The sequence below is a fragment of the Arabidopsis lyrata genome, assembly GCF_000004255.2.
Source record: "Arabidopsis lyrata subsp. lyrata unplaced genomic scaffold ARALYscaffold_5, whole genome shotgun sequence".
Lineage (NCBI taxonomy): Eukaryota > Viridiplantae > Streptophyta > Magnoliopsida > Brassicales > Brassicaceae > Arabidopsis > Arabidopsis lyrata.
Genome location: NW_003302551.1, coordinates 15,785,872 through 15,918,987, shown reverse-complemented (window position 1 = coordinate 15,918,987; position 133,116 = coordinate 15,785,872). Strand labels below are relative to the sequence as shown.

General features: G+C 36.6%; 25 protein-coding genes and 2 long non-coding RNA genes across 37 annotated transcripts in view; 10 read left to right on the top strand and 17 right to left on the bottom strand.

Annotated features, from left to right (window-relative positions):
• Positions 1 to 1,005, bottom strand: part of LOC9312186 (serine carboxypeptidase-like 37) — a 2,191-nt gene extending 1,186 nt beyond the window's left edge. The window contains exons 1-2 of the mRNA XM_002876072.2: positions 226 to 1,005; positions 3 to 107 (exon numbers count right to left, since the gene is read on the bottom strand). Coding sequence (XP_002876118.1) covers positions 3 to 107; positions 226 to 574 — 454 coding nt within the window. The 5' untranslated portion in view covers positions 575 to 1,005. The remainder of the gene's footprint in view (positions 1 to 2; positions 108 to 225) is intronic.
• A 1,020-nt stretch (positions 1,006 to 2,025) lies between these two features.
• Positions 2,026 to 4,157, bottom strand: LOC9312185 (serine carboxypeptidase-like 36). Its single transcript, XM_002876071.2, has 3 exons — positions 3,687 to 4,157; positions 3,354 to 3,458; positions 2,026 to 3,257 (listed from the first exon to the last, which is right to left on the bottom strand). The coding sequence occupies exons 1-3, from the start codon at positions 4,030 to 4,032 to the stop codon at positions 2,263 to 2,265; spliced, it is 1,446 nt and encodes a 481-aa protein (XP_002876117.1). The 5' UTR covers positions 4,033 to 4,157; the 3' UTR covers positions 2,026 to 2,262.
• Positions 4,158 to 14,383: 10,226 nt separating this feature from the next.
• LOC110228551 lies at positions 14,384 to 15,788 on the bottom strand (the record flags this gene model as incomplete). The annotated part of the gene is made up of 3 exons (XM_021026228.1): positions 14,384 to 14,408; positions 14,786 to 15,434; positions 15,689 to 15,788. Coding segments are annotated over 3 exons (774 nt in total), but the record flags the coding sequence as incomplete, so codon positions are not given.
• Positions 15,789 to 18,936: 3,148 nt separating this feature from the next.
• Positions 18,937 to 21,502, bottom strand: LOC9312183 (serine carboxypeptidase-like 38). Its single transcript, XM_002876069.2, has 3 exons — positions 20,727 to 21,502; positions 20,437 to 20,544; positions 18,937 to 20,331 (listed from the first exon to the last, which is right to left on the bottom strand). The coding sequence occupies exons 1-3, from the start codon at positions 21,067 to 21,069 to the stop codon at positions 19,319 to 19,321; spliced, it is 1,464 nt and encodes a 487-aa protein (XP_002876115.1). The 5' UTR covers positions 21,070 to 21,502; the 3' UTR covers positions 18,937 to 19,318.
• Positions 21,503 to 22,898: 1,396 nt separating this feature from the next.
• Positions 22,899 to 24,481, bottom strand: LOC9313907 (serine/threonine-protein kinase-like protein At3g51990). The gene has a single exon (XM_002876067.2). The coding sequence runs from the start codon at positions 24,224 to 24,226 to the stop codon at positions 23,141 to 23,143; it is 1,086 nt and encodes a 361-aa protein (XP_002876113.1). The 5' UTR covers positions 24,227 to 24,481; the 3' UTR covers positions 22,899 to 23,140.
• A 162-nt stretch (positions 24,482 to 24,643) lies between these two features.
• On the top strand, positions 24,644 to 26,643 carry LOC9312181 (hsp70 nucleotide exchange factor FES1). Its single transcript, XM_002877792.2, has 7 exons — positions 24,644 to 24,933; positions 25,013 to 25,104; positions 25,183 to 25,333; positions 25,436 to 25,563; positions 25,660 to 25,818; positions 25,905 to 26,090; positions 26,193 to 26,643. Exons 1-7 carry the CDS (start codon positions 24,714 to 24,716, stop codon positions 26,403 to 26,405), a joined length of 1,149 nt encoding a protein of 382 aa, XP_002877838.1. The 5' UTR covers positions 24,644 to 24,713; the 3' UTR covers positions 26,406 to 26,643.
• On the bottom strand, positions 26,633 to 27,887 carry LOC9313906 (acyl-CoA--sterol O-acyltransferase 1). Its single transcript, XM_021026894.1, has one exon. The coding sequence runs from the start codon at positions 27,785 to 27,787 to the stop codon at positions 26,756 to 26,758; it is 1,032 nt and encodes a 343-aa protein (XP_020882553.1). The 5' UTR covers positions 27,788 to 27,887; the 3' UTR covers positions 26,633 to 26,755.
• A 103-nt stretch (positions 27,888 to 27,990) lies between these two features.
• LOC9313905 (basic leucine zipper 24) lies at positions 27,991 to 29,692 on the top strand. 5 transcript variants are annotated; one of them, XM_021026896.1, is made up of 6 exons: positions 27,991 to 28,061; positions 28,149 to 28,189; positions 28,353 to 28,549; positions 28,661 to 28,964; positions 29,239 to 29,391; positions 29,633 to 29,692. In XM_021026896.1, exons 3-5 carry the CDS (start codon positions 28,412 to 28,414, stop codon positions 29,361 to 29,363), a joined length of 567 nt encoding a protein of 188 aa, XP_020882555.1. In that variant the 5' UTR covers positions 27,991 to 28,061; positions 28,149 to 28,189; positions 28,353 to 28,411; the 3' UTR covers positions 29,364 to 29,391; positions 29,633 to 29,692. The 5 variants fall into 5 exon arrangements, with proteins under 5 accessions (XP_020882555.1, XP_020882558.1, XP_020882557.1 ...); XM_021026898.1 differs by having other exon boundaries at positions 28,004 to 28,061; positions 28,358 to 28,549; XM_021026899.1 differs by lacking the exon at positions 28,149 to 28,189 and having other exon boundaries at positions 27,993 to 28,061.
• Positions 29,693 to 32,297: 2,605 nt separating this feature from the next.
• On the top strand, positions 32,298 to 35,741 carry LOC9313904 (zinc finger CCCH domain-containing protein 46). 2 transcript variants are annotated; one of them, XM_021026892.1, is made up of 10 exons: positions 32,298 to 32,461; positions 32,576 to 32,671; positions 32,983 to 33,910; positions 33,998 to 34,162; positions 34,249 to 34,434; positions 34,511 to 34,578; positions 34,665 to 34,953; positions 35,028 to 35,207; positions 35,286 to 35,350; positions 35,443 to 35,741. In XM_021026892.1, exons 3-9 carry the CDS (start codon positions 33,240 to 33,242, stop codon positions 35,344 to 35,346), a joined length of 1,620 nt encoding a protein of 539 aa, XP_020882551.1. In that variant the 5' UTR covers positions 32,298 to 32,461; positions 32,576 to 32,671; positions 32,983 to 33,239; the 3' UTR covers positions 35,347 to 35,350; positions 35,443 to 35,741. The 2 variants fall into 2 exon arrangements, with proteins under 2 accessions (XP_020882551.1, XP_020882550.1); XM_021026891.1 differs by having other exon boundaries at positions 32,570 to 32,671.
• Positions 35,742 to 39,199: 3,458 nt separating this feature from the next.
• Positions 39,200 to 40,759, bottom strand: LOC110228643. Its single transcript, XM_021026539.1, has one exon. The coding sequence runs from the start codon at positions 39,623 to 39,625 to the stop codon at positions 39,530 to 39,532; it is 96 nt and encodes a 31-aa protein (XP_020882198.1). The 5' UTR covers positions 39,626 to 40,759; the 3' UTR covers positions 39,200 to 39,529.
• Positions 40,760 to 44,423: 3,664 nt separating this feature from the next.
• On the top strand, positions 44,424 to 46,429 carry LOC9312180 (bifunctional endo-1,4-beta-xylanase XylA). Of its 2 annotated transcripts, XM_021026490.1 has the most exons (3): positions 44,424 to 44,721; positions 44,803 to 46,124; positions 46,220 to 46,429. In XM_021026490.1, the coding sequence occupies exons 1-3, from the start codon at positions 44,631 to 44,633 to the stop codon at positions 46,226 to 46,228; spliced, it is 1,422 nt and encodes a 473-aa protein (XP_020882149.1). In that variant the 5' UTR covers positions 44,424 to 44,630; the 3' UTR covers positions 46,229 to 46,429. The 2 variants fall into 2 exon arrangements, with proteins under 2 accessions (XP_020882149.1, XP_020882148.1); XM_021026489.1 differs by having other exon boundaries at positions 44,425 to 44,721; positions 44,803 to 46,429.
• Positions 46,430 to 46,828: 399 nt separating this feature from the next.
• Positions 46,829 to 48,612, bottom strand: LOC9313902 (protein JINGUBANG). The gene has a single exon (XM_021026491.1). The coding sequence runs from the start codon at positions 48,266 to 48,268 to the stop codon at positions 47,027 to 47,029; it is 1,242 nt and encodes a 413-aa protein (XP_020882150.1). The 5' UTR covers positions 48,269 to 48,612; the 3' UTR covers positions 46,829 to 47,026.
• Positions 48,613 to 49,204: 592 nt separating this feature from the next.
• LOC110228431 lies at positions 49,205 to 51,389 on the bottom strand. Of its 3 annotated transcripts, none has more exons than XR_002331977.1 (6): positions 50,939 to 51,389; positions 50,669 to 50,794; positions 50,394 to 50,587; positions 50,066 to 50,297; positions 49,904 to 49,973; positions 49,205 to 49,677 (listed from the first exon to the last, which is right to left on the bottom strand). It is a non-coding gene; the product is annotated as an uncharacterized LOC110228431 (long non-coding RNA). The 3 variants fall into 3 exon arrangements; XR_002331976.1 differs by having other exon boundaries at positions 50,394 to 50,576; XR_002331978.1 differs by having other exon boundaries at positions 50,394 to 50,570.
• Positions 51,390 to 52,256: 867 nt separating this feature from the next.
• LOC9312179 (calmodulin-like protein 9) lies at positions 52,257 to 53,870 on the top strand. The gene is made up of 4 exons (XM_002877786.2): positions 52,257 to 52,679; positions 52,767 to 52,927; positions 53,021 to 53,098; positions 53,573 to 53,870. The coding sequence occupies exons 1-4, from the start codon at positions 52,604 to 52,606 to the stop codon at positions 53,711 to 53,713; spliced, it is 456 nt and encodes a 151-aa protein (XP_002877832.1). The 5' UTR covers positions 52,257 to 52,603; the 3' UTR covers positions 53,714 to 53,870.
• Positions 53,871 to 55,725: 1,855 nt separating this feature from the next.
• LOC9313900 (heat stress transcription factor A-7a) lies at positions 55,726 to 57,570 on the bottom strand. The gene is made up of 2 exons (XM_002876064.2): positions 57,025 to 57,570; positions 55,726 to 56,491 (listed from the first exon to the last, which is right to left on the bottom strand). Exons 1-2 carry the CDS (start codon positions 57,298 to 57,300, stop codon positions 55,931 to 55,933), a joined length of 837 nt encoding a protein of 278 aa, XP_002876110.2. The 5' UTR covers positions 57,301 to 57,570; the 3' UTR covers positions 55,726 to 55,930.
• An 18,693-nt stretch (positions 57,571 to 76,263) lies between these two features.
• Positions 76,264 to 80,742, top strand: LOC9313899 (sulfate transporter 3.1). Its single transcript, XM_002877785.2, has 12 exons — positions 76,264 to 76,702; positions 76,844 to 77,051; positions 77,747 to 77,918; positions 78,062 to 78,127; positions 78,373 to 78,486; positions 78,780 to 78,896; positions 79,090 to 79,216; positions 79,333 to 79,619; positions 79,760 to 79,950; positions 80,033 to 80,118; positions 80,214 to 80,290; positions 80,381 to 80,742. The coding sequence occupies exons 1-12, from the start codon at positions 76,354 to 76,356 to the stop codon at positions 80,564 to 80,566; spliced, it is 1,980 nt and encodes a 659-aa protein (XP_002877831.1). The 5' UTR covers positions 76,264 to 76,353; the 3' UTR covers positions 80,567 to 80,742.
• A 313-nt stretch (positions 80,743 to 81,055) lies between these two features.
• Positions 81,056 to 82,574, top strand: LOC9313898 (clathrin light chain 3). The gene is made up of 3 exons (XM_021024773.1): positions 81,056 to 81,467; positions 81,762 to 81,915; positions 82,032 to 82,574. Exons 1-3 carry the CDS (start codon positions 81,136 to 81,138, stop codon positions 82,332 to 82,334), a joined length of 789 nt encoding a protein of 262 aa, XP_020880432.1. The 5' UTR covers positions 81,056 to 81,135; the 3' UTR covers positions 82,335 to 82,574.
• A 547-nt stretch (positions 82,575 to 83,121) lies between these two features.
• Positions 83,122 to 85,153, top strand: LOC9312178 (high mobility group B protein 1). The gene is made up of 8 exons (XM_021025869.1): positions 83,122 to 83,311; positions 83,618 to 83,693; positions 83,959 to 84,081; positions 84,177 to 84,234; positions 84,328 to 84,372; positions 84,458 to 84,538; positions 84,612 to 84,680; positions 84,805 to 85,153. The coding sequence occupies exons 2-8, from the start codon at positions 83,626 to 83,628 to the stop codon at positions 84,889 to 84,891; spliced, it is 531 nt and encodes a 176-aa protein (XP_020881528.1). The 5' UTR covers positions 83,122 to 83,311; positions 83,618 to 83,625; the 3' UTR covers positions 84,892 to 85,153.
• A 33-nt stretch (positions 85,154 to 85,186) lies between these two features.
• Positions 85,187 to 88,316, bottom strand: LOC9312177 (probable envelope ADP,ATP carrier protein, chloroplastic). The gene is made up of 10 exons (XM_002876063.2): positions 87,932 to 88,316; positions 87,716 to 87,772; positions 87,569 to 87,631; positions 87,418 to 87,474; positions 86,975 to 87,058; positions 86,472 to 86,540; positions 86,284 to 86,396; positions 86,026 to 86,195; positions 85,801 to 85,879; positions 85,187 to 85,510 (listed from the first exon to the last, which is right to left on the bottom strand). The coding sequence occupies exons 1-10, from the start codon at positions 88,277 to 88,279 to the stop codon at positions 85,405 to 85,407; spliced, it is 1,146 nt and encodes a 381-aa protein (XP_002876109.1). The 5' UTR covers positions 88,280 to 88,316; the 3' UTR covers positions 85,187 to 85,404.
• A 1,287-nt stretch (positions 88,317 to 89,603) lies between these two features.
• On the bottom strand, positions 89,604 to 90,994 carry LOC9313897. Its single transcript, XR_002331979.1, has 3 exons — positions 90,836 to 90,994; positions 90,118 to 90,459; positions 89,604 to 90,033 (listed from the first exon to the last, which is right to left on the bottom strand). It is a non-coding gene; the product is annotated as an uncharacterized LOC9313897 (long non-coding RNA).
• A 1,760-nt stretch (positions 90,995 to 92,754) lies between these two features.
• On the bottom strand, positions 92,755 to 96,230 carry LOC9312175 (vacuolar cation/proton exchanger 3). Its single transcript, XM_021025964.1, has 11 exons — positions 95,869 to 96,230; positions 95,337 to 95,404; positions 94,940 to 94,968; positions 94,644 to 94,840; positions 94,267 to 94,488; positions 94,053 to 94,190; positions 93,853 to 93,969; positions 93,599 to 93,652; positions 93,375 to 93,491; positions 93,178 to 93,268; positions 92,755 to 93,094 (listed from the first exon to the last, which is right to left on the bottom strand). Exons 1-11 carry the CDS (start codon positions 96,148 to 96,150, stop codon positions 93,027 to 93,029), a joined length of 1,383 nt encoding a protein of 460 aa, XP_020881623.1. The 5' UTR covers positions 96,151 to 96,230; the 3' UTR covers positions 92,755 to 93,026.
• A 5,381-nt stretch (positions 96,231 to 101,611) lies between these two features.
• LOC9313896 (calcium-dependent protein kinase 13) lies at positions 101,612 to 105,137 on the bottom strand. Its single transcript, XM_021025475.1, has 7 exons — positions 104,200 to 105,137; positions 103,726 to 103,869; positions 103,439 to 103,591; positions 103,192 to 103,307; positions 102,935 to 103,102; positions 102,546 to 102,776; positions 101,612 to 102,086 (listed from the first exon to the last, which is right to left on the bottom strand). The coding sequence occupies exons 1-7, from the start codon at positions 104,822 to 104,824 to the stop codon at positions 101,937 to 101,939; spliced, it is 1,587 nt and encodes a 528-aa protein (XP_020881134.1). The 5' UTR covers positions 104,825 to 105,137; the 3' UTR covers positions 101,612 to 101,936.
• A 1,026-nt stretch (positions 105,138 to 106,163) lies between these two features.
• Positions 106,164 to 107,362, bottom strand: LOC110228550 (uncharacterized protein At4g02000-like). Its single transcript, XM_021026227.1, has one exon. It carries the CDS (start codon positions 107,148 to 107,150, stop codon positions 106,164 to 106,166), a length of 987 nt encoding a protein of 328 aa, XP_020881886.1. The 5' UTR covers positions 107,151 to 107,362.
• A 5,767-nt stretch (positions 107,363 to 113,129) lies between these two features.
• Positions 113,130 to 116,771, top strand: LOC9312174 (acyl-coenzyme A oxidase 4, peroxisomal). The gene is made up of 13 exons (XM_021026960.1): positions 113,130 to 113,249; positions 113,533 to 113,637; positions 113,722 to 113,828; positions 113,920 to 113,997; positions 114,084 to 114,207; positions 114,318 to 114,391; positions 114,498 to 114,557; positions 114,670 to 114,779; positions 115,088 to 115,247; positions 115,367 to 115,443; positions 115,536 to 115,707; positions 116,248 to 116,340; positions 116,432 to 116,771. Exons 1-13 carry the CDS (start codon positions 113,222 to 113,224, stop codon positions 116,552 to 116,554), a joined length of 1,311 nt encoding a protein of 436 aa, XP_020882619.1. The 5' UTR covers positions 113,130 to 113,221; the 3' UTR covers positions 116,555 to 116,771.
• A 146-nt stretch (positions 116,772 to 116,917) lies between these two features.
• LOC9313895 (phosphoinositide phosphatase SAC8) lies at positions 116,918 to 122,182 on the bottom strand. Of its 3 annotated transcripts, XM_021026957.1 has the most exons (20): positions 121,924 to 122,178; positions 121,717 to 121,791; positions 121,495 to 121,622; positions 121,290 to 121,381; positions 121,138 to 121,195; positions 120,928 to 120,984; positions 120,813 to 120,846; positions 120,594 to 120,674; positions 120,408 to 120,514; positions 119,975 to 120,061; positions 119,819 to 119,896; positions 119,580 to 119,644; positions 119,221 to 119,319; positions 118,964 to 119,063; positions 118,493 to 118,601; positions 118,313 to 118,385; positions 117,859 to 117,952; positions 117,678 to 117,761; positions 117,285 to 117,351; positions 116,918 to 117,193 (listed from the first exon to the last, which is right to left on the bottom strand). In XM_021026957.1, exons 1-20 carry the CDS (start codon positions 122,072 to 122,074, stop codon positions 117,066 to 117,068), a joined length of 1,767 nt encoding a protein of 588 aa, XP_020882616.1. In that variant the 5' UTR covers positions 122,075 to 122,178; the 3' UTR covers positions 116,918 to 117,065. The 3 variants fall into 3 exon arrangements, with proteins under 3 accessions (XP_020882616.1, XP_020882617.1, XP_020882618.1); XM_021026958.1 differs by lacking the exons at positions 116,918 to 117,193; positions 117,285 to 117,351; positions 117,678 to 117,761; positions 117,859 to 117,952; positions 118,313 to 118,385 and having other exon boundaries at positions 118,504 to 118,601; positions 118,964 to 119,049; positions 121,924 to 122,182; XM_021026959.1 differs by lacking the exons at positions 116,918 to 117,193; positions 117,285 to 117,351; positions 117,678 to 117,761; ... (1 more) ...; positions 118,313 to 118,385; positions 118,493 to 118,601 and adding an exon at positions 118,608 to 118,868 and having other exon boundaries at positions 118,964 to 119,049; positions 121,924 to 122,182.
• Positions 122,183 to 122,382: 200 nt separating this feature from the next.
• Positions 122,383 to 125,733, top strand: LOC9312173 (chlorophyll synthase, chloroplastic). Its single transcript, XM_002877780.2, has 15 exons — positions 122,383 to 122,681; positions 122,743 to 122,787; positions 122,853 to 122,938; positions 123,177 to 123,264; positions 123,430 to 123,515; positions 123,604 to 123,690; positions 123,774 to 123,839; positions 123,914 to 123,997; positions 124,097 to 124,158; positions 124,234 to 124,309; positions 124,398 to 124,460; positions 124,563 to 124,644; positions 125,123 to 125,199; positions 125,281 to 125,328; positions 125,424 to 125,733. Exons 1-15 carry the CDS (start codon positions 122,531 to 122,533, stop codon positions 125,484 to 125,486), a joined length of 1,164 nt encoding a protein of 387 aa, XP_002877826.1. The 5' UTR covers positions 122,383 to 122,530; the 3' UTR covers positions 125,487 to 125,733.
• A 796-nt stretch (positions 125,734 to 126,529) lies between these two features.
• On the bottom strand, positions 126,530 to 128,083 carry LOC9312172 (em-like protein GEA1). The gene is made up of 2 exons (XM_021026309.1): positions 127,526 to 128,083; positions 126,530 to 127,328 (listed from the first exon to the last, which is right to left on the bottom strand). Exons 1-2 carry the CDS (start codon positions 127,641 to 127,643, stop codon positions 126,808 to 126,810), a joined length of 639 nt encoding a protein of 212 aa, XP_020881968.1. The 5' UTR covers positions 127,644 to 128,083; the 3' UTR covers positions 126,530 to 126,807.
• Positions 128,084 to 133,116: the final 5,033 nt, after the last annotated feature.

Below are 133,116 nucleotides of genomic sequence, written 5' to 3'. Positions count from 1 at the left end.
ACCGTTGTTCCATGAATAAGGATTGCGGAAAAGCGTTTTGCCGTCGCTATGTACACGGAATGGACCAAGCTCTAGAAATGCCCCACCTAGAGATGAGCAGGCCGGTCCTGTATATTTATAAAAAGTTTGTTCATAGATGGTAGAAGACTTATATATCTTTTCAAGTTTTAGAAGCGTCCAACAAAAAAAGAGTTTGTAGATGGAATCTATATTCTCTATGCGTACCTCCGTTGAACCAGATCACAAGAGGAGTGGATTTATTGGGGTTGATGGCTTCCACGAAATAATAGTACAAAAACCTACCGGTTGTTTCGTTTACAGCCACATAACCGCCATACTGTCTGAAACTAACGCCGGAAGGTTGTCCGGGGAGCTTCTTGATTAGATCTTTCTCCTTTGGCGAAAGCACACGACGAAGCACATTGAAGCTCGTATCACCTGACGAACCATCTCCTTGCTTCGACCGCTCCAAACGGTTTGAAAAATGTGTTTGGCTCCTACAATGGATTTGTGATGCCAAAGACAAGAATAGAAAAACACAAGCAGTCACGGACCAATCTTGTCGTTTTCCCATTCTAGTATCTTGGAATCCTATGAGAATTAGGAGTAGGATTTGAAAAGAAATGGAGACGAATGGTTTGTAAAATGAATGGCAGCATTTTATAGGTATTTTTTTGGCTTTTGACAACTATTTCAATAACCCATTTAACCTTTTGTAACAACTTAACAACAAATCCCAGAACATAATAACTACCTGTCCTCCGTAGATAAAGCATAAAAGTACTTTGTTTTTATCAAAAATTGCATGCACATTTTTATTTTTTTAGCAGCCATTGCATGGCACATTTATAACTCAGTTATCTGAATAAAGAACATTTAATTTTAGTTAATTATAAAAAAAATAAAGTTAATCTATACCACTATATTTTTGAGGTCTAACTGTAACCAATTTAAAAATCAAATGAAACTAATATTTTTATGTAAATAATGATAAAGTTGCCTAGTTCCGATAAAAAAAAGTATCGAATTTTTTTGCCCAAGCATCCGTGGTCTAGTGGCAGAGGAAGCTTTGGGAAAGGGTGAAACTCCCAAACCTGAGTTCGATTCTCCCTGGAAACAAAAACACATTTGTTTGGGAAGTCTGTCAGTTGGGCCTTGGCCCAATTGGTTTACCTGGTAGCCAGAAATGCAGGCGGCCTGACTACCCCTGGCACTTAGTCGGAAGGCATTCCAAACTCGGGATAGGTAGAGTGGTAGCCCGTAAGGGCCTAACCGTTAACACGGTGGACCAGTCCACTATGTAGCACTTTGGTGCGTTCCTACCGGGGCCGACCGGATAGCCGATAGGGTTTATCAAAAAAAAAAAGCATCGAATTTCTTCCAATTCCTCTTGAGTGTCGAAAACCGTACGGTTATTCTCAAATCTCAGACAGTTCCAGCTCAATATTCTCCTGATTTAGCCTGTTACTTCAAGAGATCCACCGTCATTTTCTTCGTGTGTAATAGCAATAGAGGATTTTACTATTTGAGACGTAATAATGCTTCAAAGAAAATGGGAGAAAGTAGAACAAAGTGTATTTAGGTTTCTTGACATTAAACACATTAAACATACGAATGCTTCAAACTGAATTCGAATCCAAACTTAAATCTGTTTTGGAACACAATAAACCCAAATAAACATACGGAAGCAAACTAAAAATCAGTTGCCACAACCAAATTGATCCTATGAAGATTGAGAACATCAACTTAAGGAATGAGATTAATGACATTTTATGTGTCAACACTCGTCTTACATTTTACCAGAGATAAGCAACCGGATCTAACTAGAGACATAATGACATAACTTTGGCCTATTGAGAGAATACCAAGGAAGTGGGAATATTTAACTGTTAGCTTCGAATGGTGATCAGTAAAACAACAGGAATGAAGGGAAACCAAATGAATAAAAAAGAACTGAATAAATTTTAACAAGTTATTTTTGGCTACTGCATTTTTGGGATTGAGAATTGTGTATGTAATGTGGCTACTGCTGTATTAATCTTATACTTGATAATTTCGAAATTTTGTTTGCTTGACAATAATTAACTTAAGTATAATTTGTTGAGTGTTGTATCACAGACGCATATCATATTATACGTATGTCCATTTAGAACTTAATCGCTGATTAGCCGTACAACGTAAACAACATTGTAAAACACATCATAATTATATTTAGATCATTCAATCACTGGACCAAAGTGTCTTATTAAGAGCTGTTACAAATCAGGGTGTTTGAGGGAGAGGAGTATTACGGATAAAGCTGGTAAAAATATTAAGAGCATGTATAGGTTGGTCCGTAGGAACACTATGACCTGATCCTTTCACAGTTACAAAGGTTAAGTTCCCTTTGTAATCCTCTGTGAACCCTCCCAGCTGTCCTCCGGTAAACCACGGACGCCATTCCTTTACAACCGTCAGATTCATCGACTTCAGCACGGCCACTACCGATGTAAATGGAATCACCAGGTCCACGTCTCCATTGTACAGCATGACTCGGACACCCTCACCCATCAGCTCTTGAAGGATAGGTGTCAATGAGACATATTTATCATTTTTGTTCCATTCCCAACCTAGTTTCTTATTGCAAGAGGTCCACTCATACGGTAATTTCGTGGTGTTGGCATGTATTGCTTCTTGAACCTCTTTCGTGTTAAGATAAGCCTTCAAATAGTTGCCACTGCACGGATCAACCTCCATTATTGTGGTGCAGTTCTTGGGTTCGCTGCTCAATGTGGAGTTTAGGCACACTGGAGCGTATATGTTGTAAATGTCCAAGCGTGTTTTTTGATCTTCTATCTTTTGGGACGCCAATTTGCACTTGTCCCAATCATATAAGTCGTAGGTACAGAATTTGTTATAATTGTCCATTTGTTGTTGGGATATCAAACCATGACTAAACATAAATTTGTTGCCGAATTCTTCTTGGATCTCCCTGTTAAGTGATGGATTACCAATCAAAATGCCTCGTAGGTTGATGAAAGTTTGCTTGTTACGGTGAATGATAATCTGGGCAAGTTGGGGAACATAGTGGCCGGCGTAACTCTGACCGGTAATGTAAATTTCTCTTCCTTTATATTCCGGAAACCTTTCAAGCCAATTCACCAAGAACATGTAGTTATCCTCTGCTGTTGGCTTGTCCCCTTGTTTCCCATATATTGGACTATTCGAGTACGAGAATCCCGTCCCTACCGGCGTTTCTAAGAACAACACGTTCGCCTCTGCAATTCCATTGTAATAGTATACTTAGTTGATCTCAATATATCTTGTGAATATACCTTATTGGTTTCTAATTAATATATTTTTTAGAAAGGTACCGTTGTTCCATGAATAAGGATTGCGGAACAGCGTTTTGCCATCGCTATGTACGCGGAATGGACCAAGCTCTTTAAATGCCCCACCTAGAGATGAGCAGGCCGGTCCTGTATTTTGAAAGGTTTAATTCTCAACGATTATGGGAAAATATACATCTTCAAAAACTAGATATTGATAGAAAACTTATCTTTTTTCAAGTTTTAGAAGAGTCTAATTATATGTACAAAAAAAATATAAGTAGTCCTTACCAAAAAAAAAATATATATATATATAAGTAGTTCCGAGAAATTGAAAGGAGTTTGTAGAGGGAATATATTTTCTCTATATGTACGTACCTCCGTTGAACCAGATCACAAGAGGAGTAGATTTACTGGGTTTGATGGCTTCCACGAAATAATAGTACAAAAACCTACCGGCTGGTTCGTTTACGGCCACATAACCGCCATACTGTTTGAAAGTAACGTCGGAAGGTTGTCCGGGGAGCTGCTTGATTAGATCTTTCTCCTTTGGCGAAGGCACACTTTCACGACGAATCACATTGAAGTGGCTCGTGTCGCCTGACGAACCAACCCCTCGCTTATGGCTTGGAAAAAGTATTTGGCTCCTACAATGGATTTGTGATGCCAAAGACAAGAATAGGAAAACACAAGCAGTCACGGACCAATCTTGTCGTTGTCCCATTCTAGTATCTTGGAATCCTATGAGAATTAGGAGAAGGATTTGAAAAGAAATGGAGACGAATGGTTTGTAAAATGAATGGCAGCATTTTATAGGTATATTTTTTTGTCTTTTAACAACTATTTTAATAACATAATTTAACCTTTTTGTAACAACTTAACAAATAAATACCAGAACATAATAACTACTTGTTCCTCGTAAATAAAGCATGAAAAATATATATTTTTTAACAAACATGGCATCAACATTTTTTTTTGTTTTAGCAGCAATTGCATGGCACCTTTGTAAATAAATTATTTAAATAAAGACATTAAATTTTATTTAATTATTAAAAATAAAATCAATCTATAACCAATTTATAAATCGAATGAAACTAATACTAGGATCGGACCCGCGGTCCACCGCGGGAGAATATTGGTTTACATACGTTGCGTTTAATATTGTGTGTGTGTTTTTAGTAGAACGAATCGTGTAGTATACTTATAAATATTCATAATAACGAATTGTAGAGAAAATGTAAAATTGTTTATAAATATACCCATCGTATTAATTATGATTTACAAAATAGAATTTTGTGTTTTAAAATTCTAAAATTAGACGATTCATGGGAATTAGAGCAGTCAAAATAGGTTAAAAACCGCGGGTCGAGCCAACATCATCTCACTATGGGGCAGATTTGGGAAAATATATTAAACCCGCAAATAAGCGGGCCACATGGATTAATTCGCAGTGGGTCATAGGTTTAATCGGTTTTCATCCGCAGGTTGGCGGATCAGCCCGCATATTAGTATTTATTGATAAAATTATAACTTATTCAACATGTGGTAATTTAAACAAACTTTTAATAGTATTTTGATTTATTTATTTATTTTAGTAGTATTTTAAATTTTGGTTACTTTAAAATTATTTAAACAAAATTCATGGACAATCCCGCAAATCCGCATACATTCGCGGGACGGATTTGTATTTCATATATGCTACCCGCGGGTCGTGCGGACCGACTAACCACAAGTCAAAATATTTTTTGTCTATCGCAAAACGGACTTAACGGGACGAATCAACTCGCTTTGACAGTTCTAATGGGAATATTATTTAGTCATACAATAAAATGAAGTTTGGACATAGTAATAATAGAATATGTATCTTATTTGTTAGATGAGAGATTGAAAGATTGTTGGTGTCGGATCCCGCACCAGAAGTACGAGACCAACCAAAGATTGCCACGTAATCAGGATAATGGCCCATAAAGGATGAAGCCCATTGGACCCGCGAGCCGAAAGGATGGACGAAGTGGTTGTCACCATTTAGATAACCCGAAGTGACTGCACTATGACGCGAGTTCGGTGTAGAAGACACGGGTAAGTCGGTTCGAAGACATTTGGGCCAGAAGAGGCGAGGCCCGTGAAGATCAGAGTCAACTCAAATTCAAACGTTGAGCATTAAAGCCGAAGAATCAAAACGGACACATTTAAGAAGGAATAATTGTACTTAATTACTCATTTTAAATGTCGTTTAGCTATGTATAAATATAGAGGCCAGTGGCCATGTAAAGGGGGGACCATCTAAAAAAAAGAGAGAAATAATATAGCAATTTTCGTATCAATTTACAAGTTCTTACGTATTCATTTTTGTCCCTCAAGAATAATCTTTCCCATTTAACAAAATACTTGAGTGTGTGAATCCGACTTCCACATTTTGGCGCCGTCTGTGGGGATATCAGGATTCTTGAGTGGGCAGATTTCTTCTTTTCTACATTTCCGAGATAAGCGACAATGTCCGGAGGAGACGCCGTTGAAACATCATTGGCCGAAACCCTCAAAGCTATGCAGCAAACCATGTCGGACATATCACAAAAGTTCTCGGATGTGGAGAAGGCCGTCGATACGTTGCAAACATCCCAGGTATCTCTTAGTCAAAACGTCAATAATATACAAACTCGTGTTCGCTCTTTAAGTGCAGGAAACCCGGTGGGAACCCGAAGAGGGATATTCAACTCGCCAAGTTCCGCTGCACGAAATGAAACCAGCGGACAAACAACTCCCGGTGCTACAAATAATGTAGCTCAGACGTCGGAAGAAGGGACGCAACTCGGGGATGAAGAACAATTTGCAGCTCAGTACGAGCAGGAGAACCTCGACCAGTTCGAGACCATGAAGAAGGTTAGCCAGGAATTAAAAGAAATGAAATCAAAATTTCATCAGGCTACAAGTTCGGAGCCAGACATTAATCGAGTCATTGAAGAAGCAAGGCGAACCCCTTTTATCCCGCGAATTGCAAGTTTGAGGATCAAAGATTCCCGGAAGCTCAAGTTGGACCCTTACAGCGGATTGGAGGATCCAAAAAGCTATCTTGCAGCCTTTCTGATCGCTGCAGGAAGAGTCGAGTTGGATGAAGCTGATGAAGATGCAGGCTATTGCAAGCTGTTTTCGGAGAATCTATGTGGCCAAGCTCTAATGTGGTTCACCCAATTAGAGCCGAGTTCGATCAGCAATTTCGACGAACTGTCAGCCGTGTTCTTAAAGCAATATTCTATCCTTATGGATAAAAGCGTTTCGGATGCCGATCTTTGGAACTTAACGCAAGGATCTAATGAGTCACTTCGAGTTTTCATCACCAAATTCAAAGGGGTGCTATCAAAACTCCCAAGAATCTCACAGCAATCAGCTTTATCTGCCCTACGAAAAGGATTGCGACATGATTCAAGGTTTAAAGAAGACTTAATACTTCATAAACCAGACACAATTCAGGATGCACTCTTCCGCGCAAACAATTGGATGGAGGTAGAAGACGAAAAAGAAAGTTTTGCCAAGCGGAATAAACAAGAAAAGCCGGCAATCACCGTCCCTACCAAGAAGTTCGAGCCTAAAGAGAGCAAAGGACCAAGGAAGTTTGGGTCGCAACCCTTCAACAATTCTGTCGGGAAGCAATTCCAAGGGAAAGGAAGATCAAACACTTGGGTCCGTGATGAAAGTCTATATTGCGACATTCATAAAGTAACCGGACATTTAACCAAGGATTGCAGCGTTCTTAAAAAGCACCTCGCAGAGCTTTGGGCTAGTGGTGATCTTTCTAAATTCGATATAAAAGATTTTGTGAAGGAGTACCACGAAGTAAAGGAAAACTCCAAAGATCAGGATTCCAAAAGACCAAGGTTATCCAACGAGGAAGAACCGAGAAGTTCTAAGGGGAAGATCAATGTGATTATAGGAGGATCCAGATTTTGCGGAGATTCAATAAGTTCAATCAAAAAGCATCGACGAAATGTCTCACTCAAAGCAAGCTTAAGCGAAGAAGTCGATTTTCAAGGTGCATCAATATCATTCGATGAAAAAGAAACACGGCATCTCGAAAAACCGCATGACGATGCTCTAGTCATTACTCTTGATGTCGCAAATTTCGAAGTATCAAGGATCCTTATAGATACAGGCAGTTCGGTCGACTTGATCTTTTTAAGTACTCTAGAAAAAATGGGAATCAGCCGAGGAGACATAGTAGGACCTCCATCTCCGTTAGTTGCATTCACAAGCGAGTCATCCATGTCTCTCGGAACAATCAAGCTCCCAGTCCTTGCCAAGAAGGTATCGAAAATCGTGGACTTCGTTGTCTTCGATAAGCCCGCTGCTTACAACATCATCCTCGGGACTCCCTGGATTTATCGAATGAAAGCAGTCCCCTCTACGTACCATCAATGTATCAAATTTCCAACATCAAATGGGGTGGAAACAATTCGGGGAGATCAAGAAGCTTCACGAACTTGTTACTTAGCTAGCCACCGTATGAAGATTCAATAGCAATTAGCGAAGCCCGCAAAAGAAGGACTAAAAACCAAATTTCCTAGTGGGCAGAAGAAAGAGGATGTGGTAGTCGAAGTGGCACTGGAAGAAGACAAGCCGGACCGGAAAATTAGAATTGGAGCAACCTTGACTGGCCAAATAAAAGAAGCTTTGATCGAACTCTTAAGGAAAAACAAAGCGTCGTTTGCATGGTCAGCAGCGGATATGCCGGGTATAAATCCGGGTATAATTTGTCATGAACTAAACGTAGATCCAAGCTTCAAACCGGTGAAACAAAAAAGAAGAAAGCTTGGGGTCGAGCGGGCAAAAATAGTAAACGACGAAGTGGATAAACTCTTGAAGATAGGGTCCATAAGAGAAGTGCAATATCCGGAGTGGGTAGCAAACACTGTCGTTGTCAAGAAAAAGAATGGGAAAGATAGGGTTTGCATCGACTTTACTGACCTAAATAAAGCGTGTCCCAAAGATAGTTTCCCTCTCCCGCATATAGATCGACTTGTAGAGTCCACCGCTGGAAATGAGCTGTTAACGTTCATGGACGCCTTCTCGGGTTATAATCAGATAATGATGAACCCCGAAGATCAAGAAAAGACGTCATTTATCACAGATAGAGGTATTTACTGTTACAAGGTAATGCCTTTTGGTTTGAAAAATGCAGGAGCAACTTACCAACGGTTGGTGAACAAAATGTTTCACAATCACCTCGGGAAGACTATGGAAGTCTACATAGATGATATGTTGGTTAAATCGTTGAAGAAAGAAGATCATGTTAAGCATTTGGAGGAATGTTTTGATATTCTCAATAAATATCAAATGAAGCTGAATCCGGCGAAGTGCACATTTGGAGTCCCATCCGGAGAATTCCTTGGTTATATTGTGACAGAAAGAGGGATTGAAGCCAATCCAAATCAAATTAACGCCTTTCTAGACATGCCATCTCCGAGAAACTTCAAAGAAGTACAACGGTTGACTGGGCGAATCGCGGCCTTGAATCGTTTTATCTCGAGATCTACAGATAAGTCGTTGCCTTTCTACCAAATTCTAAAAGGGAACAAAGGATTTCTTTGGGATGAGAAGTGTGAAGAAGCTTTTGGGCAGCTTAAGGCATACTTAACCACTCCACCTATACTGTCCAAACCGGAAGTGGATGAAAAACTCTACTTATACGTTTCAGTTTCAAACCACGCGGTTAGTGGAGTCTTGGTTTGGGAAGACCGTGGGGAGCAGAAACCAATTTACTATGTGAGCAAGTCAATGACGGATCCGGAAACCAGATACACAATGATGGAAAAACTTGCACTCGCGGTGGTAACTTCGGCTCGGAAGTTGCGTCCATATTTTCAGTCCCATCCGGTTGAAGTATTAACTAACCAACCACTCAGAACAATACTTCATAGTCCAAGTCAATCCGGACGTTTGGCGAAATGGGCAGTGGAATTAAGCGAGTACGACATAGAGTTTAAAAGCTGGATCAGTATGAAAGCTCAAGTCTTAGCAGATTTCCTGACCGAACTACCAATACCTGGAACGATAGATCAACCGGAGAACCAAACTTGGAAATTACACGTAGATGGGTCTTCAACAAAGCAAGGATCCGGAGTGGGAATTAGGTTGGAATCTCCGACATCAGAAATTCTAGAACAATCGTTCCGATTGTTATTCAATGCCTCTAACAATGAGGCAGAATACGAAGCCCTTATTGCCGGACTTCGGCTAGCACAAGGAGTTGGAGCTAAGGAAATATTGGCTTATTGCGATTCGCAATTAGTAGCTAACCAGTTTAATGGAGACTATGAAGCCAAAGATTCAAGAATGGAAGCTTACCTCGAAGTGGTGAAGGATTTATCTAAAAATTTCTCGAAATTCGAGTTAATCCGCATACCTCGCGGAGAGAATACAACTGCAGATGCACTCGCCGCATTGGCGTCAACATCAGATCCTGAGTTAAAGAGAGTTATTCCGGTAGAGTGCATCTCGGAGCGAAGCATTCAAGACAGCAAGGAAACCCTCGTCGTTACAAGGTCTCGAGCAGCGGCACGTGACCATGGTGAACCAGAGATCGAACCGCCACCCAACAAACGCAGGAAGTCAAAAGGATCAAATACATCTAACAAGGAACCCGTTGTCTTAGCTGAAGAAATGATTCCAGAAACGATGATAGAAACCGAGCCATTACTCGAGGAAAATATTCTTGAACCAAACGAACATCCCGAACCAGAGCCGCGGATATTTCACAAAGTTGACCAAATTCCGGCTAAAGACTGGGGGGCTGACTGGAGGGAGCCAATAAAGCACTACATCACGACAGGCGAGCTCCCAAAGAATAAATGGCAGGCCAGGAAAATGAAAGTCGTTAGCGCGAAATTTTGCCTATCAAAAGATGCGTTATATAGGCGAGGTGTTAGTGACCCTTACCTACTATGCATTTTTGGGCCCGAAGTCGAAATCGTCATGAGCGAAGTGCATGAGGGATTATGTGGAAGTCATTCATCAGGAAGAGCTATGGCTTTTAAAGTTAAAAGAATGGGGTACTTTTGGCCCACTATGATCACAGATTGCGTTAAGTTCGCCCAAAGATGCAAGCGCTGCCAACTCCATGCGCCATTAATCCATCAACCGTCGGAGTTATTCTCTTCCATTTCCGCCCCATACCCGTTTATGAGGTGGTCGATGGACATCATTGGACCATTGCACAAATCAACTCGAGGTGTACAGTACCTTTTAGTCCTCACGGACTACTTTTCGAAATGGATTGAAGCTGAGGCGTATGTCGGTATCAAGGATTCGGCGGTAAAGACTTTTATTTGGAAAAACATTATATGTCGACATGGAGTTCCGTACGAAATAGTCACTGATAATGGACCGCAATTCATTTCACACGAGTTTGATGCCTTTTGTGCGGACTGGGGAATTAAAGTTAGTTATTCTACTCCAAGATATCCGCAAGGAAACGGTCAAGCCGAAGCCGCGAACAAGACGATATTAAGCAATCTCAAGAAACGCTTAAGTCATCTAAAGGGAGGATGGTATGAAGAACTCCAACCCGTCCTGTGGGCTTATCGTACAACCCCTAGGCGACCTACAGGAGAAACTCCATTCTCTTTGGTTTATGGCATGGAAGCGGTAGTACCAGCTGAACTCAACGTGCCCGGACTTCGTCGAACGGAAGCACCGTTAAATGAGGAAGAAAATTCAGCGATGCTTAACGATTCACTGGATACCATAAATGAAAGGCGTGATCAAGCTCTAATTCGGATCCAGAATTACCAACAGGCAGCAGCCCGGTATTACAATTCTAAGGTCAAAAGTAGGCCGTTCTTCGTGGGAGACTATGTATTAAGGCGTGTATTTGACAACATAAAAGAAGAAGGCGCCGGTAAACTCGGTATTAATTGGGAAGGACCTTACGTTATTACCGAAGTGGTTCGGAACGGTGTTTATAGGTTAAAAGACCTAGAAGACAATCCAGTCAAGCGACCTTGGAATGTGATCAACTTAAAAAAGTTTTATGTTTAAAAGCTACATGCATTGTTTATGTACATGAACTACGATTTGGCTTGATCCCGAAATGGGTACGTAGGCAGCTCGAAAACGAGTTCAGCTATTAATAAATTTTTTTTTTGTTTTATTTCTTTATTAAAGGAAGAAGGTTCGGCTATGCGAACATACAAGAGATTGGAAATAAAGCGTTTACAAAAAAAAAAGGGAGGCGAAGTGTCCCTCATCGTACACTTCGAACTACGAAATCCTCGTTGACGAGCAGAACACTTCAATTCCTTGACCAGCAAGATCGAGGATTGACATCATGCAGTCCGGAATTCGAGCAAAGTCGGAGATTCCAAGCTCAATCCACTCTCCGGGGTGAGATTCAAGAATGTAAAGATTTCTTGACACCGTAGTAAGTCTGCGTTGCATCCGGTTAATCCTCTTCCGGAGTCTCCTCTTTTCCGACGTAAGCTTCCGGTGTTGAAGTTCAAGTGTTTCTATGAACGCCGTCGCTGTTCCTTGGTCTCTGACTGAGAGATTCCTGATCAAAGCACAGGGGGCTCGGATCTGAGATCTCGAGAAGCCGCGAAGTGGAGGAGGCTGCCTGTTGGGCTCACTTGGAACATCTTCATTCATCATTCCGATTCTGGAGAAGTCGGGCATAGATTCTGAACAGCGTAGATTGAACTCCATGCCTGCTAAAATAAAAAAATGGTGAGGAATAAAGGGGGGTTGAACCTATAATTTATAGGAACCCCATATCCCTAGCAAGCTACGGATTCTATCCAAGTAATGGAATGATTCGCGGAGAGATTTATGCCCTCGAACGGATCCTGCATTAAAAGATGCATCTCGAAGAGTATTTGGAAAAGAAGGAAAGTAGCAAATATTTCCATAAATAAAAAAGGGCCGAAGCCCATTACGAGTTTTTGTTTTTAAAAAAAAAAGAGAAGAGAGAAGCGAAGAAATTGGAGAACATTTATGGGAGAGGCTCAGGAACAGGCTCCTTCATCGCCGGTTTAGTCCTCGAAGTGGACGCCTTGTTTTTGGCATCCACTTCGGAACGATCCCGAAGGCGTTTCCGGCAGTCGCTGGCCTCCTCCTCCAAGTCCTCTTCCTCTTCATCGTCGGATGGAGTGACGAAGACGGGGGCGTTCGCAGGGCCCGGGATCCCTCTAGCGCGGAGATACATCCGAAGCATCTTCGGGATCTCAGCAACGGAGTCGAAGTTCCGCCACTCCCATTGAAAGGGGTCGCTTTCCAAGGCCCGTATCTTCCTCTCCACTCGAGCGATGCGAGCCTCGAGTGTTTGCCTTTTGAGGCCCAGCCGCTGCCTCTCTTCACATAGCCGGCGGTGCTTGTCGGCGACCTAACATAAAAGAGTGAATAATATGAAGCAAAAAGTTTTTAAGCCAAAAACTTTAAATATTTACCTTATCGATGAAGTCGCAAGCTTCTTTCTTCTCCTTTGAAGGGAAGTGAAAGACGGCGTGAGGAAAGAGAACGCCGGCCGGTTCAAAGCCGTCGCCGGATAAGAAGAGGGGACTGCCGGGAGCGATGGGGGCTACTTCTTCGTTTTCCATCCTTAGAATATTTCTCAAGTGAGATTCTATAGTCATGTTTAATAAAGCCTAGAGGTAGGTAAGCCTTTACTTATAATGATTTAGGGTTTGTCTTGGAAACATAAATTCATTAATGATAGCGTGCCCAAGTGGTTTAAACCATTTTTGGAAAATCGAGAAAAGGCAATTATTACATTAAAAGACGCGCCGTTCTCTTTAAGAAGGGAAAAAGCAACCGTCGCATCAACTGCAAAAGTTTCTAAGGCCCAAGCCTAACAAGTTTACCGAGTTGACTAAACCCGAAGTGGGGAACTCGCTTTAAGCCGAGCTCAGTTCTCGCATTCTAAAGAGAAAGGTCTGATCAGCCTATAAAAATCTCGAAAGCATTGCCACAAGGCCACAAAAGGTTAAAAGCGGACTTTGCAAACCCGCATTTAATTTTAACCAAGCCCCCTTGGGTCACAACCTAGAAAGGTTTAAAAGCCTCCTCAGGCAAATATCTTGTTCAAAAGAGAATAATAATAAAGCCTCCTTAGGCAAAAATAATTGTGAAATTAAGTCTTAAAAATAAAGAGACAATCCCCAAGTCAAAGTGGACACAGCCACTACGGAGCAGCAGCTACCTCGGAGTCCGGCTCAACAGTCGAAGCTTCATTCACGTCCTTGGCAGCTGCTTGATCAGATGAAGTTTCCTGACCACCCTCCACGGTACAACCAACCTCCGGAGTGACCTCCGACACCATAGGAGCTACGGGCGGGACAACGTCCTCCGCCCCACTTGAGCCTAGGAATAATAATTCCAGTCAACCAAAGGTGCAAGAAAAGGAAAGGTAATAAATGTCAGGAGCCAAGCATTACCTGCCCAGTCTAGACCTGATTCGCTTATAGGAGGCGATTCGGTGAAGAATTCCTCGAAGTCCTGAGGGTTGAAGGTCGAAGTAGGAAGAGCTGCCAAGCGACTTCGCTTTTCAGAAAGATTAGCCGATAGTTCAGTTCTCTCTTGATCCTCGGAGAAATCCGCATCATGGATTTGATCCAGCAGGATCAGGTTGCTCTCGTGCTCCTTGATGTCAGATTCCAGGTCAGACCTAGCCTTCTCAGTCTGCATGAATCGGATGGCCCCTTGGATCAACTCCATCCCGCGTCCCTTGACCTCTTTTCTGGCTTTTGACGCCGACTTCGCCAACTCGGAGTCACGCAATTTGGCGATCGCCTTGTACTTCGCGTTGAGCTCGATGAGTTGGTTGTTCAGGGAATCAGCGTTTGATTCAGACTCTTGCAGCCTACCTTGAATACCAGAAAACTCTTCCTGGAGTTTGAAGTTCTGGTCGTACTGACCCTGCAGCTCCCCCTTTATTTGCGCAAGCTCGGATGTTAAATTGTCGACTTTGTCCTCCAGATCATGCTTGGAGCCGGCAGAAGAACTGAGTTCGGCCTCAAGGGCGGAGAGTTTCTTCGTCAACATGTCAATCTCCTTCTCCCGGCCAATGACCAACCCTTCGTAATGTTCGATCATGTCGTTAAATTCGCTTTGAGCCTGGCGTTATACATGAACCCGGGATGATAAGTCAGTTCGCAGAATGGCAATACAATAAAAAATATACATAAAAGAAAGCGGGACTAACCCGAGATGAGTGATGCGCGTGAAGCAAATAACGTTCACGAATCGCGGGGCGCCATTTGTTGAAATCTGGCAAGATCGAACCAGAACGGGTCTTGAAGCATCGGAAGACGCTGCCTTCTGTCTCCATAGCTGCGAAGAAGGAAGAATTGTAAAAATTGGAATTTTAATAAAGACGAAGGTTTAAGTGTGTGTAAATCACCAAACCTGAAAGCGATTTGACTTGAGGTACAAGAGCAGGCTTCAGCCTCGAGGGAGCATCTCGAGATTCAGAATCTCCTTTTTTCGGAGACGCGCTCCGGGCGGTCTTTCCACTATCAGGCTGGGAAGAGGAAGACATGTCAACCGGTCGTGGAGGACCCATTGGTTCAGAAGGAGGGGATGACCGAGGTGAGCGGTCAGTCCGGGTCCTTGACTTTTCCCTCTGCGGGGAAAGATCACTACGAGAGGACCTGTCTCTCTTTCGGCGAACCAAGTTCTTAATTGGCTCGTTACTAAAATCATCCCGGGAAGGACGAGGTGAATCACGGCGAGGAGATCGATCCCTCCGAGGAGAACGTGAGTCGCGACGATCTCGACGAGGAGTTAATCTGAAGGAAGCAACAGATCGAGCTCCCTCAGTACTGCCATCATCGACCAGCAAGGTCCTACTATAGTCCTTCTTGTCAATAGAAGTCGCGAGAAACTTTTTCTTCTCTTCGCAAGCTTCAGCCATCGGCTTGGAAAGCAACTTTCGCTTGGCCGCAAGGGCCCGAGATGACATTCCCTGAGTTGAGGGAGGGGGAGGAATTTGGTGAAGATGACCAGGCGGACTCATCCTGAGTCTGTGGTTAGCCTCTATGAATCGTTCGAGAGTGAAGGAATTCCAAAGGGTTTCCCCTTCAAGAATTATTTTGAAGAATTCGATGAACTCTTCAGATGGGAGATTGGAAGCGATGAAAGCTGCGAAATGAAACAACGATGTTAGTTAATAAAGATAGAGAAACAACCGGGAAAGATACGGGCGACCTAATCTCTACCAGGTTTCGCCGACCACTTCGAAGGGAGGAAATCTGCAAGATTTCCAACCGAAGCGGGAGTTTTCTTAATCAAGAACCAAGGATGATGCCAATTTTCATCCTTGTTTGGAAGATGCGAAATGATGTTCCTGTTGGCGTTAGGATATGCTGAGAAATACCCCGTTTTCTTCGACGAACTTCTCACGCTTAGAAGCTCATTTAATTCGGCAACTCCGATAACGTAACCGGCCTCCGCCGCGATTGTTATAATGCCGAGAATTGTGCGGAGAAGATTGGGGGTTAATTGAGGAAGAGCGATTTCAAGAGCCGCTAGGTATAAAATTAGGGCTTCGGGAAGAGGAAAGGTAAGCCCGCAACCCTTGAAATAAATCTCATACACACAGAAGTAACCATTGCGATGGTTCTCTGGAGATTCTGTGGGGGAAGCTATTTGTGCTTCAGCCATAATTTCCGGCGGAATCCGGCAAAGCTCTTTCAACCGCTCTAGGGATTGAAGAGTACAAGTGGACCTATAGTGCGGACCGGCAATGTCACCAGGGCGGGTGCACTCATCGTTACTAGAACGCCTCTCGTCGAAAGACGGAGACTCGGGTCTATCGGAATCAGAAGTCATTGGAAAGAAAAATTCAAGATCCGGCGAGGAAGGGTTTTGTGAAGGAACGAAGAGAGAGGTTTTGATTAAAGTACAAAAGTAAAAGAAGAGAGTAATGGTGAAAAGAAGTTACCTCAAGCTAATGATGAAACCGCCTCGGAAGTTGTGTGGGAAGTGGGAAGGTTTTTTCCCGTTTTAATAGTAAATTAATCAATATACGGTCATAATGATGACAGATGTCACTCGGTTTAAAAAGGATAGTGCCAAAATTAAAGGAGTGATGGGACTTTCGGCGGGAAATCAGAAAGATTCTCGAGCACAATCTTTGGCCACTTGAGCATTTAAAGTCCTCCGAACTGGAATAAACACTTCGAAGAACTTGGGGGGCTAATTGTTGGTGTCGGATCCCGCACCAGAAGTACGAGACCAACCAAAGATTGCCACGTAATCAGGATAATGGCCCATAAAGGATTAAGCCCATTGGACCCGCGAGCCGAAAGGATGGACGAAGTGGTTGTCACCATTTAGATAACCCGAAGTGACTGCACTATGACGCGAGTTCGGTGTAGAAGACACGGGTAAGTCGGTTCGAAGACATTTGGGCCAGAAGAGGCGAGGCCCGTGAAGATCAGAGTCAACTCAAATTCAAACGTTGAGCATTAAAGCCGAAGAATCAAAACGGACACATTTAAGAAGGAATAATTGTACTTAATTACTCATTTTAAATGTCGTTTAGCTATGTATAAATATAGAGGCCAGTGGCCATGTAAAGGGGGGACCATCTAAAAAAAAGAGAGAAATAATATAGCAATTTTCGTATCAATTTACAAGTTCTTACGTATTCATTTTTGTCCCTCAAGAATAATCTTTCCCATTTAACAAAATACTTGAGTGTGTGAATCCGACTTCCACAAAGATGAAGTATAATGATTAAAAATTAATTGTTATTTTCATGATTCACAAAATTTAATAAATACTTATTATCTTGTTGAATAATTATAAAATCATATTCAAGAAATCTTTATAAATTGAAAATTAAACTTCTTTGGTAAGCTATAGGTATGAAAATATCATAATTTCGATTTAATCTAATTAAATTAAAATTATTTACATGAATTTCATATCTATTTAATTTACACGACCAGAATAAAAAAATCTATTTAATTTACACGACCAAAATAAAAATATCAATTTAATTTATAAAACAGATAGGTTATTTGTGAAATTTTTTCTAGAAATCTTTAAAAGCAAGTAAAATATCTTTCAATTAATGATAATTGGCTAAAATGAGCGAAATTAATGACAAAAACGTTGATTGTTATGGAATTAGTCCCAAAAATATATGAACAAATTTATTATACGTAATTAATGTATAATATTGTTTGGAATATGCTTTTATTATTAGTTACCATAAGTACAATCAGATTTTATTTGATTTCCATAAATATTTGATTTTATTTCGATTTTTCATTATTAATTCGAATTTATATTCCAAAAAAATTTCAAAGATCCGATTTCAGAATTTCGGGTCAATTTTCTGATTTTAACCCGACCCATTTTCATTTGTACTTCTCTTTTAATAGTATAGAGATTTGTAAATAATTATAAAAGTTGTCTCGTCTCCAATAAAAAAGCATCGAATTTCTTGAAAGTTTTCTTTTAAATGTAATGTGCACGCTACTACAATCGAATAGTATGTCAATGAAAAATGTCTTACCTCATTAGGAATACATGCTATTACTTATTCAGTTATTTTAAACAAGAATTGATTTGGTTTGTTCAAAGTTAACTAATCATAACTAAACAAAGATGACAAACTAAGACTTATCAAAGCATAAGCAAACATAAAACATAAGGATAAATGAGTTTAACTAAGTTTATCTCTTAGCTTTAATATAATGAATTGAAATTTGTTGAGGTAAATATAAGAAAATGCCAAAAAAAAAAAAAAAAAAACTTTAGGTCTGGTCACGGTGATTGTGTTCAAAATACTTCGAATGCAAGAATAGAGAATGCGGATCGGGGTGTTTCACATCTCCCCCTTCTCCTCTTTGGATCCCCTCATTTGTTGATCAGACCGCAAGACCAAAAGATACAAATGATCAAATCCAATACATGTCAACGATAGTTTCGCAGCGGAAGTCGCCTTGCGTTTTGGTGGGTGGTGCAGCGAGTGAAAGGCGAGTTGCGGCGTTGTGTAAGGGGCCTTTGTGGCTTTGGCGGTGGTCCGTTTTCGTTATCCTCCCTTCACCGGATCGAAGATGGGTCTGATTCCGGCGACTGGAAGCTCCCGACGATGTGAGAAGATGGCTAGCGGCCGATATAGAGGACATCTCTGTCTAGGGTTTCCTGATCTGTTGCGTAGGATGTACCGGTCTTAACCGGGGTTTGTCTGATTTCAATTTTGTTAACCGCTCCTTTATTCCCGGTTTGAGGTTAATTAATATATTATATTAAATAAAACTTATAAAAAAAAAAGTTACCAAATGTGTATTGACTTTAACTCTTTTGAAGAAAACAAATTTTTCAGTAACAATGATCATGAAATTTATGAATGGAGAAAAAAAGCAATGAAATAAACAAAAGAGCATTAAATTTATAAATTCAAGAAGTTATTTTTGGAAGGCAAACAATGCATTTTTGATTTTTGATTTTTTTTTTTTTGTCAACATTTGGACCACAACTGGCCGGTCCATTAGCCTAATTCCTACAAATTGTAGGATCGGAGACTCGATCCCTGGTGTGATGGTGTCTGTCTTCCGTGGACTTGCCACTAGACCAAGATCACTTCACCAATGCATTTTTGATTGAGAAGTGTGTATGTGCATGGCTACAGGCTACTGCTGTATTAATCTTATTGTTTGATGATGTCGCATTATGTTTGGTTGACAATAACTAACTAATGTATAATTTGTTGAGCATGAGTGTTGTATGTGCATTTAGAAGTTAGAATTTAAGATCATTGTTATTGTTCCTTTTTAATACAAAACATGTACTTACTTTTTTAACATTTTTATTTATTGTGTAAGTAAACTTTTATGATATAATAAAATTGATTTGCAGTTTAAAAAAAAGTAATATCTTTGGTTAATATACTACCAAAATATGTAAATATGGCTATCTGAGTAGAATATTGACTTTAATTACAAGAAACATCATATTCATGTATAGACCAAGTATTTTGTTCAGTCAATAGAGGTGGTACAAGTTAGAGATCAGGGTGTTTGAGGGAGAGGAGTGTTACGGATAAAGCTGGTAAAGATATTCAGAGCATGTATAGGTTGGTCCGTAGGAACCATATGACCTGCTCCTTTCACAGTTGCATACGTCAAGTTCCCTTTGTAATCCTCTGTGAACCCTCCCAGCTGTCCTCCGGTAAACCACGGACGCCATTCCTTTACAACCGTTAGATTCATCTCCTTCAGCACGGCCACTGTAGCTGTAAACGGAACCGCCAGGTCCACGTCTCCACTGTAGATCATGACTCGGACACCCTTACCCATCAGCTCGTGAAGGATAGGAATCATTGAGGCATCTTTATCAGTTTCGTTCCATAAATAATTCAAGTCTTCATTGCAAGACTTCCACTCGTACGGTAATTTTGTGGTGTTGGCATGCATCGCTTCTTGAACATTTTCTCTGTTAAGATAAGCCTTCACGTAGTTGCTTCTGCACGGATCAACCTCCATTATTGTGGTGCATTTCTTGGGTTCGCTGCTCAACGTGGAGTTTTGGCACACAAGAGCGTATATGTTGTAAATGTCCAAGACTTTGCTGTCTGTATAATCAAATTTAGCCACCATTATCTTTGTGCATTCTTCCATATTGAATGAGTCGCCAAGGCAGACTTTATTGGACTCTTCAATATCTTTTTGGGTAACCAAACCATGGCTTAACATAAATTCGTTTTCATTATCATGCTCGGTAAGTACGTCCAGACCTGGATTACCAATCAAAATGCCTTGTAGATTGATGAAGGTTTGCTTGTTACGGTGAAGGATGATCTGGGCAAGTTCGGGAATATAGTGACCGGCGTAACTCTCACCGGCGATGTAAATTTCTCTTCCTTTATATTCCGGAAACCTTTCAAGCCAATTCACAAAGAACATGTAGTTATCCTCTGCAGTCAGCTTGTCCCCTTGTTCCCCAAATTTCTCCGCATCAAATGGAGTACTCGAGTACGAGAATCCTACAGTTACCGGCCCTTCGAAGAACAACATGTTCGCCTCTGCAAATCCATACACACTCGCATTCTTATTGATCTCATTACATCTTGTGAATATTATATACTTAAATTTCTAATTATTATATTTTTCTAAAGGTATATACGTACCGTTGTTCCATGAATACGGATTGCGGAAAAGCGTTTTGCCGTCGCTATGTACGCGGAATGGACCAAGCTCTTCAAATGCCCCAAGTCCTACAGATGAGCAGGCAGGTCCTGTATTTTAAAAATAAGTTTGTACTTAGTTTAATTCTCAATGGCTAGAGGAAAATATACATCCTCAAAAACTAGATGGGAGAAGACTTATCTTTTCAAGATTTTAGAAATGTCTAATTATAAAATATAAGTAATTCTAATAAAAAAAGAGTTTGTTTAGAAAATAAATATTCTCTATGTACCTCCGTTGAACCAAAGCACAAGAGGAGTAGATTTATTGGGTTTGATGGCTTCCACGAAATAATAGTACAAAAACCGACTGGCGGGTTCGTTTACGGCCACATAACCGCCATATTGTCTGAAACTAACGGAAGGTTGTCCGGGGAGCTGCTTGATTAGATCTTTCTCCTTAAGCGAAAGCACATTTTCGCGACGAATAGAATTGAAGTGGCTTGTGTCACCTGACAATCCAACTCCTCGCTTATGACTTGGAAAACGTGTTTGGCTACTACAATGGATTTGTAATGCTAGAGACAATAATAGGAAAATACAAGCGGTCAGGGACCAATCATGTCGTTTTCCCATTCTAAATACAAAGTTGGAGTTGGATTAATTGAAGAAACGAGAGAGATGAAAGGTTTAAAAAATGAACGGCAGCATTTTATAGTTATATTTTTGGCTGTTGACAACTATTTTTTACCAAATAGTGGAGTTTTTAAACGATCAGTTCTTTGTTTTTAGTTAGCAAAACAATATATCTTTTTAACTAACTTCTTGAGAGTAAATTTAAAAACCCTATAGTTTGGGTTTCTTCCAAAAGTAGGGAAAAAAAAACACATAAAAAAATCAAGACACGGTGGCAAAAGAAAAAAAACAACTTGCAACGTAAATTCGATGTCCCTGCTTCCTTCTTCACAAAGTCTGAGTCATGTCATATTAATTTAGATAAAGACTAAATATCTTTGTGGTTAAATCAGGCTCAGAAATAATCTGGCCATTCTCGTTTGTAGTATTCTTCTCTTCATTTTTTGTTTTTTGTTTTTTTTTTATTATTTATAATTAATAAGTGGTTTGGTTACATCTCCTTAGGCCAGAAAGCACATCGTTTTATATAGACCCTTACAATTTTAATGAAGGATATTTTTGTTTTACTTATGAGGAATGAAGAGGAAAACACATGTGTGAAATTTGGAAACAAATAAACTTATCACTTTAAATGTTGTAAACTTTGAGGACTCATAATGAATAGTATAACATTACTCTTTAGTTTTTTTTTATTCCAAATTAGCCATCAATTAATGTCATTGTCAGTTAGTGTAATGCACATTTTCGTCCAATGTAGCTGAAACATCCGTAACCTTTAGAAAGTCGTACATATGATTGTACTTGAAGTTTACCATATTCTCACCAATATCAAAGTCAATCAAGAAATAGTGAAAATACTTCTCTTTGGTGGTTAATAAGAGTTGTACGTTTGTAGTTTGGAAACAATTTAGATTTTTTTTTTCTGAATGCATCTTGCTTCATACGTTCGATTGATCATTTAAATTTATGTTTTCGACTCCAATAAACTCATGAATGAATGTACTAATTAGTAGTATTGTTTATTATAAGGTTTAATGACATCACTTGGTGTAGTTTGATGATTTTAGTATTTGTTTGTTTGACAGTTAATAATTCGTGTAACTTGTAGAATGTTGCATCACAATAAATATGTAATATACATGGGCATTTAGAACATAAGATCACTGATTATAAGACGTGCAATTTGCAAAGGCGGGAAATTCATATAGTTTTTTTTTTGTTGGTATCAATTCAACCACTGGACCAAAGTGTCTTATTCAGTTTATAGAGGTGGTACAATAAGTTACAAATCAGGGTGTTTGAGGTAGAGGAGTGTTACGAAGAAAGCTGGTAAAGACTAAAGAGATTAAGAGCATGTATAGGTTGGTCCTTAGGCACATCATGACCTGCTCCTTTCACAGTTGCATACGTAAAATTCCCTTGGTAATCTTGTGTGAACCCTCCCAGCTGTCCTCCGGTAAACCACGGACGCCATTCCTTTACAATCGTTAGATTCATCTTCTTCAGCACGTCCATTGTAGATGAAAATGGAACTGCCAGGTCCAAATCTCCATTGTACACCCAGACTCGGACACCCTCACTCATCAGCTCGTGGAGGATAGGAATCATTGAGGCGGAATGAGATTCTTCGCTCCAACCTTTAAGGGTATCATCATTACATAAGTGTATATGGTAATCTCACTACATAATTTAAGATGAAGAGTATGAGGCAATCAATCATGTTTTGAACAAAGATTTTTAGTGTGTAATTGGTGACTTTAATGACATCCTCATCAATGATGAAACTTTGGCGGTCTTCGGAAATATATGGCGTTTCCAACTCTCCAAAGAGTGCTAAAGAACTTGTTACATGACTATGCGGTAGTGAAAAATGTTTTACATAGCTAGGCGGCTTATTTTTAGAACAAAGGTTATATTATATAACCTTATGATCCAGTCAAATACCATATGCAAATGTATATGCTTATTTTAAATCTTAGTTTGTATATATGTTGAATGAATAAATTGACCAAACCACAAAAGGTAAAAAAAATGGCTTCAAAGCGAAGCACTTGATTTTAAAGAAAAAAAATCATTGCACGGGTCGACCCACCGTCTCGACCATCATACACGGGTTTCCAATGCTTAAATCATCCCACCGTCGTGACCTAACCGACTTAGTCAACCCCGTGAGCCACCCAACCACTTCCTCCATCCCCGGCCGTTTCTCTCTACACGTTCTCACACACTTAGCCGCCACTAACCCCAAATGATTCCTCACACTTACATCAATCGGTGGTCCGATTCTCGGATCATAAATTCCACCGATTTTACCTCTTTTTATCATCGGAATCGCCCAATCTACTATAAACGACGGCGAATATCTAACGTCGATTGCTTTTCTTCCGCTGATTATCTCTAACAACAAGATCCCGAAGCTAAACACATCTGTTTTGGTGCTTAATCTATCAGCCGTTACGTAATCTGGATCTAAGTACCCCATTGTTCCTGCAGGTGGTGTTGATTTCACTTTTTGATCATCTACATTGCATCTGATCGCTAATCCGAAATCGCCTAGCTTCGCGTTTAGATTCTTATCCATCAATACGTTTGCTGATTTGATATCTCTGTGTATGATCGGTGTCTCCTGTGAATGTAGAAGATGAACAGCTTTTGCAATCTGAAGAGCGATTTTGATTCGCTTGCTCCAGCTCGAAATCGCACCGGAATTTAAAACGGAATCTGAGTGAATCACGTCGTATAAGCTTCCGTTTCCCATGTATTCAACAACGAGAAGAGGTTCTTTGGAGTTATCGGCGCTAAAACCTAAGAGATTCACGAACCTAGGGCTACGGATTCTGGAGAGAATCTCGAATTCGTTGTGAAACTCACGGCTGATTTCACGAGATTTCGAAGGTCTCTTGACCGCGACGAGACGTGAACCGATGACTGCTTTGTAAACGCTTCCATGGCTTCCACGTCCGAGGAGATTGTTGATGTCGAATCCACCTGTGGCTGAGTCAAGATCGCGATGCAGGAAACGGCGAAGTCTAGGGCGGTCTTCAATGGGAGACTCGGGACGAGCAGAAGCTTTGCTGGAGGTGGATCCGGAGGTTGATGCGGAAGATGAGACGGCGATTGCGACGGCGGATCCAGCTTTGCAGGAGAGATAACCCATTGAATCGAGAGAAGAAGAAGGTAGAAGGAAGACGAAGAAGAAGAAGAAAGTGAAAGGGAAAGGCGTATGTGGAGTTTAATGGCGTGAGTAGTGAGAAGTCATTTTTGTTAATTTAAGGCACATTTGATTAGACTCAAGAAAGTGGAGGGGTCATGTTATTAATTAAATATGCCTTTTCTTAATTATTCCAAAGCCGCCCTTCTAATTTATTATAACTCTTTTTTGTACCGATAAAGAATAATTCGATCAATTTACACCATTCTCATTATTCAATTGCTCCCGCTGCTGCCACGTGGCATTTTATTGTTTTAGCGCGATGGAAGGTGACGATGGATGAGATGACGTGTATTAATCCTATTGGCTGGACACGTTGTAACGAGTAGTTAGTTTCGTATATAAAATCTGAAACATAAAATGGTAAAGTCGCAAAACGGGAGAAACCTTAAACCTTTATTTACTGATTAAGTCTACCGCCGGGAAGACAAAGATGCCGACGATTTTCTTTTTCCGATGTATGTTACTATTGGTGGTGATCTCATTGGTGGGTTGTTCGATCGCTGAGAAAGTTAACTCTTCTGGGGGAATTGTTTGGTCCACTGCGAGAGATGAAGCCGAATTGGTAGAAGATTCCGGTGTGGTAATCGGAGAGCAAGATCAAATCGACGGTGGATTTTCTTCACTTGATGGGATGTTACACTGGGCAATAGGTAAATTATCTTTTCTAGTGTTTCTTCTTTCTTACTAATTTCATGTAGATCTGATTCTATGTTGGATATCTCCGGTTAGGTCACTCGGATCCTGCGACATTGAAGGAAGCAGCTAAAGATGCAGAGAAGATGTCTTTGGATGAGTTACAGAAGCGTCAATTGGAGTTAAAGGTACGGACTTTGTGATTTTGGTTTTCAATTTCTGCTTGCTTTTTCTATGGAATTTCATGTGATAGTACTCTTGAATAGGAGCTGGTAGAGAAGCTGAAAATGCCATCAGACGCGAATTTGATGCAAATAGCGATAGATGACTTGAAAAATTCGTCCTTGTCTCTTGAAGATCGTCACCGTGCTTTGCAGGAACTTTTGATCCTCGTTGAACCTATTGATAATGCAAATGGTAACTGGAAGCTTGTAACTTGCTATTGAATCTTATCTATATATATTTATTATTGCCCGGAAATTTAGTTCTTAGTTGTGGCATCATTCTTCTCTTGTGTAGATTTGAGCAAATCAGGAGGGCTTAGAGTTGTCGCAGGAGAGCTTAATCATGATGACACAGAAGTAAGGAAACTAGCTGCGTGGGTGCTTGGGAAAGCTAGCCAAAACAACCCCTTTGTTCAAGAGCAGGTTTGTTTTCGTTGTGAATTGTAGATCAGAACCGTGTGTAGAAGTATAAGCCGTCTGAAACAAATCATGTTTCTTGTTCTGTGAATTTGGTATCAGGTTCTTGAACTTGGAGCTTTAACAACACTAATAAAGATGGTAAACTCCAGCTCTGATGAAGAAGCTGTGAAAGCACTCTTTGCTGTTTCTGCCTTGATACGAAATAATATAGCTGGTCAGGACATGTTTTATGCAGCACATGGATACATTATGCTTAAGGTGAGCACACCTGAAATACATCATGTCAGTTTTTGTTCGTTTATTCTCTGGATTGGAAAAACCAATCATGTTTCGTTGATCTGCAGGATGTAATGAGCAATGGGAGCTTGGATATTAAATTGAGACGGAAAGCTGTATTCTTAGTCGGTGATTTGGCTGAGTCTCAACTACAGAACACAGGGAAAGATGAACTTCCTATTTTCAAAGATCGTTTTTTTCTCAAATCTGTTGTCGATTTGATTGTGGTGCTTGATCTTGATCTCCAAGAAAAGGTAGAAATATTACAGGGCCCTTTGACCGTATTTTCCTCTATGAATCTTGGCACACATCTCTTTCTAACTTATGGTACTCGGAAAATATGTTTCATGTTTCAGGCTCTTACAGCAATCCAAACTCTTCTTCAACTTAAATCCATAGAGCCTCAGATTCTCAAAGAGTTCTGTGGGTTAGAAGAAACATTGGAGAGAATGAAGCTGCAGCTGGAGGAATCAATGGCAGATGAATACAAGAGAGACTATGCTGCAGATGTGGAGAGCATTCGTGGTGAAGTGGAACTGATCTTCCGCCAAAAGCTTGGACTTTTATGAACCATGATCAGTAAGAAAGCAACTCCCTATGCGTTAATTTCTGGTGGGAAGCTTTAGCTGTAGGAGTTGTAGACAAATCTTAACTGCCTTAGATAGACTTAAGATGTGTAACTTAGGCGGATCTTGAAGATCCATTTTGCATGGTTTTGCCTCTACTTGAGCGGGTTTCTTCGCCTCATCTTTATTTCAGATCATGTTTGCAAGGTTTTATTATGTATAGTATTATAAACTTCCACAATTTTCTTGATTCGTGTTCCATGTAAATGATGGGTTGCAAAAATGCCGGTTTTACAGTGTTGGAAAAAAATAAGTCAAAATAGAGATCATTCAAGCTTTGTCACACGGTAAGGTTATAAAAGAGATGCGGTTACTCTCCTCCTGATCTCGGCTGCAACTGTGCTTATGGCTGCGTATTCATCAAGAGCCCTCTCAATTATGTTGCACCGGTTAAATTCTGGCAAGAACAACCACAATGCCGTCACCATCACAAACCCGAGTGTCAAAACCCGACTGATTACTTTCGGGATTCTCCACCTTCCGTTAATTGTTTTCTTGATGGTGATCTCCACGGTTGTGCAAAATCCATTTATGAGGAAGAACCACATCATCTTCCAGTCCGGCCTCAACCGTCCCATGTAGAAGAAGATAAGCTCGTGCATTATCCCAGAAACAACGAACGTCCCGAAAGCCGCAGGAAACTGGGAAAAGTTCGGGCCCAAGACCGAGAACAGTTGAAGTAACGGTTCGTATACGGTTGGCCGTAAGATTCCGGTGACCATCAGGTTCCATCGTCTCCCCCAGAAATCTTGAAGTGATGTCGCGAGGTACGGCTTGTTGAACTGTGGCTCGAGCTCAAGATCCGACATGGCTCGAACCACAGCAGCCGTGGCGGCTAGGATGAGCTCGAGTGCGATATATATGTGGATCGCGTAGAGAGTCAACACGACTTTCTCGGGCAGTTTGTTATTGTATTCGTAGACTTTGATGAGAAGAACCAAAAACACTGCCTTTATGGTATAAATCAAAGGACCGAATCCTCCATGGGAGTGAGAATTTGGAGGTTTAGGCCTCGGCTGAATCTTGATGGGCAAGCAAGAGACAGCTAAGAAAATAGGGAGAGATAGAGGTTTAGGGTTTGAAGAGAGAGGACCGCGTCCTAATGCAAATAGAACGAGCTTGAAATTCGCGAGCCAAGCGATGAAGAAAGCCGTGATGCCGAGTATATGTATGGAAGATATCAAGAAAGGAACTATGAAGAAAATAAGGACGACAGGGAAGATTAGTATCAGCCTTTTGATTCCTTTTGGAACCAATTTGGCAATGAAAAAAGTGTAACACAGTGAGATAATCACTAAACCCCATGCCTTAATGAAACTTGCCATTTTTGCTTCTTGAATTCAAAATCTCAGGAAGGAAGAAGATGATGATGATAAACAACAAAAACTGGCACAAAACGTGTCATCGATTAAATAATGATAAAGACATGTAATAAATCCATGAGAAAAGTCTTCTTTCTTTTTTCTATTCGAAAACAATTTGACAATTGACATTAAAGAACCAATTCTCTTTTCTTTTTTAATATTATTCATTGGAGAGATATGGTAATGGTTTATTGATTCCATCGTAATTTTTCTGGTCATAAAAACCATTTCTAAGGTAAAAAATCATCATCGGCTCTGCTCAACTTTTGTTTTCCATGTAATCTTATAACCAAAAAAATTTGGATCTTTTGATCGTTGCAAGGATTTCAGAGGAAACCAACAAGGTTCTAACTTTGATTCCCTGTAAGATTGTTTCTTCCTTGGGCCATGTCAAAAAATCTTTAAGAGTTGACTACTATTGTATTCATCCACTATGTTAATCAAGAACATATTCTTTAACACCATCTTTCCTTTGATCAAAAACCCTAATAATATCACCATAACTCCATATCCCAATCTTGAACAGAAGAGGTGTTTTCTTTGGAGATCTTTGGGTTTGGACTTTAGAATCAAAGATATATAAAGATGGATGAGGAAGAAGGTAAAGATCAAGATCGAGTGACGAGAGGATGTAGTCACACTCACAGCTGTAACCCTCCAGGCCCAGAGGATGCTTTTCACTCCCACACATGCTTCCACGCTCACACTCATCTCATTATCCCTGTAATTAATACATTTCTTTCCTTCTCTTTACTTATTATTATATGATAGGGTTCTGATGATATTTGAATGGATTGTTATAGATAATATTGAATATTATTTATGTTGCAATAGGATCAGCAAGAGAATGATCATTCTGACAGTAGCAACAAGAAAAGGTCATGCGGCAATAGAGAGGCAGTGAGGAAGTACAGGGAGAAGAAGAAGGCTCGCACTGCGTACCTTGAAGATGAAGTGAAGAGATTGCAATCTCTTAATGAGCAAATGCTTAGAAAGCTTCAGAGCCAAGAAATGATGGAAAGTGAATTGATCAGACTCCGGACTCTTGTGGTAGAGATGCAGGGGAAAATTGATGTTGAACTTTGTGGCTTCTCCTTTCAGAAACAATGCAACGGTTCTGGTTTTGTGTACAAAGAAGGTGATTTCTACGCTATAGATTTATCTTTTTGTAACGATAGAAAAAGAGTAAAACTTGAAATTTTGATGAATATGTGAAAGATAAAAAAAAAAAGATATATAGCGAAATCACGTTTTCGAATACTGAAAACGTAAACAAATAGTATCCGTTCATCACCATTAATTTTAATGAAACTGCTTTGGAGATTTAGTTCTATCTATTAGATAGTTTAGGTGTCTGACCTAGTCATCTAGGCCTAATCTGAACACAATTTTTATCTCATGTAATCACACAGATGGATGCAGTGTAGCAACAAGTAATATGATGTGTGAAGCGGCAAGAGTGGAGTGCGAGGAGGGCCAAACACTTCATGATCCTATTCACTCCTTTGTTCCTCAATCACCACCATTCTCACATTAAGCTTTTAGGGGCTGTGGTATTGTGTATATACTCCCTCTGTTTTTGAAAAGTTGTCGTTTTAACTGTATTTGGACAAATTAAGAAAATGTATACAATGACTATATTAACCTCATAAAAATGACAAGTAATTATTTATAAATAATTTGTGTTCAATAAAATGAGGGTAATTTGGGTAGTTATTGGCATAAATTACATTATTACCATAAAACGACAACTAATTTAAAACAAAAAAAAGCTCTAAAACGACAACTATTCGAAAACGGAGGGAGTATATACATATGGGTTTAATTAAGGGCATAGAGGTTGGATTCCAATATAGTTAACTTAGAGCACCCCCAATGGTATGTTCTTATGGGTTTCTAAAAAAATCCTTAAAGTTAAAAGTAATTAAAATAAATGAAAACAATAAATAAAGTTAAGGATTGTTAAGAGTTGACTCTAATATAAGGATTGTTAAGGGCATCTTCAATGGGGGATCATGTGAGGGTGTTCTTATAGAGAATATAATGTTAAAATAATGTAAGATCATGTGTTTAGATCTTTTGTTTAGAAGTTGATTAGTGGGAGAACATGTGTAAGATCTTAAGACTTAATAATATAATAATCTAAATTAAATTAAGATTTTACAATTATTAAAACATTTAAAAATAACATATAAATTGCAAATGCCAAATTTATGAAAAACTGAAAATAAAAGTGAAAATACAATACTAAATATTTATGAAAAAAACATTAAAAATATAAATAACAATAAACAAACAAACATATTACTTAATAAAAGCACAAAAACATTTTATCTAATTAATACATAGTTTATTATCCAAATTTATTCCAAATATGTTGAATATTCCAACCAATGCCCAAATGCCACGTCACCCCGCAACACCCACAAGAACAGATCCAGGTCAAGAGCCCAGTTCCTGATCTTAAGCCCATTAACCCATTTTTTTGGATTTAAATAATGCTTAGATCAGGGGGGGTGATCCCCCAATGCAGATGGTCTAAGAGGTTTAAGGATTGTTAAGAGCCCCATATGTGTCGCTTTCTGATTGGATCAAAAATATTAATAAAAAGTAAAAAAAAAATATTACCTTCAAATCTCAGTAATATGATGGACATTCGAACTCGGGTTCGTGATCGGACTATACATCAACAATTGAAAGCTTATTTTGTTAAGCGTATATGGCAAAAATTTAGTTTTTTATATGTATTTTTTATATGCTTTTATGTCTTGTATGTTTAAATTTTTTAAGAAATTATAATATTTATTAAGTTTTATCAAATAAAAATGTTTATAATTTTCATTAAAATTTTTTTTTTTTTAAGAAACTCACTTAAGGACTTTATCATTGGACAAACAAAATTTTAAAGATTCATCACAAACTCTTTATTATCATAATTTATGATTAAAAAATGTTTAAGAATCTTTTTAAGGATTCAACCATTGATGTTGCTCTTATACACAGATTGTAACTTATTCCACGTATGTCTATTTTAAGGGGTACCAAAACATTTTGATGTAGATTTGATTTGAAATGAGGAAGAGGAGGATTGTAATTGTTATGAATGTATGATGATGATTGTGGCTTGTGGGCTTAGAAGATCTTTGGGGGTCCATTTATAGATTCTCTATATGTGGGTATGGTGAATACCCAAACCAATAATAGCTAAGGTTTGAATGCATCATACATGCATGTGTATTTCATATTTTTCAAATTCAGATGAATTCCATTGGTTTGGTTGGCCCCAATCATTGATTTTTTTTTTCAAATTGCCTCAAACATAATAATCATTCTCCCATGTAAATTTACATGCGAATCAAATATTTCTGGATGAGTCAATGATAAGGCCGCAATGTTAGATTTTTGGGGTAAATTATTTAGCAAAGAGTTTATAATATTGTAAACACATAACATAATCATAGAGTGGGGTGTTAGGTGCCTCGGCTCTTGTGACTAGACTAGACCACTGCTTTTGACACCCTAAAAATAACTATTATAATCATTGCTTTCCTTTGTGGGTCATTCTTCTTTTACAAAAAGGTCCTTTCGAAATTTTAAATTTTCAAAAATAATAATTCTTTTTTAACCCAACATTAATTTAGAACAACCATGTCTTTTCCTCTTCAATCCTACCCTCTCATGAATATTTTATTAAACCAAAAAAACATAATAGTTTGAATATGTGTTTGGCGAAAAAAAAGGAAGCGAAGCTTCTTGCGTAAGATTTTTTTATATAGTCCATATTCTATACTATAACAAAATAAATATTTAGTTCCATTGCTTCAAATAAGAAACCTATGGATTCTAACAAAAAAATAAAATAAGAAACCTATGGAATTGGTCAACACGTCCTAACAATTCAATGATTCATATGCCCATGAGATTAATTAAGACAAATTTTCATCATGAAACGGCTTTATTTTATTTCATGTGGTGGAAGCATGCAATAATGATTGAATGAAATAAAATTCAAGTGTCTCACCAAACAAATAAAACGACAATAAAAGCAGAGATTAAGCTGGGCAAGTGACAATTTGGATATGACATGCTTTTTATGTTTCCCTAATTACTCAATTTATCTTTAAATGACAATAAATTCTGCCGTTTCTTTTTAAATAAGCAAGTTGAAGAATAAGAAAACCAGGTGTTTTATTAAAATTTTAATTTAAACCAAAAGCTTAGTTATACTTAAATGTGTCCCTACAATAAAAAAAAAAATAATGATGAAAATGAGAAAGGGACAGTAGGAGAGAGTGGAGACCCCAGCGATACAGCTGGTCTGCATATCAATCACCGGCGCGTGAACAACACATCCCAACTGAAGGCGCGTGTAGCTTTGTGTCCGAATGAAAAAAAAAATGGGGTTGTGTCAGAGAACGTGCAATGCAACCATCCTTTGTTTTTTTTGCTTTTTAAAAACAGTTTATTACACAATCTCTCTGTGTTTCTCTCTCTCTCTCTCTCTTTGTTCTTCCACTCGTGAAAGACCAGAGAGTTTTCTCCTGATCCACACAACAACACAGAGATCCCAAATCCGGAAGATATCTTCTTCTCTCATAACTCAGTTTACTCAGATCAACTGAAACATACAATTAAGTACGTACTTCTTCTCTTTATCTCTCTCTCTCTACTCTATAGAGATTAAATTTGATGATAAGAAGAATCTAATAATATGATGACATCTTTCTTCATCTATTCCCAAAGGAGCAGTAACCGTCAGTCTCACACCTGCAGAAAAATTCACTCTTCATCTAATAATGTTCCTCTACAGAGGGATTCATGTATCGATCATTTTGACTTTTTCAGGTAAAGTAAATTTTTATTTTCTTTTCCTCTTTTGAAAACTAGTAACGTTTTTAACTAAAACATTGAAAGTTACGATTTTTTGCTTTGTTTTCCATGTAAAAATTCTCGGCATGCAAAAACTTTCCTCTTCTTTTTTTTTTCCTAAAAAAGTTTTTTTACCTTTTCCTTTTTTTCTCCAACTCTTTTTCTTAAAGTGTTAATTTTTTTCCTTGTAAGCACGCGAGCGAGAAGAAAACAAAAAATGAATAGAGTAGTAACTTTTTATACTATTTCTCTTTTTAATTTTTTTGTTATTTACTGGTGTTTCGCAGGAATCAAAGATGAAAAATTATAGTTAAAGCTTAGTAGTAGTAGATAGGTTTAATAAATTTGTAGTTAAGAAAGCCAAAAAAAAAAAAAAAAAAAAAACATTAAACTAAAATCCAACACTAGAAACCAGAGAGACCTCTTAACGACAACAACCTCTCTGTACACAAGACAACAAACACTCTCTACAAAAACACTACTCTTCCTTCTTCTCTCTACTCTAATCTAATTCTAAAGAGAGAGAGAGAGAGAGAGAAAAGCCATGGATGGGTATGAAGCTACTAGGATTGTGCTCTCTAGAATCCAAAGCTTAGACCCTGAAAACGCATCAAAGATCATGGGTCTTCTCCTTCTTCAAGATCACGGTGAGAAAGAGATGATAAGGCTAGCTTTTGGTCCAGAGACTCTTGTTCACTCTGTTATAGTGAAAGCCAAGAAAGAGTTAGGTCTCATGAACTGTTCAAGGTCTCCATGGAGTCATCAAGATGAGTTAATTAGCCCTAAGAATAACCGCGGCTCTTCTCTCAATCCTGCTTCTTTGCCCTTCTACGCTAATGGAGGAAGATCTTCTAGGGATTTAACCAACGACTTCGAGCTCATGGATGATGTTAACTCAAGAAGTGATTTTTTGGGCTCTGTGCATGCGAGAAGCGGTAGCTGTGTTTTGGACGGGTTAGGGTATGGTGGTGATTCTGATTTAGGGTTTGGAGGTGTCCCCTGTTCTTATTTCGCTAGAGGCTTCTGCAAGAACGGAGCTAGCTGCAGATTCGTACACAGTGATGGAGGAGCTGATTTGGTTGGCTCTCCTAGCAGAATCGAGCTTCTTAGGTCTAACTCGGTACCTCCAAGACTTGCTCACCACTTCATGACTCGCTCTTCTCTTCCTTCTTTTTCACCTAAAGGTGTTAACTTGCAGCAAAACGATATTCAAAGGTTTGACCTTTTTCTCAACTGCTTTTTTTTTTGTTCATTTATAGTCAAAGTGTGTTTTTTTTTTAACTTGTGTAAATTTCTGTACAGAGCTGCTGCTGCTTTGATGATAGGAGATGAATTGCAGAAGCTTGGAAGATGGAGACCTGAAAGGATTGATCTTTCTGCTATGGCTTGTCCAGCTTCAAGACAGATCTATCTGACATTTCCTGCCGACAGTAGGTTCAGGGAGGAAGATGTGTCTAATTACTTCAGGTAATTGCCAACAAAACACATTCAATTTTTCTTTGGTCTGAATGTATGTTCTTGTGTGACATAAGATGTTGTTATGGTGGTTGTAGTACTTTTGGACCAGTTCAAGATGTGAGGATACCATATCAGCAAAAGAGGATGTTTGGTTTTGTGACATTTGTGTACCCTGAGACTGTTAAGAGCATTCTTGCCAAAGGGAATCCTCACTTTGTGTGTGATTCTAGAGTTCTTGTTAAGCCTTACAAGGAGAAAGGCAAAGTCCCTGACAAATACAGGTACTTTACTAGTATTAGTAACTTTCATATTTGTTCCTTGAATCTCTGCATTTACCGTGCTTTTATCCTTGTGTAGAACTAACCAGACAACAGAGCGAGAATTGTCCCCAACAGGCCTTGATTCTAGCCCCAGGGATGTTCTAGGTAGAACAAACACTAAAGCTCTTGTCTTTTTTGGGTTTGCTAAAGAACCCTTTACTCGCCGTTATACTGATTTGCTTGCGGTGCAGGTGGGAGAGGGTTTTATAACAACACCCAAGATGTGCTGTGGAGGAGTAAGTTTGAAGAAGAGATTCTTGAGCTTCAGAGCAGAAGGCTGATGAATCTGCAGCTTCTTGACGTCAAGAAGCATTTCCAACTCAATTCCCCTACCAACATTCACTCTCCGAATCCTTTCAGCCAATCACTTATATCTCCCGGACCATTGTCCGTGATCAAGAGAGAGTATGAAGGAGGAGAGAAAGGGAAAGGAAGTTCTAAAGAAGGATCTGATGATGATACAATGAATCTACCAGAGAGGTAGGTTTACATATGAGTCTTCTGCAAGGAAACTGTTTGTGTATTTGAAGCTGAAGTTTTTTTGGTTGTTTCAGGTTGGAGGATAGCTTGCCAGACAGTCCGTTTGCGTCGCCCGCCCATCATTTGCTTCTGTTTGCTGATTCTACAGACAATAACGGATCGGATTTGTGGTCGCCTTCTTCTGATAATGATGATAATTCTACTCCTTCGACACTCTCTGACTCCTTCAACTCTTTCAACTGCCAAATGCCGAGGTTTCGAGATTCAACCACACTTTATGTTTCTGCTATCAAGTTAATGGTATCTAACATTGCGTTCATGATTCTCAATAGGTTACCGGCGATTGGAATGTTACCCAGTAGGGGTGGACCAACCTGTCGTGTTGGGATATAAACAGGTAAATATTGAGTTAGATTAATAGATGGTGAACCACAAAACAACAATCTTGTTAGGTTAATAGTTTGTTTGTTGTTGTTGTTGTTGTTGCAGGAAGAGAAGTAAGAAAAAAACTGATAATATAGAGAGACCCTTAATAACCAAAAAGATGCAGAGGTGTATAAAATAAAAAGCAGGAAATTTGATGTAAGAGATAGAAGAAGAGAAAGAAGGAAGATTGTTGTACCATTTCTCTAGTTTTAATGTTGTAATGTGATGGACCACACAAGATGATCTAATATGATATGATATATATAATATAGGACAAGAAGTGTAATCTCTCTAAAGATATACAAAAGAAAAGAGAGATTATCATTTGCGTTTGAAAAGTCAATATGTTCTTGTCCTTGCTAGTTGTTACCCTCTCACTCTAACTAGTAACTACTCTCCAACTTGGGAATCCAGAGATATCAACTTTTGGTGATTTTTTCTTCAACTATAATCTTTGATTTCTAGGTTTTGTGTCCCCGTTAATAAATGCAACTAGTGGAAAGTGTAAAAGGAGTAGGTGATACATATCCATGGTTATTACCGTGATTTAAGGCAAAGAAAAGTAGAATGTTATGTTCATATAATTGCATGTAAAGACTAAAGTTATGATCGATATCCAAATTGTGTGTCCTTGATGACTTAGCAAAAGCAAGGACAGTGGTGTGTGTGGTGGGACACGGGCGAGAGAGTGAGTGCCAAAAACTAATAACACAACATTACAAAAATAGTTTGTAACTAGTGGTCTACTTAAGACTATGTCGCTTCTATTATGTGAAAGTTTGAAAGAAGGTGTTTCAATTCATCATATCACCACCCTATGATCAAACGAATGTGAAGGCCACATTCATTTTAAGCTAATAATACATATGTATGGTTTGATATGTGTGTACACAACGATTTCCAAGCTTCTTGCCATGTATATATATATATATATATTGATCAAATTTAGGGACTAGGATGATCGTTTTAGGATTCTTATGGTCCGAATAGAGAAATCGTTGTAAAAGTATTAGAAGCTTAAGCATGTATGTCGCTTCCGAGATTCCGCTTAATGCTTATTTTCTGGTCACAAACTATTAAAATTATTGTATAAAACAAGAGGAATAAAAACAACTTCTAAATAGGAAAACAGGAGTAAGCATATCGGCTCCGGATTGGCTCTCTTCAAAGGAAAACCTTCGTCCAATAACTTAATAAAATGGTGTTTGACGAAAAAAAAAAAAAAAGAAGAAGAAAATAATGGGATCCCACGAGCCAACACACAGGCCATGTGGTGTGGGGGATATATATTTCAGAAGTTGTGTTTTGTGGAGACATGTCCACATATATACTTCCAAATATCGGTTTTAAAAATATTTATACATATATGTATAAACTAGATGATACGTGAAATGTCAACTTCATGATGACTTCAATTAGTTTTACGGCTAACTAATTTATCCTACCATCTACTCAAAACTCTAAAACAATATTATTTTGATTCAATTTTTTTTTTTTGAATGCAATGTTAAATTATATTCAAAAAGAAAAAATGTACGGTTTTACAACTTGTGCATCGGTTGGTTGAAACAAAATTTGAAGCAAAATTTGAAACTATTTTGACTATCTAGACCTCCCGTTGACGCTTAGCTGCGAGCTTGAAGCCAGAGTTGGTACGCGTCGTCATACCTTCTGTCTCCCATAAGTCGGACTGCTGAGATTTGATTCCTTACATGTTTGTCAATCCACCCCGTGATGCGTTCAGCTGTTTGTGGGTTCTCTCCATGTCGCCGCCCATTCCTTTCTCTCCATATGGTATAGGTAACTGCTTGAAATACATATCGAAAGAGGAAGCCCTCTACTCGGTTGAGCTGTGTGGAAGATATAATGTCAAGAAGAAGAAGCCAATCTGTTGTGTATCGAGTTTTGAGAAGCCCCTTTGCAAGGGCTGCCCAAATGGTAGAGCTGAAATCACAACCAAAAAAAGAGATGATTCCGGGTTTCTAAACATCTATGACAAAGAACACATGTTCCTGCTCCGCCTTGCCATTTGATCATACGATTGCCCGTAGAGAGCCTGTTTTGAGCTGCTAACCACACACAAAAGGAGAATTTTGGTGTTGCGTGTGCAAACCAAACTCCCCGGTGCCATGAGACCGTGCTAGAGGTTATTCGGATATGATTCCAAGTATCTTTAGCTGAGAACTTCGGTTTAAAGATATCATTTTTCCCTCTCCATAGAACAGTGTCCCCTTGTTCCTTCCTTTTTTCCCGCTGCTCTTGTAACGCATCTTCCATTGCGTTGAGTGTGGCTGCCCGATGTCTTCTTCTCCTTCGATTTGACCAGGCAGCCGCTAGCGAGCTTGTTCGACTGATACCCATATCAATGACTCCTCGAGCACCCACAATATCTACCAATCTCCCCATTGAAGACCAATCATCATACCAGAAAGATGTAAGTTCTCCGTTTCCCACTTCCACCTTGCAGAACTGCTTTGCTACCTCTCTATACTTTAGGAGTTTTTTCCAAATCCAGGAACCCATATTAGTGCTGCTGTTGATGGACCAGAATGAAGTTTTCTTAAGAAGGTACATTTGGATCCACTTCACCCATAAAGAGTTGCCCTGAGATACTATGCGCCAAATAAGCTTTAGACAGCAAACATCGTTAGCTTCTTTGATTCAATTTTTTATGGGATTATTATCTAAAAAGCCATTTTTGCTCAACCATTTTTCAAAATTGTCATTTTCTCAACATTCTTTCAAATTTGCCATTTTTGCCATTTTTAAAAACTAAAAATTTGGAAAAATAATTTCATAGAACATATACTTTATAACAAAAACTATACCTTACAAAAAACTGGAACTTAATAAACCCAAGCATTATGTGTAAATTTGTGTTTTTGTTTACAAGAAAATGGCAATTTTCAAATTTTTTTGATAAAATGGCAAATTCTATAAAAGCCATCAAAATAAGTCTTTCATTCGTAATTGATTCATTTTTTATTTATAGTCTACACTACAATGTGCACATTACTAGATTAAAATTCTGAGACGTAGATAACACTTATGTAAAAATCACATGATTAACCTCGCCTTATAAAACTAAAGTACACAAACGCAAAACTTAGATGGCACACATAGTATTTGTACATTTGCCAATTTCATTACATCTTTTGCATTAAATTTTCTAAAAGTGACCAAAAATGTTTTATCATTCCTTAGAGACAAAGGCACTCTCATAATTCACATCCGTACAAAAAGTTAGTGGCAATTAATTTTGAGGACAGTGATGAAATAAATCGATGGTAGGGATCTTTGACCATTGGTATTGGTTTCAAAGAAAGAGGCATGACACACTTGGACTTGGTCGATTCATTAGAAATGGAATCCTTTACCCAACCCAAACCGCAATTAAATGGAGGAAACGAAGAGAGCTCCAATCATCGGAGCGTGTGAGTCACAGCCAACGAGAAGCGAGTGGATGTCTGAGAGAGTGGAAGCAAAGGAGAGTGAGAGAAAGTTAAAAAATGATGTTGTCAGAGGGGTTGAATGCAACACAACGTGCAATTTACCTTTTATTGTCTTAAAATTGGGCCCATTTTCTCTCTTTTCTTCTCTCATTTTTTTTTTTTTGGTTTGTATTCTTTTTAAAATATAGCAATTTCTACGAAAGTAGAGTAGAAAGATCTGTTTGAGTAAAAATAGCAATATTAAGAGCGAATCGAATGTGGAAGGCGGACGTCATTTTACTGATTGGTGTAGAGCTAGTGAATGATGAATTTCTTTTATACACCATTGACTTAACAAGCGTGAAGTCATTTATTTTGGTTTTAGTTCATTTTTTTTTTTGTCATCTGAATTTATATATAAAAACATAGAAGGATACATTTTGAGATTACATACGCCGGCGGAAATATTGAATATCTCCGGAAACCAAAGCTCAAAAGAGGGAAACAAAAGCCGGCGGATGACATAAATGTCCCCGGAAACTAGGCTCTAAAGAAGAGAAACTTATAACACTGGAAATACAAAGCAAATATATCAAACCGACAACGCAAGAGAACGAAACCATAAACTAAGACAGAAGCACAAGGCTAAAACCTTAAGAGAAACAATAGACCAAAGAAAACAAGGAAACCACTTCTTCTGAAGCACCTGCGATTGAGATTTACCTAGGATGCCCTCGGCCAATCCTAAAATAACATCTACCTTCTCCTATCAAAATGAGAGCTGACCTCTCGAAACCAAGAACCAAAGACTTCATAACCCGGCAAGCAAAACCTATGAGTTGAGAGAACCTCGAGCACGCTTCCGAATACGACTACGACGACTGCTACGTCCAACAATGTCTAACTAGAAATCTTCAAAAGGCAATCCTATCAAAACAGATTCAGGAAAGCAAGGACAAGGAGTGAGGCCCAACCTCTCAAATATCACCAATCACAAGAACGAAAACGACGATGGATCGAGACGGTTGTCAAACACAGCGAACAACAACAGGGAGAAGAAGCATCTGCAAACATAAAGTTCTATCGATCCAAAAACAAACAAGCGAAGCTTCTTCTTAGCAAGGAGACGAACCCAAAAGAAATCAAAAGTTGAGACGAGTCGACCAGGAGCGGATAGAAGAGCAAAGTCTGGAAAGAACCTGACTAGAACCCAGACAACACTCAACAAACGGCTTAGAGACAATCAAAGCAAGAACGACTAGGCTAGGGACAGAGCAAGCAAAAACCAAGGCATAATTCTTAGAGCAGCACCGTAGATCCTATACATCCGGAGCCAACAGCTTCGCAAAAGCCACAAATCCCAAAGACAAAACCACTCCAACCGAATCCGCAAATCACAAAATCAAACTCGAAGCAAATCCAAAAAATCCCCAAGCGCATGCCAGAATTACACATTCAAACCTAAACAAACTAGACTCAGCTAGCAACAGATCTATAAACCAATCACAGGCCAAAAGTACATAGGCAAGGGAAGCACCACCACTTAGAAACCTCACCGAGCAACAGATCTGAAACTTCGCATGGAACCACAACCCCAACTGAAGCAAGCCGCTGCTCTACACCAAGGGGTGAGAGAGAAATAGACGACTCCACCAGCTCCATGGACAGATAGCTCTACAAATTGCGAGATTCTAGACCAAAACCCAAGCAGATCTGAGATTTCAAAAGAGCCTCTTCACTTTGCCCACGACCAGAACGAGACCACCACCAGCACAAGAAAATTAAAAACTACAACGAAAAGTGATGGAGGAGACCGACGCCGGCGCTATGAGAGCCGCCACGCGCCGGTCACAAGCTTGACGGAAGCAAAGGCGAGGAGATAAGGCAGAGAGAATAAGCGGCCCAGTTCATTAGTTAATCAATATTCTTTTGTCAACTAATAAATAATTCAATTGTTAATCAATATATCCATGAGTTTTCTTTTGGCTTTATATACATGCATAAATCAAAACATTTCAAATTATTCTCAGACATGTACATTGTTTCCCAAACATTTACTTAATAAAGTTTGACAAAAAGAAAATATGTACTTAATAGGAATATGGACCATTTTTTCTACATTTTTGCAAAAATAAAGAAATATTATGAACATTGGAAAAGAGAGCTCAAAAATTTGAAGTTGGTCTTGAACAAATTCCTAGGATAGGAGTGATATGATTATGATCACGTGCATTGTGGTTGCTCATTTAGAAGCATTTGATTTCAAAAAAGAAAAAAAAAAGAATCTGATTCTATTTAATTCATTGACTAGTAAGTTTCAAGTTTGATACATTTTGGTCCCGAGAGTAAGACCAAAGCCGATAATACTTTAATTTTTACGTGATGGTCATAATTTTTTAAGGGTTAAGTTGGAAATTACTAGTACATTTTCAAAACATAATTGGAAAAGTAGTATATTCACTATTTACAATTATCCCAAAAGTAGTACGTACGACTGTAGTAACTGTTTACAAGACTCTATGATTCACAAAAACCTTTGATATTTATAAAATTTGCCATTGAGATATGTTTATTAAAAAATCAAAAAACTAAAACAAAATTATTTTAGTTTTCTCGGGGATGTGCCTTTAGTCAAGTGGTTAAGTCCATTTGACTCCGCCTTCCCCACCGGAGTTCGACTCCACTAAGTCGCGTTATCCCGCGTAGTATGGATTGGCTATGGATCGGGCTTTGTCGATCTAAAGTTGTCAAAAAAAAAATTATTTTAGTTTTTTCTCTCTTTCTCTCGATTCTGCAGAAATGGATTTCCACAGCCTTTTGAGAAGAGATCTTCAATTTCTCTGCAAGAGGACCAAAATCGATCTGTGAAGTCAAACACTTTCCAGTTTCCGATTTTGAATATGGCAACACCAGAGAATCATGGCGATAGTTCCGATTTAGAGACGGCGGAGAAGATAATACTCCGGTGGGATTCAACAACAACTGAAGAAGCTAAAGAGAATCTGATTTTCCAAATCGTTATCTCTGCTTTAGATAGTCACCGTCCGATCGGAGAATGACAGCTCCGGCGAGCTAAGAAAGCTTCGTTCGATTGGTCATTTCAGATCTCTTTCTTGGAGTGTTTCAAGATCGTGGTCAGCTTCTAAGAAATTACAAGCTTTGGCTAATAACTTAGCAACGCTTGGACCAAACGACGTCAGGTGGTGAGAAGAAAAGCAGGACTGATAAAGACACTATTTTGAAAGGTTTTAAGGCTTATGTGGTTATTTAAGGACTGATGAGTAGTGGCGGACCCACTAAGACAGTACATGGGTCAACTGACCCAGGTTAAATTGTCAAACATACTGTAATGCATAGGAACTACCAAAATACTTGTAGCAAAATTGGTAAAATGTTACTGAGCTGACACCCCTGATTCAAGGTTCGATACTTAAGTCTCACAGTTTTGGTTAATTTTTGGTTTTTAACATTTTCACTACTTTGTAATTGACTGCTTTTAATTTTTTATTCCTTTAAAAATCACAGCATTTATTGAGAATTATATACTTTTTTCTTTATTAATTGTGAAAATAAGAAATATTGTTTTTATTTTCTAGTGTTTGTGTAATATTCTAATATAATAAATCATATAATACAATTAAAATTTTTTTTGACACCCCTAAAAATAATTTATGGGTCCGTCACTCATGAGAGTGAAATCGGAGAGAGCGACCCGTGTGAATGGACAAGTGGTGTTGCCCATGATTTGCGATCAATGAGTCTATGCTGGTTCGGTCGTAAGTTTGCTCATAATCCCATGATTTGTTTTTGTTCGTAATTAACACTAATGGCACTTATTCTGTTTGCATTTATTCATTAGTCTATGGGTCACAAACTCTATTTATTTTCTTTTCTTTTTTTCTTTGGGTCTAATCTTAGAAGTCAAGCTTAAAGCATCTATATTCAAATATATAGGATTTTCTGTTTCAATAAACAAATATCACAAACAATGAAATATATACTATACGTTTTCATATCTAAATTATTTGTTAACATAGTTGAGACTTTATGATAAGTAGAAATTTCAGAATTTTGGGTAATGATCTACTGTAAGAAAGTATAATTTTGTGTTAAAGAGTATAATTTTGTGTTAAAAGTGTTTGTTTTGGATAAAAGACTATAAGCATCATGTTTGTTTTGTATAAAATGTGTAATAGGCATTCTTTTGGCTTGGGGATGTAATTCTTTTGGTTAAGGTAGACATTCATTTGAAATATGTTAGGAGATAAATTTTAGAGAAGTGTCTATTTTTTAGAGTTATAGTGCAACGTTGTTATATTTTCTAGAATAGCGGTAGTTAATTAGGTACAAGGAAATTGAAATGCAAAACACGTTAATTTCGAACGAGTATGTAATGTTTTGGATGAGTATGATGATTGAAAATTTTATGAGATTGTGTATTTATAAAGTTGTATTGTCGGTGCACTTAAATTCTAATATATGACATTTTATTAAACTTAAAAGAATGAATTCGTTTTAAACATATATAAGAAAATATATACGTCTAGCTAGAAACATGTACATATAGAATAGTTATATTCTGTACAGTGATCTATATCTGTACAGTGCTCTATATATGTATCTGTACAGTGGTATTCTTTACAGTGGTATTCTGTACAGTGGTCTTTTGTACAGTGATATATTTCTGTACATACATTCTTCTGTACAGATGCATCCTTCTGTACATACATTCTTCTGTACAGATGTAGACCACTGTACAGATATACACTACTGTACAGAAGAATATCTTTACAGAAGAATATCTTTACAGAAGAATATCTGTACAGAAGGATATCTGTACAAAAGGATGCATCTGTACAGTGATTTATATCTGTATATATATTATTTGTACAGTGTTCGGTAATATAAAATTTAAAATTTATAAAAAAAAATGCATATCAAATGATAGAGAAAAAAACATAAATTTTTATGTATATGATCAATTTTTGAAAAATAAAATTTACGAACGAGCATTTTAATTATTAAACTTTGAGGAAATGAAATATAATAAAGAAAGAAAAAGAAATTTAATAAAAAAACTATGATCCACACTCTCTCACACACTTTTTAATTTCAAGAAAAAGAAATTAAAAAAAAAAACTCTGACCCACACTCTCTCTTTCTCACATTGACATTTTCTCTCTCACACTCTCTCTCTCTAACACTCTCTCTCACGAACAATTGTAAATAGTACTTATACTACTTATATAATTAAGTTTGATAAATGTACTAGTTTCCCAACTCACCCAATTTTTAATGGGTTGATTAGGTCTAAACAAGTTTAGATTGTTGATAATTTACTTATGCAAAATAGGGAAATGGCTCATCTTCCTACCTTGTGTAATTAGTGAAGTGGGACAGAGGATCTTGCCCATCTCTTATTTATCTGTCTCATAATTGGAGATATTTGGCCTAACATTGTCGTTTGAAATTCAATTTTTTCATTGTTTGTTCACTTGATAGAAACAGTTACAAATCTTCTCAAACAGTAGCATGATACAAACTATTGCCAAAAGCCATATCATTCACACCATTAATTAATAATAAAAAAGATGACGATCTTATCAGCCCAGTTATATATGGGCCTACTATATTGAGCCCATTAATAGCCCACACGAAATGAAATCGGGCCGTAACAGAACCGGAAGTCGAATAGACGACACCACCGACCGACTCCACTGCTTCTTCTCCAATTTCCAATTCGTTGCGTCTTCAGCTCCCAAATTCTCCCGCTGACCCCTAATTTCTCCAAAATCCATCACCGTCGATTGAGATTTCTCAATGGGAAAGTGGAATCATCGATCCCGATACCACCGTCGCAGATCTCCTGAGCGATGGTATAGCGAACGTCACTCTTCTTCTTCTTCTTCAGGTATTTTCACATTCCTCTTGATCTTAATTTGCTTAATTTGGTATCTTACAAACAGTGTTTGACTGTGTTTTATTGTCAAAGTTTATAGTGAAGACGATGGGATTCCGAAATGGGAAAAGAGATTCTGTGAGGTGATTGGATCAGTGCCATGGCAAAAAGTTGTTGAAGCTAAAGACTTTAAGAGCTGGTATAATGGTAATGTTATCACTTGGAATGACTCTGCTTGCGAAGAGACTTTTCACAATGAGAAGAAGCGATTTTGGTCACAAGTTAATGGTCTTCATTGTGATGTGTCTCTTCCTGATCCTGATCTTTACATTAGTGAAGTAGATTGGGATACTTTTGTTGATCCGGAACTGATTAAGGATTTAGAAAAGGCTTACTTTGCTCCTCCTGGTGAAGTGAATATTGGTTTTAAACGACTGCGTCGAGATAGGAATTGGAGTGGTTGTGACACAGTGCCTGTTAAGGAGGCTCGTATGTTAGAAACTCCATGGAAAAGTAGAGAGGAAGTCCATGATGTTAATGCATTGGGGAAGAAATCGAATGGATGGAACCTAACAGATGGTAGTACTGATTATCCAAAAGATATGGGGAGTTCTTGGGAAGGCAAGCCTAGTTGTGTAAACGAGTACGTAAATGATACAACATCTGGGGGTTGTTTGACGACTGAGGAATGGAAGGAGAACCAGTGGAGAACAAAAGATAGGGTTAATGACTGTTGGGAGAATTCGGGCCAGGGAAACGATGATGGATGGGATAAGTCAGGGCACCAAAACAAGAAAGTAAAAGGTTCTGAAAGTGTCCCAGCCGAAGAGGATAAAAAGATCGACAATCCTTGGGAAGCCCAGCCTAGTTGTATTAAAGAGACAGCAAAAGACACCACGTGGGGAGGTTTCTCTGGTAAGGGATGGGAGGATAGAGGTTGGAATAATAATTCTTGGGGAAGTGGTGGATGGGAAAACCGGGATTGGGGAAATCAAGGTATGGAGATGAAGGAATGGCGTGGTAAAGGATTTAGTCGAGATATTCGGCAGCCTAAGGGTTATAATCCATGGAAAGGTGGCTATGTGCCTGACAATGTAGCTTTCAGAGAATCTGGCGTGAATGCAGGCGGTTGGCAAACATGTAGAGGGAGTGAGAGAAAGCAAAGAAATTGGGATGTTAAACAAGCCAGTGATGGTTGGGGTAGGCAAAATGACAATGCAGCTTTGAGAGAAAATGGGGCAAATGCAGGCAATTGGCAAACACGTAGAGTGAGTGAGGCAAATCAACGAAATTGGAACGCAAAACGAACGAGTGACGGTTGGGGTAGGCAAAATAAGGAAAGAGATGACTCATATAGCTACCATTCTAACTACAAAAACTCATGGCCTAGAAGAGATGATCATCAGAACTGGAAGGTCAATTTCTCAGCTAAGTAAACCAAATGATCCATTGTTTTTTGTGATGTGTTTTTTTTTGTGTTTGAAGTCTTAGCTTGTTATGTTCTGTGCAGGCAGTGTAGTTTTAGCTTAGCCATTGACCTTCCATGTTATCTCAAAGAGTCAAAGGCATGGTTTTATGTTTCCACTTCAGAATTAGCATATGTAGAATATATACAAGTAGTCGGAGTACCCTTTTTGATGATAATGTTTCATACATACTAAAAGTATTCAAGGTTTTTGCCTTTTGAGGCTGGATTGATAATGATTGTGTTCTTTGTGAAGATGATTTATTCACATTTGCTTAATTTATTCCAACTTCAAAAACACATGAATACACTTATGGTTTGGCTCAATGCATCCCTTAAATGCTTCTTCATCTCATTTTTATATTCAAAACTGAGAGATTCTGCTTTAAAGAGTGTGTTTTGGAATAAACAAAGTTGGGTATATGCTTCACTTTCAAAGCAATGGGTTGGTCCATTATAATGGGTGCGTCTAATTATTAATAGATTAATTTGGACATGGTTATAGACTTAAAGTATGATGGTATGGAGAAAGTTGTAAAAACTCTGCTTTGCTAATTGGACGGTGATCAAAGCTCAAAAAGTGGGTGAATTACAATATTTTGTCCAACCCAGAAGCTATCATCCTATTGCTACAGTTTCAATACAAAGCAAAGGTAACTCCAAAGCACCAGACTTTACTCTGTTCTGTATCATTAGGACCAAAACAGTTGGTAGACACAAATGTTAACAAAATAAGAATTCAATTCATATATTTCTTGGAAAAATCCCTCATGACTTTACAAAATGAATAACAAATTACAAATATAAACCAAAACGTATATGAAAACCATTAAAAAAACACGCATCTTTCACTCATCCCTTTTGCATCAACAATGTCTTAAAACTTGATTTCTTCTCTTCTAAGTTGTCATGTTTTGGTACCCACCAAACCCTGAGACTCTTGTCAAGGCCTCCACTGTAAAGCATGAAGCCAGCACCGACATTGTTAGGCGAAGCTTGCAAGCATTTGACAGGACCTTCATGGCCATGTATGACTCCGAATTTACAGAGAATGCCACTCGTTTCTCTCCTCCACAACCCAATGCTCTTATCAGCGGATCCACTACACACCATTTCCCCAACTACACACATACACAGAACCGCCATGTTATGTCCTCTCATCTCAAACCCTAATCTCCATTCCTCCAAGTCTTCCCCTTTCTCTCTCTTCTCCCATCCCATCACAAACCCATCTGATCCTCCTCCGTATACCCAATTCCCGTCACCGGAAACCACCACCGAGTTCACTGAAACCTCTGCACGACCCTCCAATGTAGCCTTCAGAACATGTGAAGAAGAGGAAGAAGTAGACTCAATCTGCTTTCTTTTATCTCTCCCCCATATCTTGATCTTTCCGTCCGCGGAAGCAGAGTATACTCTGCCATCTCCGGCGACAAGGCCATTGATTGCGTCGTCGTGAGCCTTAATCGATTCAAGGCACTTGAGATCCGATAATCTCCAGACTTTGAGAGTCTTATCCCACGATCCAGAGTAGATTATCCCGGCGTGGACCGCAAGGCACGAAATGCTGTCAGCGTGTTCGATCCAGAGACGCTTATGATTCCTCCTCGTCTGAACGTAATTGCTCTGTTTCATAAACTTCCCCAAATAGTCTTTAGTCGTGGGAAGCGTGTCGACAAGCCTGAAAGCATTCTCAGAGTTTCTCCGAGAAACTTTCCAAACTCTGATTCTACTGTCTTGATGCGCCGTAAACACCTTGCTTCCCACGCTGACCAGAGCCTTCACAGACCCATCACCTTGTCCGAATTTCGCAAAGATCTTGAGATCAGGCTGTTGCCAAACGATGATGTCTTTTCCCTGAGACGCACTCAACAAGAACTCACCACAGAGCGCCAAGGAAGAAACAGAGCCTACGTGAGCAGAGAGGACTGCGAGCGGCTTGTACGCGCCGGTGATTGGCGGACGGAGAGTGTTGAGGACGAAGCTTTTGGTGGAGGCGGATGGGCTGAGGGAATCGTCAGAGTCGTTGCTGTTGCTTGTCGTTGAGGACGAAGATGAAGACATCAAGACTCCTTCTTGGATTAATCTCACCATCGCATCAAGAGATTCAAGATTTCGTTTCTATTTTGGACCAAAATGGGAGCGTTTGAGGAATTTGTTAAAAGAGTATTTAAAAAAGGAGATAAAGGAAAGGAGAAAGGTACAACGGCTACATTTGACAGGTGGCTTAGCTTATCATTTGCGCATTTTTATTTTATTTTTCTTTATGCTAATTTTAATTGGTAACATTTTAGTTTTAGCTCATGGAAATGGAATCTTATAATGTATGAAACCATTTCAGGAGCCTTGAATTTAACGCGAGCTTATAAAAATTGTATATAGTAACCGATTGATCAATGGTCTCTTGTTTGACCAGTGATGTTAATAGAACCTGATAATGTGGATACTGTAACGTCAAGGATTATGATAATCAAGATAATATATTGTATACGATATACCAAATTTGTTACGACTAATTGCGATTAAGTTGGTAGTAAACCTAAAATACTTTTTTTAGTTGTTAGCATCGTTACATATTATAATTACGAGTTAATTCTCAAATAACATTCCCAAATGAGCTAATTTTCATATTGTGTTTATAAATTGGTAGATAGGCCAATGTATATATTTAAATCGATTTGATGCATGTTTGTTTTCGTCTTTTTTCTCTTATTTGTATATGTATTTATAGTTTACTAATTATTGATGGGAGAAGACAAAGATAAGGGAGCTCTGCCATCTAATATGGAAATCAAGATATCGGTTTTTAAATCAAAACTTAAACTAAACTAGTGCGATGAAATGGAAAGTTTAGTTAACAACTATAAAAAATAAGCTGAAAAAGTAAATCCCCACTAAGCCTAGTGGGAGCGTAAGCTCACGTGAATCCGATTCTATTTCACTACAAGAAATATCTACATTATTAGCATGAGAGAAGAGCTATTATATGTCATCAATAGCGTTTTCATAAATGCTATGTTAGGTCCCTGTTATGGTAGATCCCCCACGTACGATAACGTTTTTTCTGTATGCTATGATAGACTATTCTACCATAGCATTAGTAAAACGCTTTGATATAGCTACTTTATATTGTTAATAATGACGATATATCTGTGCTATGAACTATTGTTTTTTCAATGCTATAATATTCAGTGTTATGACTCTTATTTTATGCAGTCGTATTAAGCTATTTACATTTGGTGAAACCTGCTTAATTTGCAAAATAGTCAATCTATATACCCAAAAAAAGTCTTACATATTATCATATTCGAAGAAAATAAAACACATCGATCAAGAAAACAACAAAAAATAACTCTTACACAAGCAAATGACACACCATTTCCTCCTTAAGTCAAGTACATAAATTGGCTCCATGTTTTGGGTCAGCTATCTCCTTCTCGTCTTTACCTCGAACAAACAAGTCCAAATTCATGTAGCCTTTAACGTTTGAGGAGATAGGCAATCTGGATAAAGAAAAAAAAAAAAACAAGAAAGAAGACTACTTGAGTTATACAATCTTTCAGCAAATCCATAGAATAAAGCCCAAATTGAACTTAACATTATTGACCAAACCACAAACTGTTTTGGCTCGTATCTGCACTGCAACAGATTTTGATCCATCAAATCAAGAGAAAAAGCTTTATCTGCTTCAATTTTAAAAACATAGTAAAGTTGCAGTTGTGCACACACCTTGGACTTGATTAACTTCTCCATTTTCTGCTGGTACTTGAGAAAAGACAGCCATTTACTTTTCAATTGCCTAATAATAGCAAAAGAAAACAAATATAATTTACAAAAATGTCAAGTTGATCAAAATGACAAACTTTTTAAAGATATTAGAGAGTAACCTACCTGTATTATTGGATAACTTCTTTCTACATGAGTTAGAAACATTCTAGAGCTTGTACTCACGTCACTTTTGAACTCCCTAGGCAAGAAGAAATAGAATCACCACATTAGTATTTCCATCTTCACCTTGCAAATTATTCTCACCAGTCAATAACTTAAACTGCTCCTACAATCCTACAAGCTCCTTCTCCTAAACACCTTCCTTCTCATTCTTACTATTAACAAAACATGTTCCCTGCAAATACCAATCCCAATTCAGCATAGGAACAAGCAAAAAGACTTCAAATCAACATCTAAATGAACTTGAGCATGGTAAATTAGAAAATCTAACCGGGTCAGGATCAAGCTTTTCTTGCCCATTAGACTCATCATCATTATCAACCCCATCAGATATAGAATTAATAGAATACAATCCATAATTAACAGCAACACGTCTAATGATTTAAACCCTGCTTCTCCAAGTATGTATTGCTTAAATTCTTTAATTATGTCCATTAGCTCTTCACAGCTGAATCTGAGACACAACTATGCACAAAACTTAACTAGAAACCACAAATTTGAATTATAGCTTATGGAGAGTGAAATTAGACCCGAAGATTTGATTACCCGTCAAATGCTAACACATGAATGAGGATTAGGGTTTATCTCCGATCTGCTTACCCACCTCTGAGCTTATTCTTCTTCTCCGCCATCTTCCGCATCTACGTTACCATCGTCACAACTCCATTCGTTCTGTCAAAATCGAAACTCCTTTGATTCAATTCAAACCAGATTTGATCAAGAAGAAGACAAATAAAAAAACAAACCCAACAACAAATTCAATTCAAACGAAAATGAGAAGCAAAAGATAAAAGTAACGACCAAATCACAAACCACCTCTTTACAATCTCTGAAACTTTGTCACCCAATCTTCTTCTCCGTTCTAGATTGTCTCATCTTCACCATGACTAGACCCATTCGAATCTGGGTTTCTCGCTTTCATTCCCACGAGGGAGAAAATCATGGCCGACGAGTGCTTCGAGAACGCTGGATTGGCCGCTGCTTTAACTTCCGACGAAAACTACTTGCGGAAGCTCGATTTTGGCTTCCTAACTGAGCGAATATGTCTTCAAGCAATATCTCTCTTCTCTGGGTTGGAACGAGATGAGCGTTGGAGCCTTGGAGGTCTCATGTGGAGAGATGAGAAAAATTAGGTCACAAATGGGTTTTGTAATTTTTTCTAAGTGTGGGAGGTAAAAAGGGTAATATTTGGCTAAATGTTTGCACTCACAAGTGAAATTTTAAATTTTCGTTTTAATTTTGGCTAAATGTTGAGCGGTATAAGTGATTTTAGATTTCAGCATATAAATTTTTATCTTAGCATTTACTAAATACTATTATATAGTAATCAAAATTATAAACTTATCTGTAATAGCAGTTGGGAAAAATGAGCTATAATATCTGTAATTTTTTTTTGTAGTGTTTGTATCGTATAATACCAAATCAAACACAAATGTTTATGATCTTGATTCTTATTTACCCATATCTTATTTCTTAATTTGTTTTGTTGTTTCTAACTGGAAAGTACTATGATAAGAGAAAAACATCTAAATAAGGTTCGGCATATATATCTAGATACCAAAACAGGTAACGCCGATTTAGGTCCGTCTCAATATTCTTTTAGACTCTATGTAAACTAAATTTGAAGGGCTTTTTTCATAATAATTTTTTTTTTTGGGGACTCCTTTTTTTCTAAAATTTGGCATGGACACTTGGCTTCTACTTTTACGAAATGGAAATTTTGACAGAAGTTGATATAGTTATCAATTTTTGTTATCTGATATTAGTTAGGTACATAGCTGAGTAAACAATTCTTTGATCATATGAAGTAACGAATCGCCATAAAAAACATTTGTTCTTGCTAATCCGTAAAATCAAGTTTGACAATCATGATCAACTGGACAATATCTGAAACTCAATTTTTCCCTAGGACGATATTTCCAGCTCAATTTCCTCCCAGTCTCAATTTTTCTATTAAAAAAAAAAAGTTGATATTCTTGTCTAGAAAAATTGTTTTCACTAAGCATTATTAGGACACGAAATAATAGAAAATCAAGGGTTACATTAGAGAAACCCTTGCATCAATTACATCTTAAAATGCAACTTGTTCTTGCTGCACGACTTTTAATTCTTGAATCCTCAAACCCGAGCATTACTCCACCGGTCCACCCTTTCTTTTCGGAATAATCAAGATCCGAATTTAATTCTCTTTATATATTTCCTAATAACTATGAAAATAAGGAAAAAATAAGCGTTGAATTCATAAGTTTGAACAAAGACGCGTGACCTGGAAATCGTGCTCCAGAAAAAATATCACAAATAATGAAAACGCAAGGTCATGAGTTTTGACCTTGACCGGGCAAGAGCCTAGAGCCAAGAGGTGATGTGTAGTACTTAAATGAGATAGAAGCTCCCATCTTCCTCTTCATCACAAACAAATCAAGAGAAGTTGATCATCATATCAAATCAAAGATAGACTTTGACTTTTCTTTGTGATCGAAGATGGCTGATGCTTTCACAGATGAACAGATCCAAGAGTTTTACGAAGCCTTCTGTCTCATTGACAAAGATTCCGATGGTCTGCTTTTGTTCTTTCTCTTTCTTGTCTGATTTGATACACAAATTTTATTCAGGTTTTGATGATGTTATGATGCGTGTGAAACAGGGTTCATCACGAAGGAGAAGCTAACGAAGGTGATGAAGTCTATGGGGAAGAATCCAAAGGCGGAACAACTGCAACAGATGATGAGTGATGTCGACATCTTCGGCAACGGTGGCATCACTTTTGATGATTTCTTGTATATTATGGCTCAAAACACTTCTCAGGTAAATATATACACTTACAGGGAAAGATTTAATTATTATAGTCAAGATTGATAAATTTTAGAGAAAAGTTATATAATGAAAAAATTGGTGTAGGAATCGGCATCGGATGAGTTAATAGAGGTATTTAGAGTGTTCGACAGAGACGGAGATGGTCTCATATCTCCACTTGAGGTAACAAAATCAAAAATCAATGTATTTCTTACATTATTTTAAACCCAAAAATTACATTTTCCTAACATACAAACAATATTATAAAAAGAGTTGGATAAGAAGTGATCATGTAGATTTTGATTTAACTAAAGAAGACAAATTACTAAAATGCTACCTTTTGGAAGACCTTATTATCTTTATGATCGATTATCATCCACTTGTTACAACACTAAAATTTTTGTCGCCATAAGAAACTCCATCCACTTGTTTATGGTCTTGTTTTTTTCTCAAACCGACACCACAACAATCGAGACACACAGACTACTAGAAAAATATGTCGTCTGAATCTAAAAGAACAATTTATCCCCAAAAATAATGCAAAAGATAGGTCATTTACCTTGTTCAAATAGTTATTAGCTTACTTTATATATATAACCATTCTCTTAACTATTGTCTTTTTAGTCATTTCTCCTAATTTCTGTAAACTAAATGCAGTTGGGAGAAGGAATGAAGGACATGGGGATGAAGATAACTGCCGAAGAAGCAGAGCATATGGTTCGAGAAGCCGACCTCGATGGCGATGGTTTTCTTTCATTCCACGAATTCTCTAAAATGATGATCGCTGCCTCTTATTAGCATTGTGAAATGCCATGATATAAGAGTTTGTTTTTGCAGTTACAACTATTTTTCCATATGTTAAAGAAAGATCATATCCTATGTTACTGTATTTTCCCAACATAATGTATAACAAAAGTGTCAGGTTCTATTCCTATATCAATGATTTATTTGAGTCGACAAATAACTTTTTCCTATCCAAAATCAGAACCAAACCAAAACAAAATTATGTTCTATTTTTAAACATATTTTCTTAAAACCGGAAAATTCAAATCCAACTAAACCGAGAGTAATTATCTGACTCGGTCACTCGACGATTGAACTGGTGTCCGTAAGTTCCATCTTCAATCGGTGCAAAACCCTAATCAAGAAGCAGTGTGAAGAACCAAAGATCAGTGGTTGTTTGATAAGTAAATGGTGAGAAAATCGGTTGAATTGTCGAAGTTGTTCATAACCTATTAGCTGTGCTATAGACAGCCCCGGCTGAGATGGGTAGGGCGGAAGTGCGACGGCCCGGGGCTTTTTTTTTTATAAAAAAAATTTACATATAAAAAGGCCCAAATATTTTTTTAAAATATTATTAATATGAGAATTATATTTTAAGAGGCCTAATTATTTATAAGAAAATGTATAAAAAGGCCCAAAATTTTTAAAATAACAATTTTTACTATAAAAACTCTGCAAAATTTTTAAAAATTAAGTAAATTTTCTCTTTGTATATAATAATAGGCCAAAAAAATTTTTTTTGCCCTAAGGCTCTCAAATATATTGAGCCGGGGCTGGCTATAGATTGTTGTTCCAAATTCCTATTCAAGTCCCCATCATTGAAGGTTAAGTAGCTTTGCTGTTCTTTTCTTTTCTGCCGACGGTTGTTGTTGAAATTTATGGTGTTGTTGATGCTTGTCACTTTCACTCGTATTTAGATCTGTCTCAATTCAAGTTTCTTTATCACAGTGGACACAAAGATATGACCTAGAAGCTGAGATATAGAATCTTTACATTGAGTATAGCAATTTGATACTTGCAATGTTAGTTTTAGTAGTGTCTAATTAAAAGATATGGCTTTGGTTGAAGGAACTCCATTCTACAACCCTTACGACTGATTGAGCAAGACTCTTTGCATTGAATATAGTTTTGTTTTCATGGGCAAGTTTCCACAGTCCAGCCTTGCAGACAAATTGATGACAACATAGCAAGGAGAGTGGAGATTAGTAGAATTTCAGATTATAAGAAATTTGGGAATGAATAAGCTCTTGAAGAAATGATGTGTTTTGTCTAAGAAATATCTTGATTCTTATGAGGGTCAATAGGTGGCACTCTTTTTAAAGAATATATACTTTGGAGTCTTGATCTCGAGTGTTTCCTCTTGTATTCATCTTTTATCTATGATTCCTTTTTAATTTTCATCAATGGTCCAGCGTGCCACTGCTGCTGGAGATGTCGCGGATGTGATGGAGAAGGAAGAGTCACTAGTAGATGTCTAGAGTTTGGGATTGATTACATGGATCAACAACTAGCTGCTGTTGAAGAAACTCTAGATCAGAAAACAGAACTGCTAAATCACTGCCAAAGAGTTTCCCTCTACGTTGTCTATGATTCTTGATCTTTGTAGCAATCTTCTTGCTCATAGTTGTCTTTGCTCTCATCTTTAAAGTTGTTTTCCTGAAGATCAAATTGTTTGTTCCTGCTATGACCGGAGAGAGTAATCTATCTTGACATTTATCAGAAGGATAAACCCTTCTTTTCTAGGATAAACCTTGCAGTAGATGAGTGAGCTCCATAAAACATGATTCCACTGTTACAGTTTAGAATCACATACATGGATGATTATTGCTAACTCATGTGGACTTGTCTTGACACTGACCGAAATAGCTGAATAAGCCAAACCTCCTCCAATAGCATTAAATGATGTGAAAAAGAGATATCACATTTGGAAAAAGGGTTTAGGGAAAAAGAGTGAAAGCAGACAAAGACATCATTCAACATCATCAACAGGTCTTTATAAGAAGAGAGGCCAGAGAAGAGTTTAGATGGAGTTAATAACAATCATATTTATCACATCTATATACATATATGAAAGAATCAACCGTTTTTTAAGTTTACACTACTACTACTACTACTACTTGATAAGAAAATTACTGGAAATTAATTAAACAAACGACAAAATAAGGTTTTTGTGACAGAAGAAGAAAAAGAGCTTGAAAGTAGAAACTAAAAAACAAAACCAAAAGGATCCATCTAGTTAGAAGTAGAAGCCAAACTCTCATCACTAAGTAACTCTTCCCAAAAACCATCATCCAACTCTCTTTCTACAACCAAATGATGATCCTCTTCTTCCAACATATTCCTCTGTTTTCCATACCCTTGCATCTCCAAAGCCAAAGCCTCCAATTCCGACATGGAAGAAGAACCTCTTTTCCTCTTTGCTGACTCATCATCCTCAAGCTCCTTAATCCTTTTATCTCTCTGTTTCAGCAACTGATGCAAAAACGAAGGACTCTGCATTGCTCTAGCCAAAAACGACATCATCTGTCTCTGTTTCTTCTCTGCTCCTTCTATCCTCTGTTCCATAGCTTTGACGTAGCTTTTCGTAGTTTGTTGCTGCTGTCTCAGACTTACCAGCTCCATCATTAGCAATTGTTTCTCCCTGCGAAGCTCGTTGCAAGCGTCATGGCTTGGTGGAGATGAAGAAGTACTAAAGGTTGTTCTTCTCTTGATGTTCTTCAACAACTGTCTTTGTCCTAACAAGAACCCTTCGTTTGCAAATTCCCATCTCTCTGCTTCTATCTTTCTGAAACCCTGTAATTTTTTTTTAACATTAATATTCAAAATTGAATTTGAAACTAAATCTTTTGAAAGTCTACATATTCTCACATCAATAATTGGAGTGAGAGAGACTGCTTTGATACTTTTTTCTCTGTTTTTTTATATTAAAGAATGGCACAAGTGGGTAACCTTAAAGCTGATTAGTGAATAAACAATGGCTATTGGGATAAGATCGCTGACTGTTTCTTTCGATTATTTTAGTAAGCAAGTTGACACAAAACAAGCTTCTGGAAGTTACTAAACCTTCTTCTACTCCACCAGCCATTTACGGAATCTACATTTTCGATGTTTCTAGAATCCGAAATTAACAACAGATTCTACAGTAAAAACTGCTTTTTTTCCATTACCAAGTTAATTGTAAGTAATTTTTGTACTAGTATCCAGAATACTTGACGTAATTTTCCAGCAACTATGATAAGATCAAGGGAAATGAAGGTAAAAAAGACAGAGCATTGCTCTGTTTTTTATTTTGGTACAGAGCAAAGAAGAACAGAGAGAAGACTCACATAAGTATTGAGTTGTCTGATGAAACTTGAGAAATTGCTGTGTTTGAAATGTCGAGGGAGAAGAATCGTAGAGAAAGAATGCAAATCCCAAACGACAAAGCTAGTGCCTCCTCTGTTCCAAGAAACGATGTGGTCAGTATTTGGATCATCCACCATCTCAAATGTCTTGGTCAGAAATGGAGGTGGGCCAATTTCGTGTAAACCCTCCATTGGTTGTGGTTGTGGTGGTGGTGGTGGTGGTGGATCGCCGCCTTCCGGGAGAAACGGATTCATCATCTTGAGCTTACGGGTTTTTGTAAAACCCAATTGGAAATTAAAGACAAGATTCTTGATGATTTCGATTTAACCAATCTCCGAAGTTGAGTTCATCTTCGGATTTTGAAAACTGACCTGGTTTGGTCGGATTAAGTTCGTTTATGGCAGTTGATGAAGTGAGGAAGGTAATGTCCACGTAAGATAATTTGAGGGGTGGCTTTATATAGGAAGAGGAGAAAGTGAGTGATGATATTTAATTTGATTAAAATATTTGTAAAAATATTATTATAGTACACTCAACTTAGAAATTAGAAACTTCTGGAACGGTGACCTTTTGGTGCACATTCGAATAGTCGAAACTTCTGGAACTTCGTTATTGAGGACTGTACGGTATGGTTTTCACATTGGAGTATTTAGGACCCACCATTTGTATTTTACAAATATAAAAAGAGAGAGAAGAGAAGAGTGATGCAAATGGGGATTTGTAATTGGTTAAAATTGGTTTTTATGTTGATGTGGCGGTTAGTCCATCTTGACATTTGGCTTGGGTCTAAACCGGATTGGTTAAGGCTACATTAAAACCAACCAGTAAGTAAGTACTTCAAGAATTGACAAAATTCTCTATTTTGCAAAGAAAAAGAAGGCCTTTATTAGTTTCTGACTAGTAAATATCTTAGAGATTTTCTTTATACAGAAAAAATATAAGTTAGAGTTTTTTACAAAATATGAACTTTTTTATATGAATATTGTGACTACAAAATCTATCAAATAAAAAAAAAAGCTTCACTTAATCTGAATTGGCCGGTCAAAACAGTATTTGGAGCAGAACCTCGTTGTTGTATATTTTTTTTACATTCGCAGAACATTTTTAATCAACAACAAAAATACAGAAAAATACAATAGTAATTCACTAGCAAACAAATTGTACATAGTTTTTGTCTTTTGACCATCAAAAAGGGGTACATGCCTCATAGTATTATTAACTACTTTATCAGTTTATTCTGAATTGGTCGGTTAAAACAGTATCTGGAGCAGAACATCGTTGTTGTTTTTTTTTTTTTAACATTCGGAGAACATAGTTTTTTATCAATAAAAAATTACAGAAAAAGATAATAGCAATTCACTAGCAAACAAATTGTGACCATATAGAGCAAATCCTAATTGGTCCGCTTGGACTCTTCCTAGAAACAGTACACTCCGTAGCTACCTTTTTGATTCAATCCTCAGACATGTGTCGAATGGTCTAAGTGACACTTGATGTATTGCGGCGATGCCTCATGGTACGTTTTGTACTCAACATCTGGCTTACAGTGTTTTGTCATACAAGATCTCAAGAAAACTACAGTAGAGAGATTTACGAATTATTTTAAATTCGAAAACTGCTAAACAAAAAAAATATGGAGTTACAAAAATAAAAATGTGGAGACTTTATTGAATCACTTTTTTTTTTTTTTTTTGTCGCAAGAGTGTCTGTTTTATATCATAAGTCAGTATCAAAGCCAGTATGAGAGCCATTACAACCAGACATATTACAAACTGAAACATGACTAAAAAAGTTCAGTTGATCAAAAGCATAAACTAACAACGATTACAAGAAGAAAATTATCAAGGTAAAAACAAAAATAATCATTAAAAGGGAAGATGATAAGGATAGAATAACCTGCTGAATCAAAAGGAATTGCGTTATAACAAAAGTTTCAAAAAACAACCTGACCTTCTGAATCAAAGAGAGATTTTAGCCAAAAGGGAAAACTTGTTGCCACATAAGACTGATATCGATTGCCTTGAATGACACTGTGAGCAATAAGTGAAGCTCCTTTGTTTGATTCAGTGTCTGCATTTTCGATTCTCCAGTTCTGAATTGAAGCTAACTTCCTGTTGAGTTCAGCACCAAAATATTGTAGAGAAGGCCAGTCTTGAGGTTTATTGATAGTGTTTACCATGTCAGTGGCTTCAGATGCAAAGATCACAAAGTTGTATTTGTGACTAATCATACTATCAATAGCCCATAAGATGCTGTGAAATTTAGCTTCTGTCAGAAAGACAATGTTGGAGAAGCAACGTCTACTATGTAGCAAAACTACACCATTCTCATCTCTTAAAACCCATGAGAAACCACCAATGTGATTTCGCTTTGACCAAGACATTCCAATGTTGCATTTAACCCATGGAGCTGAGGGTTTAGACCATGTCTTTGAATGCTTGCCTCTATCAAATTTTTTTGATCTTGTATATTTGGAGCCGAGGATTTGAGCATTAATCCATTGTGATGCTTCATCTTTAATTTTCAAAACCAATTCTATTGGTACAACAAGTTTACCTTCAAAGCAGAACCCATTTCTATTCTTCCATAAGTACCAAAGTGTCCATGGAAAGCTCCGACGAATGTGATCTGGTATGTCTGGATTCTGAGCCAATGTAAGCAGATACTGAAAGTTGGTGTATTCAAAGTGAGATTCAAAACCACCAGGTGGACAGGGAAAGTCAGATAATGCCCAAACCTGACGCGCAATAGAACACTGGAAAAGAACATGGTTAGTAGACTCCTTATTCCAGCCACAAAATTGACATCTCAAATCGTAGCTCATTCCTCTCATTTCTAACTTATCTGCTACAACAATAGCACCACTCAAAGCTCTCCAAATAAAGCATTTTATTTTTGGAGAAGTGTGTAATGACCAAACCTAGACCTTTAAATCATTTAAGGAGGGTTTTGCCTCAGCAGCTACAATAAGGTCAGAATTGTGTAATTGGTTAGCTAACCAATAACCATATTTAACTGAGTAGTCCCCACTCCTATTATGCATCCAACACCAAAAATCATCTTTAGTTGTCACAGGTTTATTGAGAAGTATGAGGTTCACATCTCTTGGATAAAATAATTCCTGCAATCTTTGTAAATTCCATGCTCTTTCCTGAAAGTCAATTAAGGCTGATACCTTAAGGTTTAGATCTACAAAGATGTTCATCATGAAGGGAACCCGCATTCTCGCATCAAACAGCCAGGGATCAATCCATACAAGTGAAGAGTTACCATTTCCAATCATTTTTCTGAGACCTGGAAGAAGCAGTTGACGGCCATGAATAATACTTCGCCAAATGTATGAAGGCCGTGAACCCAAATTTGCAGAGAGGATATCAGAATCTTCAAAATATCTACTCTTCATAACTCTAGCAAATAAGCAATTAGGATGCTTCAAAATTCTCCAGACTTGTTTTGCTAATATGGCCTGATTAAAGCATTGTAGATCTTTAAACCCCAAGCCATTTTGTTCCTTGTTTAAGCAAAGTTTTTTCCAACTTATCCAGTGAGTTTTTTTTTAATGATCCAATGAATTCCACCAGAAATTAGACATTGCTGCAGTAATTTTTTCACATGTTGTTTTTGGCAGCTTAAAGCAAGACATGGCATAAACAGGAAGAGCCATTGCAATTGCTTTAAGGAGAACTTCTTTTCCTCCGAGTGATAAAGTGCGTTCAAACCAGCCAGATAGCTTAGTCTTCAATCTTTGAAAGATGTAGTCTAACATTTGAACTTTAGAACCACTAAAACACTCAGGGAGTCCAAGATATGTACCTGTTCCTCCTTCATTGTGAATGCCTGTCAGGGATTTGATTGATTGCTGCACCTGAATGTTGATTTTGGAACCAAAGGTAATTGAAGATTTGTTCAAATTAATCCTTTGACCAGTCATAACTCCATAAGAGTCCATAATATGCTGAAGTGAAGTTGCTTGCTCCACAGAGGCTTTACAGCTGAAAGACTGTCATCCGCAAATAGAAGATGATGAATTGCTGGTCCATTTGGAGAAAATTGAATTCCTTGAATAGATCCTTCTCTTTCAGCTCGGTTCAACAGATGAGATAGCCCTTCAGTGCACAAAGCAAATAGAAAAGGAGATATGGGGTCTCCTTGACGCAGTCCACGCTGAGGCACTACCATACCAAACGGTTGATCATTGATTACTGTTGAATAAGTAACAGAAGAAACGTAGAACATTATCCAATTAATCCATTTTTGGTGAAACCCTAAAGCAGTTAGCAAACCTTGAAGATAACTCCATTCCAGTCTATCAAAGGCTTTGGACATGTCCGTCTTAATGGCCATAAACTCAGAAGAGATAACCGGGTGAGTCCTAAGAGCATGAACCATTTCATGAGCAATTGAGATATTATCAGAAATCAGTCGCTCAGATACAAAAGCTGTTTGAGTAGGAGATATTATCAGTGGAAGAAGAGGTTGCAATCTGGCAGTCAAAACCTTAGAAATTATCTTGCATAAAACAGAACACAAACTGATAGGTCTAAGGTCAGACATTAAGGTTGGGTTTTGGATTTTGGGAATAAGACACAATTTGGTGTAGTTCCATTCAGATAGAAATGAACCAGATATAAAGAAATCCTGAACTTCCATTGTAACTTGATGACCAATGATCTCCCAATACCTCTGAAAAAAGAGACCTGTCATGCCATCAGAACCTGGAACACTTGAAGGGTTAATCGCAAAAGCAGCCTGTTTAATTTCATCTGAAGACACTGGTCTAATCAGAGTTTCATTCATTTGCTGGGAAACCTTAACAGGAAAATCAAGGAAGAGCCAATCAAAATTCCCAGGGTTGGAGCTTTTGAATAAGTCAGTGAAATATGTTGTTGCAATTGCTCCTTTAGAAGCCTCAGAAATTTGAATATTCCCATGAGCATCCTGTAAAGCTTCAATTCTTTTCCTAGACCTATTAGCATTAACTGAAGCATGGAAAATTTTTGTGTTAGAGTCTCCTTCATCCATCCATTTTTCATGGCTTTTTTTGCTCCAAAAGGATTCTTCTTCTCTATAAGCTAAGATCAGCTGATTCTTCAATCCAAGGATATGAGATACTGATGGAGAGATAGAAGACTGTTCTTGTTCCAAAGCTACCTGAATCTGATTAATTTTATCCAGAGAGTTAAAACAATTAACTCTTTTCCATTTGCTGAGGCCTTTACGACAACTTCGAAGCTTATCAGAGACTGAGGATGCTTGTGAGGGATAGACATTAGACCAGGCTGTGAGAATGGTTTCCTTAACAAGAGGCTTGTTTAAGAATCTTTTATCAAATCTGAAGTTGCCTTTGTAGGTTTGATTGGAAGATGAAAATTTAACTAGAACTGGTCGATGATCAGAGCCTCTTTTATCTAGAAATGTCTGATTGGAAGCTGGAAATTGACGAAACCAATCCTTGTTGCCAAAGCTTCTATCTAGTTTACTCTGGATCCACAATTTACTTCTCATTCCACCCCATGTAAAACTATTACCAGCAGAAGGTAATTCATCCATGCCACAAGTTCTAATCATATCAGTAAAGGGTTTGAAAGAAGCTTCACTTCTTTTTGGACCACCTAATTTCTCTCCATTGTGTAGAATCTCATTAAAGTCACCTATCATACACCAACTGCCATTCCTTTCTATGCTTATGCGCATCAAACGTTCCCAAACTAAAGGTCTTGATATAAACATCGGATCACCATAAACACAAGACACAAAAAAACTAAAAGATCCAAACTGAACATGAAAATCTATCAGATGTTTATCCACAAAGCTCACGTCTATAGCCACACTGTTTTTCCAAAATAAAGCTAATCCACCACTCTTACCAATAGGATTTACTGTAAGAACCCTATCATAGCCTAACCATTCTTGTAAATCTACCAAAACATTCCTATTATGCATTGTTTCCATCAAAAACAACAACTCAGGAAAATGTTCTTTACGTATTTCCATGAGTCGAGGAATTGTCAAGTCTTGAGACCGTCCCAAGCCTTGACAATTCCAACTCATTATGCTCATTAATGGTCAGACGGTCCCTCAATCGGGACCATCTCATTTTTTGGTAGCTTAGCTATTTTAACAGAGTCTTCAAAATCCTTCAAGGACTTCCTTTTCAGAGACGAACCTTTCTCTAACCCTTTATCTAACTCAATAGTGCTAATAGATGAAAGAGTAGAGGTACCTTTGAGAGACTGCCGAGGTTTGTAGGGCCTTTTCCTAACATAAGCCTTCCGAGTAAAGGACCTAGAAGGTCCAGCTTCAGATAAAGCACAATTAGAACTCTCTGTCACACCAGAACAGTCAATAACCGTTGGCTCCAATTGAGGAATTTGAGAAAAGTCATGAAATTCCATAGCTATGCCTTTTCCTTTATTAGAACCAAAGTCTTGTGGACTAGAATCCGGAGCAGGAGTGATACTGTGATCCATGGCAGTGATATCTTCAGAATTATTAGTTGGAGAGTTGGAACTGAAACGATTTGCTTCTGAAGAGTCAACAAAAAACTGACGCAATTCTTCAATCACTAAAGGGTCAATCCGAATCCTACCAGCTGTAGGAGGAGAACCCAATAAAGAAGAACCCAACAACGTATCTGGAACTGTTTTAGATGTCTCACTTTCTTTCAAAGCTAACTGTTTCTGATGAAACAAGGGACAATTATCTCGTTCGTGAGTAAGACGTTGACAACAGTAACACCGCTTCTGGATTCGCTCGTAGTCATAGAGAATAGTTGTGGACTCGCCAGAGGGTAAATTGACAACTTTTGACCGCCTAAGAGGCCCATCTCGGGCGGCGGAGGTGGGCCTAGCGCCTAGCTAAAAAATCGGAGATTACACGGGATTTAATCGAGATTAGTTATATATATATATATATATATATATATATATATTATCAAATATCTATATACATATATATTATACATTATTTAATTTAATGTAATGTTAAAAATACATACTTTGTGTGATATATATGTTCAAAGAAAATTTACACTGGTAAAAGAAATATTATCAAAATAAATAATTAGATGTGGACATGTATATAGTCAATCTAAAAAACGTTAACATGTTAAGAAGATTGGCATCAATTAATATCTTCATTTAATTATTATTACTCAAATAAATATATTCAACTTTATTACTTTTTGACTTATTCACGTGTAAGTGATGAAAGTCTCTACCCTTACAAAACCAAAAGTCCCACATCGAGAAGAAAAGAATCAACCATCCAAATTTTATCCTATATATAGCTCTACTTAGTTGATTCTGATTTTATATGGGCCTTAGTTATCTGTGGCCCAAATTTAGTTTAAAATTTTTGGTAAAAATAGTTGACTTGAACGATTTTCAACGCTTAACACATTAAGCGGCCGCAAAATCGGATTAACGATTAATTAGACCGAATTGGTTAAAATCGCAGCGGAGAGCTGCCGATCACCGATTAGGCGGGTGCCTAGGCGGCTAGGCGCCCGATTTTTAGAACAGGGGTTTAATCTATTTTGGTACTGATGAGTGTTTATTGATGATTTCTATGCGTCTTTGTTACATATACACATCAATTTTCATGGTCTATTTCTTTATCACACATAAAATTTCATGGTCTATTTCAATGTAAAATCATGACATTATTTAGATTTCTACTCCATTTTAAACAAGTGTTGATTTATGTTATTGTTTGTTTCACAAAACAGGTTTTTATATTTAAAATGTTAAATTTACTTCACGTTTGCAAATAAATGTGTTACGTACAGAGAAATGGTTGCATAATATTAACTCCTCTTCGTGAAAATTTATTAAGATTTGTTAAGAAAAATGTTCAAGTTTGTTAAAAATCTATACTAGTATTTTTACAGTCATTTTGGTGATGGGTGAATAAAAATGATCCCGGATTATTTGGATATCCGACCCGTTTCAAAAAATTCTTTAAACAAAACTGAATCGGATTTTCTAATACCCGTTAAAAAAACCGGATTTTACCAATCTTTCCACTGTTTCTATATTTGAGATTCTCTTGATGGGCTAGTCTGTTGGCCCAAATTCAATTAATTTTACAAAGATGTAGCAATGAATTAAAGATAAACGTGGAGAATTAGAACCTTTATTAGAGAATATACCAAAATTGTAACATAATTAATCTTGGAATCAATTGCGACATAAAACTAAGAAACTAATTATATGATAAATATCTGATATTATGCATTAATTGTAAGAATTCGTTTTTAAATAAAATAAGAAATTTTGCAATCATTTTGGAACCGATTAAATTGAATATAAAACTCGGAATTAATTTTTTAAAAACGGACATATATTATCCAATTGACGAAAATGTGTGTTCACCGTTCTACATCGATTAAAATATTTAGACAATGATTCAGAATCATATCATAAATAAGATCAACATTAATAAAATCAATTAGTTTTTTGGCGGGACGGATTTTTGAATCAACATTAATAAAAAGATTAAAATAACATTAATCCGCCGCTTCAATACGAATTAAATCCTTAATATTTTTTTTAATACCACTAATATTAGACATATTAAATCAGTCTCATTTAGAAAAGATTGTATAAAACCAAAAATTGTCTCATGGTATAATGTTACTTAATAACAATTGTAAACTATAAAATATAAATATCTTAGAAAATGATACAATTTGCAAACTTTTGTATATAATAAATAATTATTAAATTTTAAAAATTACAACTTTAGAAAATAAATCACGGGACGGGTTAAAAAGTTATAGGACGGGTTATATTTTGAACGAAGTTATATGGTGGACGCGTTTGAATCAATATTTATAAAATTTTAAAATATCATTAACATGCCACTTTAATACAGATTAAATCTTCATTTTATTAAAATATAAATGTCTTAGAGAATGATATGATTTGTAAACTTTTATATATAATAAATAATCATTAAATTTTAAAATAAAAATAAATCACGGGATGGGTTAAGAAATTACAGAACGGGTTATATATCGGAATGAATTTATATGGGGGACGTATTTGAATCAATATTTAAAAATATCATTAACATCCTACTTTAATATGGGTTAAATCCTCAGTTTATTAAGAATTATCTCGTGGACTCGTGGTATACCGTTACATAATAACAATTGTAAACTATATAATATAAATAAATATTTTATAAAAAGATATAATTTATAAAATATTTTTATACGAACTTTAAAAATAAATCATCCCGGGGTACACCACGCGTTAAAACCTAGTACTGAATTAAGTAATTAGTAAGATATTGACATTTGGATCCTCGCAAGGGCTATACCATGTTTGATCTAATGTCAAGGCCCAACAAAAGAATAATGGGCCTGCCTAGACCCCAAAAGATATAAGCTGTCATATTTAAAAACTTGTATTCTTTTTTTTTTTTCTTTTTTCTTTTTTTGGCTAGAAAACAACCATGAACCACCCATGCTAAAAGTAGAAAACTTATCTAGCTTGGTTTTTTTCTCTTTACTACGTGACCTCTGTAATGTATTATACACTCGTCATTTTCTAATGCCTTCGAGGCAAAAGTAACAAAAATCTGTTATTTTTACGGGGCAAAAAAACACACAAATCGAATAAGTTAATCGGGCCATATGTTAAATCGAATAAGTTAAATAGTTAATCGTGCAAAAAACACAAATCGAAAGATCGTGTATTTTTATAAAATTAGTTACAAGTTGATGTGATTTTTTAAAAGTTTGTTTAAGTGTTAAAAATACCAGAATTCTATGATAGATTCTGACGTTTCCAGAAGAAAAAAATCTCAAACTTTGTATTCTACATTTCGTTAGATGTTTATTCAAATAAAAAAGTATTGTCGCATGACGCATGTTACCAAAGTCAACTTAAAAACTTTTATCACATGTTACAAAAAGATAGTTACGAAATTGAAAAATGAGTGCTGTGTATAATGATACGTAGTTGACTAATGAGGGCACATAAATCTGAACTTATACATAATTTACTATAAACGTGTTGTTTTTGGTAAAACTGTTCATAAGTTATTTAACGAAAATCACTTGTTAAGATGATGACACTTAAAAGTAGGTAAACTGAGAAATTAATGATTAATCCAGTCAAAACTTTATTTGACTTTAAAGAGACCGCCTACTTTATCTCCCATGCAAATGCTCACCGAGACATCACACGATTGCCTTATTCTCCTATCCAATGTAGTCAGTCCGAATAGAGCATGCCAAGACACAAGGAGAAAAAGGTGAATAATCATATCTGACACAACCATATATATATCAACAAAAAGTTTTAAGCCTAAATAGTACTTCTTCCGTTCCTAAAAGTTTGATATTCTACTGTTTTAAGTTTGTTCCACAACGATTAATTTTCTAGATTTTTTATTTTATTTTTTATTGACGAAATGATTAACTGTTTTAGATTACTATTAGTTGATAGTTTATTAAAAGATATTTAATAAAAATAAATAATTAAACAATAATTATTTTTTAAAATATGTGAAATCTCTAAAAAATTAATCTTCTAGGAATAGAGGAAGTAAATAAAACATATTGTTCCTATAACTCTAACTTTGCATATGACTCTCTTAAACTAACTCTACACAACCATAAAACCTTTAGTAGAAGTCAGTGGGTCCAATGCCCCTATTCCATGTATTGGGAATCTCCTTTTTAGCCAAAGTGGATGGGACTTGAAGAAGACTTGCCCACTTTTTCAAATTATGGAGGTTACAACCGAAACTTATGATCATTGCAATTCTATATACCTTTTAAAAAATAAAAATAAAACTTATGATCATTGTATAGATCATAATAATGTATAAAAAGCCTATATAGCTTAGTGGTTAAAAGATTTAGTTTGCGGTTGGAGAATTATGACTTTTTAATTGCGGTTTCAATCATTATTGGTCACTATGGTTATTATGTACGTCTAAAATAACAAGAATTTTAGGCTCACTTTGAGAATTAATCTGGATTTTCACAACAAGAATTTCCCATTTTGGATTCATGCAACGGTTAAATTACCAATTTCGTAATAAATATGTACAAGTCCTTATTTGACAAACAGTAATATTATTGTAGATTCGTGTCAGCCAAAAAAACTAAAAAAGAAGCAGTTTTAAAGGTCATGTCAAGTTCGATTTTAGTTAGTGCTCAATTAAAAAAGGAAATCCATAGATTTTCTTGATGCTGCTATATCCACATCGTTTTAATGAATTGTTGCCATATCATGATATAATTTAGTTTATATACATATGACATATCCACTTTATTTTACTCAAAAAAAAAAAAAAAAATTCCTCATAGACACGCTCACATGTGCTAAAAAATTGATGGGTCCAGCAAGTGCAACATTTGTGTCCGCACAATATGTGTGACTTACATACAAATTATGCATCCCAAAAACAATGGATGCAAATCATGTAACCATGCAACTATAAAGTATATAAATATATACTGTATTATTATACACATGTATGTATGAGACTGTAGATTGGTAAAGGGGCCGATGTCATAGTAATATAGTACATATAATTGAGGTGTGATATAAGAACCCATTTATGTTGTCTGCCAGAATATCACACAAAACATATCAGAAATTTCGATACTTCGATTTCAAATTCATACGCGTAGCGTATTTATATATAATAAAGTCCCAATTACCAGGTGAAATGTAAGGGTTGTATATAGTATCTTATTATTAATATACACTTCTTTTGTTTCCGTAAATGTTAAAATATAATTTAGATTAACAAAAGTCTTTGAAAACCTGAAACGACAAAAGTCTTTAATTCAATCAGTGCACTGGTATCTATGTTTGAACTTTGAAGTGATTTCATTAGCTTCTTGGATAGAGTTTGCTTTTGGTAATTTACCAAGGATCTTATCAATTTCCTTTTTTAACCCACAAATTAAAGTATTGTGTTAGTGATTGTTGCATCAGTCCTGAATGTGTGTGATTGATGCGATGTATAGTCAATTTTATTGTTCTCTATACAGTAATCTTGTGGTCGACTGGTCGTTGTCGGCTAATGTGTACCATCGTCATGATAACACAGGCATTAAACGTCCTAGTAGCCCAAATTTTATAAATTTCTTTATCACCAAAATATATATAGTTACATATTTATCTGAATATAATGGGTGTGACTGGATGTGCCAGTTAGTGTAAAAAAGTAACCAAAAAATTAAAACTAAAAAGAGGTCTCAATTGATACTTTAACACGAATGTGACTAAACATTTTTGATGGTCTAAATCACCTATACTTAACATATATAAACACTAAATTATATTTGGTGATTTAAATGTCTGACATGCATTCACGATGATTAGATCCATTGGAATTAATTATAAACTATTTTAGATTCAAATTTGTGTGGGCTGCCTTCCCCTATTCCCTGTAATATACCGTTTCAATTCGGTTCCACCCACACTTTTAGCCTCTATATATTTTTCTCTACACACTATATTCTTCACAATTCTACCCAATTCCCCAAAATCAATTATGCTGCCTAAATACGTTTTAAAATCATAAAATCGCATTTTAAAATTGATAATCTGCGAATAAACCGGTAATACGACTCATGTCTCATAATTAGAATTGAACCCTTCTGTTGGATAGAGAGGATTCAATTGTCCAATTCTTCTTCTTCGATTAAAGATAGTAATCTCGTCACCACACGAGCACATACTCGGAACACCTTTGTGAATAGTGTTCGAAGTGAGTTGAGACGAACAAGAAAAAGAAAATTGACTCATAATTTGATTGTTTCACTTAGACAAAATGAACACAAAAAGACTGTCGGGTTGGGACGAAGCAGAAGCTGCAGAAGAGATTGTCGAGTTACGATGGAGAAGAATGAAGAACATGAACCCTAATTTATAAGTTTCCCCAAATCGATTTGGGTTTAGTAGTGTGTGTTTCGTTTAGTTAAACCCTCTTTTTCGAACAAAGAGGTTCAATTCGAGTTAAGAGACAGTTGGTCGGGTCAACGGTCTAATCAAGATAAATCGATTTTAAAACGCGATTTAGTGATTTTAAAACGTAATTAGGAAGGATAATTGATTTCGGAGAATTGGGTAAAATTATATAAGAGTGGGTGGAATTGTGAAGAGTATAGTATGTATAGGGGGAATTGAGAAGCGGCTGAAAGTATAGGTGGAACCGAGTTGAAACGTTATATTATAGGGGGACAGAGGCATGCAGTCCAATTTGTGTTGGTTAGACTTAGACGTAGTTTATTCGTTTAGGTTTAGTGATTTCACCGAACACTTTATATTCAAGATTTTATTTAGATTTCGGTGATAAAAGATAAATCTAGAAGCACTAAACAATAAATATATTCTACTAGAATGAAACACCAATAAAAATATCAACACCATCAAGTCTTTAGATATTCATCTCTTAATCTTTTATAAAAAAAAAAATGAGGAAAAATAAAAATCCTTTATCAAAAAAAGAGTCTTTTATATATATATATGTTTGGCAAAGATCTACTCAATATTCACATTTAATATATAGTGACATTGAATTACAATGTATATATATGATATATATTTAAAGCATAACTTAGATCTTTGGTAAATTGGTAATTAAGATCTCATATAACTTATGTAGTTCATGGCTAATGTCAACTAGTCAAGATAATTCAAAACCTAGCAGATCAAAAGCAGGTCTTTACATATTTAAGGGAAAATTTGAACTTTGCCAATAAAAAAAAAAGAACGGACCAATTATTATTTGGGAGACTCACAAAAATGCCCCTTTTTCAATACCCCTTTTCAAAAATGCTCCATTTGGCTATCCATTTTTAAAAATACCCCTTTTTATGTACAAAATGACTAAATTACCTTTCTTTTATTAAAAGATATCACAAATATATAAGGAAATATAACAAAATTAGGTCCACAAAATACAAAATATTTTTTGGCGGGAAAAATGATCCCGCAATTTTTTCCGCCAAAACACTTGTAAAAACTTGTAAAATCTTTAAAATACTTTGTAAAATTTTCCCGAAAAATTTTTTCCCTCCAAAATTTTTTTTTGCGGGAAAAGTGATTCAGCGATTTTTTGGTGTTAAATTTTTGGCGGGAAAAATTTACAAGGTATTTTAATGGTTTTTTACAGGGTATTTATAAGATTTTACAATGTATTTTAGAAGGTTTTACAACGTATTTATAAGATATTATAAGATTTTACAAGCTATTTTATAAGGTTTTACAAGTTATAAAGTTTTACAAGTTTTTTATAAGGTTTTACAAGTTATAAATACCTTATAAAACGGGAAAAATGTCATTTAAATCGTCACTTTGCCATTTGTGGAGGTTTAAAGCATGAACTTTGAGCCTGGTGCTTTTAATCCTCAATTTCTAGTTGACTTTCAATTTAATCTCTAACTTTCGTTGACGAAGCCGATTGAGGCACGTCTTTAACTGGATAAACGGAGGATTAAGACGCTGTTATCTGCCCGTCTAATATATCCGTTAATAAGCGAAACGAGGTCGTTTAATCAAATGAAAACTCCCAAATTCGATTAAGCTCGAACCATACCAAATCGAAATTAGAAATACAAAATCGAAGATTTCTTCTCTAATCTCGATTTTTTCTCAAATCTCGATCTCATCTTTATTCCTAAAGATCTGTTGTCTCAATTCCGATGAGTTCTAGCTCCGAGACATCGATAGTACTCGCTGCCCGTGGAGTGCCTTCAAGGTGTGTGTGTGTGGGTTAGGTGTAAGGATCTTTACATCGAAAACTCAACACGGCTATCTTGAAGTCTTGATTAGAGAAGAAAACGAGAGAGAATCTTCGATTTTGTATTTCTAATTTCGATTTGGTATTCTAGGGTTCGAGCTTAATCGAATTTGGTGGTTTTCATTTGATTAAACGACATCGTTTAGCTTATTAACGGATATATTAGACGGACAGATAACAGCGTCTTAATCCTCCGTTTATCCAGTTAAAGACGTGTCTCAATCGGCATCGTCAACGAAAGTTAGAGATTAAATTGAAAGTCAACTAGAAATTGAGGATTAAAAACACCATGCTCAAAGTTCATACTTTAAACCTCCACAAATGGCAAAGTGACGATTTAATTGACATTTTTCCCCTTATAAAACCTTATAAGTACTTTGTAAAACCTTTTAAAATACATTGTAAAACCTTACAAAACACTTGTAAATACTCCGTAAAACCTTTAAAATACCTTGTCAATTTTTCCCGCCAAAAAAATTTCGCCAAAAAAATTGCGGAATCACTTTTCCCGCAAAAAAATTTTTTGGCGGGAAAATTTTACAAGGTATTTTAAAAGTTTTTACAAGTGTTTTGGCGGGAAAATTGCGGGATCACTTTTCCCGCCAAAAAATATTTTGTATTTTGTGGACCTAATTTTGTTTCAAATAAGGGTAAAATGGTCATTAAAAATTAAAAGAGGGCAAACTTAAAAATGAACTCTCAAAGGGGGCATTTTTGAAAAGGGGTATTGAAAAATGGGCATTTTTAACAATTTCTCCTATTATTTTTTGTCAAAAATATTCCATATTGGACTGAGATATGAATTAACTTACTCACTATTAACTGATTTTTTAGATGAAAATCTATGTAGCTTTACAGTTTTGAATGAGCTAATTTTTTTTTTTTTTTAATCAAATTTACTTTCATAACAATATAGGTGACGAAATTTATTTTATATCTAAATCATAACTTTATATATTTATTTACTTTCATAGCTATATATGTTTTGTAGTTGATGCTAAATCCTCTTAAAATAAGCAAAGAAGTGGTGATATTAGTAGAATTATTTTTGCTGTCAATAATCAACAACTAGCTGTAAAACATATATAAATGCATGAGTAAGGGCCAAATTATCATTAGCACTCCCTTAATTTTCTCAGTATTCAGTACAGGTTGCGCGCTTCTCCTCAAACCTACAAATTATTTTTCTTTTCTTTCCAGTCTTTTTTTTGACAGCCGTTGACCAACCTCTATTAGGGATGAAATATGAATATATGATTAATGTACTAGCGATGAAATTCTATCTAATGAGAAAACTTGTTGAACTAACACATGGAGCCGTCATCAACCTTTAGAAACAAATATTTACATCGTCAACAATGTGTAACTACTGACCTAGATCGTTTTAATTATCAACAAAGTTTAGGCAATGAACGAAGGGCTGGATAGTTCATTCTTTATTACTAATTTTCTTTTTATTTTGTATTGTATGTCTAATTCTATTTCGCAGTTGTTACACGAGACTCCTCATAGATAAGTTTTAAGCGTGAAACAAAGGCCATTGTAACTTTGTAAGTGGAAGATGATAAAGGAAACAAGTACGTAGCAAGCTGATCCATCGTTTTCTGTGAGAATTGAGAATTAAAAGAAAGAAACAAAATTATTACAATATGTGGTGGGAAAAAAATATTCCAAATAATACAAAAACAATAAACGCTAGGTGTCATGATTTTTGTGGTGTGAATAAATTCCATTTTAGGCAGAAGAAGCACCTGTTGGTTGTTGCTGCGGCTGCGATTCGGAGCCGCGTCAAATATTGCCTGTTTATATTCCTTATTTGACCAGAGTCCTTCTGTTTAATTTTTGTTTTCTTTCTTTTTTGATAAACAGAAAGAATTAGGGGCCAAAATACTAATGATATGTGTAATTCCAAAAGACCTAGCTTTGAAGCCTTTGATCACTTAAACAAGCCATGCCTAGCTGAAAAAGGAAAGCCTTTGGCTGTTTTATAAGAAATTAAGAATAACATTTGACCTCTAACTTAGATAAATAGAACATTTGTTCTAATTATGTGAATCATGCGATTAATAATTATCCCAACCAAGACCAACATTATAATTTTATACTTTTTCTGTTTCTAAATGATGTATTTTTTAGAATTTTTACATATTTTAAGAAAAATATTATAATTGATTATAAATACGTTATTTTTTGTAATTTACAATTTTCTATAACTCTAAACCAATAATATTCAATTATTCTTTTTGAAGTTTACAATTCATTAATAATAACTAATAAATATTGTATAGAAAACTTATAAAAATCTATATTTTTGTAACAATTTTTTTTATAGAAAACAGATTAATAAAGAACAAAAAAGTATATCTTTGTGGTCATTAATTTTTTAACGAAAAATATTAGGAGTAAAATATTATAAGTGAATTTAGACGAATGCAAGTTCGGACAATTTAATCCATGTAAGATTAATATTTTGTATGGCATCAATCGTACAACTTCTCTAGACAACTAATGTTCAACAATATATAGTTTTAGATACTGCAAAATTTAAATTTGTTTATGTGAAGTTACAGAATTTGTAGGAGTTAAATTGTTAACGTTACAATACTATATATAGTTGATATACGTGTTTATAGGCAACATATCAAATTAACATGTTTGCTTTGCACATAAAAATTGTTCAAGAAATAAGCCAAGTCATAGACAAATTTTGAGCTAGGGGAGATTCGGTAGGTACAAGCAAAACTTATTCAAGTAATTAACAACTAAAATAAATAATCGTTTACCACGTGTGATTCCACTTCAACTTCTGACTACGGAACAGAAAGGCATACCAAGTTTCCTCAATTAGGCTCAACTTTTCAGAGGTGAAAGGATTTAGTATGTGCAAAATAAAGTATAGATTCACAAGTTGATATAAAATACAATTACATGGTTACTCAAGGTAAATAAATTAGTTTTGGAAGAGTCCGAAGAGATTAATTACTAAAGCAACATGGAGTTTCATGTGTTTGCAACCGTTACAAAAACACAACAGTTAGCTAGTTAGAACCTCCTTATAAGGAATAAAAATAACATTAATGACATTAGTGTCAAAAAAGAAGAAGAAGAAGAAGCATGATATTTTCTGCCGACTAAAGTATTGTGACCATTTGTTGTTGCTGAATCGTCATCTCCAACTCCTAACGTTAGGCACGGTCTTGAAAAATATCCCATAACGCAAATTCTAGATTAATCCCGGTAAAGTAAGCTTGAAAATTTATAATATACTATAGTTTTGAATTTAAAGGAAAATGTGACATGGCAGTGAGGAGAAACTAACCCATCTTCCAAATGGACAAATGTCAGCAGAGCCATACATTTATAAAGTATTTTAATGATTAAGGGGACGATGATGATGTCATCAGTAGTTGAGTTGGGGGTAGAATAGGTAATTCACGAAATATGTGATTGAAAGTGAAAACGTAAGCTTTCTGGCTTTTGTGTCCTCTCTGAATCGCTGTGTCGGGACAAGACATGCATCAGAATCACACATCCGTGAATCGGTGCTTTATCCTCTTCTTCTTCTGTCCTTTTTTTTTTTTAGCTTCACGATTAGATTATACAGATTGATTTATTTTTAAAAATTTACACAAATTGATGTGAACTACAGTTTCTACGATGAATGATAATTATGTAATACAGTAGTAGATAATACAAATTAATTATATAATGGTTTATGTTAATTTCGTCGTTCTATCACTTATAACTCATAGAACTCAAATTCAAATTTGGACAAAAAATTAATTATAGAGCTAGTCGAGTTTTGATGGTTTTATTTATTTAATGACATTTATTATTTCCAACACTAATTTGAATCAGAATTATATCCGACTCGGATTAATTAAGTTAAGGTATACTAAAAAGATTAAGAATATGTGGGGATGTGCCTTTAGTCAAGTGATTGTCCATTTGACTCCGTTTTCTGCACCGGAGCTCGACTCTACTAAATCTCGTTATCCGTATAGTAGAAATTGACTATGGATCGAACATTGTTTAGAAAAAAAAAATATGATTTTTAGAAATAGATATATATTTTTTTTTGAATGAATGTTAAATTTATTCACACCAAAAAATACCATTGTTTACAAAAATGCATAATTGTTTTGAAATAAATTGAAACATTTTAAAGAAGAAAAGTTAAAAACTAAGAGGGTGCTAGGGAGTTGGGTCGTGTCCCAAACCAAGAAATAGATATCTTAACTATGCGTCATAGTTATAATTGGCCTTTAATAGCTGGCGTCAATCATTATCTTACAAGACTGATTAAGATGCATGATAACTTTTCACCGGGTGATATATTCCTATAGTAAATTCAACGCTTTTGAATAATTTATTTACCAATTACACACACTTCGCTCAAATTCCCTATAAAAAGAAGAAACCACCTTAGCACTTCTCCTCATTCCTCACTTCCAACCGCCAAAGGAAAAAAAACAAAAACTCCAACAAAAAAAAAAAAAAAACTTCCCAAACCCTACCCGAGCGGTCGTCAAATGGGTACGGAGGAATACAGATTCCCTCAAGGACCGGAGGAGCTGCACCACCGCCACCACCACACCGTGGAGGCTCCTCAGCCTCAGCCGTTCTTGAAGTCACTTCAGTACTCAGTGAAGGAAACTCTGTTTCCGGACGACCCTTTTAGACAATTTAAGAACCAAAATGCATCAAGAAAAGTTGTATTAGGCCTCAAATACTTCCTCCCGATTTTCGAATGGGCTCCACGCTACAATCTTAAGTTCTTCAAATCAGATCTCATCGCCGGAATCACCATCGCTAGTCTCGCCATCCCTCAGGGCATCAGTTACGCCAAACTTGCTAACTTGCCCCCAATTCTTGGCCTTTGTAAGCGTTATACATCCTTTTTTTTATTATTTTTCCTTCATAATTAACCGGTTTTCTGTATTTCTTTTTTGTTGAAGTAGCGTTTGTGATACAACGAAACTCTTTATAGATTTGTACTTATTGTACTGTTTTTGCGTTTAGATTCGAGTTTTGTACCGCCACTGGTGTACGCGGTGCTAGGGAGTTCAAGGGATTTAGCGGTGGGAACGGTTGCGGTTGCGTCTCTTTTGACAGGTGCGTTGCTGAGCAAAGAAGTCGATGCTGAGAAAGATCCTAAGCTTTACCTTCACCTTGCTTTCACCGCCACTTTTTTCGCCGGCGTTTTCGAAGCCTCTCTTGGAATTTTCAGGTGCTTTTTTACTTTGATTCTCCTTAATTAATTTTTGTCCTTTTTATATGGTTTTACTTATATAAAAGTGTGAGTTATATATTCGGTCCAATGCATGTGGAAAAAGATTCCGGCATAAAAATTATCTACCAAATACTGTAGTAACTTTTTCTTACTTTTTTGTTTCTTTTTGTATTTCTTACCTTGATTTCTTACTAAGACTATGAGTGAAATGCGTCATCGCGAGTTACGTCACGTGAAACAAGATATAGTTGCTGACAAACGGGCCAATAGGGACAAAGCTAGATAACTATAGAAAATCTTACGGTAATATAATTACTTGACTGGTATGGTCGGTTTAATAAGTATATTGTATGCGACAGTGGAGAATCATACTAGAATAATGTAATTACTTTACTCGTAAGATCGGTTTAATAATATATGTTTATAATCTTAGTGTGATTTATTCAAAAGCAAATGAGAGATCATTTCTGTGACGTATAGATATTTAGTATATAAAAGGTAGAATCTTTCATTGGCTCCACAAAATTTCGGTTTATCTGGCCAGAACTGGATTCAGGCCTAGGGGTATTAACTAAGGTTGGTGAGTTTGATGATGATATATATGAGTTAATAGTGCAAACTGATAAATTAATTGTTTAGTAGCTAAACAAAATTAAATTAAGAAAAAAATAATAATGAAAATGAAATTGCAGGTTAGGTTTCATAGTGGACTTTCTATCGCATGCAACGATAGTAGGATTCATGGGAGGAGCAGCGACGGTGGTGAGTCTGCAACAGCTTAAGGGTATTTTCGGACTTAAACATTTCACAGACGCCACTGATGTTATCTCCGTCATGCGTTCCGTTTTCTCCCAAACTCACCAGGTGTCTCTCATTTCCGTTATGTTCTTATTATCATTAATTTTCTAATACATCCAACATATCATTCCCAATGTCGATGATTGTTCTCCTAATTCATATAATTAAACACTAACACGTGTTTCTGTTTGTTTGTTTTTGTTGTGTAGTGGAGATGGGAGAGTGGCGTTCTCGGCTGTGGTTTCCTTTTCTTTCTTCTCTCTACAAGATATTTCGTAAGATTATAATTCTCTATCTTTATATAGTACTATCATCTAAATAAGGGACAAATTAATATCATTTCTTTCCACTAGCACACGCTACAATGATCTTTCATATAATTCCATTACTTTATATACTCTTCGTCTTTATCAATCTTTTCCTTGAAAGAATAATTAGAAGTATACGATGGAGTGAAAATGTAAATAACTACAAAATCAAAAAGTTATAAATTGTGTTTAATTACGAATTGATGATGCAGAGCACGAAGAAACCAAAATTCTTTTGGGTGGCGGCGATGGCTCCTTTGACCTCAGTGATTCTTGGAAGTCTCTTGGTTTACTTCACTCACGCTGAGAGACATGGTGTTCAAGTGGTATTTTTCGATCTCTCAATCGGATCTCCTTATCTTATAATAGATAATGAAATAAATTAGTTATTTTCAATCAAGACCTTTATGAATTCCACCAAATCTTAAGGACATTATTTATTTTTAAGAAAAGGGAAAAAAAAGTTAGGTAGAATATTATGGTTAGAAAAGAACAAGAAGCATGAAGTTGAAGTGATAAGGAATTGTATGAAAAAAGAAGTGGGCTCATGGGCTTTTTGTAGTTTTGTCCGAAAGGGAGAGGAATTATCGAATAAAAGAAAGGTGTACCAATTGTGCAGATAGGGAACTTGAAGAAAGGATTGAATCCACTCTCCGGTTCTGATCTCATCTTTACTTCGCCTTATATGTCGACAGCTGTCAAGACTGGTCTCATCACTGGCATCATAGCTCTCGCTGTAAGTCACTTTTCTCTTTATCCTAACTTTTATACAAATTAAGTTAGATATGTTAGTTATTATGGTATGCAACTAGAGATAATTAGTTGCAAGTATTGAACGTAACGTGAGAAATTTGAAGATTGAGAGTAGTAGCCAAGAGATACAAATAAAAACTCACCAAAACCAAAAAAAAAAATCCTATAAAATGTAGGAAGGAATAGCTGTAGGGAGGAGTTTTGCGATGTTCAAGAACTACAACATAGACGGGAACAAAGAGATGATAGCGTTTGGAATGATGAACATCGTTGGTTCCTTCACATCTTGTTACCTCACAACGGGTAAGTTCTCACACACACATAATCACATATGGTAGTTCTATAATTATCACATTAGTTACATTAACTATAAATGAAAAAACTTATAATATTAATTATGACGTACGATATACTATCAGGGCCATTTTCAAGGTCGGCCGTGAACTACAACGCGGGTTGCAAGACTGCAATGTCCAACATAGTGATGGCGATTGCGGTTATGTTCACACTCCTCTTCCTCACGCCGCTTTTTCACTACACACCACTTGTCGTCCTCTCCGCCATCATCATATCCGCAATGCTCGGCCTCATTGACTATCAAGCTGCCATCCATCTCTGGAAAGTCGACAAGTTCGACTTCCTCGTCTGCATGAGCGCCTACGTTGGGGTCGTATTCGGCAGTGTAGAGATTGGACTCATAGTCGCAGTAAGTATATACTTTAGCGCAGAAATCACCTAGATTTTTTTTTTCTATTTGCGTTTGGCATTTACACAATTACACTTACAATTTATAAAAGTGATTTTTTCTACATTTTATAATGTGATTTATTTTTCGTGGTGATGAAGGTGGCGATATCGATAGCGAGGTTGTTGCTGTTTGTGTCGAGGCCAAGAACCGCAGTGAAGGGAAACATACCAAACAGCATGATCTATAGGAACACTGAGCAGTACCCTTCCTCAAGAACTGTCCCTGGTATTCTTATCTTGGAGATTGATGCTCCCATCTATTTTGCCAACGCCAGTTACTTGCGTGAAAGGTAACTTAACCCTCATTCGTATATTATATAAATGCCAAAGATCGAGGGTTGGTTTTGAATTATGTTTTCTATATACTTACAGAATCATAAGGTGGATTGATGAAGAGGAGGAGAGAGTCAAACAATCAGGAGAAAGCAGTTTACAATATATTATACTCGATATGTCAGGTAATCATATGATCTTCATTTTCTCTGACACTAGCAATTAGCTAATGCTGTTTTCGTTGGAAGCTTACTTTGTGTGTGTTTGTTGAACAAATCAGCTGTTGGTAATATTGACACAAGCGGTATAAGCATGATGGAGGAAATCAAGAAAGTCATCGACCGAAGAGCGTTAAAGGTAATGCAGTACGTATATATATATAATACATTTTAGGATATGTTAGCGTTTCTTCATATTAATATTCTTTTGTTCTTTTTTAATCTTCAGTTGGTATTGGCAAATCCAAAAGGAGAGGTGGTGAAGAAATTAACCAGATCCAAATTCATCGGTGATCATTTGGGCAAAGAGTGGATGTTCTTAACAGTAGGAGAAGCTGTGGAGGCTTGTAGCTACGTGCTTCACACGTTTAAAACCGAACCGGCCTCCAAAAACGAGCCTTGGAACAACGTATAGTTCGTTATTAACTAGTTCGATCTGAACTAAAGTAAAAAAAACGAAACTCATTTTGTAATATTGATGATGAGTCACATGCGATATATATGTACTCTTATTTTAGTGTTATGGATTCTGAATTAGTTCATTGATGCAAATATCGGTTATTTAACAATGAACCAAATTTGGTTTACTTCGGTTTTAAAGTTGCATTTTAAATTTTGGAGTAAGCATTCTTGATGTATGTTAAAAGGCCACAAAACTTATAATCCTTAACCGTGTGGAGAAAAGCCCATCAGGCTAGAACATTCAAGCATGGAATCTGACGATAATAATCGTGTACGTCAAGGTCCACCATAGGGATGCTTCTTTGCTCCATCTAAAACATGACACGTAAGCGTACAATCAGATTAGCGGCAGATTCACGATACACACGATGTATCTTTCTCATTGCTTTCGTGTCTTTACTCTCCAACCAATCATAAAACGCCACGTTGTTCTTTAGAGAAGAATTCGTCCTTAGGAAAACCAGTGTGGACACAAAGCAGAGCAAAGAAGACTTTTGTGAGAAAAAAAACAGAACTAAAGAGATGTCGTCAACCTTGAGCAACGAAGAGTCAGGACACGGTGATTTAAATCGTTCGACGGAAGTAGATGGTGGCGACGGAGGAAACTTCACGGGTTACGAGTCTCGATTCCAGTCGCAGAGGTTTGACTCGTCCTTCTCTAATTTTGACTCCCAACCAGAGAAAGAGTCAGACTTACCCGGCGACGATTCGTCTCCTCAATCAAACCAGAAGGAATTACCGGAAACTCAATCTCCGCCGTTGATAAACACTTCCGATGCTACGAACGGTTCGATCTTGCCGCCTTCATCGGCCATGGAGAAAGAGGAAGGTTTTGCTCTTAGGGAGTGGCGAAGGTAAAAGCTTTCTTTGTGCATGCAGCTTTTTGATCCTTTACTTGACTCTTCACTCTGTTTTCGTTAATAGATTTTATAATCTTTGAGTTGTCGATTCGATTATTTTAGAGATTTTCACGAATCTTCGTATTGCTTAAAACCTTAATTTAGCAACCCTAGCTAATTATCCATTGACTAAGTCTTAACTCCAAAACGTTGACCAAATATTGGTCTAAGGAATCTTTGTTTGTTCAAGATAGTACGTTGGTTGATTTGATTTATGTCTATTGAAAGTTTTGTTGTGTGTGTTTAAAGGCTAAATGCTCTGAGATTGGAAGAGAAAGAAAAGGAAGAGAAAGAAATGGTTCAACAAATTATAGAAGCAGCAGAGCAATACAAGGCTGAGTTCTATAGCAAGCGTAACGTTACTATTGAAAACAACAAGAAATTGAACCGCGAGAAAGAGAAGGTAATTTGTCTTAGTAAACTTGTTTTTATCATTCAAGATTGTTGTAGGTGCAACAAAACATTGAATTCTTAGGCTTATCATTCAAGATTTGTGGTGCCTATTTTTTTTATTACCAGTTGCTTTTGGAGAACCAAGAAAAGTTTTACGCTGAAGCTGACAAAAACAATTGGAAGGCGATTGCGGAACTCATTCCTCGTGAAGTACCGGTTATAGAGAATAGAGGGAATAAGAAGAAAACAGCAACCATAACTGTGATCCAGGGACCAAAGCCAGGGAAGCCTACTGATCTGTCTCGTATGCGTCAAGTTCTCACGAAACTCAAACACAATCCGCCAACTCATATGAAGCCAAAATTGCCCTCACCATCTGGAGCTGACCCGAATGTGAGTGAACAGGCCACAGGTACAGAGAAGTTGTAGTTTGTGTTTGTGACAATTTAACTTCTTTATTTGTTGAAAACCGTCTTTACTTTGTTAGCTTCCCTCATGTTCAGTCTCGAATTTTGTTTGTTTTGGTTTCATCTTTGGTCTTACCAATTACCATTGTTGGTTTCCCACACAGTTTTCAACTTTGATGTATATATTCAATAAAACTTGCTAGAAGAACTATCAGTTCCCGTACGTAGACCAAATAATATAAAGCAAGCAAAAGTTCCTAGATTCACAACAGATTTTTCAGCTGTATCGATTTGGTTTGCTTCCGTATAAGTTTCATTAGATAGAAACATGATTCTTGTGATATAGTATCATTTAGTTTTCAGCAACAAAATCATTGGTTAAGTGCATCCAATTAAGTGGTTAAATGTCCATATACGTCTTTCTCCATAGCTCCGATTGGTAACCATTTTTGAGGAAAATAACCAGTAGAAATGTCTTCCTCAATTATTTTTCAATTTTCAGACATGTGGATGGTATATACTCGTGTAAGGTTACTAATGACTTGGTCGGATCAGGCCTTGTCGATGTAAATGATTTGTTAAAGGGGAGAAAATAAAATCCTTCATTATTTCTCTCATGATTAAAGTCTAGCCCATAATATGCCCAACAATATCTTTATAAAGTCAGGCCCATATTAGACCCACACAGCACGTGACTTTTAGTCGCATCCTTATCGTATCTGTAACGTTTGGCGGCAACCGTTTGATCGCAACCGTTCAAATCAACGACCTTCCTTCACTATTATCATTTGACCGGCTATAGCAGGTAAAAGCACCTGGGATTTACTTGATTCTTCCAATTTCTTAACCGGCGATCGCCAATCCTAGGTTTAACAGGTAACCGGTAATAAGCATCTCTTTCTTTTTTCTCCTTGAGGCCTCCTCATCTCTTACTCTCTCTCTGATCGTCTTTTTCCGCTAGGTTTCTGAGATCTTCCATTCGTCTCGAATTCTCTTAAGGTATTGGATTTTGTTTCCGAATCTCTTCGGAATTTTTTGTTGTTGTTCCGAATTGGTTTCTGCGTTTTTCTCTTTTTGGGAGAATCTGGAGCTTAGCTTGATTGATTTGAGTTTTTTTTTTGTTTCTCTCGATTTCAATCGAAAATAGTTGTTTAAGCTAAGGTTTTAGTACTTTTTGAGCTTCGAATCTGTTGTTTTCCTCTCATCTAGTGATTCTGTTCTATGTTGAATGCTATGACATATTCTCTAAAATCTGTGAAATTGATTATTATACTAAGAAATTGATTCTGTTGGTTGATTCTATAGTTGCTACGATGAAGACAGCAAAGGGGAAAGATAAAGTTAAGACCACAAAGGAAGCCTTGAAGCCAGTTGATGACAGGTTAATCCTTTATCTCTCTGCTACTTGTACAGTAATAATGAGAAATTATGGCCATTGAGAAAGGTATAGCTTCTTGCTGAATCAGATTTTTAGTCTCTTTGCAAATCTGGCTTAGCTTCAGCTGTAATTGAAACAGTTAGTGATCATCATACTTGGAGGCGTTGTTGACTTGGTAGCCTAGGTTGGACAGACTAGTTTTAACATTGTTGCTTGTGATTTGGTCTCAGATACTTGACAAAAGCTTTTGTTTCTGTTTAATTTTCAGAAAGGTGGGAAAGAGGAAGGCACCTGCTGAGAAGGCTACTAAACGAGAGACTCGTAAAGAGAAGAAGGCTAAAAAGGACCCAAACAAACCGAAAAGAGCTCCTAGTGCCTTCTTTGTCTTTCTGTAAGTATTGTGTATGATTTCCCTCAAGGAGATTCCCACTCGTATTGTTGAACTTCCTATAAAACCTCACTGGTTTTTTTGTTTCTTTGTTTTAGAGAAGATTTTAGGGTCACGTTCAAGAAAGAAAATCCAAATGTGAAGGCCGTCTCTGCTGTAAGCATTTGGCAGATTCCTTGATATTTTACATGTACTTAGTCTTTACTAGATGAAGTCCTCATGGTCTTACCTTCTTTTTTCCTTGTGAAGGTTGGGAAAGCTGGAGGGCAGAAATGGAAGTCAATGTCTCAAGCTGTAAGTATCTTTGAAACTTCCCTGTCCGATACTGAGAGGAAAATAGTGTGAGATTGACATGAGTTTCACTTCTTCCTTTGTAAAGGAAAAAGCTCCATATGAAGAGAAAGCTGCAAAGAGGAAAGCTGAATATGAGAAACAAATGGATGCATACAACAAAAACATGGTATCCCCTAAGCCTTACCTCACATATACAAACTCGTACATGGCTAACTCTGATTTCCTTGCAATGGGGACAGGAGGAAGGGAGTGATGAATCTGAAAAGTCTAGATCTGAGGTGAATGATGAAGATGAAGCCAGTGGGGAGGTAACAATTCCACTAAACAAGATAAGAGTATCTCTATATAGTGTATTTTATACATGACCCATTTTCTTTTGTACTTGGTGTTTGCATTCTGAAGATGTATGTTTGGCTTAATGTTTCTCTGCAGGAAGAACTACTAGAGAAGGAAGCGGCAGGTGATGATGAAGAAGAAGAAGAGGATGATGACGATGATGATGACGAGGAAGAAGACTAAACCGGGGATAGAAATCAGATTTTGTATCTCAAGCTTAACTGCGGATCCTTAAGCAGAAGTAAGTATTCTGTAATTTGTGTGTCGAGAACTATAGATCTAAAATCGTGTGTTTTTTGTTTTTCTTTTCCTAAGAAAGCGAAACAGTTGTTAGCATCTATCAGGATGTTTGGTTTCAGCTTTTTTCCACAACAAACAATGTACCAATGTTTGCTTTAGTGATCACCCAAACCAAAACACAAACTATGTACATGTTAAACTCTCACCAATTTATCTCCGGTCTCTTGACTCTTTAAGGTTCTTTTAAACTCCTTCAAACTTGTTGAATAGTAAAGAATTTCAGCCGGAATTTTGCCGAATATACTATAGTTTCTCAAACATGAACTAGCTATGAAAAACCAAACTATGTTTCGCTCTAATAAAATAAACTTCTCAAATGTAAAACTAGCACTCGAGTATAAATATTCTAGCGGCTCCAAAATTTTCATGTGAAACAATTATATTTAAAAAATGAGGCTATTGAGCTTGGTCTCGATTCCGATTATCATCGTTGATCTTTTGAAGCTGCTTCTCACTTGTGGCGATAAGGCGTTTTACCATGTCGAAAGCTGTAAGCCTAATACTGCAAAACAAAACATAAACGGCAATGTGAGAATGAGATTCCCTAAGACCTCAACTTTAACGATAAGACATGTTCATAATTGTGTTTTGCATATACTAGTCCTATATAAAGAGAATTCTTGAGATATTATCAAAACATCAAACTGATATTACCAAAATCATAAAAAAGTATACGATCCCCAATTCTTATAACAATAGTTTGAGCTTCGTTTTGTACCAGATACATCTACACCTTAAGTAGCATATATAATGCATGGAGAATGATATTCCTATGTTTAAGAAGAGTCTAACCTGCTGTTTGGTAGAGTTTTCAATGCATTGGGTAAAAAGCCGCGGTACAAGCCTATAAGCCCATCACGGTCTATAATTCCTGCATAACCAGAATGTCAAGATGACTCAGTTCAAATTCCAAGTATTTTGCTCAATACACAACATGAATTGTAAGTAAATAGACCCGAAATGATTTGGATGAAGATTTTGCTCTAATGAGTTGCATGATGATATATATTAACTTACCAGCAAATGCCTCCGGAATTGATTTGTATGGTGTTCCTCTCATTTGCATTTGTCGTCTCACAGTGTCTAGAGGGTAACATGTCAGTGTTGCAATACCAGCTGAAAGAACAGCTGTGAGTAGAGACGATTGCGCCTTCTGTCTATATTCCTCTGGTAAAGACTTCTTCACCCTGTTGCCAAAAGGATATTAATCCCGGTTCAATTTCCTTTTCCCTATAGGTACTTAAAACAGATAGAAAGAAAGTTTGGAAGACTCACAGATCAAAGATACAAAAGTTTACAGCAATGTATGGAGCTATCCCCACTAGAGAAGGTCCTAGACCGTAATAGAAAGATGCGATTCCTTCATCACGGAGCATACTCAAAGCAACCTGCAAGAGTTTACATTGCACAATGCCTTTTAATAAATGCATAAACATGAATGATATAATGAAAACCCATTTCACCTGAGACATTGTTCGATACCCAGGTTCGACAGCCAACCTCAATCGCAAAACATCTAGAGGGTATGTCAACTGCATAAAGAATCAAAATGCAAGAATCAGAATGATAAAGTAACATATCTATATACTTGAAGCAGTACATACTTTCACCAAGTTTTACTTAAAACCCGAAATTAAATGGGTTGAAGTAACTTTGATTAATGCTTTAACAGAAGGTAAACAACACAAAACAACTACATTTCAGTATATATAACGATTTAGTTTTCAAGTAGAGAGAGAGGAACTTATGCCTATTTTACAGATATACATCAGTACAGCCATCATAAAGATGCAGACTTGTGATGGAACCAATTGGAGGAAAGAAGTAGATTCTACAAATAGATAGGTAATCTTAAGACTTTGTAAACCTTAAACTTGACAGTTAACTTACGCCTACAAGTGAATAAACCCGAAAACGGATAAACAAACTTAGCAAGCATTAAATACATCAAACCATAATTCCTTACCAAAGTAGATGTCATGCCAGCACAAGCACCCGCGGCAAGTCTTCCAATTACTGAGAGATGATCATCTTTACCTTTGAACAAGTTCTAAATACAAAATATGGAAGCATCAGTCACATTTCAATACAGAAATCTTGCTTTAAGATGAATGCTGTCATTTTCAATACAGATAACAAAAAACTAATGCAATCAAGCAAAGTTTCCTGAAGGTAGTCAAATTAACTTTTAACACGAGCTCCCTGTGGCTAATCTATCTAACTATAGACCAGAATCATCGTTTAATAAGTCATTCCAGACATAACTTATCATCCCATGGCAATGCTTGTTCTCTAGGACAACTAGCTACAGAAGTTTCTGTGACTCTGTAGTGTAGTACAACCATAATTTTCATTTCTGTTTAAGACATAATCCAAATAGCTAATAAGCTAGTGATGAGACAGACTCACCTTGTAACTCTCATAAGCCAAAAGCTGGACCGCACTGTAAGGTAACACTCTTATAACCTGATGTCACATTTTCAAACACAATTATCCAATAAGTCAAAGAGAAACCAAACACTTGATATAAAAACCAAAGTCCACACAATTTAGAGAGAACCTGCGGTAAATTTCCCTTCCAATAACCTTTCACTCCTTCTTCTTTAGCTATCAACGTGATTGCCTTCAAAATCCATTTCCAATAACTCTTACATCAGTTAGAACATGAAAGACTAAGGTATATAAGAACATCAACACACAAACTTACCTCGATAAATCCTATTGCTTTCTTCGCACTCTGATGTCCAATTCGTATACCATGTGTCTGCAGATAAAACCATATTTAGATTATAATCAAAAACAAACTCATAGTAAAAGAAACACTCTAATCATATTTTAATACAGGACTAATCAGTTACTCTTGTTTGCTACTACCACAATTATACGAAAAATATCTAAGGAAAATTAGAGGGAGGGCCAAAACCTGCATAAGAAGCTTGATACGGTCAAGAGGAGCAGTAACAGTTTTAGCGGCGGCTCCGGCAATAGCACCGGCGGCAAAGATAGCGGCATCTTTTGGAACAAGAGCAAGAATAGCAAGAGGATTGTTCAAGAGCTGAGCCGTCGTCGGAGCGAATTCTCTCTGCTCACCACATTTCTCCACCAGAGAAATGCACGCGAATCTACCTAAACCGAAATCTCCGCGAGCTGAATTTCGCAGGACACGGCGGCGAAACTGAACGGTGCCGGATTTGGCAGGAGAAGAGGTTAGTAAGGAGGAATTGAGGGAAGGGATACGGTGAAAAGTGAGAATCGCTCTGTCTTCTTCCATGGTTTTAGAGAGGGAAGAAGAAGATAAGACCCAAAGATCTTTGTTTTCAAAAACAAAACTTTAAGAATTAGGAAAAAGTTTCGAGACTGGGTGGGTTCCACACTTTTCCTTTTTTTTTTTTTTTTAATTTTATTTTAACGTCTATATTTATTATTTATTGTAAATTATGAGAACTGTTACATAGACGATTCTACAACGGACAATTCCTTCCGACCCTTATTAGATCCACGACAGACGACACCTTCTTCACCTTCTTCTTCATACTCACCTCCTTCACCTCTTTCTTTATGCTCTTGATAGATACTTCACTCTCTGCGTAGAATCCTGGCGAACAGCTATAATTGTACATCGCTGGAGATCTCCTGCACACTTGCCTCCAATAATCTGCAAATTTATTAATAAATCGCAGTATCTGGGACTCGAACCCCAGACCTCTGAGTGTAGAAGCATTAATTAACCCTTGTTCAACCAATGGGCCAAGGTAGGCCTGGGCAAAATACCCGGAACCGAATACCCGAACCGAAAAACCCGAAAAATACACGAACCGAACCCGAACCCGATTTTTAAAAATACCCGAATGGGTCCTAACCTCCCACCCGAAAAAAACCCGAACCGAACCCGAACCGAATCCAATACCCGAATGTACCCGAATGTACCCGAATACAAATATACACCTAAAAATATTAGTTATATTTATATTTATAATATCCGAAATACCTAAAATTACAATCATAAATCCGAATATATTAGGTATTTGAGTAATTCGGATACATTTGGATATATTTGGTTAAAAAGTAACTAATGATGTAGTTTTCTTTTGGGTAATTTTAGTATTTTTAGATATTTTGGTTATATTTGGGTAAAGAGTAACCAATGTATTTTCGAGAAATCGGGTATTTCGGTTAGATTTGGGTATATATGAGTTAAAAACCCGAACCCGACCCGAACCCGAAAATATTTCGGGTATTTTTGGTTAGTTTCGGGTATTTTGCTTTTTTTTTATTAAATACCCGAACCGACCCGAACCCGAACCGAACCCGAACCGAATTTTTAGAATACCCGAATGGGTCTTGACCCCCTACCCGAATAGACCCGATACCCGAAAAAAAAAAGAACCGAACCCGAACGGGTACCCGAATGCCCAGACCTAGGCCAAGGGGGCTTCCACCCACACTTTTCCTTAGAAACCAAATTTTAATTTATGCTCTCATATGAATAAACATTATGCTAAAGAAGAATAAGAGTTTTTGCTGAATTTGTGATGAATCTAGCAACAACAAAAATGAAGAAGAGTTTTTTTTTTTTTTGCTCATAAGCTTGTAAATATTGTGGTGGTAAAAAGTCATTAACTGATGAAATTGGACTTTAATGGTCACATGATTATCATCAAACAAAATTGTGGTAACAAAAACCTGAAAAGAAAATTAAGATTCTCATGAACAAAGAAAAGCCATAGTAAATCAGTATTGATGGTGGAGATAGTGATGATGATGTTGAGAGACTCAAGGAGCTCTATGATTGATGTGGATTCTGACGGAATGAACAAGCTTTCGGGTATGAAGGAGATTGCATGTGATAGTATCTCCAGCTTTAAGGCTGTTCCTTTTGGTAATCTTGTCAAACCCTATGTAACGACAAGTTCTCCCATCTTTATATTTTGCTTTTTTCCCTTTCAAGGAACCATGTTCATCAATGTAGTAGAGGCGTTTACCAAGCGTAAGCTTATGTTCTTTCACCACTTTGGCTGGAATCAACTGCACAGAACAAAAAAAAAACACAACATATAAGAACCATATTAAGGTAAAAGAGAATCTAAAAGTCTTTTGTCAATACTTTACCAGCTCATGTATCCTGTTCTTCACCAGAACTAAAACCATCATCATCAACATCCATTGCAGTTTCTTGGTCTTCTTCTTCGCTATCAGAATCACTAAGCTCAACCATTTGTGCTACAGCTCGTGTTTCTTTGCTACCCAAACAACCGTAAACAGTGACTTCAAAGGTGTGATTACCATCGTAGACAAATGTTAAGTATTCTCCGGACTTGAGATCATGGTCCACTGCAAACCTCCGCACAGTTTTGTCAAGCTCACTGTCCAAAATCTTCCTCCGGCGCCTTGGAACTTCGCTTTCTCTGGCAATGGATCAACAAGATGTTCCGTGAAAGACAATGGAATCGCCTGAAACACAAATGTGAACAATCAGAGTATACGAGCAAGACACAGTGATAAAAGAGTGAGCTTTTTAAGCACTAAACAAATACATAAAAGACACATTACACAAGGTGAAAAAAATCAAATCTTTATAAGCCCAATTTACAACCGAGAGTCATAGATTTAAGAAAACAATCATCAGCACTGCCACTAAGAAACCAAAAAAGAACAAGGGCACAAAAAGGATGAACACAAATCAACAAGTGAAATGTCATCAAAGGCAAGAAACGAGAAACAAAAGAACAAAATTCAGAATCTTTTTTATCACTTTCACTCGCAGCTAGGTTCTTCTTCAGTAATTACTAAAGTTTTGTAAGAAGGAGAAAGAAAGAGAGATTATTACCAACGCTTCAGAAGACGTCTCTGGGATGAAAACCTTAAAGAATCGTGGAAGCTCAGTCATGGAGGTCTGATAGATTTTTGATGAAAGGAAATATACAGAAATGAGTAAAAAAAAAAAAACCTTAATGTTGAAGATTGCAGAAACATATATCAGAGAGAACAAAAACCTGATTTGACATTTTGTGTCCGTACACAACCCCCTTGAACTCACACTCAAATAAAAGGGGAAAAATGTCATTTAATAGCCGAATTTTCAAATTGTGGCCATTTGCCACACCAACTTCACAAATGGCCAATTTAAACATGATAAAAACGTTGACCTCTGTTTAGCACATGACAAAATCGTTGACCAAGCCAAAACACCACGCCGTTAACAGATCCGCTAACACCCATAAACATCCGTTAATACCTCCGTTAATGCCTCCGTTACTGCGCAAAAAATCAGAAAAAATCCCCAAATCAGAAAAATCAAATCCCTAATTTTATCAAAATCGAAATTTTTCCTATGAGCTAGGAAATCGTGAAATCGTATCGAGGATTAGGTCTGTTGTTGAAGCTGCAATGCAAGGCGAATTATATAGAGATGAAGAGGTTGTCATCGGAGATGGAGTTCCATGTCCTCCGGCGGAAGAAGCTTCAGAGTTAGCTGGGTGTTCCATGTCATCAGAGATGGAGTTCCATGTCCTCCAACGGAAGAAGCTTTAGATGGAGTTCCATGTCCTCGTCGTGAAAATGCAGCTTAATAACATCAACAACAACAGAGGAGGAAATAAAAGAAACATCTTTATCTTCTTCTTCTTCAGAAATTATTACACATGGATCCTCTGTTTTTTCCTCTCTCTTTATTTCTTCACATCTTACTTCTCCGTCGAAGACCAATCCTCACCGTCGTCAATACGTCTCTTGTCTAACCACAAAACGTCGTCGTCTTTCCCATCTCGTGCTCTCATCGAATCTTCCGCCATTAAAACTACCTCCTTTGGTAAAAAAAAACATCGATTTTTTATTTCTTCTCTGTTTCTTTTTTTTTTTGGTCAAACATTTCTTCTCTGTTTCAAATCACTCATTTTTCTCAAAAATCGTTTTTTTCTTCTTTTAATTAAAAGTTTATTCAGCGGAATGAAGATATATGTTTACGATTTACCGGCGAGTTTTAACGACGATTGGGTTACGGCATCAGACCGGTGCGCTACTCATCTTTTTGCGGCGGAGGTAGCCATCCACCGTACGCTTCTCTCCTCCGACGTCCGTACGTTAGACCCAGAAGAAGCTGATTTCTTCTTCGTCCCTGTTTACGTTTCTTGCAATTTCTCCAAATCCAACGGCTTCCCTTCTCTAAGCCATGCTCGCTCTCTCTTCAGCTCCGCCGTCGATTTTCTCTCCGACCATTACCCGTTTTGGGATCGGACTCAAGGCTCTGACCATGTTTTTGTCGCTTCCTAGTTAGCTCCGGTGAACGACGTCGTTTTTGCGCAGTAACGGAGGCATTAACGGAGGTGTTAACGGATGTTAATGGGTGTTAGCAGATCTGTTAACGGCGTGGTGTTTTGGCTTGATCAACGATTTTGTCATGTGCTAAACGGAGGTCAACGTTTTTATCATGTTTAAATTAGCCATTTGTGAAGTTGGTGTAGCAAATGGCCACAATTTGAAAGTTCGGCTATTAAATGACATTTTTCCCCAAATAAAAGTGCTTGGACAAAAAACGAAAATTTGGCATGATAGTTAATTAACATTGGGGTTTATGGGCTTTTTCCAAAATGAGGTTTAAATGGGCTTTTATTTCTTTGGGAAAAGTTTTTATGTTTCTCTTTTGTTACTCTGCTCTTTGAATCCTGATTGATGTCTTCTTTCTTTTTAGCCCACCACATGTATTATTATTAAACTATATAATCTTAGGGTAAATTAAAACAAAACAAAAAAAAACAAAAAACTTGCATATTACTATCAGTTAAGGGGGAACAAGTATAATATACAAGATAACTTAAAATGCCAACAACAACAAACAGAAAAAGAAAGCAAACAGCAATTAATGTGATCACTTCTTAAAACACTAAGAACTTGTCTTCATCAAGCTCCCTCCCTCATTTTCATGCTTGAGGAATCCCTCTGACAAAGTCCTCTGTTTTGGATGACGAATCAATCAAATCATATTTGCTCATTTATGCCTTTTTTCAAACCATATCTCCATTTTAAGCTGGATAAACTTCTCCCAAATTGTTCATGGGTTGAAGTCCCACGTCTATACCATTTGGTTGGTCTGTGAAACACAAGGATCACTATGTATTTTGATCATCTTTCAGTGATAATTTATATACTTGGGATTGTTGTTCGATTACTTACGCTGGGGAATTTGGTCGACGAAGAAACAGGCCGCGATGATGACATAGCACAACAATAGAACCAGTCCCTTCATGTAATGAGAAGTTCCATCCTAATTAACCAGCCCAAAAAACAAATTATGGTGACTAATTATAGGGATATGCTGGTCACCGGTCAGGTCAACCAAATTAAACTTGTGATTAAAGCAAAACGTTTACCTGTAAAGTGAAGGCTGTGATGATAATGGCCAAAGCTAGAGAGCTAGTTTCAAGGATGTTGAAGTTGAGATCCATTTTTATTCCTAGGATCCACGCAACGATAACACTCAATGGGACCTGAGGAAACACACACATTAACATTGCCTTAGATTTCTTATATTGCACGCAACATTTGTAGAATCTTTCAGATTTCAACTTAATGTAAAAGGCGAAGAAAAACTTACCACGAACAAAGAAATTTGAGTTGCAGAGCCCAACGCAACCCCTAGAGATATGTCCTGTAATTATAACCATTCCACATAAAGAGATTTCAGGCAGTTTTACATGTTGTTGTTGTTGTATAAGATGTTTTTGCAACAAATAAATTTTGTTCACAATGCTAAATATGGTGGGTTCATTTGGAAGAAATGCGCACTAAACATAAAACCAAACACAAAACAAAGAATACTTGTAAAGCAAGAAAAACAGCGAAACTCACGAGCTTGTTCTTGAATGCGAAAATGATGGCTCCAGCGTGCTCAGCCGCGTTCCCAACAATGGGAAGCAATATGATGCTTATGAAACTCACTGATAGTCCCCATGAGTCCGATGCATCCTGACCAAGATGAAACCTCCATATTAACATTGTGAGTTTTGTTTTCATTTTGGGATTTAAATGTATATCGACATAATTATTACCTCGATCGTGGCCACAACATACTCTGATAGCAAGGCGATGAGGATTGTCATCCCAACGAGCCAAGCAAATCCGCTCCAGAATCCTATCACTGGAGTTTCTTCAACAGTAACCTCATCATCATATGCATCATCATCATCCTGAAAACCAATAAAATTGATTATAGTTACACTATTTATTCGTCGAGTAAATAAACATAATGTAACTCTTAGGTACCTCTTGTGCCTCAAAAAATTGGCGGTGAGTCCAGAGCTGGAAGATGAGATAAGCAATGTAAGCAATAAGCATAAGTATGCTGCTAGTACGCGACAGAGTAAGCGACATTTTGTTAATCAGAGAGGTCGATGCTTCACCGGTTGCTGCATATTTTAACAATAACGGCAGCAAATGACACAACAGACCCATAAGCAGCAAGAAGAAGTTCACATCGGCTTGTTTCTGTAACAATCAGGTGAGATAAGCAATGTAAGCGATAAGCATAACTATGGTTTGGTTCAGTACCCAATGCAATTTGTATCCATGTTAACGTCTCCCGGTTTGGTTATGCCAAATTACGATAAGAATTAGTTAAAACCGGAGTGTAGTAAAGGTACCCGGTCGAACCGCTGCTCGCGGCGGATATTGGCGATACCACCAAAGAAGAGGGAAGTGCCAAGAACCAAGAGAAGGTTCGAGAGGATTGAACCCAATAGAGAGTATTTCACCACTGCCACTTTGTTATTGGCCAACGCTAGTATCGCGATTATCAGCTCCGTTGCGTTTCCACAAGTCGCGTTCAACAAACCTCCCACTGCCAAAGTAAACATTAGTTAGGTGCTGTTATTAATTGATTACAGATTTGATTCGGAGATCATATGATAAATAGTTTTGTTTAGTATGAAAACGTTACCTGTTGGACCAGTGTAGAAAGCTAGTTGCCTGCAAGGGTTAAAAGGACAACAATCACGTTCTATTTTAATAAGGGGTCGGAGAGTATTGAAACATGATTTTGATTCGTATCTAATACTAATACAATAAAGCTTTTATCAAATTATTTTGAAACATGTGGTTACTGTTGATCATAATTAATCATTTTGATTCATAATTGATCATTTAGTCAACACTACAAATTGTTAATTACTTATAAAATAAACTAAAACATACTAAACCAACACACTAATCTGTGAAAAATGTTGACAAGACACCTGGAGAATACGAAATAATGAAATGTCGAAAAGAATAAATAGTAGTAATATACTATGAAAATATCTCATATTTACAACATAAGTAGGACGATAATAACTTACTCTGTCAAAAAGCTAACTCGCTCAGCTAGAGGTGTCAGCCCTATCAAGCTCAGTCCAAATATCAACGGCTGTCACATATTTACACATTAGTCTTTCTTTTGACGAATATTTGGTAACGGATAATTACGTGGCATAAATGCACCAGTCTCGAAAAACACAATTCATTAATTTAGTACTGACAAAGAAAATAGTAACCAAACACGGGATTTATGCTTGTAGAGATATGATCAAGTATTCAACTGAATAAATGAATCTAGGAAGTTTGCTTTAGCGCAATTAGAAGAACAAGTGATTTTGTACTTTGCTACTATTTTTAGGTATAGTGCAACTAAAATCTAAAAACCTCATCAAAGTTGTCTCAATTTTTTTTTTTTAATCCATAATATTGGTTGGGAAATTCGTATCCCTTTCAACTAAATTAAATCCTAAAAGGAAGTCATTAATAAAATTGCCTAATTTATAACACTACCAAACTTCTTCACCAACATACATAAAATTAGAGAAAGAAAGATGAATGGAGAAGAGAACTTACACGACCGTAGTGGTAAGAATTGGCGAGAATGGCGAGAGGGATGGCGAGAAACAAGAGAGTAAGCTTAGTACCAAGAATGACTTCTTGAAGATTAGAGAGAATGTTCTTGAGAGTTTTGCATGGAACTTTCTGAATCAATCTCAGGTCTGATTTCTTTCTTAGCGACGATGAAGACATGTTGTGTGCTGTTCTCCCATGTCGCAGCTCTCTGCTTAACCCTTTTACGGTCGCGTTTGCGTTTCCGTTCTCGGCGATTGCCCATGGCTCCACGATACTTCCCATAGTTCTAAGACGTACGTTTTGATTCTACTACATCTGTTTGTGTTGTGTCAGATTGGTTTATATATACTATATAGGTGGCGACTATGTCTATGTGTTATTGTTTTGATTTATGTTGGGTCCATCTATGTATGCAACTTCCCGGAAGTTTCCTTCTTTTTCTTTTTTTTTTTTCTGTTTTTTTAAGAATTTTTTTTTTTTTTTGGTAGGTTTATGCTTAGGTTTGACGAAAATCAAATTTAGGTAGGTTTGTTTATATACGTATCTCTCATATATCCTCTCTATTTTGGGAAATTTGTATCGAGTCATCAACTAGTAATAAACTAATAAGTGAGATGGCACAAAATTCGAGGGTAACGACTGTGGTTGTATTAAGAAAAGAACGACTGTTATTTGTATTTAGGAGTTACGAGTTGATTACTTTATTCTACAGAGAATAAAAAGTTACAACTAATAATACTAGTATTCACTTAAAAATGAAAAAAATTCAAGTTTTTTCTAGATTAACACAAAACTATATAAACAATGTATTCATGTTTTTTAAAAAAATGTATTCATGTATATTTACGATATCTTCTAAGTTTTTGAACATTCATTTTACAATTTAGATTGTAGCCAAAAAAATATATCATCATTTTGAAAAAATATATATATATATATATATATATATATCATCATTTTGAACGACATTTCTGGTTTATCACAGTTTTGTAGTCTATTTTTTAACGTAAAAATATTATTCATTTTTTAATGTGGATCTGATCTATAGAAGAATAATAATTCTATTGTGCTTACATGGTGATTTGTAATCCTCGCTGACACGTGTATGGAAATTTTTTAATTTCCACTCTTTTTGTATTTTGTATATATAACTTGCCATTCTATATTGCATTTTACTTCTCACTGATATGTGCCTATGAAAATGTTGCCAACATTCCGATCTTTTGTTATATAGAAGGTCCAAATAAATATATGGTTTTCTGTTCATGCGAGTATATATATCTCTCTGTTTACATTCTTCTCGTGCAAATGAATTTGAATGTATGTTAGGGATTACCTTTAAAGATGGATCTATGATAGTATATAATAAGTTATGCTTAAAGCATGCTTAAACTGACTCGAAATTAGAAATTGTGATGATTTGACATACTTTTTAGCTCATGATCATTGAGTTTAATGATTTCTTTCACTTATGAGTTTGAGACTTTCACTTGCCTATGACCTGTATCTGTATGAAGATTCTAATGAACTTGTAAATGTTTTTAAGATAATTATGATTTAAACTATGTGTTGTTCTGGTTTGGTTTGATAATTTCAAACTTAAGGTATAGTATTTGCTTGACATTAATTGATCATGATTTAGTGGGTTACGTTTTAGGTAGGTATGATATGGCTATTTATTATTATAAGAGAGGACAAGAAAAACAGAAGGTTCTGTTGTACACTACACGTGTACTTGAAGAGGAGTGTTCCAATGTAAAGTTGTGTATGGACTCAAAGTGTGGTAGCAGTAGCATCACTCGTTATCACTTTTGTTGTACCAAATCTGATTAACGCTTTGCTTTGGCTTTTCAAAGCGGCAGCAGTTTTAGGAACAAGACCTAAACGCGAGAAGCGGCTGCTTGCTTTTTGGCCACTTTCTTTCATCCAAGTACACCAATAATTTGAAAGTTATATAAATTAATTTAATTATTAGTTTAAATATATTTTAAAACTATATAATTAATTTTATGGCATTGGATCAATTTTTTTGAAAAATCTTGAAATCCTACTAGATGAACATGTTTTAACTTTTAATCTAATTTATATTAAAACAAGGTGAGATTTAACTATTATATATTTTGGCTATAAGAGTTATATATATTTTCTTACAATTTTTTAAATCTTTCTCGGTAATCAGATACTGATGTCTTTGGCTAACCATGTATTTAAATTTCTCAAATAAATCTGACTAAAGAAAATATTTCTCTGATCAATCATCTATTTATGTTTGTGATGTAATAACTTTTGTTTTCTTTTTTTCCAAATCTGCATTGTAGTTGTTAGAGATTTGACAAATGACAAGGGACATGGAATCAAAAGAGAATATCCACTATCACGGAGAGACCAAGAATGGGCCAATAATAGTCAATAATTGCAAAATGTCTACAAATCATATAAGACGTGACTCCAAAACTTATGTAGTTGTAAATTGTAACTTGTTAGCAGATCATACCACGATGGCTCTTATCAACTCAAAATAAGTAATGGTTAAACGATCTGCTGAAATTACGTACTTACAAATTTCAAGATATGTAGGGTTCGGTTCCAGGGAATGTATACACTTAGTTTGCTTAGGAATTTCAATGAACTATTATCAATATCTTAGGGACAAAGATCTCGTAAATATCATCCAAAAATGATCCATCAAAATCTCACATATGCATGCGAGAATTCTACATTAAGAGGCGCTCTTTCTCAAATAGAGACCTTCCTCCAAGTTTCTTATCTCACAAGCTTACAACGATAGCTTAGTTTTTGTCCAAAACACAACTTCAAATCATTATTTTATATGCCTTTCATCGATCGTTGCCCATACGTACATCAAACCGAGTCAAACGAGATATTGGGGAGACAATTCCTAAATGATTGAGAGAGTAGTGGAGCTTTTCCGGAATAATAATAATAACATAGTACATTACCATTCGTACAACTGTAGAGTTGAGTTGCGTTGTGTTGGCGTATCTGCATCTCATGGTGCCCACTTCAGTCTATATCTTGACTTCTTGTAACGTAACTCTCTCTTCTTAAAAAATAATTTCTTGTTTTCAATGATTTTAGTGAATAGTTTGTTTTATTCGGAGAGAAACAAAAGAACATATTGAGAATAATTAACTCAAGCTTGGAGATTTTTTTTTAATTTTCACCTATAATTATTTTCAGCAACGTAAATATATATAACCTGTATTCCAAAATCATAAATTGAATAAAACTAAACTTTAAATTATAATTTTGAAATACATTATGTCAATTAAAATATAAAAGTCATTGATTGAATAACACAAAACTATAATTGGATTTCAAAATGCAATGCAAATATCCAATCCAATAACCTTGTGAGTTATCATTTTTTGCACCCAAAAAAAAACATTTTAATACCCTTTTTAGATTTTATTGTAGTTTCTAGAGCAAACGGAGGGATTGGACTAAAGATTAGGTAGCAAAAGGATTAGGGTACTTTTGACTTCTGCAGACACTTGAAGTTGTAGACAGGGCCTTTATAATCAAAACCTTGTCTGTCATCGGCTCCATGTGTTTAATTCTGTTAGTGGATCACAACTCTTTACAAATTTGTGAAATTGGAAAACTTCGATATCTAGGTTTGATTAGTACAATCCTTGATCTGCTTATTTGCTCTGAAGTAGGTTTTAGATTTAGCATACTCAAATCTTGTTGAAAAGGATTGGCACTAGCTAGGATTTTACTGTTAACCTTTGAAAAGAAAGCAAGTCCCTTTTGTGTGGTTGATTTGTTCCTATCAGATGAGAGTGATTGATCTCCAATAAAGAAAGGCTCATGAGAGTTGGTTAAGATTCTTGTAGAACGTTGAGTGATAATTTAATAATGCAGGGATTGCTGGTTTAATCACTGATGTTGATGCTCAGAGCTGAGATGGGGGAAAGTAGGTACTAGGTAGCTTTCATTTTTGATTTGAACCCAGCGTCATGATATATGGATAATCTCTAAACAAAATGCTGGAGATGATATAAGTAGGGATTATGACTTTTGGCTAATAAAACAAACAATGCTAAGTTTAAACTCATAATCCCAACTCTAAAAATGGGGTTCAACTCTAACATAAGGAAAACAAACAGGATTATGTACCGTAACTAGGATCGGACCCGCGGTCCACCGCGGGAGAATATTGGTTTACATACGTTGATTTTAATAGTGCGTGTTTTAAGTAGAGCGAATCGGGTAGTGTACTTATAAATATTCATAATAACGAATTGTAGAGAAAATGTTAAATTGTTTATAATTAAACCGATCATATTAATTATGATTAAAAAATAGAATTTTATGTTTTAAAATTCTAAAATTAGATGATTCATAGGAATTAGAGCAGTAAAAATAGGTCAAAAACCGTGGGTCGAGCCCAAATCATCTCACTATGGGGCATATTTGTGAAAATATATTAAACCCGTAAATAAACAGGCCACACGGATTGATTCGCAGTGGATCATAGGTTTTAATCGGTTTTCGTCCGCGGGTTGACGGATCAGCCCGCATGTTAGTATTTATTGATAAAAGTATAATTTATTCAACATTTGGTAATTTAAAAAACTTTTAATAAATGAAATTATAATATTTATAAATATAATGAGATATAAAATTATTTCCTCTAATTTTTATTTATTTATTTATTTTAGTAGTATTTAAAAATTTTGTTACTTTAAAATTATTTAAACAAAATCCACGGACAACCCCGCAAATCAGCATACATTCGTGGAACGGATTTGTGTTTCATATATGCTATCTGCGGGTCGTGTGGATCAACTAACTATATGTCAAAATATATTTTGCCTATCACAAAACGGGCTTAACGGGACGAATCAACTCGCTTTGACAGCTGTAGTGGGAATATTATTTAGTCATACAACAAAATAGAGTTTGGACATAGGAATAATAGAATCTATATCCTATTTCTTAGATGAGAGATTGAAACTTTGAAAGGTGAAATATAACGATTAAAAATTAATTATTATTTTGCACGATTTGCAAAATTTAATAAATATTTATCATCTTGTTGAATAATTCTAAAAATCATATTCAAGAAATCTTTATAATTTTAAAATTAAACTTCTTTGGTAAGCTATAAGTATGAAAATACCATAATTTCGTTTAATTTAATTAAATTAAAATTAGTTACATGGATTTCATATCTATTTAATTTACACGACCAAAATAAAAATATCTATTTAATTTATAAAATAGATGGGTTAGTTGTGATAAATTTTCTAGAAATCTTTTGAAGCAAGTAAGATATCTTTCAATTAATGCTAATTGGCTAAAATAAGCAAAATTAATGACAAAAACGTTGATTGTTATGGAATTAGTTCCAAAAATATATGAACAAATATATTATACGTAATTAATGTATAGTATTGTTCGGAATATGCTTTTAAAATTATTTACCATAAATACAATCATATTTTATTTGATTTCAATAAATATTTTATTTTAGTTCGATTTTTTATTATTGAATATTAATTAGAAATCATATTCCAAAAAAAATTGAAAGATCCGATTTTAAAATTTTGGGTTAATTTTCTGATTTTGACCCGACCCATTTGTATTTGTACTTCTCTTTTAATAGTATAGAGATGATGTCGTCAAAACATGTATTAGAGTCATTAAATTTACTTGTTTTGAGCAAATAGAGGTTGTATAGGATTCATATCATTATAGAGGTTAAGGAAGACAAAAGAATATTACAAAATCATTACCAGAAAATGGTCTTTTTTTTTCCTTCTACACATCAAACACTGATTCTCATGTCTTTTGGATTTCTACCACAACAACAAACTAAACAAACACAACTCAGCCCATAAACCAATTAAGAAAGAAAAAAAGAACACATAACATAATCACCAAAAATAGAAAGGTTAAAAACGAAAGATGTACAAAAAGATATGAATTCTGAATCCCAAGATTTACCTTCTCTTGGCTGAATACTTGACGTGAGCGAGGACGTGTGGCGTGAGAGACAGACTCTAAAAACCCTAATGCGGCTTCTTCACTTTGATTCACTATTCGTTGCCTAGGTTCAAAGATCCGTCCTTCATTAGCTTGATGCTTAGGCTATTGAATCTCCCTCTTGAGTAATGACGGGACGCCTTTCTCCAATCAGTTCCTGTTTTCATCATTGCCGCAAACTCTTCGTAGCTTATTCGCCCATCCTGAAGTCAAAATTCCATGTCAGGCATAACCAGAAGAAACATCTTTTACACTAACTACAGTCTCTAAGGTTCTGTTTAACGATATGAGCAGTGAGCTCTCTACACATAGCATTTCCACTACAACATAGCAATCATTTGCCTTTAGTTTCTGGGGACCGCTTACACAACAGACAAAGGCGAAAAAAGAAAACAGAAAAAGTGTTTAAAGCTACATGTTTTGTCCTCGCAGGCTTTAAGAACTTTTTGCAAAGCATGTTTCCATTACCTATGTGTAAGACTGTAAATTCAAATGGTTTTATTATTATCAAACAAATAGCGCAAAAGAAGATTTAAAGTCACATCTCCTGTCCTTTGTGCCTTTTTAGGGCTTTCCTCAAAACTTAGGTTTCCTAACAGTTTTGCAAAAGAATGCTCTTTTGAACATGATGTCATACCATAGATAGAAGATTTGACACTTACCTTGTCTGTGTCAACTTCTTGGAATATATCATTGGCGACATCCACACAGTCATCTCCTCCATCTTCCTTTAAGGCGTCACAAAGCTCCTGGGGTAAAATGTACCCATTTCCATCCTTGTCAAAGTAAGAGAAGGCTTTGCGGAGATGCTCATCGTTTGCCACCTTTTGCAGGTGGAGGGAAACTGCAACAAATTCCCCATAGTCTAGAGTTCCTTTCCCTTTAGTATCCACCTGTTTTATACAAATTTGAATTATGAATACCATAATTTAGTGAACTTGGATAGTGAACGTGTAACAACAAAGATCATGCAAAGAAGTTTAACTCTACTTCTTCAGTCAAGCAATCAGTAATAAAAGTACGGTGATGTAGAAGGGAAAGATATGTGCACCGCTTCAATAAGCATCTGAACTTCTGATTCCGCTAGCTGTGTACCAAAATCGCGAAGTCCGGCTTTCAACTCCTCAATGGAAACTATACCATCATTATCAGTATCCATCTTGTTGAACATTACTTTGATGTCTTCTACTTCTTCGGTAGATAAGAATTCGGCAATAACCTGGTTTGAATAAGATTAGTAAGATAACTTTGGTTTAAGAAATGACTCATGCTAATAATTAATAATGACAATTTATCTGATTATCAAACCCTCAAAGCTTTTCTCTTGAATCTGTTCATCACTGAAAATTGCTTCAACCTGGACTTCACAACATCTCCAAGAGGAACATTGGGAGCTTTCTTTGCGTTCTGAATCCATGGGTGCTCTAACAAATGGGAAAGGATAACAAAAGCAGGAATAAGCATAAAATTCCAGATCAATGTAGTAGTGATTGGGCAAAGAGATAATAACAGATTCAGAGAGAAAGAGAAGAGGTCAAAGGTAGATTCTATGTACCAAGCACTTGCTTTGCAGTCAGCCGACGCTTCGGATCAGGCTCTAGCATTTGTCTGACTAGATTCTTAGCGGTCTCAGAAATGTTTGGCCACGGTTCCCTCTTAAAATCAATTACCCCGCGCAGAATAGCCTGAGCAACTCCCTGTTCTGACTCTGTGGTTGAAAGAAAAAATTGGTTGAAACTACAGAAGACTAGCATGCTAGAAGAGGCATTATAAGAATCAATAAGAAAATGCTCAGGAAGAGGACATCGAGAGAATAAAGAAGAGAGGAAAGGGTAAACAGACCTGCCCAGAATGGGGGAACTCCACACAACAGAATATAAAGAATCACTCCAGCACTCCAAATATCTATCTCGGGTCCATAGTTCCGCTTAAGCACCTCAGGTGCCATGTAATATGGACTCCCAACAATCTCGGAGAATTTCTCACCTGGAAATATGTAAGCATTACAAAAATAGCATCAACACCAAATAAACTGGTCAAGATACATCTAAGGTATCAATCAAGAAACATAAATCCTACAGAAACAAGAACCTCCCTCTATGACCCAGTATTCCACTGCAACAACACTGATCATCGGTTTAAACATGTCGGTGGAAACATCCAAAAGCTAGAGACTTAAAGAACGTGAATCCCTCATTTGTTGAGACTGTGACACTAATCTAAATTTCAACCAACTCCCTAAATGGAGAATCAGATATGGCACTCTTATTAAAGCTCCATAACTTCGAATCTAATACAAACAATGCAGTAACACACCTGGCTTGAAGAAAATCGACAATCCAAAATCAATAGCTTTTAACGGCGAGTTCTCCTTCTTATTAGCAAACAGAAAATTCTCCGGCTTCAAATCTCTATGAATCACACCATGCTTGTGACAAAGTTGCACAACCTCAACAATAGTCTTAGTAACCCCAGCAGCAGCACGCTCCGTATAATGCCCTCTCGCAACAATCCGATCGAAAAGCTCGCCACCTTCACAAAGCTCCATAACCAAATGCACAGCATTATCATCCTCACAAGCTTCCTTCAAAGTAACAATACTCGAACTCTTAGGCAAATGCTTCATAATCGCCACTTCTCTTTTAACATCCTCAATATCCACAGCAGTCCTAAGCTTCCTCTTCGAGATCGACTTGCAAGCGAGCAGGTCACGTGAAGACCTCTCGATACAGAGGTAAGTGACACCGAACTCGCCGCGGCCGAGTTCTCTGTCGAGTAAGTAACGGTCCTCGATGTTTTCCTTGGGAACATCGCTGAGAACTCGAATCGGCGCCGATTTTTTACCGCCGCCGGCGTCTTTACGGGCGTGATCGTGGCCGGAATAGTTGGATTTCACGTCTTCTCTAGCTACAGCTGCGGGAGATCTGCAACAGTTCCCCATCACTGTGTAGCTCTTCTCAGAGCTTCAAAAGTAGAAAGTAATAGAGGTAAAAGTAGATAGATCTCTAGCTGAATTTGAGGTATCTAGGGTTCCACATTCTACGCTTTGGGAGGAATCGTAACAATGGAAGCTATAGCTAGAGAGAAGCGTAGATCGAAGAAGCGTACGGTTCTCTGAAGATGAGAGGAGCTATAGAAAGAGAGAGAGGACTCTTTTTGAGTTTTTGATATTTATTTATTTTCTTTTTTCAAGTGATATTATATTTTTTCTGTATTTGTAAAACTCAATCATAATTTGGTCTCCTTGCTTTCTTTTTCTTTTTGAAAAACGGTCTTTACTTGTTTGGTAAATTTACACTTTATTGGGTTTTATTTTTTACATATGAATTCCTTTAAATTATAATAATGACAGCAATATTACATTTTGAAACAATTATGAAATCTTGATATGACCTATCATTCGAAAAATCGTCAGACAAATAACACACGTAACTCTAAATTTTTATTTTCGATTAAAGATAGACATACTCCGATCAAAATAGTATTTTACGTTTGATTCTGAAATATTATGTGCATTCAATATGTGTAATCATCTAATATATATACATCTCGAAATTAATTAAATTTGAATAACTACAACTATGAATAAAAAATATACAAAATAAAAGACAATAAGCAAAAATAAAACAAATATGAAGGCCTTTTAACAAAAAAATAAAAAATAAAACAAATAATATTGTTATAAGAAAAATGAACAAATGATAGAAAGAAAATCTCGAAAATGTTACCATTCAAGATTTTGAAATGCCATATTATTTTTTTTTCTTTTGTTCTAATATGCCATTTTTAGACTCTAAAAAAACAAGTAAAGATATTTTTTTTTTTTTGTCACAAAAGTGTTATCTTTATATATAAGTCAGTACAAACCAAACCAGTACAAACCAAGCCAGTACAAAGGTGAACAAAGCCACTATGAGCAACAGTCGTTACTACAGATATGATTACCAAGAACAAACTTGACAATCATTAACACTGGTTAAACATGTAGCATAAACTGAGCTAGTCTAAAACAGAATCCAAAAAGTGTTTTAATCTGTTCTAGAACATTATTCAACTAACAACTAAATTAAACCTGTAATAGCAGTTACAGGGACCCAAAAAGTGATGACAGAAGTTTGTAGAGCAATTTATCTTTTCTTAGGAGGCTTCAGAATTCCTCCTTTCTCATCTTCCTGTAGCTTTTTCTTTTGTTGCCTATCATCATCTCTGTTATTGAAGTGGGAATTGGTACGTTTTGACGATTCACCAACCTCAAAGTATCGAGGCATTCTGGAATTGATTCATTCATCAATACTTGGTGAAGTCGTGGATCCAGTGGAAGAATGTCTTCTCCAAGTGGCTGTGTGAGTGGTTGAAGTTGCCATATGTTGAAGATTTCCTAAGCTTGATACTGGGAATTGAGGATAGGCTGCTGCAAATTCATCAGGGTTTAAAGGTGGAGAATCTAACCTTGGTGGTGGAGTCAAAGGAGTTGGAAAAGTGTCATCCGAGTTCTGAGAGTGAGAGTTATGATTGGAGTGAATTTCATGACCATGAGTCCTTCTCCTATTGTAGACTGGTACATCAATAACTTCAGGACTATTTCTTGGAGTGTGAGGAAAATGATTGTAAGGACAGTGGCTGCTTTGATGAGTGAGTTGAAGACAACGACTGCAAATCCTTCTCAGGCTCTCATATTGAAAGCTAATCATAGCCTTTTCTCTAGATTCAAAGCAGACCCTTCTAAAGAACCTCAAACTATCAGTGATGCCAATGCGAATTCTAACTTTGATAAAAGTTATATCAGTAGTGGTCTCATCATGAAAATCTAGATAGATAACCTGTCTTATGGTTGCAACAGTAAACCTGGCTGTTCCTTCAGAAGCATATGGTAGTGGTATTCCGCGGATTTGAACCCATAGATCAAGGGTAGTGAGGAAATCAACATCGGGGAAGTCTTCCCAGCGTTGAGATGCGATGAACCAATTGTTAAAAACCCATGGAGCACGACGTTGAACTGATACTAAATCTGCTTCAGATTGAAATAAAAACTGGATGTAAGTATCACTTAGAACTCTACCATGTATTCGTGAAGCCAGTCCCCAGAGTCTTGGTAGTGATGCAACAACAGTATGTAAGTTTTGAGCTCTGTTGTTGAGAGGCCGAGCAAGAAGGCTAAGACGATTCCTATCAATTACATCAACATAAGTATGTTGAGGAATAAAGAGCTCTGGATCGTCTCGACCTAGGTTGAAGTTTTGCAATTCATCCCATAACCTATCTGCCATAGTTAGAGATAAAGAGAAAAACGAAAAAGAAAAAGAAGAAGAAAGATTTTGGGTGAAGAGTTAGAATAAGAGTCTGGAAGTATATATAATGGAGGGAAGATGAAGGAAAGTAAAAGAAGCGTTGGTTTTAGAACTTCAAGATTGACTAAAGTCAAGATAAGGTAAAAAAACCAAAGTAAAACAAAAACTGATGATAAAAAAAGAGAAGAGATAAGAAAGGAGAAAACCTAGGATTGAAGAAAGAGATAAACCTAGGTATTAAGTAAAAAAATTAATTAAGAGAAAAACAAAAAGAGATTTTGTCGTGAAACACAAGAGACAAAAATCAAACCTTCTTCTTGAAAGTGAAGGCTCCCAGGTAAGGCTAATTCTCAAATTCTTCCATCTTTTCTGACTCAAACAGAGATTGAAGCCAACTAGGAGAACCTGTTGCCACATAAGATTGAAAACGATTGTCTTGTATTACACTAAGAGCAATGAGAGAAGCCCCTTTGTTTGAAACAGATTCAGCTTTTTCAATTTGCCAGTTCTGAATAGGCTCTATCTGTTTGTTGATTTATGTAGCAAAGTATTGCAGAGAGATCCATTCTTTAGGTTTGATGACAGCGTTGACCATGTCAATAGCTTCAGAGGCAAAAATCACAAAGTTGATTTTGTGACTAATCATGCTATCTATAGCCCACATAATACTTTGAAATTTTGCTTCCATCAGAGAATAAATGTTAGAGAATGATCGTCTGCTGTGTAACAAAACTTTACCTTTATCATCTCGTAACACCCATGAGAAACCACCAATGCTGCTTTGTCTTGACCAAGCCATACCTATGTTGCATTTTAACCATGGTGCAGGAGGCTTCATCCAAGTCTTTATAATCTTTCCTCTGTCAAAGATTCTTGAAGTAGCATATATTGTTTCAATGGAATGAGCATTAAACCATTGGTTTGCTTCCTCTTTAATTTTCAACACTAGATCTGTAAGCACAATTTGCTTCCCTTCAAAGAGAAAACCATTTCTGTTTTTCCATAAATACCAAAGAATCCACGGGAAGCTCCTTCTTATAGATGCTGATACTTCTTGATTCTGAGCTAGAGAAAGTAAATATTGGAGATTGGCAAATTCCGATTCAAAACCACCTGGTGGACAAGGAAAATCATAGATAGCCCAGACTTGACGCGCAATTGAACACGAGAACAATACATGATTAGTAGATTCTGTTTCCCAACCACAGAATTGACATCGTGTATCACTACTCATTCCTCTGATTTCCAACTTATCACCGACAGCAATAGCCCCACTTAGGGCTCTCCAAATAAAACATTTAATATTTGGAGAAGTCTGTAATGACCAGACCTGAGTTTTTAAGTCGTTTAATGAAGGACGCATCTCAGCAGCTTCAATGAGATCAGAGTTATGAAGTCTATTGGCTAACCAGTAGCCTGGTTTAACTGAGTACTCACCACTTCTATTATGCAGCCAACACCAAAAATCATCTTTTGAAGTCACTGGTTTATTGATCAGAATTAGATTCACATCCCTGGGGTAGAATAACTCCTGCAGTTTTTCCATGTTCCAGGCTCTATTTTGAAAATCAATTAAGGCTGAAACTTGAAGATTTAAATCCACAAAGATATTTCGCATGAACGGAACTCTCATTCCATTATCAAAAAGCCATGGATCAATCCAGACAAGAGAAGAATTACCATTACCAATCATCTTGCGGAGACCTTGTAGTAGCAATTGACGTCCATGTAAAATACTCCTCCAAATAAATGAAGGCCTGGAACCCAAAGTTGCGTAGAGAATTCCATTATCTTCGAAATATCTGCTTTTCATAACTCTAGCAAAAAGGCTTGAAGGATGTTGCAAAATTCTCCAAACTTGTTTTGCTAACAAGGCTTGATTAAAGCATTGTAAATCCCTGAAACCTAATCCACCTTGATCTTTAGATAAGCACAGTTTACCCCAGCTTAACCAATGAGTTTTCTTTTTATGTTCCAGAGAATTCCACCAGAAATTGGACATGGCAGCAGTAAGTTTTTCGCAAGTTGTTTTTGGTAATTTAAAACAAGTCATGGCATATACTGGAAGAGCCATTGCAATTGCTTTAAGAAGAACTTCTTTACCTCCAAGCGACAAGGTGCGTTCAAACCAGCCAGATATATATATATATATATATATATATATATATATATATATTTTGTTTTTTTTTATACTTTCATAGACAGAAAATACTAAAACGAACATTTCTAGTTTTTTTTTTTGTAAATCTAAAAAATAGATGCGAAATTTTTTGCCCAATGTAATTCGAGTATTCATTTTATCAAAAATGAGCTGGCCAATTCAAAAAAGGTATGTAACATGCGAACGTAAGTGGTAGGAGCCTAGGACTTGGAGGAGATTGAAAATTTTGTGATGTTTCAAAACGATCGTGTGGTCAATGTCAACAATCATTTGTTTGGCCTTTGAGAAAGTCCTTTTTTTCTTGTTATAAAGGACTTGCATTAGAATGGTACATTTATATACCTAAATGGAATTGAATCATACACATACTTACTTTCTAGATATCCACAAAACTCTATGATGTAATATGTATCTTCCAATCTCAACATAGCAAAGATAGTATCATATTTTCTACTAGAGTCGTCTACATATTATGGTGGTTTAAATACATGTCCATCTCTATAAGATTGAGGAATATTAGTGAGTACTTCATTAATTTGTAAACCCGCAATGGTTGCTTTTGAGTTTTGAGAGCAAACCAATGTCTAGTTTCCATATTTGGAAACCGACCAACCCATCAAGATGCGTAGATGTAGTTGCAAACGTCCACCACCACATATCTTATTTGGTGGAGCGTGGTTCACAAAAATGTTTGGAAATGTAACAAACGTCCATTTACTACATCCGAAGCACCAAACATGCGTTCACATTTGACCCAATGTTAACCAACCAAATCTTAAGATGTGGAGATGCATTCACACATGCCACATACAGGAACATATCTACTTAACTTATCTGAAATGCGTTCACACGTCTAGTACCAAAGACTTGCCATGAATAAAGATAAGATGGGAGATCAATTTGTAACGGTTATCTTCCTTTTTTGACGTCCAAAAGATCACTTGAATTTAGTCTCATTTCGCAGTGACGATTCCATTGGACAACGTGTGACTATATTTTTGGCTCATCACTTTTGTGTAGTAGTGTCATCTACCATCTTGCGACATAGTTCTCTTATAATTGGCTGACAAAATCCATTAAACCGATAACAAAATATTATAATATGTCATACACACTAGTGATTCCTCAAGAACCCATCGATATTCTTTGCTTGACCGCTTCCGTAAACTATCCACTCCGAAGCTTTTACATCATATTGTCTTTGTTAATATAGGAAAATACAGACACAATTGGTCAATGATAATCATTTCAACTTCTAAAAGAATTTGGTAGTCAAAAAACTTAAAAGGCAAGATTTATCGGGACATTAATTAGGACAAGGTAGATGAATGCATTATAGAAAAAATAAAAAATCATAAACATACATTTCATAATCATAATCATGATAAACATATATATATATATATATATGTTTTTTATAAAACCCTTTAACAAAATTTGTTTGTTTGTTTTTGGAAAAATCATTGCTAGCTACACGAACTATACGCGAACACATCACCACACATGCAGATTATTTTAATGTTTCGCTAACTAAACTAACTATTGGTATTACATACGGACATCCCTGAACTATCATCGGTTATGATGTTGCCATTTCCAAATAATATAAATGTCTTGTTAACTACACAAAGTATTTTTTTTTTTTGTCAACTACACGAAGTATTTTCATCAATTTTTTTTTTAAACTAATAAGTTAAATAAAACTATATAATATATCAATTTAAATTATAATGCACACATATATCAATGTAAATTATAATTTAATTAAGTGACACTTTTAAAAATTTAGTTAAATTAATTTCATATAAAATATATGTGTGCATTAAAAAATAGTTAATTAATTTAACTTAAAATTATAAGGGATACTGCATATGTGTTGGGGTCGGATCCCACACATTTTTGGTAGGATCCACTTGGATCTGTCCATGTCATTATTACATAATAATCCTCTTGGAGTTAAAGATATTTTATTATGAGAATCAAGCTTGACCAGTCGGGAGTTCGATTCGGTTTACTAAAAGAGTTAGATCTTTACCAGTACGGAATTCGCTCTTATTCAACATACAGTTCGCATAGAGAAAGGCTGAAGCGAGGAGAATATTGTTCGAGGTTCGCGGCAGCGTCAAGACGCGGGAGTTCGGAGTCAACAAGAAAGAGTTCGGAAGATCCGCGCGAAGCCCAAGATAGTTCAAATTCAAGCCGTTTCGGTCAAAATGTAAATTATATGATTAATGCGGATCAATGCGATTATGAGCAGTAAATGACCGCATTGATCATGTTTTCTCTATAAAAACAACCTCAAACGCATGTGTTTGAGGGGAGAGGCGACTATTCATTACTTCTGAGCAATACAATATATTTTTCTCTCTTTACTATCTTTCGCAAGGCATTTTGTACTTCGTCTTTATCAATTTTTCCTCATTTCTTTTCTTGGTTGATTTCCTTTTCAAATTCTCATATTCATTTCCTGATTTTACAAGAGTTTTTCTCCACAAAAATACTTAAAGATAATCGTGTGTGAATCCTACATCCATAATATGTAGAATTTAAACTTTAAAAGTTATAATGCATATATATAATTAACAATAGTGTATTATTTACTTTTAGTTATTTTTTCATTTTGTAATTTAGTTTTTAAAAAATGATGGAAATATTTCGTGTAGTTAACAATACATTTATATTATCTGGAAATGATGGTTATGGTATATAATTTACATATTATTTAGTTTTATTTAACTTATAGTGATGTATAATTTAACTAAGTGACTATTTTAAATTTTTAACAATTTAATATAATAAATATTAAATTAGTTAAATTAATTTAACTTAAAAGTATAATGCATTAAAAGTTATAATATATATATATAATTTATAATAGCGTAATATTTACTTTTTAGTTATTTTTTTATTTTTTAATTACTTTTTTAACAAAAAAATTGATAGAAAATACTTCGTGTAGTTGACAAAAAAAAGAAATACTTCGTGTAGTTAACAAGATATTTATATTATCTGAAAATGATGGTTATGGTGTTGCACAGATAACCGATGATAGTTCGGAGATATCCGTATGTAATACCAATAGTTCGTATAGTTAGCGAGACATTAAAATAATCTGCATGTGTAATGATGTATTAGCGTATAGTTCGTGTAGCTAGCAATGATTTTTCATTGCTATATAGAAAAGAAGTAGACGTTTTGCACAAAAAAAAAAAAAAAAAGAAAAAAAGAAAAGAAGTAGACGTTGATTAGTTATTGTTAAAGTAAAATGTGTTGGGCTTGTCTTTTCCTCAATTGTCGCGAAGTCTATGGTATAAGCGAAAGAGAAAGCATAGCATGATGGGCCATTTATAAATAAAAACTCAAGTATGATACAAAAACAAGGTTTCAATGCACTCATCTCGTATAACATTTTCTAATTTTATTCTTTTCATGTGTCCCCCATTGGCTTGGCAATAAAGTTGAATTTGTATTGATGGGTATTTCAGTACGAGCTAAAATTCTTAATTTAACTAAAAGTATGCTAGAATATTTCAAATGATTGCAAGTCTCATATTGAACAACATCAATTAACATTTTTTCGTAGCATATTGCATATACATAGCTAAAGTTACAAATTTGGCAGATTAAAACCGTCTTTATTGGTCTATGAGATACTTAAAAAATTGAATGCAGATTTTTCAAAAATACTATCGTCGCTTGTCAGCAAGAAAAGGAAAGAAATCAGGATAAGTTGATAACTCCAATGAAAAAGGTTTTTTAAATTCTTATCTTTAGAAAAAATATAAATAGACGTAACCGGGTCGGATCCTCCTGGTTAGTATCTCTATCTCATTTCATCTTCTTTCTTCGATCACGAAGCCAAAGAAATTTCTCCATCACGATCATAGCCATGACGGTGCTTTCATCTGCAGATCGAGGTTTGTTTTCTTTTTCCACGGTTTCATTGTTCCGTCTTCCTCATCGTTTGATGCAGCTGTTCTCGTTCGATTTTTTTTTTTTTTTTGGGGTTGTCTTGGATTATTTATGTGTCGATCATTTCAATCGAACGGGTGATATCGTTGATTAGGTCAATGAGATTTGTTTTGAGTGTTAGTTTGACGCGGATGATGAATTTTCTGGGGATTTTCGCAGACTGTTTATTGGAATTTTTAGTATATAAGGAATTAGAAACGAGATTATGAATGAATTTTGGTATTGCAGCTAGTACTGAGAAGAAGGTGAAGAGTTCATATTTTGATTTGCCGCCTATGGAAATGTCTGTAGCATTTCCTCAAGCAACTCCAGCTTCTACATTTCCACCGTGCAGTAAGGATTTCTTCTTCCACAGGATTTATATTTCGATGATTTTTTTTTTGTGTTTTTGTCTCATATGTGGATATACTGCTACAGCTTCAGACTATTATCATTTCAATGATCTGTTGACTCCGGAGGAACAAGCCATCCGGAAGAAAGTGAGGGAGTGCATGGAGAAAGAAGTTGCCCCGATAATGACTGAGGTCTCTATCTTTATATTCGAACATGTTTTTTTTTTTTTGTATTGTATAGTAGCGTTACATCATTTTTCTTCCTTTGGTTTTTACTACTCAGTACTGGGAGAAAGCAGAATTTCCATTCCATATCACTCCAAAGCTTGGGGCTATGGGTGTTGCAGGTGGCTCGATTAAGGTAATTTGCATTGCCTGTCTCTGGGTTTTTTTTTTGTTTGATTATGTGGATGGAAGCTTCAATATTGATTTGGTGTGAAATCTTAGGGTTATGGATGTCCTGGCCTATCCATCACTGCCAATGCAGTTGCCACAGCAGAAATAGCTAGAGTTGATGCAAGTTGTTCGACTTTCATTTTGGTGCATTCTTCTTTGGGCATGCTCACTATTGGTAAGATCTCCTAATATTTCTTTCTTAGCTTGTTTAATATGTAGTTGTCCTGATAAAAACCATACTAGGATTTGCATAAGCTTAATTACGTCTGGTTTTGTCAAGAATAGCACTTTGTGGATCAGAAGCGCAGAAGGAGAAGTATTTACCTTCTTTGGCTCAATTGAATACCGTGGCTTGTTGGGTGAGTACGTGGATCTTGGACTTAGACGATTTGCATCCCTTGAATAATTTATTGTATTATATAAACATGATGTTGATAACATTACATATATTGGACTTGTACAAAGGCTTTGACAGAGCCCGACAATGGAAGCGATGCAAGTGGTCTAGGAACGACTGCCACAAAGGTGGGGCTGGCTTCTCTCCTAGTATTCAGTTGCTTGTATCTTTCTTGCTCTTCCTCTGCAATTACAGGAATGTTTCATTGTTTTGACTTGTTTTAATTGTTTACTGTATCAGGTTGAAGGAGGTTGGAAAATTAAGGGACAAAAGCGTTGGATTGGAAACAGCACCTTTGCAGATCTGTTGATCATCTTTGCTAGGAATACAACAACTAACCAAATCAACGGGTATGCCAGATTATTGGCTTTTCTCAGATCTCTCAGATTTTGTATCTTAGGTGTAGAGGTCGTTTCCCAAAAAAATGAAGGTAATAAGGTGGCTCTTGATTTCAACTTATGGTAGATGTTAAAATCTATTTTCCAAAAGAATGCTAAATAGGTTGCTCAATAATTGTGTGTTCTGAGCAATAAATTTTGTTAGGACCTTCACCAAGAGCATACTAGACTAATGTGTTTATTCCAATTACATGGCTCCTCATTCATCTTATATACACTATATTTTCTGCATTAGAAACTTATCAGCAACCCTCTTTCAGATTCATAGTCAAGAAAGATGCGCCTGGCCTAAAGGCTACTAAGATCCCAAATAAAATAGGTTTACGTATGGTTCAAAATGGAGATATTCTACTACAGAATGTCTTTGTTCCAGATGAGGATCGGTTACCTGGGGTAAATTCTTTTCAGGACACCAGCAAGGTACTGTTGTGATGATTCCACATAACCTAAAAATGCTCTTTGATTCTTTATCACCAGAAAATTGTCGCATCTTCCTCTTTTTTTTTGTGATAGTTAACTGTTTGTATATACTTGAATAGGTCCTGGCTGTCTCACGTGTAATGGTGGCCTGGCAACCAATCGGCATATCCATGGGAATCTACGATATGTGTCACAGGTATTTCCGGGAAACCGCCAGATCTCTGTAATCCTAGTATGAGCTTTCATTTCGTTACTTATAAGTTTCCATATAATATGTATTGTTTCAAGGTATCTGAAGGAGAGGAAACAGTTTGGAGCACCATTGGCTGCTTTCCAGTTAAACCAACAGAAGCTTGTGCAGATGCTGGGTAATGTTCAAGCGATGTTCCTAATGGGTTGGCGCCTCTGCAAGCTATATGAGACTGGTCAGATGACTCCAGGTCAAGCCAGTTTAGGAAAGGTATTTAACAAGAAATCTTTTTTTACATTCATAAAACACGATTTTCTCTTTACTGATTTTCGGTGTCCGATTACGTAGTCAGTACGCTAGCCGAAATAAGTAGAAGTAAGATAAGTTAAACAACGATAGGAGATCAGGAGCTCATGAGTTATGAACCATTTGGTAGAAGACTTGTCATATTTGTATGAGATGCATCACTTGATTGCTTGGATAGAATGTGCAGCAACGGAATAATAAAGGTATTTGTGTATAGAGATTAGGGAGAGTTGTGAATGTATCAGTATTGCGCTTAGAGACCTGTCACATCTTCTGACATTCGTGTATATTCGTAAACGTATGAGGGACTATTCTATCCAAACGTAGGATGGTCATACTTATTATATTATGTTATGTTGGTGAGCTGAGACAAGATACATTTTGCTCATGATCTATTCTACTAAATTGAACAACCGCAAGTGAAAGAAATGTAGTGTAAATCAAACACAGCTCAGTAAACGTTAAACAATATCGTTTGCATAACCAATTATGTGTTTCCACTAGGCATGGATTACATCGAAAGCGAGGGAAACTGCTTCGCTAGGTCGGGAATTACTTGGTGGGAATGGAATTCTAGCAGATTTTCTGGTGGCAAAGGTGAGCAAATCTTCATATTTGACTTTTTTGCTGGCTATCTATATAATTGAAGAAAGATCAGAGTTAAGTGGTAAATGTGAAAAATTTGCAGGCATTCTGTGACCTTGAACCTATTTACACATACGAAGGGACTTATGATATAAACACCTTAGTAACAGGGAGGGAAGTAACGGGTCTTGCGAGTTTCAAACCGGCTACACGGAGCCGTCTCTAAGTTAAAAGGTTGTGCAGTGTTTGTTGTTACTGCTTGTTAGTATTGATATTGTAATGTGGGGTTTACATCTACAAATCACAAATGTGCCAAATAATCTGACCTTAAAAAATTTAGGGGCCAATGGGGGAATAATATTCGTTGCTACTTGCAATACATAATCCATTTGTTAACGTTTTTATTTAATTCAAAAATGAAATAATAAATTACTGTTGGTCGATGTCAAATTGTCAATTACTGTAAGTTGTTTTTCTTGGTTTACAATGACCAGTGTTCGGTTTTTGGTCAGTTGGTTTTCTATATCACAAGAATTTACCAACTTATAACAGAAATTTTGTTTTTAGTAGAATTTTTATATTATTTTGGTTTATAGAACTACTAATTGCATTGTATAAAAGAAGTTCAGTACTATGGACTTTTAGTTCGAATTTTTTTGTGCGGACGTTGAAAAGAGGGACAGTGGGCGTGGGTTTTGGGAAGAATGTGAGACACAGAGAATCTCAAATAATATTAATCAAATGAGATGGCAAAGACGAGGCCTTGAACACAAGTGCCTTCCATTGGCTTTGATCATTGCCACAACTCCTGCAGTCACTCCAGCCCACAATGCTGACGCCAGATACTGCTGCGTGTTTCTTCCCGCTGTTTATATAACCCAACACACACACACACACACAAAAACAAATCAATCAAAATTTAATCATGTAATGTCATATGAATTCAAAGCCTTTACCTTGATGAATTGTGAAAGATGTCACTGTTACACCACCTATCAACAATGCTGATGCTACCGGCAGAAACTGTTTTATTTTCACCCAACAAAAAAAATAATCAGCCTCTTCTGTTTGAATAAATTGTTTGATTATATGGTCTCCATCGTTTCAAATGCAGTTTCTAAGTTTGCGAACCATTTTCAGTTTTTCAGTAAAGTGCCAATGCAAACGCCAAGCGCGAGCTGAAAGAAGTTCTTCCACTTTCATTTGACGTTTACGCTTGCAATTAACAAATGAAGCTTTTTACTATGTTTAAGGTTGTGGGTTCATTTGGAAGAAAACAATTATACACTATAAAAGTAAACGAAAACGTAAAATGCAAACACAATCTTAAGCGGTTAGGAGGAACATACAGACGGTTGTGATCCAATGGGCTGGAGTTGTGAAGGGCTGTGAGTGCCCACTGTGTAGCGACCACTTATGAGATCCAAAGCATCCTGAAAAATAAATTTTTGTTTTCTCTAACTTCAGTTTCTCATCTTTTTATCTCACCTCTAATTTGCTGATTCAATCATAATTGTCGAAGAAACTTGCCTGCCTTACACCATCTTGGAAATTATTCAGATAATATCTCGACATCGCACTGAGACCATCTTTGATGGCTCCAGTCATAGTCTGCTTCCCGTACCTGCACCAAAATACACCAATAGCGTATATTTCTACTAGCCTACTATGTAAATATTATCATTTACATGGTCTTTCTAAATTAGTGTATTGATTCAAGCGGAGGACTAAAGCAATTCAGAGAAAACTACATCCAAGTAAACAGAGAACTCAAGATTGTTATTACAGGTTATCAATCTAGTAATATGGCAAGTATATTGATGTCTGAGAGAACAGCTTGGAATATTCTAACAATGTTGATGTATGGTCCCTTAAAAGAAACAGCTTAACAGTAAAATTAAAAAGTCATCATCACTGTCACAAGACTGTAAGCCAACTGTAATCAATATGATCTTACGAAGGATCACAGAAAGAGATTACTCACCTTACGAGGTCGCCCTTAAGAGCATAAGTCCCGGCATATTGCAAACTAACTTCGTCCCCTTGCTCAGCCCAAACTATTAGAGAACCCAAACGATTAAATTTTTGATGTAAGACAGAAGATATTCTACAGCTATATAACTGGAAACTGCACTGGAATTTGAAAATATTGCCAACCACTTACTTGTTCTGAACTTTGTGTAATCATCTTCAAACGTGGATATACACTCTGTGGAATCAAACACTTCGATCCTTTGAAGTTGTAGATTCACACTTTTCTGGCCCATGTAACTCTTTTCATATGATGCAACAAAAATATTATTGATTACAATCAGAAGTATTTCAATGGAAATTACAAGTTTTCAACCATCTAACAAGCTTGTATGGCTTTACTGCAACTCGTTTTTAGCCGTTATGTGCAACCAGAGACGATATTGCATGAAGTTAAATATGCTAACAATAATTTTTTACCGCAAACAAATTAGTTTAAATGCACAACCAAGATCCCAAAAGCTCAGATGACACAAGGGGATTTACCAACGGTGCTTTACATGCCCCACCTGATCACCCATGAGTTTTATAGAACATACCGTACCAATCAAGATGCCTACTGGAAATGAAAAATGAAATAAGAGTAAGAAATAATTCGACAAACCTGGGTAACATTTGTGCGGTCAAGACAGTCGATGCAGTTAGATCTGATAACTCCTTTCTGCTCTTCTAGGATGTTCTCGTCTGCGTCTACAAGGAAATATCTGCTCAGCTTGGATTAGTCACAGCTGAAACAAAATTCTCTACATAGCACAGCTCTAGCTAACTTGAACCAAACGAACACCATCTGACTGCTAACCATATCAACTCAGTGTCTAGATCTGAAATGAATAGAACCAGAACCATAATTTGTCTGCTTACCCTTGCTTTTCAAATTCATCCCCAATCTGCTCATACAGTACCCTCAGGTTGTCAAAGTTTGTAGTTCCACAGATTTGATGGAAGTCAAAGGAGACATATCTGCATCACAAAATCTCATTAACTTGATGTGTACGATCGAGGAACACTTTGAATCAAGAGAAGGTGAAAGACATCCAAATAAACGACAAAATGGTCAAGTGTCACGAAACACCAAAAATTCACAGTATATGCTAAGAGGTATCCCGAACGATAAACATATACATAAATCATAAGAGGTATCCCGAACGATAACCAAATACATAAATGATAAGACGTGACTGGTAGAAGGTAAATGCGTCGATGTGCATACAGATTTTTACCTCACATCTGGAAGCTTCTCCATTTCGGTGGCATATGCTTTGCTTAATTCACCTTCATCTCCATGCTAATGTAATCATGAGTGAGAGACAAAGTTAATCATACAATGAAAGTAAGTAAGTGAAAATTGCATAGCAGAAACCGTATTAGAGTTGGAGCTCAGATGTCATAGATTTCAAAGTGCACATATGTTTAGTGCCATTTACTTTTGTTTTCAGGAATGAGAAACAAAGAAATTAACCTGATCTGTTAGGTCAACTGCAATAATTTCTCCATATCTTTGGCAAAGATCATGGAAATGGCGCTGTACAACTTTTGGCTGGAGGCAGAAATTTAACTTATCAAGGTTGAGGGCTGGACATAATATAATCAATCTGGTAACAAAATCATAAGTTACCGTGTCTTCATGCTTATTTATCTTAAGCCGTGGCTTATAGCTCAAATCAACGATCTGCTCCCAAAGAAGTGGGATTGAACCTCGAACCTAGTCAGTGAAAGCAAGACAGTTACAATCAGCAAGAAATGAAAGGGAACCACAAAAGAGAGAAAGAGAAAAGCAAGGTATAAACTACGTTGAGAGATGAAGAACTAAAATAATGAAACAGTGCATTTCAAGCATTTCACGAATTAAAAAAAAAAACAGTAACCATTCAGCTGAAATGAGCAACATAAGATATTAGTTTTCCAGGGCTATGAAAGAAATCTCACACAGCATTTTATATCATCAATGAATATCATTCCACAGATACAGCATATAAACCAATACAAAAACAAGAAACTATTATTTTAACAAGACATTGCACAGGAATGAAATCCTAACAAGGATATACCTGCAATAATGAGAACTTGAAACCATTTATCTCCACTATTTGTTCAGATTCGACAAAATTAGCAGTGTCCCCTTCAAGATTGGCTCCTCTTCTCCACATACGTGTACCTGGGATGCCAATTCTAATAAGACTGTCAAACAAAGATGGATGTAACTGAATTTTCTGGCAGCACTAATTAAACTCTACCTAGACGTCGTGTACAGCGCCTGGAAATTATCGATATCACAGCAGGAGAATTCTTGAGCTTTAGCTCAGCAACTTGGTAGCTTAAGCCTTGGTTAATATTAAACAACATGTATTGGAGTATTGTCTATCAAAATGCATATTTAATTGACACATCATTGCATATATAAACAGTCTACAAAGAAGCGAAACAGAAGATAAAGAAGATAAAGAAAAGGATATTTCCTTGAAGTAGAGGAATAATAAAACCATCCAGCTGCCACAATAAGCGAAGGTTAGATCATTAACGTTTGACATGGAATGAGAAGATTAGTTCAATTAAAATCACACAACTTACTTTGCATTCAATTAACTCCTCCAAAAGATGCCAGTTCCAAACATATCGAGGGTCAGCCTGACAAGCAAGTGGAAGCAGGTTGGTTTAACTAGATTAACTAAATTCAGACAACATTGTACTGTAGTACTAGAAAAATTGAAGTTGCCCAGGGATCCAAGAAGTCAAGAAGATATCTTTTTTAAAAGATAAAAATCAGATGAATAACCCAACCTGCTTCCACATAGGCTTACGCTTCCAACCTTCAGCTAGCTTGCACCTTCTTTGCAGGCTGTAACATTGAATGAATGTATCTAATAAATATTCTTCAAGCCGTGGAACTACGTAACAGTCTTTACTCAAGATCATCAGATAGTGAAACTTACTTCAATGTTAGATCTGTTTCATATGAAAAATACAATCCAGGGGTTGTCTCAAGTGCTTGTAACAGAGTCCTAAAATATGTTTCGTCCTTTTTCTGCAAAAAGCCACCATTTCCAAGTTGTTTAGACAACTTAGCTTGTTCAAAAACTCCAAACAAATAAAACCCCTAAATTCGTATATCGATCAAAATTTTTACAATAACCTTACTTCTTGAGCAGTAGCAAACCTCAAAGCCTCATTGCAAGGTAGGAATTTCATAGCCGTAACTCTAAAAATCGGAAAACCGAGAAAATTCCCAACTTCCTCCCGAGACGTTATAACGAGCAAGTATGTTCCTATATATGCATGAAGTCGAAACCACCTTATAAAAATCACTGTTGGAAACCAAAATACAGAGAGAAATGTTGAAAGCAATATCTTCATTTTCACCTGCTAAGAGCCTAATAGTTCCTCCTACGCCATATATAGTAGAGACTTTAGTAGGATTCCCAGAAGATGCGTTTTCTGCAGTAGCAAAGAAACACTGATATCAAATACACTGAAATCTACTGAGAAAACAGATTCCTCTTGCCAAGTTTTGTCTTGAAATCAAAACAGACGGATAGAGCTGAGAATGAAGAGTGGGAAAACGATTACCATCAAGAGGTTTGATGTTGCCATCGCGCCGATCGACGGAGAAGCCTTCCTCAGGCGATTCGATGGGTTTGACGACGTACTTGTCAGGAAACTCTAGAAGCTCGAATTGATCGTAGAGCTTGAATCTACTTGAAGATGGAACGATCTCCATTAACGCAAATTCTGAGATTTTCAAATAAATTTTCCAAAATTTGAAGGATGATGATGAATGTTGTTGGAGTTTGTTCAATCAATAACTGGATCAGGAGAAAAAATAAAAAAATTGTCAATGGTTGATTGTTCCATTATTTTTTCTTCAAAGTTGACTATTGCCACGTGTCTCCATCCGAATACTACTGGGCTTTCTTTGGGCCTGAAATTTAAACCGGTCCCATTTCTGCTTCAATGAAGGTCCTTTGTTCGGACAAATTATCATCCGCCACAACCAGTATTATTGCCAAGAGGATCTGGCCACGTGGCAGTAGTTAAATCAAAGGCCGCCAAAACTGTTACGTAGACACTTATCGCCGGGAACATACGACCACTCGTTTCCCGAAACAGCAACTGCCAACAAGGAAGAGCTCACTCCAGTTTCCGGCCAGAAACGATTCTCCCCTCCGTCGTTTCTATGACTTCGATTCTCAACACCGTCTCCTCCATCCATTCCTCCAGAGTTACCTCCGTCGACCGAGTCGGAGTTCTCTCACACCGGAATCCGGATTCCGTCGAGTTCACTCGCCGGCGTTCTGGTTTCTCAACGTCGTTCTTCGAATCACCCGGTATACTTAACATTGCTGAATGCTGTCTTCGATTTGTTTACTGATTTTGTTGTGTTCGTAGGGCGGAGATTTGTTGTGCGTGCAGCGGAGACTGATACTGATAAAGGTATGATTTTTAGTTACCTTTTCTTCAATTTTCAATCTTAATTAACAATGTTGGATCGACGGCAGTTAAATCCCAGGCACCGGACAAGGCACCAGCCGGTGGTTCAAGCATTAACCAGCTTCTCGGTATCAAAGGAGCATCTCAAGAAACTGTAATTTTTGTTCATGTTCTCTGACTTTTTTAAAATTTTGGGTTTGAAATCGGGGGAATTGAGGATAAAATTATCATAATTGTGCATAATGATGTGTTATTTGACATAGTTTAGGAATTTTCTAGTAAAGGTAGTCTCTTTTAAGTTGACAAGTCTAATGTTTTAGCTTACAAATTATGTAAAAATGTTGTTTGTTAGTTTAAAAGAGTTGGTTGTTAACTTACGTTATGTGTTTCAGAATAAATGGAAGATTCGTCTTCAGCTTACAAAGCCAGTCACCTGGCCTCCATTGGTTTGGGGAGTCGTCTGTGGTGCTGCTGCTTCAGGTAACCATATGAACTTTTCTTGGATCGTGCAATACTGTTCAGAAAGTTTTTTCATGTTCTTAACCAATCTTCACTAGATATCCTTAACTTGTTCTCTGTGGAACCCCATGACTCAAGTCTTTTGTTGCTCAAACACATTTTCCTACAAATTGTTTCTTCTGGCAGGGAACTTTCATTGGACCCCTGAGGATGTTGCTAAGTCGATTCTTTGCATGATGATGTCTGGCCCATGTCTTACTGGCTATACACAGGTCTGGTTTAGCAAAACAAAAAGCTGAGTTGTTCTAATGGTAGTGCATTTTTCCTAGTGCTGCATAACCTAGACGTGTTGATTTCCAGACAATCAACGACTGGTATGATCGAGATATTGACGCAATTAATGAGCCGTATCGACCAATTCCATCTGGAGCAATATCAGAGCAAGAGGTAATGAGACAGAGAACATTTTGAGCTTTGATCACGTTTGTGATTCTGATTTGTACTCCTCGTTTACAACTCTTAAAATGCAGGTTATTACACAAGTCTGGGTGCTATTATTGGGAGGTCTTGGAATTGCTGGAATATTAGATGTGTGGGTAAGTTGATGGTTCTGACATAAACTATTACAGTTAAAGGACACATCAGATTTTACTAAATCTTCCCCTTTCAGGCAGGGCATACCACGCCCACTGTGTTCTATCTTGCTTTGGGAGGATCATTGCTATCTTATATATACTCTGCTCCACCTCTTAAGGTAACTTCTATTCCTAACTTCCACTCCTGTAGTGATAAGACACTCCATCTAAGTTTTGGAGTAAAGAACTTATCAATATCTGAACTGATCTGTTTGCAGCTTAAACAAAATGGATGGGTTGGAAATTTTGCACTTGGAGCAAGCTACATCAGTTTGCCATGGTAAGATATCTCGTGTATCAATATATGGCGTTGTTCTCATCTCATTGATTTGGTTCTTGCTCACTTGACTGATAGGTGGGCTGGCCAAGCATTGTTTGGCACTCTTACACCAGACGTTGTTGTTCTAACACTTTTGTACAGCATAGCTGGGGTACTCTTCTTGCAACCTTTTATGATGCATTTTTTTGTTTCTTAAGTAATCTACATTTGCTTCATGTTGTACCTGTATGATAATGCAGTTAGGAATAGCCATTGTTAATGACTTCAAAAGTGTTGAAGGAGATAGAGCATTAGGACTTCAGGTATTATGTATTCTCTTTTCCTGAAACAATGTATCTCTTTTATCTCAGAAATGGTCTCTGCAGTGATTTTTCTGATTGTTATCTTATGCCCTAAATGGACAGTCTCTCCCAGTAGCTTTTGGCACTGAAACTGCAAAATGGATATGCGTTGGTGCTATAGACGTTACTCAGCTCTCTGTTGCTGGTATGTAGTATTCATAATTTTGTACAGATGTGGCTTCTATTTCTTCTGCTTGATCTTATCAATTGGATATTCACCAATGGTAAAAAACTCAAGTCAATGAAATGAATTAACGAAGGTAAAACATAAAAGTAGATGCCACATTCTAATGAAATGAGCTAATGAAGAGGTGGCATCTACTTTTATGTTTCATTTGTGTGTTTGGTGGATTCTCATTTCATGCTTCTAAAACATGTATGTCCAAGAGTGTCATGGAATAACAGAACTTGTATGTTCATCTGCATCACCTACTGTCTTAAGTTTTTGGGAAATCCCTCCTTCCTTGAATTGAATGTTCCACATGTAGTAAAAATAGAGGCTTACAAGCTAATTTTGCCTTGAGGGAATCAGTACCTTTACTGGTGGATGAGTTACACAATCACTGTTATAGCACCAAATAAAAGGTAGAGATCATCACTAGTAAATGTCTATTTGGTTGCAGGATATCTATTAGCATCTGGCAAACCTTATTATGCGTTGGCGTTGGTTGCTTTGATCATTCCTCAGATTGTGTTCCAGGTAAAGACGTTAACAGTGTCACAACAAATAAATCTTATTCTTGTCACTCGTCTGATTGTTATAGTCTTCTATAAACTGCAGTTTAAATACTTTCTCAAGGACCCTGTCAAATACGACGTCAAGTACCAGGTAAGTCAACTAAGTACACATAGCTATCTTCTTGTGAAATATCTTTGAGTGGGTTTTTAATCAGAAGTTGCTTGAAACACACATCTTGTTTACAGGCAAGCGCGCAGCCATTCTTGGTGCTCGGCATATTTGTAACGGCATTAGCATCGCAACACTGAAAAAGGCGTATGTTGATGGAGTTTTGGCGAAAACAGAGGTGTTGAAATCCCAAATGTGGGCAAGTGATGGCATCAACTAGTTTAAGATATTGTAAAATATATGTACCATCCACTAGAGACAACTCTTGTTGTATCAATTTAGCCGAACGGCTGAGAAACTGTAATTGATTGGGGTTTTGTTAGTCTACACTTTCTGTGGTTACTATACTAATGTCTCTCGAAATAAGACAGGCATATTATTCTGTCACTTAAATCTGCGTTCAGAATCGTTTTTGTTTTCTATAGTGTTTTAACTATTTTCAGCATTTTTTGTGTTGATTCTAAACATAAACCACATAAAAACAGTAATAATAAAAATTGATACTTCCTCACTTTCTATATTCTAACAACTAGTACGGTTAAGAAGAACCCAACTAATATCGTACATTTCACATGTGTATCTTGAGAAAACTACAAAAACTAGAGTATACTTTTTTTTCTTTTCAAAACTATACTATACGTACATATGTCATTGTTTTTAACAACCTGAAACTGTGTTATTACTACATTACTGTATCTTTTGATTCCACAGCTTTTTTTTTGCTAATAAGAAAGTTAATATCATTAGATGAAAAGTTTAGGTGTTACAATAAGGACCTAGAGAATGAACCTTGGCAAAAAATAATAAAAAAACAAGGAAACATTTGATTCCACAGCTTTGTGAGTAGTAAAAAAGTATATCATTTTGACTGGCTTCTATAGGAGTAATTAAAAAAAGAAGTTACTAAAGTGGAGCAAAAAATGTAGAAGTTCGAAGAATTTACCGTTAAAGAGAATTATGTGTGTTTGAATCTGCATGTCACGATTTGTGGAGGAGGACAATTACCTTAAAGAATAGACTTGACATACATATAGTGAATGTTGGAAAGTTATAATGTTCCACTTGATCAGCTCACACCCATTTGATATGCAATCTCACCATATCAAGGCTCTCGTTGTTGAACCAATAATTATAATAATAATAAGTAGAACACCGAGTAAAACCACATTTCAAAACATAATAATAAGTAGAACACCGAGTAAAACCACATTTCAAAACATACACATATCATTTGATTGCACCCTCACCAAACACTCAAAAAACCTTCCGAGCGGTACAATCCTGCCGTTAGTAGAAGCCGTGCGTAGTTATATCACACATAAAACACAAAAAAAAAACCAAACGCACTACATTCAAACCCTAGTTAAAACCCACGCTGCCAACCACATAACTTACAAGGTTACTTATTCAGATTATCTACTACGGATTGTAGCAGCGGACACTACAAGCTAGTAGCTACTATCACTTGTTGGTGAACTTGGACTCGTCGATCTCAATCCCTTCTTCCTCGGCACGCTCTCCACCAGATTTTTCCATTGTACTGAGTCCTCCTTTGCGCCCCATCTCCTGATAACCCTCGTGACCTAGCTGCTCCTTTCTCGCCTCTCCTCCTTTACGTCCCATCTCCTGATAGCCCTCGTGCCCTAACTGCTCCTTCCTCGTCTCTCCACCTTTATGTCCCATTTCCTGATAACCCTCGTGCCCTAACTGCTCCTTCCTCGCTTCTCCTCCTTTATGTCCCATCTCTTGGTAACCCTCCTGCCCTAGCTGCTCCTTCCTCGCTTCTCCTCCTTTATGTCCCATCTCTTGGTAACCCTCGTGCCCTAGCTGCTCCTTCCTCGTCTCTCCTCCTTTATGTCCCATCTCCTGATAACCCTCGTGCCCTAGCTGCTCTTTCCTCGTCTCTCCTCCTTTATATCCCATCTCCTGATAACCCTCGTGCCCTAGCTGCTCTTTCCTCGTCTCTCCTCCTTTGCTCCTTCCTACCAAGTGTTAACACATGTGTTCCATGAAACATGGAGGTCTTAAGAGTAAACTTTACGTTATAGTCGCGTATAATACATAGATTATAATCTTATATTAAGATTAATATCTAATGTTTCTAGCCTTATATAACCATTAGTTACAAGTTAAAGAAAATAAAAAAAGAGTGTCGAAAAGTTGAAATTTAAGGCAATACCTTCAGCAAGATGCTCTTGGGCTTCGAGGCTGTGGCCGCCGGTGCCACCTTGGACGACGGTCTCTCCTTGCTTCGCCTTCTCATCGAGCTCTTCTCGGCTAAGTTGCTTTGACGCCATTTTTTAAAAGAACGAACGCTGTTGCTTCTATTTTGGTTCTATGTTCCGACACAGATACGGACGACTTTAATTAATTCCTATAAATAGAAACGTTTGGGTTCAAAAGAAACAAAAGGAGAAAAAAGTGAAGTGCTACGTGGAAGAGAAGACGCGGCGAGACTAGAAATAATGGGCTTTGTGGAGATGACACGTTGATGCTTACTCAGTCAACTTGCTACAGTTATTAACGAGCTGCTTGACACGACTCCAATTAATCTTAATCCATTCTCTATTTCCCTAAGAAATCAAGATAATTACCCACATTGTCGTCGGATTTTCTTTTTAAAAAGCTGTTTTCCATGGTAGGTCTTTTTCATATCAGTTGAAATAGTGTTAATAATCATTGATTTGAAAATCTAATAAGTGCAATCTTTCCTATTCTTTTTGTAATGTAATAATGGGTTTTATAAAACCTACATTTGTAAGTTTATTTTTGTTTAATTACTTTATAAACCTACAAAACATTGTAGTTCCGTCACAAAAAATTACGTTAAAAAAAAACTAGAGAAATGTTCATTAAACGACAAAAAAAAAAGAAATAATAAACAAATGGAGTGTACAAATGTACACACCAAGCTACAAATATTTTACAAAATAATTTTATATTTTTAAAAATGACTAGCTGTTTGTATGGCTTATGCCAAAGACCAGTTCTAATGAGGAATATATAGGAAGCTGGTCAAGGAAACTTTGTCGATCTTCTAAACGTAATGCATCATTCACATCACGATATCTCGCTGAATCTGACGAGTTACAATTCATTGGTATGTATGTTTTTTTTTTCCTTTTCTAGTTTTGAATGTGCATATATAGAGACATGATGATATGGTATAAGGTGGTTTCGCTTATGAAATGCTATGCAAAAACATCTTTTCGAACTGCAGGTTGACATATATAGCTTTGGTATCGTCTGTTTTTGAACTTTGGCATCATTTTGAATCTGCCATGGAGAGTTTCATTACTTAAATTGAAGGAGGCGAAAGAGAATTATATATTTCTCCAAATCCAACTGATTGACCTTCGTTGATTGAAGTTCAGGACAAAGTTCTTCGCATAATAGAATTGGATAGTAGGTGATTTTTTTTGCAAGTCGGCTATATGTGTCGATATCATATGGACATCAAGACTAATATAGCAATAAATTTATAGTTTTAGCGATGAAAAATCATATATATAAAAGGAGGTGACTCTCTCCCGTAGAGTGACACGTCTGCGCGTAAATGCTTGACATGTGTACATAATAGTTTCCACTTTCAGCAGCTTAACTCTTTTAGCCAATTAATATAGCAGCCACCTACGATCTCCAACTTTCAATACCGTTTACAAACGTTTCAGAATCACTTCGAAAGAGCAACTGAAGCGTCCCCATCTATTCCACTGTTAATCAAAACGTTTCATATGCTCTTCTGACCACAATAAGATTTCAATAATTATAAGCCATAAAGATACGGTATCTCTATCTCTCTCCATCTTCCTCTTTTTCGCTTCTTTGTGATTCTTCTCTTATCCTTCAAAGAAAGTACAATCCACTTAGTTTCTCACTAAACCTACAATTCGGGTGAAGAAGAACATGTTCTATGAACGTGGAGAACAGAAACTAAGAGCAGGAAGCTTGGGGTTTGGTTGAAATCGGTGTAACCGTAACGTCGGCGACTTGGTAGCCTTGTTTCCCAATTTTAACGGTATAAATTTTTGCCAAAGCAGATTTCCATTATTGATTTTAGTAATTTTGGTTTAAATATCCTCTATTGCACTATATTTTGACGCTAGGGTTTCAACTTTGAAATCCATGGTTTCAATGGAGGTTTACATCTTCTTCTCTTCTTGCCCGTCAGCTTCCCGAAACCATTAATTTTCTGTCAAAGGGACGATAACATAACAACGCAGCGACAAAGACAACAACACGAGACCCATGTATAAATTCAGCACTTACTAGCCCTATGCTTTTTTTTTGCTGAGGCTATCCCTGAAAGGGTTATTGCGCCACTGCTAGGCGCCTATGTGTTTTGGATCTTTTAACCATCTGACCTACCAATGAAGATGATGGCGGATCTGATTACCTGCGCGAATATCTGCCCATAGCTCAAATCAAATCATAAACTCCCCACAGAGCGGAAGATGCGGATGTGATATACACCTCTTTCCTTACCTCAATTGAGCGAAACCACCATATTGTAGATTTACCAATGGTGGATCGATTCAGATTCTTCAAGCTAATCACCAGAGGGGAGATATCATAGGCCGGGAACGTAGGAGGCTGATCCTGATTTCTTCAGAGAAGGTCGAGGAAGACAAGAGTCTAGTTTGGCAAAAGCTTTAAGAACACAAAGATCAACAAAGAATAACTCTCTTTATTAATCACTTAGGAAAATAACTCAAAACCTAAGCACTCAATCTCTATTCTCAAAACTCATAAGTTATGCTACACCTTAGCATCTTCTTATATAGAGAAGAGTTTTCCAATTCTCAAAAGTAAAACTTACATATTTAGATAACTCCTAAATAGTACTTTTCCTAATCTCTCTCAAAGATAACTTATTGTTCAAGTAACTTCAAGCTTAGGCCAACATTCTCCCCCTTAAGCTTGAAGTTATCTTCTCTCACATCTTGAACTCCAATGAGATCTCTCATCTCTTTAAACTTGATCCTTCCAAGTGCTTTTGTCAAGATATCCGCCTTTTGTTCTTCACCGGGAACATGCTCTACTTCTACTTGTTCATTCTCGACGCATTCACGTATGAAATGATATCTTCTATGTATATGTTTACTACGTCCATGAAACACCGGGTTCTTAGTTAGTGCAATCGCAGATTTATTGTCAATCCGTATTGTCACCTTTTCACAGCCTTTTCCGATGATCTCACTTAGAAGTTCTTGAAGCCAAATTGATTGTTTAGCCGCCTCCGTAGCAGCCATGAATTCGGCTTCACAAGAAGATAATGCCACCGTTTCTTGCTTTTGTGAACACCAAGTAATTGGACAATTATCAAGATAGAAAATATGACCACACGTGCTCTTACCATCGTCTACGTCAACGTTATGTGAGCTATCACTGTAACCCACCAACTTCATCTTCTCCGAACGTTTAAACAAGAGACCAAGAGAGACAGTTCCCCGTAGATATCTCAACACTTGCTTCAAGGCTGCTCCATGAGATTCTTTAGGATCTTGCATGTATCTACTTAAAACTCCAACACTATAAGACAAGTCCGGTCGTGTATGAATTAGATAACGTAGACATCCAATGCTTCTTCTAAATTCCTTTTCTTCGATTGTCTTCTCGTTTTTAGACTTTGACAACTGCAAGTTTAAATTCATAGGAATATGAGAAAGATTGCAATCGTCCATACCCGTTTCTCTTAAAATCTTTTGAGCGTATCTTTCTTGTTTTAAACTTATCCCTCCTTCATGTTGATGCACTTCTATTCCAAGATAATAAGTTAGTCTTCCAAGATCACTCATCTCAAACTTGGTTGCCATCTCCTCTTTAAAAACCAGAATTGCCTTCATACAAGATCCCGTAACAAGTAAATCATCAACGTAAACCGCAACCGCAAGTAGATGTCCTTTCTCTTTCTTTTGATACAACGATGGCTCCTTTGAGCACCTCTCAAAATTTAATTCCCTAAGAATCTTGTTTAACTTGTCATTCCAAGCTCTAGGTGCTTGTCTCAAGCCATAGAGAGCTTTACTCAACTTGTAAACTTTTTCTTCACTTCCTTCTACCACAAATCCTTCGGGCTGTTGAACATAAACTTCTTCTTTCAATTCTCCATGGAGAAAGGCGGTCTTAACATCCAAGTGATGTATTTCCCAGCCTTTTGAAGCTGCTAAAGCAATAATAAACCGAATAGTTTCAATACGTGCCACCGGAGCAAACACTTCATCGAAGTCAATACCGTGTCTTTGAACATATCCTTTAGCCACTAAGCGAGCTTTGTGCTTGTTAATGCTTCCATCAGAGTTTCTTTTGATTTTAAACACCCACTTTAGGCCAATTGGTTTCACTCCAATGGGAAGTTCAACCAAATTCCACGTTTTATTTTTCTCTATCGAAGAAATCTCTTCCATGCATGCTTCTATCCACACTTTCGATTCTTTTGCTTCATTATAGTCCCATGGCTCCTCATTTATCACCGTTAGAAGCCTTTCACACTCTGCCTCTGCCATGAGAATATAATCACTTAGATATTTTGGTTGCACTCTCGGTCTTTTGGATCTCCTTAACAACGGTTGTGGCTGTTCTAGCTCATCATCATCGTTGAGTTCATTATCACCGTTGTTCTCTTCGTTCTCTTCCTGATCTTCATTCAACACGTCCTCATTCACAACTTGAGTATCATGTGGGTTCTCCTCTGTTTCAATTTCTTCCTCTGTTTCGGGTATATCAATGATTTCTCTTATACCCTTATTACCAAACTCGCCTAGCTCAATAATAAAAGATCCGGAATTACTTTGAGCTTCTTTGTTCCAACTCCAACCTTTACTCTCATCAAATACAACATCCCGACTCACTGTTATTCTCTTGGTTGTAGGATCGAGTAAACGATATGCCTTTGATCCAGGCTCTCTTCCGAGATAAATTAAAGCTTTTGATCTATCATCTAGTTTCTTTCTTCCAACAGCTTCTGTTCTTGCATACCCAATACAACCAAACACTCTAAGATGCGCAAGATCTGGCTTTCTCCCTTTAAAGACTTCGTATGGAGTTGATTTGACTAGGGATCTTGTTGCAATTCTATTGATCAAATAAGTAGCATGCCTTACAGCTTCTCCCCATAAATAATTTGGAACACTCATATGCTTCAAAATACTTCTAGTCATCTCCAAGAGTGTGCGGTTACGTCTTTCAACAACTCCGTTTTGTTGCGGTGAATACGGTGCGGTTAGATGTCTTTTAATGCCATACTTGTCACAATAATCTTGAAACTCTTTGGACACAAACTCACCACCTCTGTCAGTTCGGAACGTCTTGATCGTGTTTCTTGTTTCTTGTTCAGCAAGTATTTTGAAGTTTTTAAACTTCTCAAAAGCTTCACGCTTTTCTCTCAACAACACAGTCCACATATAGCGTGAATAGTCATCAATGATCACAAATACATACCTCTTTTGGCCCGCAGTCGAGGGTGTAATAGGTCCACAGAGATCTCCATGAATAAGCTCAAGAGGTTGTGTGGCTCGAAAACTTGTTGCTTGTGGAAAGGGCTGTCTTGTTTGTTTTCCCAGAAGACATGATACACATGTTTCTTTTTCAACTACAAATCTTGGTACACCAGACACTAAATCCTCATTGACCATTGTCTTTATTGTGTCCAAGTTAGCATGTCCCAAGCGTGAATGCCACTTGTTTGATTTCGATGATGAGATCACTTGTAGACACAATACGACATCAACTTCCAACGCTACTTTGTACAACCGATTAGGAGACCTTGCT

Bases quoted from the DNA above. Each gene is read 5' to 3' on its own strand.
- LOC9312180 (XM_021026489.1), top strand. From the start codon at position 44,631: ATGGGAAAGTGGAATCATCGATCCCGATACCACCGTCGCAGATCTCCT. The intron at 44,722-44,802 runs GTATTTTCACAT...TTATTGTCAAAG, and splicing joins CTCTTCTTCTTCTTCTTCAG to TTTATAGTGAAGACGATGGG.
- LOC9313905 (XM_021026896.1), top strand. From the start codon at position 28,412: ATGGATGAGGAAGAAGGTAAAGATCAAGATCGAGTGACGAGAGGATGT. The intron at 28,550-28,660 runs GTAATTAATACA...ATGTTGCAATAG, and splicing joins ACACTCATCTCATTATCCCT to GATCAGCAAGAGAATGATCA. The intron at 28,965-29,238 runs GTGATTTCTACG...GTAATCACACAG, and splicing joins TGGTTTTGTGTACAAAGAAG to ATGGATGCAGTGTAGCAACA.
- LOC9312179 (XM_002877786.2), top strand. From the start codon at position 52,604: ATGGCTGATGCTTTCACAGATGAACAGATCCAAGAGTTTTACGAAGCC. The intron at 52,928-53,020 runs GTAAATATATAC...AAATTGGTGTAG, and splicing joins TGGCTCAAAACACTTCTCAG to GAATCGGCATCGGATGAGTT. The intron at 53,099-53,572 runs GTAACAAAATCA...AACTAAATGCAG, and splicing joins GTCTCATATCTCCACTTGAG to TTGGGAGAAGGAATGAAGGA.
- LOC9312183 (XM_002876069.2), bottom strand. From the start codon at position 21,069: ATGGGAAAACGACATGATTGGTCCCTGACCGCTTGTATTTTCCTATTA. The intron at 20,545-20,726 runs GTACATAGAGAA...TTTAAAATACAG, and splicing joins TGTGCTTTGGTTCAACGGAG to GACCTGCCTGCTCATCTGTA. The intron at 20,332-20,436 runs GTACGTATATAC...ATGGATTTGCAG, and splicing joins TCCGTATTCATGGAACAACG to AGGCGAACATGTTGTTCTTC.
- LOC9313898 (XM_021024773.1), top strand. From the start codon at position 81,136: ATGTCGTCAACCTTGAGCAACGAAGAGTCAGGACACGGTGATTTAAAT. The intron at 81,468-81,761 runs GTAAAAGCTTTC...GTGTGTTTAAAG, and splicing joins GCTCTTAGGGAGTGGCGAAG to GCTAAATGCTCTGAGATTGG. The intron at 81,916-82,031 runs GTAATTTGTCTT...TTTTATTACCAG, and splicing joins TGAACCGCGAGAAAGAGAAG to TTGCTTTTGGAGAACCAAGA.
- LOC9313895 (XM_021026957.1), bottom strand. From the start codon at position 122,074: ATGGAGATCGTTCCATCTTCAAGTAGATTCAAGCTCTACGATCAATTC. The intron at 120,675-120,812 runs ATATCCTTTTCT...ACCAAGGCTTAA, and splicing joins TATTCCTCTACTTCAAGGAA to GCTACCAAGTTGCTGAGCTA. The intron at 117,194-117,284 runs GTAAAGGCTTTG...TTATATAAACAG, and splicing joins ATCTTTCACAATTCATCAAG to CGGGAAGAAACACGCAGCAG.
- LOC9313904 (XM_021026892.1), top strand. From the start codon at position 33,240: ATGGATGGGTATGAAGCTACTAGGATTGTGCTCTCTAGAATCCAAAGC. The intron at 34,435-34,510 runs GTACTTTACTAG...ATCCTTGTGTAG, and splicing joins AAAGTCCCTGACAAATACAG to AACTAACCAGACAACAGAGC. The intron at 34,579-34,664 runs GTAGAACAAACA...CTTGCGGTGCAG, and splicing joins TAGCCCCAGGGATGTTCTAG to GTGGGAGAGGGTTTTATAAC.
- LOC9312177 (XM_002876063.2), bottom strand. From the start codon at position 88,279: ATGGAAGAAGACAGAGCGATTCTCACTTTTCACCGTATCCCTTCCCTC. The intron at 87,059-87,417 runs GTGAGTCTGTCT...TTTTGTATTTAG, and splicing joins TGGCTTATGAGAGTTACAAG to AACTTGTTCAAAGGTAAAGA. The intron at 86,196-86,283 runs GTGAGTCTTCCA...TTTTGGCAACAG, and splicing joins AACTTTTGTATCTTTGATCT to GGTGAAGAAGTCTTTACCAG.
- LOC9313902 (XM_021026491.1), bottom strand. From the start codon at position 48,268: ATGGTGAGATTAATCCAAGAAGGAGTCTTGATGTCTTCATCTTCGTCC.
- LOC9313907 (XM_002876067.2), bottom strand. From the start codon at position 24,226: ATGGGTTATCTCTCCTGCAAAGCTGGATCCGCCGTCGCAATCGCCGTC.
- LOC9312174 (XM_021026960.1), top strand. From the start codon at position 113,222: ATGACGGTGCTTTCATCTGCAGATCGAG. The intron at 113,829-113,919 runs GTCTCTATCTTT...TTTACTACTCAG, and splicing joins TTGCCCCGATAATGACTGAG to TACTGGGAGAAAGCAGAATT. The intron at 115,248-115,366 runs GTACTGTTGTGA...ATACTTGAATAG, and splicing joins CTTTTCAGGACACCAGCAAG to GTCCTGGCTGTCTCACGTGT.
- LOC110228643 (XM_021026539.1), bottom strand. From the start codon at position 39,625: ATGAAGTCTTTGGTTCTTGGTTTCGAGAGGTCAGCTCTCATTTTGATA.
- LOC9312181 (XM_002877792.2), top strand. From the start codon at position 24,714: ATGCCGACGATTTTCTTTTTCCGATGTATGTTACTATTGGTGGTGATC. The intron at 25,334-25,435 runs GTAACTGGAAGC...TCTCTTGTGTAG, and splicing joins ACCTATTGATAATGCAAATG to ATTTGAGCAAATCAGGAGGG. The intron at 25,819-25,904 runs GTGAGCACACCT...GTTGATCTGCAG, and splicing joins ATGGATACATTATGCTTAAG to GATGTAATGAGCAATGGGAG.
- LOC9313896 (XM_021025475.1), bottom strand. From the start codon at position 104,824: ATGGGGAACTGTTGCAGATCTCCCGCAGCTGTAGCTAGAGAAGACGTG. The intron at 103,870-104,199 runs GTGTGTTACTGC...ACATATTTCCAG, and splicing joins GTCGATTTTCTTCAAGCCAG to GTGAGAAATTCTCCGAGATT. The intron at 102,777-102,934 runs GTGCACATATCT...TGTATAAAACAG, and splicing joins TTCAGATGCTTATTGAAGCG to GTGGATACTAAAGGGAAAGG.
- LOC9313899 (XM_002877785.2), top strand. From the start codon at position 76,354: ATGGGTACGGAGGAATACAGATTCCCTCAAGGACCGGAGGAGCTGCAC. The intron at 78,128-78,372 runs GTAAGATTATAA...TTGATGATGCAG, and splicing joins TTCTCTCTACAAGATATTTC to AGCACGAAGAAACCAAAATT. The intron at 79,620-79,759 runs GTAAGTATATAC...GTGGTGATGAAG, and splicing joins AGATTGGACTCATAGTCGCA to GTGGCGATATCGATAGCGAG.
- LOC9312178 (XM_021025869.1), top strand. From the start codon at position 83,626: ATGAAGACAGCAAAGGGGAAAGATAAAGTTAAGACCACAAAGGAAGCC. The intron at 84,082-84,176 runs GTAAGTATTGTG...TCTTTGTTTTAG, and splicing joins AGTGCCTTCTTTGTCTTTCT to AGAAGATTTTAGGGTCACGT. The intron at 84,681-84,804 runs GTAACAATTCCA...GTTTCTCTGCAG, and splicing joins AAGATGAAGCCAGTGGGGAG to GAAGAACTACTAGAGAAGGA.
- LOC110228550 (XM_021026227.1), bottom strand. From the start codon at position 107,150: ATGGCAGATAGGTTATGGGATGAATTGCAAAACTTCAACCTAGGTCGA.
- LOC9312185 (XM_002876071.2), bottom strand. From the start codon at position 4,032: ATGGGACAACGACAAGATTGGTCCGTGACTGCTTGTGTTTTCCTATTC. The intron at 3,459-3,686 runs GTACGTACATAT...TTCAAAATACAG, and splicing joins TGTGATCTGGTTCAACGGAG to GACCGGCCTGCTCATCTCTA. The intron at 3,258-3,353 runs GTACCTTTCTAA...ATGGAATTGCAG, and splicing joins TCCTTATTCATGGAACAACG to AGGCGAACGTGTTGTTCTTA.
- LOC9312173 (XM_002877780.2), top strand. From the start codon at position 122,531: ATGACTTCGATTCTCAACACCGTCTCCTCCATCCATTCCTCCAGAGTT. The intron at 122,788-122,852 runs GTATGATTTTTA...GATCGACGGCAG, and splicing joins GGAGACTGATACTGATAAAG to TTAAATCCCAGGCACCGGAC. The intron at 124,310-124,397 runs GTACTCTTCTTG...ATGATAATGCAG, and splicing joins TTTTGTACAGCATAGCTGGG to TTAGGAATAGCCATTGTTAA.
- LOC9313900 (XM_002876064.2), bottom strand. From the start codon at position 57,300: ATGATGAATCCGTTTCTCCCGGAAGGCGGCGATCCACCACCACCACCA. The intron at 56,492-57,024 runs GTGAGTCTTCTC...AAAAAATTACAG, and splicing joins TCAGACAACTCAATACTTAT to GGTTTCAGAAAGATAGAAGC.
- LOC9312175 (XM_021025964.1), bottom strand. From the start codon at position 96,150: ATGGGAAGTATCGTGGAGCCATGGGCAATCGCCGAGAACGGAAACGCA. The intron at 94,489-94,643 runs GTACCTTTACTA...TGATTGTTACAG, and splicing joins GCGAGCAGCGGTTCGACCGG to AAACAAGCCGATGTGAACTT. The intron at 93,492-93,598 runs GTAAGTTTTTCT...GTGTTTCCTCAG, and splicing joins CTCAAATTTCTTTGTTCGTG to GTCCCATTGAGTGTTATCGT.
- LOC9313906 (XM_021026894.1), bottom strand. From the start codon at position 27,787: ATGGCAAGTTTCATTAAGGCATGGGGTTTAGTGATTATCTCACTGTGT.
- LOC9312172 (XM_021026309.1), bottom strand. From the start codon at position 127,643: ATGGCGTCAAAGCAACTTAGCCGAGAAGAGCTCGATGAGAAGGCGAAG. The intron at 127,329-127,525 runs GTATTGCCTTAA...AACACTTGGTAG, and splicing joins CCAAGAGCATCTTGCTGAAG to GAAGGAGCAAAGGAGGAGAG.